This window comes from Acomys minous, assembly GCF_964271855.1.
Source record: "Acomys minous genome assembly, chromosome: 7".
Classification (NCBI taxonomy): domain Eukaryota; kingdom Metazoa; phylum Chordata; class Mammalia; order Rodentia; family Muridae; genus Acomys; species Acomys minous.
The window spans coordinates 79,105,848-79,213,347 of NC_140488.1; the positions used below are offsets into that span (position 1 = coordinate 79,105,848).

General features: G+C 38.0%; 2 protein-coding genes across 2 annotated transcripts in view; one reads left to right on the forward strand and one right to left on the reverse strand.

Moving 5' to 3' along the window:
- HEPH (hephaestin) overlaps positions 1-298 on the reverse strand; it is a 95,503-nt gene extending 95,205 nt beyond the window's left edge. The window contains exon 1 of the mRNA XM_084789885.1: positions 93-298. The gene's annotated coding sequence lies outside the window, so the exon portion shown is untranslated. The remainder of the gene's footprint in view (positions 1-92) is intronic.
- Positions 299-38,902: 38,604 nt separating this feature from the next.
- On the forward strand, positions 38,903-96,249 carry LOC311602586 (heat shock factor protein 3-like). Its single transcript, XM_084790852.1, has 13 exons — positions 38,903-38,984; positions 52,973-53,135; positions 57,536-57,644; positions 60,405-60,532; positions 66,074-66,192; positions 80,216-80,291; positions 80,531-80,592; positions 82,134-82,218; positions 82,421-82,551; positions 89,357-89,572; positions 90,496-90,595; positions 93,805-93,865; positions 95,393-96,249. Exons 2-13 carry the CDS (start codon positions 53,037-53,039, stop codon positions 95,692-95,694), a joined length of 1,488 nt encoding a protein of 495 aa, XP_084646978.1. The 5' UTR covers positions 38,903-38,984; positions 52,973-53,036; the 3' UTR covers positions 95,695-96,249.
- Positions 96,250-107,500: the final 11,251 nt, after the last annotated feature.

Consider the following 107,500-nt stretch of genomic DNA (forward strand, 5'->3'; position numbering starts at 1 on the left):
CTGCATACTCTATGCCTTGTTGGGAGGGGCTGTTTATACCCACCAGACTCCCCAAACCTAGGAAGGGGACAGGGAATATGACAGTCAACTACCTGGTGTCCTTCCTTGTGATGAGGAGACCTCCACTGAGAGCAGATTGTCTTCTTCACTCAGGCTTTACACACTTCTTTTCTCCGAATCTGCAGCATCTAGAGCAGGGGCCACGAAAGAAGACTCTCATAAGACAGGAAGTCCCACTGAGCTGGTGGGGCAAAGTCTGAATCGTAAACAAGTAGAGGTTTTACAGATAGTCAGCCACTGAGGAGCTGCCCTGCAAATTGCAGCCAAGTGAAGTGGAAGGACCAGTAACGAGAAGGGAGGAGCCAGCAGCCTCAGCTAGCTACGGCAGAAACACGCAATGCTCACCAGCAGCTGGATTGGTTCCTGGCAGCACCTAGGTTTACCTGCCTGACACACATGTGGACCTTGAAGCCAGAGGGGGAAGGTGGAGACCAAACCCATTAACCTAGGATCCAAGTCCAGGCTCTAAGGCATTTATGACAGGGAAGGGAGGGGAAGGGATAAGGCCTGTGCTCTGACTCATGAAACACAACAAAAAGCAGGTCATTATAGATGCTCTTGAGTCAACACAGTAAAGACTACAGAAGGCAAACAAGGCACGATTTCCGGGCTTGTAATATTTGTTCACAAATGTTTCTGAGAGTGTAAGTGCTGAATACCTCTCACACACAAATCCTGCATGTTTCCGGTGCTTTTCTCTTGGGAGGCACTTGTAACATAGTTTTAAGCAGCTGCCTATAGACCACAGGTTGGGAAGCTTTAATGTAAGGAGTTACTTAGTACATATTTTATCTTTTAGAGTAGATAGTTTCTATATACTATAACTTTTCAAACTATTGTTATACCTTGTAAGATCTATATTTCAACAATAAAAATTAAAAATGACAAAATTTGAGATTTGAAAGTTCTTATGAGCATTAATTTAATGAAATATATTCCAAGGGGTATGGAATCTGTATCTGGCATCCTTGTTTGAAATTATAGTTTTGCCACTGTCAGATAATGCAAGCTTGTAAATGTATGTTAATCTTTCCAAATATAAGTTGTACCCTTTGTGAAACAGTGTTTTTGTTTTGTTTTGTTTCGAGACAGGGTTTCTCTGTGTTAACCTTGACTGTCCTGGACTCTGGACTCACTTTGTAGACCAGGCTGGCCTGGAACTCACAGCGATCTGCCTGCCTCTGTCTCCTGAGTGCTGGGATTAAAGGCATGGGCCACCACACGTGGCGTGAAACAGTGTTTTATAGGCATATTATGAGGAGTGAAATAAAATTATATACATAAATATGTTGACTGGCACATAGTAAACTGACAGGAGCATGGTTGTCTTCATTTTTATTAAAGATCTAAAACTAGGGCTGATGGTGTAGCATACTGGGTAGAGTACTTGAAAACTATGCACAAAGCCCTGTGACCAATCTCCAGCACCAAAGAAAACTTAGCATGGTGGACCCTGTCTATAATACCAGCATGACACAGAGGAATGAGCATAAGTTCAAGGTCATCTTTGGCTTCATATTGAGTTCGAAGCCAGCCTAGGGTACATGAGATAAAATAATAAATATTTATTAATACAAATCATTTAAATGTATGATAGATTGTAGTGATTTGAATAAGAATTTTCCCTCCCCCATAGGCTTATATATTTAAATACTTGGTCTCCAGTTGGTGGACTATTTAGGAAGCATTAAGATGTGTGGCCTTGTTGGAGGAGGTATTTCTCTGGGGGTAGACTTGTTTGTTTGTGTGTGGGGGTTTGATTGTTTGTTTGTTTATTATGCACTATATCCCCTCCCTTATCTTTAGGGGGTGCACTTTGGAGTTTCAAAAGTTCATGCTAGTCCCTACTCTGAGCTGCTTTTGGAGCAGGATGTAAAACTCTCAACTACTTCTCAACTGCCATGTCTGTTTGCACCCTGCCATGATGATCATGCACTATCCTCTGAAGCTGTGCGCAAGCCCTCAATTAAATGTTTTCTTATGTAAGTTGCCTTGGTCACGGTGTTTCTTCACAGCAATAGAACAGTACCTGAGACATAGATAAAGGAAGCACATTTCAACAATTCTGGCTTTATGTTCAGGCTATGGTCTGAAGAGATCACAGTGATTCGTGTCATTTTACCTCTGGGGGGATCTTTACTAGTAACATTTAGAAGATAAATGGATTTCCACATTTTTAAAGATCATTGAATACATTTATTTTCATTTTTCATTTTTATTTGTTCTTTGAGAGTTTTACACAACCCTTTTTAATCATATTTATCCCCTTCCTTCTTCCTCCCAGATCCATACTCTCTTGCCAATTCACTCAACTCTGTCTTATTGGCGTTTTTAACACCCATCCAGTACAATTTGCGCTACCTATACATGCTTGGGTTTACGGCCTTCTGCTGGATGGCAGTCAACACCAAGGACTTCACTTCTAAAGAAATCCAACTCTGACTCTCCCTATCCTAGCAGCTTTTAACTGGCATATCTCCTTGGTTAAGCATGGAACATCACACTCACCTCCCTTCTCCCTCTGGAATTTTGTGTCTTGATGTTGTACAGGTCTTGTGCAAGCTGTCTCAGCTACTATCTTGTGTTGTCCAGAAAATATGGCTTTCTTGCAGTCATCTTGTACTGCTGGTTCTTATCATCTTTCTGTCACTAATTCCACAATGATCCCTGAGCTTTGGGATTGGGGATGTGTGATATGAATGTTGTAAATGTTCTGTAGTCTCTTATTTTTAGCACTTTGACAATTTGTGGGTCTCTATATTGATCATCATTTACTACAAATAGATGCATCTTGGGTGAGGGTTGAGAAGATGTAATAATCCATGGATATAATGTTAAGTCATTACAAGTCAGCTGAGTACTATTTCCATTTAGCAGAGTTAGAGTAGCAGGTTCTCCCTTTGGACCATTGTACTTGGCCCCCAAATTATGTCAAATTTGCGTTTCATGTTGCAGAACTGGACTTAAATCAAACCAGAATGTACAGGGTTTCTCCCATGACAGTAGTTCCACTATTGTCTTGCCAGGATGGTTATTGTTGTAACTGGCAGAGTTAATATATGGGTAAGATTGGTGAGCTCTTATGGCCTCTGTAGGTTTCCATATTTTAAAATTAATTTTGACAACAGAATACTTTCAGGAAATAGCATCATAGTAAACACCCCTATCTATCTATGGAAAATAAAACTCAAGTTGTTCTAGGTAATTTGGGGAGGAAAAGAGGAAATAGGCATTTTTAAGGATAAAATTGATAAAGAATGAAAAAGAAACTACATCAAGATTAACATAAATGAAGTTATTTATTTAAAAATAATCCTTCCCCACCTGGGCTTTATACAGCCTATGGGGTATACTCAAGAATATCCTGTGATATATACAAGTGTGGAAGAGGAAGTAGCTATGAAAGGGGTTTTTGGTCCATGGAGTTTTCAAACTTTCCCTCTGCTACTCCCATTTTTGGGAATGCCTTTGTTTAATAAACTGTCTCTGTTTCTCCTATTGTAATTATTTTATATGTGATAGAAGCCTGGATAACTTTGTAGGTACCCCTAGACTCATATTTCTGCAGCAAAAAAAGGATTCAATAACCTGGTCAGGTCATATGCCTGCCCTCTCAGGCAAAATGGCTAACCTTGGTACACCAGTGAGAACCCTTTAGTACATTTAAAGCAAGTATGAAAATCACAAAAAAAAATGCCCTTAATGGGGCTTCAAGCTTTAATCTTTATAACTAACCCACGCCTTACCTTTATTCATTGACTTGATCAATATTTCCAGGTTTCTTGTTTACAGACTTTCATAGGAGAGTGACCCTGAAATAGCTTCAAAGAAGAGAGGGCTGCAACAGCATTAAAAATAGGCACAGCATTGTGTAGTGGGGAAAACAAGTGCCTTAGAGTTACAAAGACCAAGGATCATAGAAGAACAGAGTTCAGTAGTGGTCACTAGAGACTGAGACATGAAAGTGGGGAATGGTACAGAAACAAGTCTTACTAAGAGTGCCATAACCAAAATGTCCTCATTCCTGCCACAGACAGAATTCTGCCTAAAAATGGGCAGCTTAGATGCAGGCAGAGTTGACAGCCAAACTCTGCCAAGACAGGGTAAGCAAGTCTTCAATAGTTCCTGTCAGTTATATTGGGCTGGAAGGCTGAAGATGAGGCTCCAAAGTTATAGAGAGTGTTGGGTGACTGTTGAGGCAGTAAACCGTCTAAGTCAATTTGTACATTTCAGAAGCTGCTAACCTGCACTGTTGGTTCACTCAGGAATTTAAATTTTATTCCTTCTCAAGTCTCTGAGGGACATTGAAGGCCAGATAATATAGTTTTACAATCAAGTTTGGTTGGTTATGGAATAAGATCTTTTTAGATCAAAATAAAGAAGCTAAGTTATTAGAGTTGACATAGGATAAATATTGAATTTCATTCAGAAATTTAGACCCAACAAGACAGGAAAGACATTTACTTCAAGCTGGACAAATACAAATAGCCAAACCACTACGAATGTAACATTTATAGAACTCATGATTCTCATGATTGTCACATGGTTCTCTCTGCTATATATAGTTTGCTTTATACATTTGTAATAAAATAAATGTATTTTAAAAACAAGAAACAAAAACATCAAAACAACAACAACAACAAAGAGTGCCAGGCATCACACTCAGGTCGTCAGGCTTGGGACCAGGTCTCCTTATCCCATATCAAGTACCCCAGTTACAGTTTTCTATAGCAACATTTGGTAGCTTGATTACAGCAAATTATAGTAAGTTTAGAGATAACTCAAAAAGTAAAAAGTATACAAAATATAAAAATTATTAACATTTGAAGACATGAAAAATTCTTATTACCTTATTTTGATTGTTTCATGCATATATATATATCATGTAGCCAGAAAAAATGTAAAAATATTATGGCTAATAAAAGAAAATAAAAATCAGGGCTCAAACTCAAGTATATATCAGAATCCTTTGAGAGATTATGAAGACACATACTTTGGGATCTGGATATCTTGGATGGGATGTGAAAATATCACATTTTCAACAATCTCCCAGGTGATGCTAATGTTGCTATAAAGGACTGTTGTTGCTTGGAAGTGCATCCCCTGCCATATCACCTCTACTTACAGTGTGATACTCAAGTTCCACACCTGCTCCTATAGTCTTTGGGTGTCAAGGTATAAATCTATTTCTTTCAGATATCTCATTTACATGAAATTTCTTTTAGAGTCAGCAAAACACCTATTTGCCCACTCCCTTTGCCAAAGACTTTGCCTGCTTGTATGAATATGTGCTTCTCCATTCTTGACCAGCCACAAAGTGTTTTCAGATACCTACCTGACTCCAGTGCTTTCTAAATGGTGCCAGCTGACCAGCTCCACCCTCTGATCTTCCTTTGATGTCTATCTTTTCTTTTTGATGGTGCCTGGCTTGGATCTTAACTTTGCTTCTCCATGAAATGTGTGATTTTAATGAAGTCATTGAATTTTCCAAGTGTCTCTGTTGTCATCTGCAACAACAGGCTGTGAAAATAAAACAGAAAATGTTTATTAAAAGTCAAGCGCATTTGCCACATAGTAATGGATAAAAGTAAAAAATGGGTGAATGCTTAAATATAGGTATCCATATATGTATATGTTTATATGCATGAAGCATGTAAAAATCTAAGGAAAAATTTCTTTAAATAATATAATCAAAATATTATTAGGTTTTGTGGTATTTGTACATTGTGGGTATTATGGCCTGGTACCAAGAAGATTGGCTTTCACTTTACATTTTGAATTATTTAGATTTTCAGCTCTTATAAATGTATTTCTTTATCTTTACTTTTTATCTGAAAAATGAATATGAGCCTACTTTTATTTCCTTCTCCTTATTTCTATGTGTAAGAAAACAATGTTGGAATTAGGAACATGGCTTAATGGATAAATCACTTTCTGCAAAAGTGTGAGGGCATGAGTTTGCATCCCCAGAACATTATACAGCCTAATGTGGTATCACACATCTGTAATCCTAGTCTGCTACAAGGAGATGGAATCATAGTCAGAGATGAGAGAATCTTCAGGAGCTCACAGGCAATTAGCCTGGCATGTGCAGCAGTGATAAAGACAACCCATCTCAAACAAGATGGAAGGTGAGGGTCCAACACCAGAAATTGTCCTCTGACCTCCACAAAAGTGCTCACACTCACGGACAAACACTAACACATTCATATGCACCATCTTTATAATACAACCAGCCTTCCAGGAAATGGAACACAACAAAATCTCAGGTTATATTCTATACACTAAGAACTGGGTTTCTTTTCAGCTATACTTTTCAAATCAGTCGATTTTATCCCTATTGTGCCTCTGGCAAATGGTTCTTTTTTGTATGGAAAGGAACATAGATTGAGGCAGAACAGTATCTTCCCCAAAAGATTTTACATCTCATTTCCTGAAATTTATAATTATATTACATGACAAAGATCAATGAAGATCAAAGATAAAATTAATCACCAGATCACCTGATTGCTAATCACATGGCCTTAAAACAAGGTGATGATCCAGGATTACTGTGTGGGTGGACCAAATGTTATCTGACAAATCCATTAACATGAAAGAGAAAGCAGAAGAAAAGATCAAAGTAAGGAATTATAAGAAGTCATTCCACTATTACAAGCTTTAAAGATGGAGAAATTGGTCTCTAGCCCTCAGAAGACCCCTAGTCAAAGCTGTGACGTACCTAAGTAGTAAGTCTCTGGAGGCAGATAGCCTAGAATTGAATGTTTCCACTTTTCTCCATAATGTTTCACTTCCTAGGTGTGGGCTTTAGGCCTGTACTTTAAAATTCATTTTAGTTCAGTTTCCTACTCTATAAAATGGAGATAATGCTAGCCACTATATAAGAATGTTTTTATGATGATTATATGAGCAAGAACTTGATAGCTATGTGGATCAACTCCTAACACCTAGAGACTTCCTAGTAAATACAAGTGAGCATTATATGTAAAATTTGCATAACTTGACTAATAGTTATTTTGCATAGTACTTGTTGCAGAGCTGTGGATCAAAATTATAATCTTCTTTTTTTATATTTTATTAACTTATTCATATTACATCTTAATGGTTATCCCATCCCTTGTACCCTCCCATTTCTCCCTCCCTCCCATTTTCCCCTTACTCCCCTCCCCTATGACTGTGACTGAGGGGGACCTCCTCCCCCTGCATATGCTCATAGGGTATCAAGTCTCTTCTTGGTAGCCTGCTATCCTTCTTCTGAGTGCCACCAGGCCTCCCCATCCAGGGGACATGGTCAAATATGGGGCACCAGAGTTTGTGTGAAAGTCAGACCCCACTCTCCACTCAACTGTGGAGAATGTCCTGTCCATTGGCTAGATCTGGGTAGGGGTTTGAAGTTTACTGCACGTATTGTCTTTGGCTGGTGCCAGAGTTTGAGCAGGACCTCTGGACCCAGATCTGCCCATCATAACGTTCTTCTTGTAGGTTTCTAGGGCCCTCTGGATCCTTCTATTTCCCCATTCTCCTACATTTCTCTCACCTAGAGTTCCAATAGGATGTCCTTACATCTATCCCCCTTTCCTAGTAGGTGAAGACTTTCATGGAATAGGCCTTTTGGACTAGTGTCCAATTATAAGTGAGTATATACCATGTGAGTCTTTCTGTTTCTGAAATTTGTAGACAAATGGATGGAACTAGAAATGATCATACTGATTGTTTCATTTTCTATGCATAAAATTTGTTTAACTCATGTTCTCCTCTAGGTCTTCCAATGTTTCAAGTGTTATATTAAGTCTTTAGGGCATTTTGAATTGACGTCAAAGAATCAAGCATTGCCTGTACTTTCTTTTATTATCATCATAGTCTTTGCATCAAGGTACACAGCAATAATAGCATGTTTTCTTTTAAAACTTAGAACTCAGATTTTTTAAAGATTTTTTGATACAAGTTTTCTCTGCATAACAGCCTTGATTGTCCTAGAATCACTTTGAAGACCAGGCTGGCATTGAATTCATAGAGATCCAACTGCCTCTGCTTCCTGAGTGCTAGGATTGCAGGTGTGCCACCATGTCCATCTAGCTTAATACTAAATCATAAATATCATCCCCATTTTAATTTTATAATACTTTGGAATGAAAAAATGACATGCAAGCTACTTGAAGCCTAGACAACATTCCATGATTAGGTGGGCTATGTCAAAGCATATTTAGGCCCTAGGAAAATGGGACAAACTTATTGCTTTTGAAATGTGTGCTAAAGATATTAGTAGCCTTTTATTAGCCAAATTACAAACTAAAGATGAGGTAAAGACAAGACATTTTCTTCAAGAAATAATAAAACATCATTTCTGAAGGCTCCTAGTTCATAATTTCCCACCAAATTGCTGGGAAAATGGATGAAATCTCAACATGAACTTCAAAGTCCTATTCTTGAAGGGTCAGTAGTCCTTGCTAAGCAACTGCAGAGGAGGGTGGCTCCTCAGGCTAAGGAATAAAAATGAAAAGTTGATTGCTTTATTTCCATTTCCAACAGCTGTGAAAGTTAAGTGAAATGGCCCTGGTACTGACTTTGCCAAGAGGTTTCATGGAGAAACAGACAACTGAGACCCTTCCTCTTGCTTTAGCAAAGATGCTATTTTTAAAAGCACTTGGGAATTTCCTCCTTCGTCCCACAGGTGGAAAGGCTCAGAAAAGGGAGTCTTCTGTACAGCCACCTTCTAGGCCAGAATGAAATTCATAAAAGGTGGAGACCCCACAGAAGTGAAAGCGAGCTTCTGTCACCATCATGGATTTAGGAAATCTGATGAGACTAGAACCATATGTCAGATTTTTCAGGAGAAAAGGACTCAGCAATCTAAGTAGCATCAGCTCTGGCGAAGTGCATAACAGCCAAGAGGAAAAACACTCCCATATATCCGACTGACGTGGCCTTCACACCAACATAACTTGAAAGTTATAGTTTTAGGTGGCTGTGGCAATATGTTCACTCGTACAATGCTAATTTTGCTGACTCATGAAAACAGAAAGCCTTTCTCTTATAGAAAGCATTCAGGAAGAACAAATTAGAATGTACCAGGAGAGGGAATGAGGACACAGCAAGAAATGTACTGTAGAGAATGCCAATATAGAAATGATACTTCTTTCACAAAATATTTTCTAATAATAATTTTAAAATAACACAAAGCAGGCTTAAGGCTTGAGAGATTATGGCCTATAGCACAACCTTACTTTTCTCTTAGATAATTTCTGGGACTCTCACAAAATATAGATTATTAATTTTGTTTACAATGGATAAATCCTAACTTTTTATATCCAATTTGAACTAGACTTTTTTCTTCTCTGATTAAAATCCTGTCTTGAGCAACTCAGAAACTACCCTCTTATCATTCTCATGTAAATGTCTTAACCTTTTGAAGATAATAACTTCAGAACCCACCAATTTCTGCATTTGATTATTTTCACAACAATTAAGTATGATGCTTTTGAGAAACTCAATGCCCATCCACAACTGGGTATGACACGTTGTGTGCATGAGTGCCTCTCTCTGCTAACTCGTGTTCTTAAATCTGTTTAACTTGTCTTGTAGTAGACTCCAATTCTGATACATAAGAGCTAGTCCTGAAAGGGATCTGGTTTTACTCAAGTGAAGGTCCCTAAAGGATAAGAGAAGTCATAAGGCCCTCTGCAGGCAGCAGCAGCATGGGATTATCTTTACCCCATCACCACTAACAAATTGAGAGCTCCTGCAAGATCCAATTTTGAAGTTTTATTAGTGAGTCTCCCTGGCTGTCACTAAATTGCCCTGCTCTTAGTTTTTATTTATTTTTTATTTGTTGGTTTGTTTGTTTTCACTTCGGGCTGGTGACCCATAGTAGTGTTTAATCAGTGCAACAGGCACCGAAAGCACAAATTCACTTTGAAACATCAATTCCCTCTTCTTGACTCAGTTGGAACAATTCACATTTTGCCATGGAGGACATATTTATAAGGACTGATGCTCTACTGCCCAAAGCCACAGTTTTAACACCAAAATAGTCATCTGATACTCTATGGAGATAAACTAACTCCCAGGTCACACGCAGGATACAGGCCCCATTAAAAAATACATTCTTGATTTTTAAAAAAAAAAACCATTAGATGATATGTTATCTGGATTTTGGCTCTTTGAAAGACCTCCATCAACCCAGATGATAAAAGATCATTAACACTACATATGTGTATGGATATACACTGTATTACATGAGTTATAGGGTTAATTTTTTTTGTTTTGGGTAAATAGCTAACAGTATAGTTTCTTGTGGCCTTTTGAGCCATCCATACTTTTTTTTTTTTACCAATATACCTCCTTCTCCTGTATTATCCTCCTTACTCCTTCCCTAATGTAGTCCTCCTTTTTTAACCATGAATTTGAAAGAGACTAGGGAGAGGTATATGGGAGGGTTGGAAGGAAGAAAGAAAGGGAGAAATGATGTAAGTAAAATATAATCTTAAAAAAGTGGAGAAAAAAAACATTAAGAGTAGCAACCATTTCTGTATTCTTTTTTTGATTCTGCCTTTCTTACTTTAACTACTTTCCATGAAGCTAACAGCTTCAAATTCAAATCTGAGTGAACTCTTCTGGCCTGCTGTTCAATGCTATGCTGTTTTGCTAGCTCTTTTTTCATCTTTTACCATTTTTGATTTCACACTTTTTTTTGGCTTGTATTCACACCAGATGATGTTTGCTTATTTTTAATTTTTAAAATATTTTGGTTTTGAATTATGCATATATCTGAGCGTGAATTTGTGTCATGTAAGTACAGTGCCTACAGAGGCCAAAAGGTGACAGAGCTGGAAATGAAGTTCCAGACTATGTAAGTTGGGAGTCAAACTCGGGTTCTCCTCACTGGCTGTATGTGCTCTTAAACGCTCAGCTCTCACCCTAGCTCTCACCTGATGATGCTTTGATGAATGGATTCCACAGATATTCAAGGACAAAATACATACATGTAGAACCCAGTGGCTATGAAGATCTGTCTTTGGACTGTTCTAAGGACATGAAATAAAGCATACTAAGAGGCAGTCTCTAGGGATGCCTAAGGGGCTAGTGCCAGATTAATGGCTATACTTGGTGTCTAATCCAGGAAATGTGTCAGAAGCCAGTGATGCCTATGCAAAGTGAGGAACTCAGAAATTTCATCACTACTCCAAATCAATACTGCTCATGGCCTCTTCCTTCTTTGCTTCTTTCCTTTTAGGCACATAAGTCAGAACAAGAAATATAGTTTAGCCGTGTTATAAACTAAATAGTAAAACAACTTTGGCCTAAAAGGAAGAAGAAACATCTATCTAGAAGGATATCTCACCCTGCTCTTTAGGCTTAAAGTGGAAAGAAAGGGTGATATCTGAACTGTGAAAAACAGTCTTCAACTTTTATCTTTTCTGTCCTGGAGCCTTTCTTAAATCTCAGTAAAATGGAGATAAGGGTTTTCTAATTGGGTTCACGACCAAGAATTTGCCCTGATTCAGTGTTATTGTTCTACATGTTGTTAGCAATCATTTTCCTAATGGTATCATATGGAGAACTACATGGAGGAGAACAACAATTCTGTCCTTAGAATTTTTTAAATTAGGAGACTATAAGCAATGTCTAGCATATCCTCTTTTCCCCATCCACTTGGATGAGACTTTGAGGGTGTAGTTTCTGACATCACACAGTCTCATAGCAAAATCCTTGATTCTCTGGCCACTACATTTTTATATGTTTTAGACTAATGGCATGTGGAAATTATAATCTTTCCATATGCTTAATTTAAAGTGTGTGTGAGTATATACAATGTGTCCACATGAGTGTGTGTACATTTGAATGTTTTTGCAGAGCAAGTTTGGTATGCTGTTGCCTCTGCATTTTTTCTCTCTGAAAAAAGAGAATAGCTAAGACTCAGGAATTTCATTTCAAGCACTGCTATCAGTGTGTACCACAGTCAGTCCAGGGATGACAATGAGTAATAAGAAGGAAATGTCATTTTGGAAGGGAAAGACGAAAAAGCACGCCAACAAGCATCCACCAGAAGAGATTTTGACTGTATACTGGCAGCACTTGTCATAAGGAAGTGCATATTGGAGAGAAATCCATGTCCTCAAGTTTGATAATTCATATTTCTTGTGGAGGCTGAAACCAGTCTACTAGAAAATCTTTTATATTAGATAAAAAATGTTGTTATAGGATGTATAGTTTAGGGTTTGGCAGATGTTGGCATTTAATTTATTTTGACTTTAGTGGAACATTGCAGGCAATGCTTACTCTACTGATTTTGTCTGCTGGTTTCTGGCTTTTGCTAGGCGTTAGGGTTCCCTTAAGGCACCATGACATTAATGCTTTAGGATTAAAATCAATTACTCAGAGTGTTGACCTGCAGAGTCATTAGAAGATGCAGAGGTTCCATGTTGAATAGTCAAAATCTCAAAAATTATGATCCAGCACTGGCCCAACCTGGGTGATGGGTAGTTAGTTCATTGCTGCCTGCTACCAGAAGCCACGGTTACAACACCCTCTAAATGGAAATGTTTCTGTCTATGTTCGACATCTGATGCAGTTGGCTTTGGCTTAAGGTTAACATTTTCAGTTTGAGATTATTCTGAATGATCCAGATTGAGTTTGCTTTGAGTGAAATTGTCTAATTCAGAGTTACACTTAATTATTGTTTGGAGACAATCGAAAACTTAGAGTATTTCAATTCAATACATAATCAAAATAGCCAAATGCACTGAGTTTCTAAGTAATCAATCCCCCATCCATACTCATGCAAGAAACCTTAACTAAACACACACACACACACACACACACACACACACACACACACACACACACACACACACACCAATGGAGACATGAAATTTAGAGCAGGACTTTTTGGGAAGAAAACATTCTGTAGTTCAAAAGGAAAGCGTATCGAGGGAAATCACACAATTTAATTATATATGTGTCTAAAACTGTAAAAACAAAAACAAAAACAAAAAACCACATAGGACACCTTATACTTCCGAGTAACTCCTTTCAAACTCCCAGACCTTTTTATTTGACCTTTATACTACCAGTAAAAAAAACAGTTGAATTTTGTTTTGGCATAGCTTTGAGAACAATCTCAATTTGTAACTTCTGTACAAAGTATACAGTTAAGAGATTTATAAATTAGAATTGTCACCTATCTAGTAAAAATGTGTAAAATAATCTAAATATGATTCATTATTGTTAAGATATATTGCACTAATAGGAAATCATGGTCAGGGGCAGTAAATTTTTTTTAGGGAACAAATACTATATAGTCCTTCTTTATAAATACTCAGTAGACAAACTTAAAAATACACAGGATCGTGTTTAAATGTTACAGTTTTAATCTCTCTTACTGTTTTACTTATAAGAAAAATATGTCTTTGGCTTTGCTAATGAAGCATGTATGGAATAATTACTTCAAATACATGAAATTGGTGGGTCTGGAGTAGTAGAGATTTTTTTCTTTTCATTCATTAATTTATTTAATCACTTTACAGCCTGATTGCAGCCTTCTCTCTCCTCTCTTCTCAGCCCCACCCTCACATTCTCCTTCCCCCATTTCTCCTGCCTCAGCAGGGGTGGTTCTCTATGGGTACCAACCCACCCTGGCACTCCAAGTCACAACAAGGGTCATAGCATTAAGAAAATTGAGAGCCACTGGTCTAGAGGTTCTTTTACATGAAAGTGAGGACAGTATAGCTAGAAATGAAAGAGACATAATGTATGCTCAGTGTTGTTTTATGCTACTGTTGAAAAACTTGATTTAAAAGTTTTGCATCATCCATCACATAAGAGGAATGTATTAATTAAGTCCAATATATACACTTCCTAAAATATGTGCAAGGATGCCCTAAGAGGTCATTCTGTAAACTACGAAGGTAAAGCTTAGGCTACATAGCAGATTCCAGGATGTTGGAACTGTCAGGGTTATGAGATATCTATCAGGGAAAGGTATGGGCACGGAGTAAAGCTGATTTAAGAGAGAGGATATGTGTGCTACAGTTATAAGAGTGGGAGGGGTGGGGTTACCCAAGCACTTTTAAAGCTCAGCCAATTTCATCATACCTCAGATGATGGACATAGAGTTATAAAATGTGATGTTTTCGCCTTGCTGGTTTTGGGGTCTTGCTATGCTCTACCATTTTTGAATGACAATGCTTATTCTGTGGCTTTGTATGTTAGTGGGATGTAACTTTTTATTTCATGGGCAAAAAGAAACTTTGCACATTTAAAGTACTCAAATTGTTAAGGACTATAGGAATCATTAAAGCTGTATTTAATGCATTTTACATTATAACATGACCATGAGCCTCTGGAGAAAAGGGAGTTATTATGACTTAAATGTGATGATATGTTCAAGTGCCAAGTTGACAAGGGATGAAATTATTAAAGTAAATGTTTTTATTTTAAATGGTCAGTTTGACAGAATCTTGAATCACTTGTGAGACAGGCCTCTGAGTATGCCTGTTGGAGATTATTTTGTTTATATTAATTGAAGTAAGAAGACCTGACCACGATGGATAGCACCATTCACTGGCTAAATACTGGACTTTAGTGGACGGAGGAAACTGAACAGCAACAGGCATTTATCTCACACTCTTTTGCTATTGTGATGTGACTGATCTTACTTTCCTTTTATGGATGTGACCAGCTAGCTGCCTTAAGCTCTGCTTTCAGTTCCTGACTCTGGATGCAATGAGGCCCACCACTTCAAGTTCCTGTTCCCCTGACTTCCCCTCACTGGTGGGTTCTGCTCTTAAATTGTGAGGCAAATTAAAGATTCTGGAATGCTAAGTGAAAGGAAGGATATAAGGAAAGGATACAAAACTAAAATAATAGTAATGGAGACCCAAGAGACTTGAAGTTCTCTAGAACCTCATGCTGGGAAAAATAATGAAGCCCTGTGTCAGCCAAAACAAACAAACAAATAAACAAAAAAACAACAACAAAAACTTCTCCAAGGAAGAGATTTCACATTTGTTATGACATTTTTCAGGCTACCTTGTAGGAGAGTCCATAACTATGCTTTCCTCCTGTCCTGTATTTAAAACTAAGCTTCATGTCAAGGCACTAAAGATGGAATGGAGGGTCACTGGAGCTCTTTCTTTGTTCCTTTCCACAATGTAGGCACGTCAAACTTTCTTTGCTTTTCACTATTTCTTTTCTGTTTAATTAGTCTTACTGGAGATGGAGGGGGCAGACATAAATTGTAGAGCTAGGAGAGTATCAGCCCTGACCTTTACACACTGGTACTGTCAATAATATTTATGATCAGCTACTTGATTTAGGTCAATTCTGTGCTTAAAATATTATTTTTTATCCTTTTGATAATTTTTTGCATTTTTTATTTAATTAATTTATTCAGATTACAACTCAATTGTTATCCCATCTCTTATATCCTCCCGTTCCTCCTTCTCTCCCGCTATTCCCCCCCCCTAGGTCTAAGACTGAGGGGGACCTCCTCCCCCACTATATGGTCATAGGCTATCAAGTCTCATCTTGGTAGCCTGCTTATCCTCTCTCTGAGTGCCACCAGGCCTCCCCACCAAGTGGAAGTGGTCAAATATATTATATGTATGAGTGTTTTACTGGAATGTATGTATGGGCACCATGAACATGCAGTACCTGTTAAGGTCAGGAGAGAGTGTGAAAGCTTCTAGAATTGGAGTTACAGATGGTTGGGAGTTGTCATGTAGGCTATGGAAACTCTTAACTGCTGAGCCATCTCTCCAGTCGCAGATCAGTTTTTATAAGCTTTCTGAATATTGTTTTCCTCTTTGTGAAGGAAATTCAAGAGAGTAGATTCTGTAAGAGCTAATTTGATTTGGGAGTCCTGCAAGTTGATGAGACATTTGAGTTAATGAGTTTAACTTGTTTTGTTTTGTTGCTTTTTATTTCATGTCCTTATGTGTACTAATGTGATGATGTAATGAAAAACTTTTGCCTGAAAGGGGCACACTTAACTAGCGAAGATGAAGTAACTGCCTTTAATTGCATTTTTAATTGAAAAAATATTTAAGACAATATATTCTGAACATGCTTTCCCCTCCTCCAAACTCCTTCCCTATCCTTCCATCCATTCAACTGCATGTCCGTTCTTTCTCTTTAAAAAAAAGCAAACAACAAACATCAAGGAGCATACAGAACTCACAAAAACAGAAACCAAAATATTCACGCAAACCTTCCATAAAACAAAAATGCTCAAAGAAATATGAGACAAACTCTGCAAAAAATATCATTGAGATGATTTTGTGTTGACCAAGTACTCCTCATCATGTCACCTACCCTAAAGTGTGGTTAATATACCCAGTGGGACTATATTGGAGAAGACTAATTTGTCCCTTAAAAGCAGACGCCAGTTGGTGATAGCTTCCTACTTGAGGATGAAAGCTCGTGTCCTTTCATTGCAGTTCCCACACCGCCTTTCTATAACTATATGTTTTATTTCCCCTTCCTTGAGAGATGTTCTCTTACCCTTCCAGTCCCTTACTAAGTATGAACACTCTGTGACTATATGGATTATAGCACACATACAGCAAACTTAAGAGCCAACATCCACATGCCTGAGAAAACATATGTCTTTTGGCGTTTGAGTTAATTCATTCAGTGTGATTTTTTTGTAGCTCCACCCATTCACCTGAAAATTTCAGAATTTCACTTTTTAGCAATTGAAAAACCTTCCATTGTGTATTTATTCACTCAAAGTTGATGAATATCTAGGCTATTTCCAATTTCTGCATGTACTTACATTTTAAAATAACTGGATATAAACAGAAATAAATATTAGAATATGAGAGTGTTAGCCTTTCAAGGAGGCAAGCACCTTAAAGATAAACTCTCATTTTAATGTGCATTGAAAGTTCCTTTGCTTTGTTAGAGCTAAAACTTTATGGTGCAGGATGAGCATGTTCAAAGACATTTTGGTCCATTGTTTTAAACTGAGAATATTCTCAGTTCTCCTTAACTGACTATATTTAGGAATTGGTCAATCCTCAAAATTTTTGTTGTTGTTCTAAAGGGTATTGCATAGAAACAACTCTTATTATCTTTCTGCCTGATGCAGGTAATAAATCTTCCTGATATTTTCCATTTTGTCTGTCCTTGCCTTGGCTTTGCACTCATAAAAGTCTGAATCCATTTTGTTTAGTTACAAAAGGTAGAAAGAGGGCAAGGTTCCTGAGGACATCGGAACATGAAGAATGACAAAATGGTGAACTCTCTGTGCATGCTGATTGCTCCTCCTAGCATACTCTGAAAGCCTCTTATATAGAACCAACAGTAGCCAGACCAAAAAAGTTCCATATAAAAGACATAGATATGGTGGCTTAAAAAAATCCAACACCTTTCTACACATTCTCTGCTTCGTTTAATCTAAAGCCAACAGAAATAACACAGACACATCATCTGGTCTGAAAACTCACCTCACCTATGCCTTCTACCCAAGAGAAGTAGGTGATTTTATCAGGCCAGGCCCAGCCAGGACGCTAAGCCTCCCATATCCTAAAGAAAGAGCTCATAGGCTGCCTTTCCCCACCACTGTGTAGAGTTATAGTAGGTGAAGGAGATGCCTAAAACTCTCCCACTACAGTTTGTAGGGCCACAACAGACATTCCATTTCTACATGAAGGAAGCAAACAGTACTCTAATTCTTCAAAAGGTTGATCCTAGTAAGTTGAACAGGAATACAGATCTGTCTCTAGTTTTAGGTATGGTATAGAATCCAGTACCTTCCACATTCCAGGAAATTGTTTTACCACTGAGCTACACCTCAGCAAAAATATGCTTTCTTAGAACAGATATCTTCTTGATATCTGGGGAAGGCTTTGTATAACTTCAACTCAATATAAAGAAAAAAAGAAGGCATTTTGGCATGTGTGGTAGAAAGAAGAAAAGAGGACCCAAAAATTATAATAACTAACCAATTCCCACAAGAAAAACAATACCGTATGTGAGGATCATTTGTAACCTCATGCTTCTAGAAGGCTCCACTATCACTTAGCAGTGCTGAGGTGAAGAATTACGCGTCAGTATTAGTTTTAGTGGAGATATACCATATTTAAACTATACCATGTGTGCTGGATAGTTTTTATGTCAATTTGACACAAGATAGAGTCATTTGGAAAGAGGGAACCTCAACTAAAAAAACACTCCCACCAGACTGGTCTGTGGTGTATTCTTTCATTAATTATTGGTGTAAGTGGTCCCATTTAGCAGGGATGTAAAAATCCCTGCAGGGGTGGGTGAGCCTGGGCAGTATAAGAAAGTAGGTTGAGCGAGCCAGTAAGCAGCACTCTTTCGTGGCTTCTACTTCAGCTCCTGCCTCTAGTTTCCTGGTTTGAGTTTCTGCTCTACATTTCTTTGCTGATGGACTAGGATGCGGAAATGTAAGCAAAATAAACCCTCTCCCCCCCCAAAGTTGCTTTTAGTCATGGAGTTTTATCACAGTAACAGAAACCATAACTAAAATACCATGTGTGTATTTGTTCCTCATTCCTTGCCACTACTACTGATTTCAGTTTTTTATCCTTCTCCTCTACCCTATCACTTCATTTTACAGAATTGTTAAGCCTATCTCTCTAATTCTTACCTCATATCAAATCACGTCATATATAGTTATCTAACCAGAATATTACAATTTGTGATGTCTGTGATTACAAACACCAATGAACAGAGGAAGCAATTGAATAATTAAGATGTGCTTTATTCAGAGACCAAGTATTTTGGAAGGTCAGAGGAGTAACTACCCCCAAATTGATGTTTTCAGGTCATCACCAGTTATACATTATAGAAAGTCAGAGCAAAAATGGGGAATCATAGCAAACTGCATTCTTGCTCCTCTGATCAGGTATTTAGTTATGTCTTGGAGATTCGTGGTATTAGCTTTTTCTCTTCTTAGTATCTCCTGGGCTTTTTGCCTGTTGTCATCTCTTTCTGTGTAGTGGAAGTTCACAGACTCACAAGGTCACTGTCATTCTTCTCAAGCACAATGTAGGCTGAAAATTGACTAGGAACAAGTAAACTTCTATCAGTATGTACATACCAATTGCCTTTATACCATGAGACACAAATGTCCTCTAAAATGTAAAGTAAAAATGTTGCTATCTGTCTCTCCTCTCCCTTATCTGTAATATACGCTTATAATTCTGGTATTCCAAAAGCAAAAGCAGGAATGCCATGAGTTTAAGGCTAGTTTGGGTTATACAGTGAGACTCTGACCCAAGTAATAAATAAATATGTAAATAAACAGCTAACTAACCAAATGTGGTGGTTTGAATAAGAATAGCCTCCATAGACTCATATATTTGAGTGTTTAGTCACCAGGGAGTGGAACTCGTTGATAAGGTCAGGAAAATTAAGAGATGCGGCCTTGTTGAAGGAAGAGTGTCACTGGGAATGGACCTTGGGGTTTCAAAAGGCTGTGCCAGGCCCATTCTCTTGCACTGTCTATATATCAGGGTGAACCGTCTAGCTGCTTTACCAGCACCGCACCTGTCTGCCTCTACAAGTCTCCCTGTTACCATGTCCCTCGGCCATGCTCTCTGCCATGCTGATAACGGACTAAGCCTCTGATGCTGTAAGCAAGCCCCAATTAAATGATTTCTGTTATAAGAATTGCCTTGGTCATAGGAGGCTCAAGCCCCTGCCACTGTAACTTCTCTTCACCAATGGGCGGACTATATGTAACCTGGACCTGCAAGCTAAAATAAAGCTTTCCTCCCCTCAAAAAACAAACAAACAAACAAACAACAACAACAACAACAAAAGAATTGCCTTGGTCATGGTGCCTCTTCACAGCAATAGGACAGTGGCTAGGAAACCAAATAACAACAAAACATTTTCTTAGGACAAAATGTACTATATTTCATTTACACCATTATATAAATATCTCCTTTTCCAGGAATACTTGTTTGTGATCTCTTATTCTGAGAAAAAAATGAAAATGTGTTATTGCTAGATAAGGTCATTGTCTTAGTTACTTTTCTAATGCTATGATAAGACATCATTGCCAAAGCAACTTACAGAAGAAAGCGTTTGATTTGGGGTTTACAGTTTCAGAAGGTTAGGGTCTGTGACCATCATGGGGACCATGACAGTAAGCAGGCAGGTATGGCACTGGAGCATGCCTGTGAGCTTACATTTGAGACACTAACAGCAGGCAGAGTGCTAACTGAAAATTATGTGGGCTCTCGAAACCTCAAAGCCTACCCTCAGTAACATACCTCCTCAAACCAGACTACACCTTCCAATCCTTCCCAAACAGTTCTAACTAAGGCATCATGTATTCAAACATATGAACCTGAGCCATTTCGCTGAGTGAAGAAAAAAACAGAGGCCATTTCTCTTAGTCAGCAAAAAGTTGGTAAGCCGATATGGCCACCTCTTCACCTTCAGAGAAGGAGCAGAAGCACCACCAGGGCAATGTGTCAGGGGATATGAAGATACCTAGAGACACCATTGGCTCCCAAGGTAAAAATCCCCTTGCTTCAGTTCTCACAGCCTGCAGTGGTGTCTCTGTGGCTAGCATCACTCTCCAAAGCCTCGCAGCTAAATGGCTGGTAAAAATCTAGAGACATTTCTGGGCCCGAGAATCAACATTCCAACCTCCAGTGGCCCTGTGGCCCAAACACAGAACTGGGACACGTTAATCCCAACACATGAACACAGAAAGAGGTAGGCCAATGCTCAAAAGGTGCCAGCGAGTCCCTGCCTCAGAGAAAGAGGAGCCGAAAGAGGAAGCAGTCCAGCCAATAACCCGGATACAAAATGTCCAGGTGGGCTTCAGCTTCCGGAAGCTCCAGAGTCGCCCTATATCCCTTAGCCACCATCTTCTCTGATGTCTCAGCCTAGCAGCAGCCACCATGCTGAACTTACAGTGAGGATCCAAGAATCCTCAGCGCCTGCCCTCAAGAGTGGCACCACCAAGTCAGGTCATATGTCTACTCCAGCTCCTGAGGCCCTCAGCCAAGCTGTTCTGCCTGTCTCTGGTTTTGACAGTAGTGCTTCTGAGTCCAGCTCTGATGACGGCGGCCACTCCATGCCTGCTAGCCAGAATCTCTGTCAACAGGACACTCTGCAGGTTCTTGACTATGACCTTTCTCACAGTGAACCTGAGTACAGCCCTGATCTCAATGGCAGTGTGACCCTTGAAGGTTGAGTTTTCTACTCACGTGTCATAGCATCTGTTCCTCATAGCAGTGCCCTGGAGGCCAGCCTTTGTGTTCATCCTGGTGCTCATAACACAGGAATTTATGTCCTCGGGCCACTCTACAGGCTCCTGTTCTTCACAGCACTGTGCTGGGGGCCAGTCCTCATATAGGCAGCCCTGCAACACAAAGCAAAGGCTGCAGTGCGTTTCGGCCTGGCTCTGACCACCGACACCATGAAACAATGGCGGAGCCAGACCCTGCCCCTAGCAGCCTGCCAGGAGCAAACCCTTCCACCTCTAGGGCTGCGTTTCCAGAGAGATCCTTGCCAGCAACCTCAAGATCTCTTCCAAGGCTCCCTGTCCATACAGGAGCCTCTTCCCCTCCCCTCCTGGTAGGCTTTGTCCTTTCCCTGGCCTGTATAAAGAAGGTTCCTGCTCTTCATCCAAGAGGGAGTTCTATAATCCAAATCACGGTTCTGCCCCGAAGTCACCTCACTAGACCTCCTACTCCTCTCTCTCTCCTCCATTTGGTGCCTTAAACTCTGTCTCTGCTCCTAGTCCTGATACCCTTTGACGTGCCTTCATACTTGACCTACATAATTTGAACTCTTCTGCTTCAGGAGATTCAGAGGATGCCCAGCTACTGTAGAGGGGGTGTAAGGGATGCCCTTCACTCCCCTACTCTACCTATGTTGTGACTCTTTGTGAGTGTTCTCCCAGACTCACAGAGGAGTCAGCTCCTATCCAGTTGGCTGTGTTGTTATTTTGGAGGGTTCTAAGATTTTTACCCATTTATCACTATTCTGAGAAGTTTTGAATCTCCCTGACTCGTCATCCCAAATACCCAACACTTCTCAGTGCTCTGTTTATCTGTAAAAACAGCCTGGGTTGTCTGTTTGTTGTTGTTTTTGCCTCTGAGGGTTTTTTCTAAGTTGCTTTCTGTAATTAAACTCTTTATTACAAGTTTAAGAACAAACGACAACAACAAAACAAATATATGAGCCTATGGGGGCCTTTCTCACTCAAACCACCACATTACTTTTACACAATAGTATAAATGTATTGTGTGACACCAGGAAGTTTAGCCTATTATGAGCTAAAGATGTATCTGTCTTTCCTGTATGAGGTGATATGCAATTCCCTTATAGTAGTGCCACTTTTCAAATAAATTAGAATTTCCTATATTCTTATGTCCCAAACGAAAACCAAATTGAAGGACTTGAAGTTAGACAGATACTTGATAGGTTCACAGAGAGAGGCGATAAATCTAGGTAAGATAATAAACTAATGAAAATAATAAGCTTCCAAGATGGCAAACTTCTTGATACCAGAGTTCGCTCCTCTCCCTGACTGATTGTGCTTACTGTGTCTGATATTTCCCCTGCTGGTCCCTGCTGCACTCAAGATTTCTTTCCTGCCTTTTACTTCTTTAATTAGCAGAAGCAAACAAACCCAATCAAAATCCCAGATGGTAACAAAATCTACAATGTTATTCAAATATTTTAAGGTTAAATAAATGCTACAGTTCACTCTAGAATCTTGATAACAGTAGCATGTCTGGAGAAGTGCTATGCGCCCCAAGTAAACCACACAGGCCCATTTTTACAATATCAACAGGTTTTTTGTAGTGAATGTAAACATGTTTTTGTTTTTATCCCAAGTGTGGGATGAGGAACAGACTTGTGGGAGAGCAGTTAATGTTTATCCACTTAGAAGTCGAACCACTTCATGGGGGGGGGGCTTGTGTTTTGCCAGCTGGAAAACATCCTAGCACAGGCTCTGAGAGGAGATGTATGTATATATGAGCCCCGAAAGGGCAGCTTGGGCATTTTGGGTCTTGGAATTGTTTGACAGTTCATCACCCCACTTATCAGGGCTCCAAGCTCCTGCTGCTGTTCCAGGTTCCAGCAGCAACTTTGGTGGAATTGCTGGTTTGCTGAAATTCTGCCCCCTAAGCCAGGGAAATGCCCCCAGGAACTGAATCCAATAAGGTCTACTTCCCCTGTTCCCATAAACCCCCTTTCACTCCTGTCTAGGCTAGGTGAGTTGGAAGGGAGGTATAAGCATTAAATAATCACAAATAAAGTAGATTTGGAAAAAGTGAAGCCTACAGGTTTTCATTCCACCTAATTCAATTCCAGGATAATCCAGAATCTCTATATAATGCAATAGTGTTTCCTTAGTGCAACACACATTTTCATCCAAATATGAATGACTGTGGCCAGGGAATACAGATCCAGGTTGTTCCAAATAACATGTACCACCATGGAAAATGTTGTGCAAACCATTACAGTTACTGAACAAAAGATCCAGAAATCAAGATATTTACCAAATGCATTGGAAGTAGTATTGTATAGGCCGGTTGTATCAAAATCAGCAAACTGCTGCTATGGGTTTCAGGTGTTATGTAATCACATTCTTAGCTTATGGATTGGAAGCTAGTGGTCTGTCAAATAAATCCATTCCAATGGTTTTACCTGGAAGTTGAAATAAATTGAGTCAGATACAAAAGTTTGAATTAAATGGCTATTAAGGTAACTAGAGACTGCTTAAGAAGACTCTGGTTTTGAGTATGCAACATCCCAATTCTCCACAATTGAGAACCTTCAGTCAGCCAATCAAAGGTTTCTACTCTTCAACATGGGTATAGCTTTTCTTTCTGAGAACTTTAGTTTAAAGCTCCTATGGGGGCAAAAAAGCTCCTATGAGTTCACATCTGCCCAAAACCTGTAATCGTGCCTTTACTGGAAAAGCAGAATCTTTGCAGTAGTAATCAACTTAAATTCCTACTTTTTTACAGTATACCTTAGTCCAGTGAATGATATTCTCATCAGAAAAGAAAATGGACCTGTGTACAATGAACCGTGAAGACAGAAGCAAAGACTAGAATGATTGGGGCTCAAGATGCACCTTGCACTGAGCTTGCTTGGCATGTCCAGTGGCCTTTATTCTATCCCCAGCATTTCCAAAATGACAACACAATTGAGGGGATGATGCATCCACAATCTAAGAAATGCAAAGGACTGACAGCACAGTAAATATTAGAAGCTAAAAGAGGCAAAAATATATATCCTAAAGTTTTTGGAAATTATGGCTCTGATAATACCTTGAATGCAGAATTTAAACCCACAAAATGGTAACCACTGTTTAAATTTTAACTCACCTAGTTTGTTAGTTGCCTTTTTCTTTTTTTCTTTTTTAATGATAGTTTATTTTTTATTTTTTAAATTAATTTATTCATATTACATCTCAGTTGTTAGCCCATCCCTTGTATCCTCCCATTCCTCCCTCCCTCCCGCTTCCCCCCCTACTCCAGTTATTTTGTCTCACAGTTTGAGAGAATTATCTATCAGGCTGGCTGACTCACAGCAGCAGATGCGCAGTGGCTGGTCACATTGTGTGTACACTCAGGAAACAAGGCAAAATGAATGCTGGTGCTCAGCTCCATTATTCCTTTGTATGCATTTGAAGTCTCAGCCCATAGAATGCTGATGCCTAATTACAGGGTAGGTTTTCCCAGCTCAATTAACCTAAACTAGATAATCCTTCATACACAGGCCCAGAATCTAACTTAGTATAAATAATTTCTCATATGTGTGCTTAGAGACTATTATATGTTTTAAAAATTCCTCCTAGACATGCCCAGAGGCTTATCTCCTAGGTGATTCTAGATTCTGTTGAGTTGATAGTCAATATTAAACGTCCCAAATCTATTCTTTATCAACTTGATGCCCAAGCACATCAATTGTAAGCCATAACTTTCTACGCTTTGTCCTCATGAGCTCTGAACCATAATATAATTCAAAATGCATTTCAGTCTAACATTAAAAGTGCCTTTAACAGTTAGAACACATTTTATACATCCAAAGGTCAAGTATCATCTAAGATTTGAGGCAATCTTTTAACTGTGAGAACTTGTAAAATAAAATAAAAAATAAGCTGAATGCGTCCAAAATAAAATGGCATAGATAGAATAAAGATTCCCAGTCCTAAAGAGATTGGGGGCATAGCCAAAGCAAGACCAAAACCCAGAAGGAAAAATATCAAAGCCTACAGTTCATGTGAGGCATCTGCTACTTGTGATAGAACCATCTGGGCTTGACAGTGCTTGAGTAGTCTGATGCCTCCAGCTCTGCTACTGAAAATGTACACCACCTCATTGTATGGTCAGTTCTGTTCCATCACCTACATATCAAGGTACCATGGCATCTCCAATATCTTGGCATCTCCATCGCAGGTTAGGCTTTATCTGCACAGCCTCATACATTGGCCTCTTAGAGCCTCCTTTCAAGGACTGAGACACTGACTCACATTGCCTGGACATCAGTGGCTCTCTGAAACCATGATGGGAGATTCTATATACCTCTCAATCTTGTATATTGTATGCCTGCAGACTCAGTAACATGTAGACAATGCTACCAACTTCTGCTGTCAGGTGGAAGTCCAGGCAGAACTTCGTTGACTGCTTTGTGTGCTGTCTCTGGGAATTTCTCTACACTGTTGTTTTCAAGGAATAGAGAATCCCTTCATCATCATTCCCAGTTGAGAATCTTTCTTTCCAAATGCTTGGAAACTTTCATGTTTGGGGCACCTTTCTCATTATTCCAAAGCAGAGAAAGCAGTTTCTTTTTAACAACTCGGCCTCTTTTTCACCAAATACCTTGGGTGCAATTTAAACCTTGCTCATGCCCTTTGCCTCAACAAACTAAACTGTTCACTGCTTATTTTTTTCTGCTCTGCTTGTTCTTTTTCACCATAGGTATGAATGAGAGCACTGAAAAGATGCCATGTCATAGAATGCTAGTCTGCCTTAAAATGCTGAATACATTAATCTACTTGTTTTCAATTCAACTGCACTCAAACTCTCAGAATGTGTACCAGCAGGGTGGCTCAGTGGGTAGGGATAACTGCTGCCAACTTGACAACCAGGTCCCATCCATTCCTTTCTCGTGGTAGAAAGAACTGACTCCTACAAGTTTGTTCTTCATTCACATGAGTAAATAAAAGTGTATCATGGAATGGAAAGACAGCTCACCACTGGCTTTTCTTCAGAGGAACTGAGTTCGATTCCTAGCATCCACTTGGTAGCTCACAACTGCCTGTAACTCCAGTTTCAGGAGAATCTGGCTCTCTTCTGGCTTCTCTGGGCCCTGCATGTATGTGGTAATGCAGGCAAGACACTCATACACATAAACATTACTCCTTAAAAAGGTTTTTAATAGGCAGAATGCAACCAGATTTTCTGTCAGAATAGTACTTGAAAGGCCTCTAGCAGATTTCTGATAGATTATCTGTTTCCATCTGACAGCTCAGGAGCTGGGCCTGCACCATCTGTGATTCTTTCAGCAGTGTGGTCTTCTAAATTCCTAGGTCAACATTCTGTTAAGATAGGCTTACAACATCCAAAGAATTTTTCTAGCCAAGTGTTCCAAATTCTTCCACATGCCTCTTGCAAGCCAATTCCAAAGGTCCAAAGTGTGAGAATGTATAAGAATTAAAAGTGTAGAAAGAAAATGATGTACATGCTTCAAGCTGGGGTTTTTATAGATAAAGATAGGGAAGAGGGAAGAGGGTTTCCTTGGGGACAGAATATAGAAGTTAGCTGTTTTCCTTAGATAAATAATTTAAAAACCAACAACAAGCTGCAGGGTATGTTGTCTCTCTGTGCAGCCACCGGGTGTCTGGAGTAGGGATCAGCTGCTTTTCTTATGCAATCCTCAAATAGCTGGCTTCCTGGAACTCTGAGTTCAGTTTAGGGCCTTCAGTTTTTGTTTTGTTTTGTTGGGTTTTGTTTTGTTTTGATGGAGTGTCCTTTATTAAAGACCCTTTATATATAAAGGTTAAAGGACGTCATTTTCTGTCAGGCTCCTTGCTGCTGGTAGAATGGACATAGCTCTAGGGACTGGAGTGACACTGAGTGTTATTTTTACTTTGTCTTGTGTGATGGACTGAGTGGTAACAGGAGGCTATTCAAGAGGAATTTCTGTAAAAAGTTTAAAGGATAAAGTATAAATATAACTATGAAGCAGATGAGGGGAAACAGGGTAAGTAGGGAAAAGAACCAAGATGGAAGAATCCACCTGGAGTATGAGACATTGGAATTTTAGTGCCTGTCCTAATTGTGGGCTCTGTCCTAAACCAGTTTTGAATTCTTATTGTAAAAGCAGCATTGTATATATTTTATTTCGGAGGTGTCAATACAAGTAAAGTGAAAACTTAAAAGGGGGAGCTCTAATTCTTCCAGTGGTGGCAGTTAGGAGATCTCACCCTCTATAGTTTTGGGGCAAACACCACAGCAACCAAAAGGCAGAGTTTTGTTTTAGACTTTCTGAGATAAAGAAGGTGACTGATATAAAGATACACCTAGTCCTTCCACCTCCATTCCAATCCCAGAGATGATCTTTGCCCAGAGTTGCCAGCGAAAGGAGATGGGGTGGATAGCTAGCTCTCTTTGCTTTTACTAGAGTGAAGGCCAGCATGATGAGCGGGGCATCTAGAGAGATGATAGAAATTCTGGGCAATAGCAGGGCCTGGGTATACATCCCTGTCCAATTACTAGGTAGACATATGTAGGAACTGGTCCCACTGACCCGGAACAGCCTTGTCTGATAGGAAAGATTTGGAATAAAGCTGAAGTAGATTAGTAGGTGTAGCTCACCTTTTTTGTTGTGCAATAAGGAAAAGGTATGCCTTAGGGATATTGTGACAAAGCGCCATAAATTGATTAGGAAAGACCAATGGGTTTTAGATTTCTTCTAACTAAAAACAAAGTATTGGTGTCAAGGAAGGACCAGTAAGAGATGGAGGTGTTGAGAAGCCTACAAATGGAGACAGAATACCATATTAACAGGGAGGCCACAGATTTTTGAAATGTCTTTCCTAGCTCTAGGAAATCAGGTCTCTCTTCCAGATCAACAAAGGAACCAGAGGTAAATTTGGACAGACTGAAGGGAGGAGGACTAGAAAGATGAACAGTTTCTGAATCACCATGTTCTATAGGGGAGTCTAGGCTTTCCTTTGGGGGAAACATAATGAGGGTGATATTGTATTGGCTTGGTGTAAGGTTATCAACTGGATGGATACAAGGAAGCAGGGCCTATGTATACATATGCTCCCTGATATGCTAGGGCTATTAAGTTTAGTAAAGTTCTTTAAATAGGCACTGGGAGATGGGAAAGTTGATTTTGTTAGAGTTTTAAAGGATTGATTGATTATGGTTTGCTTCTTTGAGCCATTTAGATTAATCAGAACTTTTTCTGTAATATAACTCGAAAGCAAAACTGGTCCATAGAATGCTCTCATTGGCTTCTGGTATATATTTTATTTTGGAGGTGTCAGTACAAGTAAAAACCTAAAAGGTAAGTAAGTCAAGTGAAAAAAAAACATATGGAAAATGTCTTGTTGGCTGTCTGAGAGAGGAAGAGGCAGGACCAACAAGGAGGGGATAAAGTGGGAATACCTTTCTTTAAAAGTTTTATTTTAAGAGGAAGGGGCCAGAACAATAGGGTAAGGTGTCCAGACAGTTTAGTGGTGAGTAGGCCCAGCCTGGGTGCAGCCTAGAATCCCAAGCATTAGTGTCATCAGAGCCCACTGAGCATTTGGGATCCATTGAGGACAGCAGCCTTTGCTGTTGCCAGGGACTCAGCCATAGCCAACCCAGGCCTGCAGGCCTAGCATGGCCCACCAAGCTCGAAGATCTCTGCCATGAGTACAGCCAGTGCCCTCCTTCTGCAAGTCACTTACCAATTATGATGGGGTAGATTTAGTTGGCCAACCTGGACACCAGCAAGTTGTAGGCCATTGCCCAGGGAAGATCTATGTAGATCTGATAGAGGATTCCTGCTTGGGATTCTGCTTTGAGGTGCACCGGGATGTCAAATGCAGCTACTTCTACCTGGAGTTTGCAGACACTGCTAACATGAAAGATGTTGGCATTCAGCCAATGGAAGGCAACGGAGCATGTGGTCACCCATGTTGCTCCCTTCCTGGAGAACCTGAGAATAGGCCCCCAGCAGGAGCTACAGCATTCACCTCCAGAATTCCAGTAGTCACAACATAAGAGAAGGCGAACTGGACAGTAATATACACTGGTCCTGTGGCTTGGAGGAGTAAGCTAAATTGAAGAGAAAAAGCAGAAAAAGAAATAAAAAAGCAAACAAAAGTTCTAGTTCCCCTTAAAGATGCTAGCATTTAAAAACACAAAAACTAAAACCCAAAAGATGAGAATTTAGGTATTCAGATCCATTTGAAAGGGTACCCAGTGCCAGCTCTGAAATCCTGGAGAGAGAAAGTCCACAGGCACCATGCTGTGTTTTGAGCTATTTAAATACATCTGCATATACAAGATCCATGTACTGCCCTCAGCACACACGTGAGCAGCTGTATGCCCAGCATATAAAATTCTTTTATTTCTCAGATTTTGCATCTGCTTGATAACAAGGGCTTCCTGCACAGTTTGGATGCTGTTGATGGTCAAACCACAATCAGCTACAATGGACTGCTCCTCTGATTTCTAAGCCTCCAATTGGGCCTCTTTGATAGAAATAGAAGTCAGGTATGAGACTCAGAAACAAAAATATTCGTTCCCGTTTGAAGTTGGTAGGAGGTCCTATGACATTGTCTACAAGAAGTTGAGAATCACCTGTTTTCCAAAGGTCCAGCATTTTCAGTCATTCATCAAAAGCCCTATCTTTCCATTCTACCTAGTGACAAAGGACAAGGCAGTTTGCAAACAGCTGAAGATTATGACGGTGTGAGGATGCAGTATACCTTCATGACTGTATACCATCTCCACCTAGAAAAGCTTCGTGTCTTGAATTATATACTGTGGGCATAAGTTGGGTGCGGCAGGCTTTTCCTGTTTTTGAGTTGCTGGTGATGTAACTAGCCCATGGGTCTGACTTGATCATTATGACAGGTCACTATGCTCTAGGGTTACCACTAAACTACGGAAAGCATCATGGCCAAGGAAGAGGGAACTCTTTCCATCTGCCCCCAGTAAATGTGAATGAGAGTAACGCTAAGAGTCCTGCACAGGCCTGGCATGGTTGCAGAATCCCTTGTTCCTTAAATTGGGTAGTTAGACCTCTGCTATGGTAAATAAGACTGTCACCACCATCTCTGCCTTCAACAAGTGGCAGTGCTATGTCACTTGGTCCTCCTGACATTCTTGACAGCAGAGACTGTCTTCTTGTTGTTGGAAAGTTGGGAAAAGACCTCCAAAATGTCCTGACTTTGGAGGCTGGGTTAGAAGTGGATGGGAGGTGAGTGGCATATCAGAAGTGCCTTGTGTTTTAGTCCCTAAGTGAAGGTCTATGGAGGGTAGGAGGATGGAAGTCCTAAGGTGAACAGGATAGAAAGGTGTTGCTTTATTTGAAATGTTTTCTTACCTCATTTGGTGCCCCAGAACAGGGTCCAGCCTCATCTGCCTGGCTTGGCCATGTTCCTGTCCATTGCTCCACTGCCTCTCTGGTCCAGCTCACAGTCCCAGATGCTGCTTGCCTCTCTATCTTATGTTTTTGACCAGTTTCAGTTCATCTTCCAGTGGTCCTACTCTGAAGCCTATACACGTTTCATTTATCCATTTGTTTTGTTATTGTTGTCTAAGTTTTTATGTTGTTGGTTTGTTTTACCTATTTGTGTGAAGACTTGGAGGATAAAAAAAAAGTTGTGTTGTGAGGGGCTGGAGAAATTGGTCAGCAGAAAAGAGCACTGTCTACTCTTCCAGAGGTTCTGAGTTCAATTCCCAGCAACCACCTGGTGGCTCACAGCCATCTGTACTGGAATCTGATGCCTTCTTGTGGCATGCAGGTATACATGCAGATAGAGCACTCATACATAAAATAAATAAATAAACTCTTTTTAAAAGTTGTTTTGCATATGAGAGAGTTTGATTTTGTTAGGTTAGAAAAGCACGCATCTGTTGATATAGGTGGTTAGGGAGGAGAGGGGCATATGTCAGGTGGCCTAGCACATGTGATCAGAGCAACAAGTAAGTAGTCAGAGAAAATACTAAGTTCCACAAAGCAGGTAGCTCCCTCTCAATAGGAAAGAGCTAGGGTACTTCATTGTCTTGTCCATCCTCTTGGAACTGCGTTGGCTAACATCACAGAAAGCATTATGATTATTATTCTTATGAACATCAATGTGAATCGGGGCATGATGACTCCCCATCTACAAATTATAGCTGTTTAATTAGCATTATTTGAAGACTCTTTAGTTTCCATGTTTGTTTGACTCCTGTGTCCCCTTGAAATAAAATGGAGTTTGTCAAGACAGGAGGACTATGAAGGAGTGAATGAATGTTAGTTTTCTAAAAGCGAAGTAGAGTGGCTGAGTCATTTTTGGGCTTTGTGTAGTTCCCTCTATGACCATGATGAATGTAGAGGACATGAGGAAGCCTCCTAAAAAGCCAGGGATCAAGGAGACAGATGCTTCAGTGTCAACAAAAGGAGCTTGATTGGCCAGACACTGTCTTGATTATCCTGGATCCATGGATTTTCCAACAGTGGTCGGGGCTGATGAATCCAAGCAACTTCCAGGATTGCCATCTCTTCTGGGGACCGTGCATTTTTCCAGTGTCCCTATTTTTGACAGTTGAGAAAGGGCTGAGGAGGTAGGCCTGGGATTGGGGCATGCTGTTGCCCAATAACCTACTGCAAGACAACTAAAGCAGTTCCCAGGAATCATTTGGGGATACTGGCGACCTGGTTTTATAGGCTGATTTGTCTTTTGTTGGGGATTGATGGCAGGTGCCAGTAACTGGTATTTAAGTTGAAGATGTTTTTCAACTTCTCCAACTTGGATTCTTCCTTCTTGTTATTAAAACCCTGAAGGCCAGGTTGAGAAAGCCTTGTTGGAAAGTATAGGAGCTTATTTTGAGTCTGTGAAGTTTTTACAAATATCAGGAGCTGATTTGAATATGAAGGAAGAGCTGGCCCTTGCAAGAAGTAGGGTCCAAACTAGTATATGAACTGCTTCTGTAAAGAAAGTCTTGAAAAGAGGTGGACGGTAATTGGGCTCCTGACTGGTTGCCCTAATCTTAGCATAACTAACCTGTCTGTGAGCATTTTTTAACATTCCTATTAGGAGGCAGCTGGTCACATGATCTTTCTTATGTATATCATAAGTTGGTGTGTTTAGAAATTCCAACTGGGATCCTGGGAGTAGCTAGCATCCATTCCAATGGGACTTTCCCCTTATTTTGTTGATATAAGTCATTAGCATGTTGAATAACTATGAAATATGGCCTTTTTCATCCATTTCAATGGTGGATGTCAGAATATACCAAATATCTGATCAGGTTAAGTAATAATCTTGTGTTACTCCTAGAAACTCTTCTCTAAATTTGAAAGGGTTTTCCAGAAGAAAACCCTGCTCAACTATTCCTCTGCTTGAGATGCATCTGCCATGGAAAAGGGAACATGAAGGCAGATGTAACTGTCAGTCCCTCTAACTCCATGGAAGGGAAATGCAAGAAGTAGGTAAATGTGGGTAGGGATGCACTTTGTGCTCACATGAAGGGAGGAGAAGGAAGGAGTAGGGGAGATAGATAATAGCTGTAGATAAATGGGAAGTACAAGAATGTGGAGGAGAAGGGAGCTGCGTACCGAGAATTAGTGGCTGGGATTGAAGTGAGAATTGGGGGTAAGGGATGAAGTTTCAGTAAGGCTGAAGTTGAGAGATCAGGTAAGTGAGGGTAGATTGAAGGGATTGGGGAGTTGAGGTTGGGAAAGTAAAGGTAAGGGATGGGGGTTGCTGAAATACTTTGGAGTGGGGAACATTTAGGTGGGCAAAGACAAGAGTCAGAGCGAGATTCAGTCAACACTGAACGGGAGGACTCGCGTGAGATTTGGTATGGGGGGCAGCTTATTTTGGCAGAGAAGGATCTAAGAGGGAGACAGGAGGATTGGGTTACAAAGCTGAAGGTAGTAGGGACTGATAACCAGAGTCTGGCAAACAAAGGGAAAGGCAGGAGCAGAGATAAAAGAAACCCAAGGGAGCCTGCAGAGACTGATGCACCAACCAAAAAGCATACATGGTGAAGACCTAAAGGCCCTGCTCAGATGTAGTCAGCCTGAAACAGCAGCTCAGTCTCCATGTGGGCCCCCTAATATGGGGATCAAGGGCTGTCTCTGACATGGACTCTGTTGCCCACTTGTTCATTGATTGCTTCCTCCTGGAGGGATGGCTTTCTTAGGCCACAGAGGAAGAGGATCCAGGCAGTCCAGAAGAGACTTGATAAGTCTGATGTCAGATGAAAGGGGATGAGGAATTCGCCTTTCTGATGATAAGAGAAGGGGAAAGAGGGGTTGAGGGAAAAAAGAGGGAGAGTGGGACTGGGACGAGATGAGGGAGGGGCTACAATAGAGATGTAAAGCGAATAAATGTTTAAAAAATTAAAAGAAGGTCTGAAGTTAGAAAGTCTTTGACTCTGACCATTTGCCATTTCATTCGAGTTAATGGTTGAAGTCCTAAAAGACAGGGTGAAGGGCCCCAAGGCACCCTGGGAGGCCTACCGCCAAGGCCTGAGCTGCCAGCTGTGCTCCGTGCAGCCTTCTGTGCACATGCGAGACACACCACGGACTCTTGCCTTCCTGGCTAAGGTTGCAAGGCACCTGTGGCCATAGGCTGTTGTTGCACTGCTAGCAGGCTTGGGACTCCGGAACGGTGGCTCTGATGTAGCTGAGGCTGGGTGGGTGGTGGGAGCCAGGGCCAGGACTAAGGTCAAATCCAGTTGCCCTGCGGTGGAAACCTGCCCCCCCCCCACCCCGATTTAAACTAATTTTATGTTAAGGCCCTGGAAACCATTGAGGGCAGACTTTGCATGGTTAACTTTGTATTCTACCTCCCGTTTCCCTGATGACACTAAAATAATAAGAAACAATAACAACAACAAAAACATAAACAAAAACCCCCACAAAAAAACAAAAACCTAACAAACTGCCCCTGCTTAGGCTTCCTGGTCAAAACGGAATAAGCCTGCTCTGTGTGGAGTCCATGGAGACTTAACATCCCGATCTGCTCCAAAGATTACATTACCTGCTACTGTCTCCTCTCTTAAGCTGTCTAGGAGTCTGAGAGGCCAAAATGACCCCCGTCCTCAGATATGTAACCCACTTTGTTGAATGTCCTCTGTCCTAGATTCCTGCTGCTCTCTGTCTTTAGATTCCCCTTAATTGGAAAAAAAAAAAGGCCAATAGAAGAGATAACCCGCTGCTTCACCTTGAGCCTATGTAAACATCCCACTATCACAAAGTATCCATCCCCAGGACAGGCCCTTTACTCAGGAAGGGGCCTGTCACTTCAAAGAATGACTGAATGTTTTACTTCAAAGAATGATTGAATACTTAGTTAATCCTCTTAATCCTCCCCTGAACACCTGGTTGTGTCTCTTTGCTTTAAAAGAAACAGATTCTCTCAGGCCACCATCAGCTCAGAGTCTGACTGTTGTCTTAGGCAGCTAGAAGCTCTTCCTGCAGTAAATAAAGCTGCTTTTTTGGTATGCCTAGACTTCGGTGGTTCTTTCCTTTTTATTTTCGAGTCTTTCTGACCCAACAAGCCAGGGTGAGTGGGGTGGGAGGGAAGGAAGGTGGGGGGGAATCAAACATGCCAAATTCAGGCCAGCAATTTTGGTTGCCAAGGGGATTTTGAGGCTGGATATGAATGGGAGATCAGATGGAGGTGGATTTTAAGACCTGATTTGAGGCTCAGTTATTTGAAAATGTTTCAGAAGAAAAGATAAAGGACTGTCTTTGGGAATAGAGCACTGGTCCTCAAGCTTCCTAATTCTGCAAGCCTTAAATGCAGTATCTCCTGCTATGGTGACCCTCTAGCATAAAATTATTTCATTGCTACTTCCTAACTGTAATTTTGCTACTATTATGAACTGAAATGTAAATATATGATATGCAGGATATCTGATATGCAATTCATGTGAACCGGCCATTGGACTCCAAGAAGAATAGCAACCTACAGGTTGAGAGCCACTAGAATAGCCCATGCTAAAAACAGGTTGTTCAGGAAACAGCTAGTTTCCTGCTCTGGAGGAAATTCTCCAGGGATTGAAGTTTTACCAGAACAAAGTTTTTGACTGTTTCTCAGGTTTGGGAAGAAGAAAAAGTCCTCATGATCTGAAATGAAATGGAGTTGAAGTCCCAAGTCACCACTGACAATCGATGGGGCTCTTACCTATTCACATGCTGAAAAGGACAATGTACAACTGAGGAGTGTAGCTTCAGAAATGCCACAGATGACCTCTTGTCTGCTGGAGCTTGAGTTAGATAAGAAAACGTGTGAATTTGCTACTCCTGCCAACAATGAATTAAGGCAACTCCCCTCCCTCCCCCATCCCCCCACTTCACTCACATGGCAATGATACCACCAGAAACCATGACCAATATTTTTGTCACTGTTCTAAATGCTGTGAAGAAACATCACGATCATAGCAACTTTTATAAAGGAAAACATTTAATTTGGGCCTGGTTTAGAGTTTCAGAGGCTTAATCCATTATCATGATGGTGCGGAGCATGATGGCAGAAATGACAGCATGGTGCTGGAGAAATAGAGCTACATCCTGATCTGCAGGCCAAGAGGGAAGGAAGGTGATCCTGGCTTGGGCTTTTGAAACCCCAAAGTCTACCCCTGGTGACATGTCTCCTCCAACAAGGCCATACCCCCTAATCCTACTCAAAGAGTCACTCCCTGGCAACTAAGCATTCAAATATATGAGCCTATGCAGTCATCGTTATTCAAACTACCACAAGACCAGAAGGGGTTGATAAGGGCCACCATTTAGCCTTAGGAAGCTTAGAGAATGGGGTGGTTCTTATAGCATGAAGGAAGGATGAGAAATGGCAAATAGGAGGTAGGCTGGACAGAAGCCTGATGAAGCTGTAATGCCAACATGTAAAAATTAAGAGTGTAGGAAGAACTAAATGATGAACATTTAGGTAGCCTCAACAACTAGAGTACACTTTATTTAGTGCCTGACATGTGCTTCTCCAGATCTGGCCACTCTGGGATCAAGGAATAAGATCCAGAAATAAAATTATCAGAACTCAGGAGAACACGGATTACATGCTTCAAGCTAGGGGATTTGTGGCTACAGATAGGGAAAGGAGGAGTTCTCCCTGGGAACAGAATGGGAAAGAGCTATTTTCCTTAGATATACTTTTTTTTTTTTTTTTTTTTTTTTTTTTTTTTTTTTTTTTTTTTTTTACACTTCAGGGTGTGTTGGTTCTTTTCAACCACTGGGTGTCTGGGGTAGGGGTCAGCTGGTTTTCTTAGGCAACTCCCAAATAAATGGCTTCTCAGAACTTAGATCTCAGTTTAGGGCCTTGCCTTTTCAGAGGGAGTCTTTATGATAGGCAGATTTGGGCACAGGGGTCCCGCTCAAACTAAGGCACCAGCCAAGGACAATACAGGCGGTAAACCTTAAGCCCCTACCCAGATCTAGCCAATGGACAGAACACTCTCCACAGTAGAGTGGAGAGTGGGATATTACTTTCTCACATACTCTGGTGCCTCACCTTTGACCATGTCCCCTGGAGGGGGAGACCTGGTGGCAATCAGAGGAAGGACAGCAGGTTACCAAGAAGAGACTTGATACCCTATGATCATATAGAGGGGGAGGTAATCCCCCTCAGGAACAGTCATAGGGGAGGGGAATAAGGGGAAAATGGGAGGGAGGGAAGAATGGGAGGATACAAGGGATGGGATAACCATTGAGATGTAACAAGAATAAATTAATAAAGGAGGGAAAAAAAGATATCTAAACACAAGATATCTAAATAACTTTGAAAGTTCATATCACAAATAAATGATTGCTGTTTAAAATAAAAAAAAATAAAGATCCTTGTTACATAAAAGGTAGAGGGTGTTGTTTTCTATCTGGCTACTTACTTCTAGTGGAAAAGGCACTGTTCTATGGTTTGGGGAGGGGGGACGTCTGGAGTAACTCTAAGAGAAGGATTGTTTTTACTTTGCCTTGTGCTATGGACTAAGTAATGGCAGTAAGGCAATAACCCCAATTTTCAATTCCAATATTCTGTATCTATTTAGATAATCATGTATACAGATGCCCAGAGGCTATCCTAAACTAGATAATTTCTCACAAACATGCCCAAAGGTTTGTATTCACAGTGATTCTAGATTCCACCAAATTGACAATATCTCATCTAGTTTCCTGTACATTATTGCAATATCCTTAAAACATAAACATACTTTCCCTTCCCCATAATTAACAGTGTTGCAGATGCACTTAGCTGTGTCATTGGAAATCTAAGCACTAAAATAGTTTTCTTTCCCTGGAAACCCAATATTTTGTGAGGGTGGGGTGGGCTTTTACCTCAATTACTGCTAAGGAGAAACTGTTCAAAGGCCACGATAATCCAGTACCAGAGAATATTTAAAATATTCTAAAAGGGATTTTGTGGGGTGAAATGTGCAAGCTAGGTAACTTACCCCTTCAACAAACAAATTAGAGCATTTGACAAATAATTTTATGATGTCCCTCCCAAAAGATCAAACACTAGGCAGTTGGCCCTTCTCGAAGGAAAAGTATTTGTTAAGATTGAAAGTATCTTTCTGAGACCTAAATGTCAATGGAATTTTTTATTAATTAATTTATTCACTTTACATGCCAATCATAACCCCTCCCTCTATTCCTCCCAGTCCCACTATTCCTCCCCATTGCCCCATGGCCCCATCCCCACTTCTCAGAAAAGAAGAGCCATATCACCTACTCCCCCAAGCCAGGGGGAAGTGATTGAAAAGCATGCAACAGAGATCCCAGATCTCTTTACTAGGGGACCCACATGAAGCTTGAGCTGCCCATCTAGTACATCTGTGTTAAGGAGCCTAGGTCCAGGGCATACATGGCCCTTGCATGGTACTTCGGAATCTGCAAGGCCCGCTGGGCCCTGGTTAGTTGGCTCACCAACAAAATTTTTTAAATGACAGATAATAAATCTGAAAGCTTATATTTTGATTAACAAGCAGAAAGTAAAAAGAATTAATGGAAATGGCATGAGCTTTTGAAACCTCAAAGCATAACCCAGTGATACACCTGATTCCACGAGGAGATACCTCCTCATCCTTCCCAAACATTTCTACCACCTTGGAACCAAATTTTCAAACTTACAGGGGCCCTGGAGGGCCCATTTTTGAGGCTACAGGAGCCATTCTCATTCAAACATCACATTCTATTCCCTGATCCCCCTATGTAGTGGATTTAATTATGTTTTTGTTTTGATCCCAAGTGTGGGAAGTTAAACAGACTTGTGTGAGGTGTGCAGTTATTTTCTGCTTGAAACAGATTTCTGAGAGAACACATATTTATCTACTAGAAGAATAATCACCTCTCGTGAGGGCATGGTCTTTGCCAGCCGATAAACATCCTAGTATGGACTCTGTGAGGATATGTACATATGCGTGTGCATGCATGCGCGTGCGTGCGTGCGTGCGTGCGTGCGTGCGTGCGTGTGTGTGCGCGCGCGCGCGCGCGTGCGCGCCCAAAACAAGAGGCTGTGCTTTTTGGTGTTGGCATTATTTCCTATTGTTTGCCTGTTAATCACTCCCCTTGAGACATTCCTAGAGAGAATCACTCCATAGAATGTTTTGAGGTTCCAGGTTCCAGCTGTTACTCCAGGTTCCCATGGCTGCAGTTGTAGTTACCTCTTTGCTGAACTGCTGGTTTGCTGTTTAATGAGTCTGCTGGAATCCTGCCAAGAAACTGGGTCTTAAAAGGTATACTTTTCCTGTTCCTATTAGTCTCTTTTCTCTCCTGTGGGTAGGTTAGAAGAGAGGTATAAGCATTAAAGAACCCCAAATAAAGTGGGTTTGAAAAAGTTCAAGGCCTACACCCCTAAGCTTTTGGCCATATCATAATTTTTTTCTCCTTTATTAATTTATTCTTGTTACATCTCAATGGTTATCCCATCCCTTGTATCCTTCCATTCTTCCCTCCCTCCCATTTTCCCCTTATTCCCCTCCCCTATGACTGTGACTGAGGGGGATTACCTCCCCCTGTATATGCTCATAGGGTATCAAGTCTCTTCTTGGTAACCTGCTGTCCTTCCTCTGAGTGCCACCAAGTCTCCCCCTCCAGGGGACATGGTCAAAGGTGAGGCACCAGAGTATGTGAGAAAGTCATATCCCACTCTCCACTCAACTGTGGAGAATGTCCTGTCCATTGGCTAGATCAGGGTAGGGAATTGAAGTTTACTGCACATATTGTCCTTGGCTGGTGCCATAGTTTGAGCGGGACCCCTGGGCCCAAATCTGCCTATCTTAATGTTCTTCTTGTAGGCTTCTAGGACCCTCTGGATCCTTCTACTTTGCCATTCTCCCATGCTTCTCTCATCTAGAGTCCCAATAGGATGTCCTCCACTCTATCCCAGTTTCCTGGTAAGTGAAGGCTTTCGTGGGACATGCCCCTTGGGCTAATATGCAGATATAAGTGAGTATATACCATTTGAGTCTTTCTGCTTCTGGGTTAACTCACTCATTATGATCATTTCTAGCTCAATCCATTTATCCACAAATTTTGGGAATTCCTTGTTTTTAATAGCTGGGCCGTATTCCATAGCTTAAATGTACCACAGTTTCTTTATCCATTCTTCTATTGAGGAACACTTAGGCTGTTTCCATGTTCTGACTATTATGAATAATTTAAAATGGATTTATTTCAGCTTTTAAAGTCCCCATAGTATTTCACTCTTTCAACATAGATTAAAAGTCCAATATCTCTTCTGAGATTCAATATAATTTCTTAACTGTAACCTCTTAAAATAAAACCTCATATACTTCCAACCTACAGTTGCACAGAATATGCACTACTATTTCAGAAAGGATGAGTGGGAGAATAGTGGAGAGATATTAAACTAAGCCAAGAGCAAAGCTAGCAGGACAAACACCAAATCTTGCAACACCATGTGTAATTTCAGAGGGCTTAGATCAGCAGTTCTCAACCTATGTGTTGTAACCCCTCTGGTGGTAGAATGATTCTTTCACAGGGGTCACCTAAAAACATCAGAAAACACAAATATTTACATTAGAGTTTATAACAGTAACAAAATCACAGTTTTGAAGTAACAATGAAAATAACCATTATGGTTGGGGATCCCCACATGAAGAAGGGTCACAGCATAAGGAAGGTTGAGAACTACTGCCTTAGATTGATCCATATTTACTGCTTGGATGACTAGAATACACTTCTCACTCTTGGGCTAGTTCTACTTTCTGTATGCAGCTCTCCTTAACAGATAGCCCAGGTTTCTGGCACCTTCAACATCCTGGGTTCTCCAGCACAACCTAGACTTCATTTTCACAGCTTTAGGCAATGGCCTTTTAGGTCTTCCACCCAGGGCTTTTGCTGCCACACATTTGTCCTTGACTGCTGTCCTTAATTGAAGAGAAAAATTCTACAACCTCTCTACTCTTGTATCCCTCATGACAATAAAGCCAGAACAGTGTGGCTGACATTGCCAAGTTTGTCTGCCTGCTTGAGTCTGGCCCCCTCCTTGAATTCATTTCCAAAGTCTTTGATTTGTTGTTGCCTTCTAGGAGCAGAAAAGTCCTCAAACCATTTATTTTTACAAGTTCCAGGATTAGCCTGGGGGAGGGGTCTTGTGCTGAATATTTAGTCCCTTTGCTTTAGGTCTCTATCTCTTTTAGCACAAACAAGACTTGGTTCCAACATTCAATTTCCTGGTGCTCGTTTTCTCCTCAAACTGTATGTTTTGTATTTCTTTTTGCCCTGCTTGCTCTTTGTCTTTGCAGACTTGCATAAAGAATTATTGCTAAGGAGTCAATATGAAACTATCTTGAAATCTCTGTGAATGAAATTAGTCCAATATTTTGAAATTTAGTATCAGGCAAGTATTTAAGACAAGGTTTGCACTACTTTTCTAGTTCAAAGTTCCAAAGCCTTTCACATTGCTACAAAACAAAATAAAAAACCATCGTCAGTCCTGTTACAACAAAACTCCACTCCCATTGCCATCTTCTGCCTTAGTTTCTATTCCATTGCTGTGATAAAGCACCATGATAAAGGTAATTTATGGAAGAAATAGTTTATTTGGAGCTTACTGTTTCACAGGGTGAGTCCATAAACATCATTGCAGTGAGCATGGCAGCATATAGGCAGACATGGCTCTGGAGTAGCTGAGTGTATACTTCTTGATCCATAAGTACGAGGCATAGAAAAATAACAGGGAATGGTATAATCTTCTGAAATTCCAAAGCCTGTCCCCAGTGATGCACCTCCTATCACAAGTCCATACTTCCTAATCCTTTCCGAAGATTTTTATAACCAAGTATTTGAATAGATGAACATAAAGGAGGCCACCTAAATCAAACAACCACATACAGGGTCAGAGTCACTGAAGAGATCCCAGAAGATGCTATTTGTGAAGGTTCAACTCAGTTACAGCAGAGATGCCTGCATTTTAGAGATGCCAATATATAGAATGACTACTGGAAACAGCAGCAGGCATAAGAGATAAGCTGTATGCTATGTGTATGACAAAATCAGAGACATATGACTGTTCAAGCCCTTTGGAGCCCAAACTATCTTTAGTGAATCTCAGACATTGGACATTGAGTTATTTACACTATTGAAGTCTGGCTTTGTTTTGTTCAGACTATGACTGTATTCTGGTTCTTTTCTTTCTTCTTGGAGTAAGAAAGGATGTAACTTATTCTGTATTTATATGACAGGAGCCTACAGTTAACAGACAAAAATTTTACAGAAATATTGGGATTTGACAGTGACTTTAGAATTTTAGAGAGATTCTTAGATATGAAAAAGACTTTGGATATTTCAGAGAAACTTTGAACTTTGAAAGAGACTGGATATTTTAAAGTGACTGAACTTTTAAAGTGTTTGAGTTTTTAAATATTGTGGAACTTTTAAAAGTTGGAGTACTTTTATTGTGATGTTAATAATAACATCATCTTAGAGATAAATGAGACTGGAAAGGTTCCAGTTGAAAAGTGATGTGTCTGTATATGAATTTGGCAAGGGGTCAATTTTACTGGCTAGTTTTATATCAGTGTGACATAAACATACATAATTTGGGAAAAGAAGCCCTCAAATGAGAAAATGTCCTAATCAGAGTGATCTGTAAGCAAGCCAACGGTGCATTTTATGGATTGATGACTGATACAGAAGGGCCTAATTCATCGTAGGCAGTGCCATCCCTGAACTGGTGATCCTGGGTTCTGTAAGAAAGCAGGCAGAGCAAACAATGAGGAGCAAGTCGATAAGCAACACTCTTCTAGTGCCTCTGCACCAGCTCCTGCCTCTAGGTTCCTGCACTAAGTTCCTGCGCTGAGTTTCCTGGATGATAGACAACAACTGTAAAGTGAAATAAACCTTCTCTTCCCCAATTTGCTTTGGCCAGGATATTTTATCACAGCATTAGATATTCTAACAGTAATAGACTAACCCTGAGGATATTTTAAAGAATGCTATAGGGATTACCATTCTAGATCTCAAGACATGGTTACAGTAATAATAATTTTTTTTAAAACTATGGTGACAGTTAAGGGGAAGACATGTTGACTAATGGAACAAATCACGAGTGCATATAACTATAGCTATCTGATTTTGGCAAATGTGCCAAAAAACCCCAGCAACTTCAACAAATGGTGTTGGAAATGCTGAATGTCTATATGCAGAAGAATAAAATTCGACCTGTTTTTATCACCCTGAATGAAAATTAACTCCAAATGAATCAAAGACCTCAATATGAACCCTAAATAGTAAGACCTCTAGAAGAAAATATAACCAGTACCCTTTAAGATACAAGAGTAAGAAAGAACTTTCTGAATAGCACTCTATTTGCCCAGTAATTAAGGTAAACAATTGACAAATGGTACTTCATGATACCAAAAAGTTTATGTACAGTAAAGGCAACAATCAACCAAATGAAGAAAAAGCTCACAAGAGTAAGAAAAAGCTTTTGCTACCTAAACATCTAATAGAGATTTAATATTCTGATGATATTAAGAAATAAAAATCAAAAATAAAACAAAAGCAAATAATCTAGAAAACAATTCAGTTAAAATGGGCTGAGGATATGAACAATATTTCTCAAAAGAGGAAATAAAAACATCTTGGAATATATCAAAATTTGTTCCTGAATGATGTAAATTATTTGCTCCAAAGCAAATAGTAGTACATTCTTTATTTGCTTATCATGCTAGTAATGTTGTGGCCCCATCCCAAAATGGATATATAGAGAAGAATATGAAACTAATAAGCAGATGTGTAAATCACAAGCCTCTGAAAATATTAATTACTGCTGCTTTTATGTGCTTTCTATTCTTGTGACAATATATCAATACAAAAAAGCAACTTGGGGAGGAAAGTGATCCTGACCACTGTCCATCACTCAGGGAAGCCTGTATATGGGTTCTGAAGCAGCAGCCATGAAGGGATGCTGTTAATAGACTTATTATCCATGAGTTACTCAGTCTGCTTTCTTATGCCCCCCAGGACCACCTGTCAAAGGCTGGCACCACCCACAGTGGGTAGGACTCTCCCACATCACTCATTAGTTAAGAAAATACCCAACAAGCATGCCCATAGGCTAATCTGTGGAGTATTTGCTCAACTTCTGTTCCCTCTTCCCAGATAATCCTAGCTTGTATCTACTCAACAAAAAAGCTAACCAGCACACCTACAAACCAAAGACATGTGTACTTAATCTACAAAAACATACTCATTAAACACTGGTCATTTTTTTCAGTCACACAAAGATGGTAATGGTGTCACTCACTGCAAATCTGTTTAGATCAGATAAGAAACATTAAATATTTCATGATATGAGCCTTTTTATGTAACTTTTACCCCATGCTAGATAAATAACTTTATATTACAAAAACTATAAAAATTAACCAATGGTCTGGGCACAGTGGCATATGCCTGTAATGCCACCACTCAGCTAGGCAGAGGGAGGTGGATTTCTGTGAGTTCGAGGCCAATATGGGCTACAAAGCAAGCCTAGGACAGCCCAGTCTACATAGAGAAACTCTGTCTAAAAAAAACAAACAAAAAATTAACCAAGAGAACATAAGACTTGAAAAAATTTAAAGACATGAATTATTTTAATGCAGAAGCCTTAAAACTGTATTCTTCTCAATATGAATATGAGAATAAATTTAGAGAAAAATCATATTAAAAATCTTTTGGAAAATTTTTTTGGAAAAAGTTTTGGAACATGTAAGAAGACTCCAAAACATTGAAAAAATAATAAAGTGATACTATCTTACTAGATATTGCAGTATAACTTTACAGCAATTAAAGAAATTTGGTACAAGCAAATAATGTAATAGAAAAAATTAGTAGAACAGATCTCAGAATTAGACTCCATACATCAGAGAAACATAGGTTACTAAATACAGACTGTGTGAAGTCTTGGACTTGATCCCTAACACTGTACAAAAAGTACATTAATACTGGGACAACTAGATAACAGATAAGCCGTTTTGACAAAAAGGAAAAAAATGACTCATTTCTTATCTCTGTCCTTACATCAAAGTAGATTGTACATGGACAAAGGAACAAAGAACAGTCTGTCTGGCTTTCTTTCTTTCATGTTCTTTCTTGAAACTTTCTTGAGATTCAACCTCATAACCACCTGTAACTCAAGTTCTAGGAGATGTAATATCTTCTTTTAATCCTTTCAGACACAATGCATGCATGTTGTATCCATATAGACAAGAAGACACAAGCACATAAATAGAAATAAGAAAAATGTATAAAAAATAAAGATTAGTGATATTAGTTTCATTGTGTGTGACAGCACTGTAGTAGAGAGGTCAGTTATACAATATCTCACAGCCAATACAGTACTGGATAAGAATTCACCAATATATGATATGATCCTAGATTCCAAAATTCCTCTACTATGATACCTTGGCTCTCTATAACAATGATGGAATATACTGGTAAGCACAGAGAATATGGAAAATAAGGCTAAGAATAAGGAATAAGCCTCAAGATAAGTATGCATGTATGTATGAATGATGTATGTATTATTTATGTGTTTCCTTCTGTTAAATCATAATCATTTGAAGTAGCATTAAATAATATTAATACATGAAATAGAAATTTAAACCACTTCAATGAGGTACTAAGTATTATCTTTAAATGGTGAATATTTTTTTAATATTACTTTAATAAACCTAGGCTATCATGTGGAGGAAACTTGTCTCTAACATGACAATGAAGAAAGGCAGTGTTGAATCAGGAATCTATAAAATTGATTACTACCTAGTAGGCTCTAGATTGGATTTCTTGCACTATCAAAAGAAATTTTAAAAAATTAGAAAGACAAAAAGGAACTGCAGATTTACTGGAGTTGAATAGTTTGCTAAGAGAGCAGTTCTTTGGGAGGAATAAAAAAGACCTCCTGAAACCCTGAGATAATTCTCATAATATCTTTTAAACAGAATAATCAGTGCTTTTGTGTCTCACCACATGATCTCCGCTGACACATATTCTTGTACTCTATTACTATCTGCTATGTAACATAGCCAAGGCAACCCTCATTATAGCCCAAATGATGCCAGACCCATGCCCTTAAATCTCCAGAACTGTGAGTTAAATAGAGTTTTTCTAGGTACATGTGGTATTGGGGGTTGAACTGTGAGACTCTGGACATGGTAAGCCTGTAGTGTACCTTCGTGTACTGTCTCTTTTTAATTTAAATGTTCTTTATATAATACATTTTGATATTTTTTCTTCCCCAACTTCTAGAGCCTCTCCACTTCCCTATCCATCCAATTTTGTTTTCCCCAAACAACAACAAAGATGCCTCAAGGGATAGGGAAAGTCAGTTTTCTCCAATGCAGCATCACTGTGTATATCAACTATAATCTAGGGCAGGCTCCATACCCAGTAATAGTTAGCCAAAATAAAATAATTTTTTTTTCATGTGAGCTTTTAATTTCATTGTTTGGCCATTTTTGTTCAAGTCTTTTTTATGAAATATCCAGCATCATGTATCTTATTATATTAACAAAAAATGAATTAATATGTGTGACAGTGAAAAAAGTTGCCACAATTTTCTGGAAAGAATAATTATATTTGACAATAGCATACAAAATGATTTTGAGAAGAAAACATGAGGACAGAAATACCAGCAGGGAGGTAATGAAAATGTAACTGAACACAGGGAACTATGACTGATATGACTGGAAAAGAAAGAAAAGGTTGGGGAACAACTTTATAATAAAACATAAGACCTTGGAGATAGTAAACAAATGTAGCACTTTTTATCATTATGTAAGTATAAAACTTATCTATTGGTATGAAAATATAAATTGTTAACAAAGAAAAATCATTTTAAAATTGTATGATGAAATTGAAAACTGTCAAAGGTCCTTTAAAGAAGTTTGAGATGCAACTGGTGAAGGCAAGAATATAAAGACGTCTTTGGCTTATTCTTGGATAATGGGAAGATAGGGGGAAAAGCAGAGAAGAAGGAAGTAGGATGAAGAGTGGTAAAGATCTTGAACTATAACTAGCTTGCAATCTTACTTTAATACGAGTCTTTTATTATTAGAAATCACTGTTTCCTTTACTCAACAGAGCAGGGATTAAACTCGAGATATTTGAGTGCTTGCCTAACAACCATTGAGCTCTGGGTTAAATCCCTAGTACCACACAGAGAATCCAAGCAAACAGAATAGGAATGGATATTTATAAATTTGAATTCATTTGAAATGAATAAAATAAGAGACTTGGAGAAATAAGGAGGAAAACTCAACTTTTTGTTTTGTTTTTTATTATTTCACTTGGGTACTCGGTATCAAATCCAAAGCCTACCACTCAGCTACATTTCAGGCTGGAAACTTCAAATGAACAAGTGCTGGTTAAGGATGACAGTAGAATAAAGGTTAAACAGTAAACAATTCTTCATAGCAAACTAAGAAAGGACCTCCAGATGAAAGGAGCTGGTCAAGTGATGGCTGCTGGGAGAGGCAGAGTCAAATTCTTTGAAGATTCATGCCCTGAGAGGCCAATCATGCTCCAGTAGATGGCCCCACACTCATACAAATAGTGGCAGTACTGAATGTACTCATGAAGTGATTGGAGGAATGTTTGCACTTACAGAATTATAAAAAAAATAAATAAAAAACATTTAAAACTCTAGAAAATCAAAACATATTTCAATGTAAACCTTGTTTTATATTTTATTTAATAATTTTAGTAATTAGCAATTTAATTTCCATTCAAGAATGACCACACACTTTTTAAATTGTGGCATGTTGCCAGCTCTTAAGACATTCACTCCTTGGAATATACCCAGAAGATGCTCCAGCACACAACAAGAAAATTTGCTCAACCATGTTCATAGCAGCCTTATTCATAATAGCCAGAACATGGAAACAGCCTAAGTGTCCCTCAATAGAAGAATGGATAAAGAAACTGTGGTACATATACACTATGGAATACTATTCAGCTATTAAAAACAAGGAATTCCCAAAATTTGTGGATAAATGGATTGAGCTAGAAATGATCATAATGAGTGAGTTAACCCAGAAGCAGAAAGACTCAAATGGTATATACTCACTTATATCTGCATATTAGCCCAAGGGGCATGTCCCATGAAAGCCTTCACTTACCAGGAAACTGAGACAGAGGGAAGGACATTCTAGTGGGACTCTAAATGAGAGAATCATGGGAGAATGGCAAAGTAGAAGGATCCAGAGGGTCCTAGAGGCTTACAAGAAGAACATTAAGATAGGCAGATTTGGGCTCAGGGGTCCTGCTCAAACTAAGGCACCAGCCAAGGACAATACAGGCGGTAAACATTAAACCCCTACCCAGATCTAGACAATGGACAGAACACTCTCCACAGTAGAGTGGAGAGTGGGATATGACTTTCTCACATACTCTGGTGCCTCACCTTTGACCATGTCCCCTGGAGGGGGAGACCTGGTGGCACTCAGAGGAAGGACAGCAGGTTACCAAGAAGAGACTTGATACCCTATGAGCATATACAGGGGGAGGTAATCCCCCTCAGTCACAGTCATAGGGGAGGGGAATAAGGGGAAAATGGGAGGGAGGGAAGAATGGGAGGATACAAGGGATGGGATAACCATTGAGATGTAACAAGAATAAATTAATAAAGGAGAAAAAAAGACATTCACTATTTGGAGTTTGGGTATAGCTCAGTGACAAAGTATTTCTCTTGCATGTGTGAGGACTTCTGTTGCATCCCTAACATGGAAAAGTAAAATTTACAAATACCATGTAGTTCTGTTGACGGTCCTTTTCCTTACAGAAGCTTTTCAGTTTCATGAGGTCTCATTTATTAATTGTTGATCTTAGAGCCTGAGCCATTGGTATTCTGTTCAGGAGATTGTCTCCTGTACCAATGAGTTCTTGGCTCTTTCCCATTTTTTCTTCTAACATATTACATTTGTCTGGTTTTATGTTGAGGTCTTTAATCCATATGGACTTTAGTTTTGTGCAGGGTGATAAATATGGATCTATTTGCATTTTTCTACATGTAGACATCCAATTAGACTAGCACCATTTGTTGAAGATGGCATCTTTTTTCCATTGAATGGATTTGGATTCTTTGTCAAAAATCAAGTGTCCATATTGTGTGGATTTATGTCTGAGTCTTCAATTCGATTCTATTGATCAATCATCCTACTTTTATGCCAGTATCACACCATTTTAATTACTGTTGCTCTACAGTGCAGCTTGAGATCAAGGATGGAGATTCCCCTGGAAGATCTTTTATTGTGCAGGATTGCTTTAACTATTCTGGGGTTGTTTGTTTGTTTGTTTGTTTGTTTGTTTGTTTGTTTTTCTGTACAAAGTTGAGAATTTTTCTTTCAAGGTCTTTAAAATAAATGTGTAGATATTTTGATAGGGATTAGATTGAACCTAGTAGGCTATCGGGATGAGACCTGATAGACTGTAGTCATGTAGTGGAGGAAGAGGTTCCCTTCTGTCAGAGGTCTAGAGGAGGGGAATAAGGTGAAAGAGGGAGGGAGGGAGGGAGGGAGGGAGGGAGGGGGAATGGAAAGATACAAATGAGGGAATAACCATTGGGATGAAATCTGAATAAAACATAACAAAAATATAAAGAAAAATACCATTCAGTCAACAAACTTAAGGACTAGGTCTCAATTATATCCTCTATAAAATAAAGAGAATGAATTTTCAGGTGCCTTTTACATGTAATATTCTGTGTGTGTATGTGTGTGTGTGTGTGTGTGTGTGTGTGTGTGTGTGTGTTACAAAATGTCTGTAAAAGGCTTTGATTCTTGTAGAACACGTGCCTAAAAACATCTAAGAGTGTGAGTCAGTTTAGAGACTGCATATAGAAGCAAAGCAGGAAATGGCTAAAAAAAATATATTGAAGAATGACAAAGAAGGAGATGCAGCTGCTAAGAACCAAAAGTGTCCCCTCATCACCTTTGAATAAATGTGGCCACAACAGAGACACTGATTGAAAACACCTAAATGAAGTGTCCATTGTTTTGGAGTTGACAAATGTGCAAAAATAATAATTATTATTATTATTGTAAATTATGTTATTATATTATATAATAATACAATACAAAATATGCTACAATAATAAAATACACTGCAATAATTATGAGTTGAATGCATTAATCCTTGTGGTTTTAGAAGGATAATGATTCATTTTTGATGTCATGTTTGTTCCTGAGTTTAATTATGAAAAGATAACAAAATAGTCTTCATATTTTGGTGGAATCTTTTTAATCCGCAAATTATTAACACTTTCTTCCAGTTGTTTTAGGAACCAAACCTTTCATAATTTCCAGTGGATATGGTGTCATAGATTGATTGCAAAACCCCAGTGCTTTCCTAACTTTTTCATAAATCACCTTTATTAGTAATTTTACATGCAGTTGTGCCAGGGATATAAATTTAATTATTTCTTATCCAGAATCATAAAGTCTGAGTGGGCAAAGAGGAGCAGAGTAGAAACAAGAATTGGAAAAGTGTCATTAAAACCATTACTATCATGTTAACATCAAGGTTCATGGTAGTTGCAATTCATAATATATATAGCAGCATTATACAGACTGAGCTAAAATACGTTTTTGTTCCTCATATGAGAAAAGTCATAATTAGAACCATTTGGTTAGTGTACAAAAACAATGATAATCTATGATCCCAATGTAAGACCTGTGGGGATTGGGGAGATGGTTCAGTGAGTACAGTGCTTGATTTTCAAGCATGAGGACCTGAGCTCAGATCTCTTGGATTTGCATAGAAGCTGGGGACATCAATGTATTCCTGAACCCTGGTGTGAGGGAACAGAGAGAATAGGATCTTTCAGGGTCACTGGTCAGCTAATCTGGCCAAAATGATGATCTTTGGGTTTAGTAAAAGACCCTGTCTTCAAAACCATAAGGTGCAAAAACAACTGAGAAAAATATCCTGACATAAACACCCATTCTTTAAAATGCCTGTATAGGCGAGTGCACCTGCCAGTGTGTGCCCATACAAATAATGTTTTTTGTTTGTTTTTTAAAAAATTTTTTTATTAATTTATTCTTGTTACATCTCAATGGTTATCCCATCCCTTGTATCCTTCCATTCTTCCCTCCCTCCCATTTTCCCCTTATTCCTTTCCCCTATGACTGTTCCTGTTTGGGCCCAGGGGTCCCGCTCAAACTAAGGCACCAGCCAAGGACAATACAGGCGGTAAACATTAAACCCCTACCCAGATCTAGACAATGGACAGAACACTCTCCACAGTAGAGTGGAGAGTGGGATATTACTTTCTTACATACTCTGGTGCCTCACCTTTGACCATGTCCCCTGGAGGGGAGACCTGGTGGCACTCAGAGGAAGGATAGCAGGTTACCAAGAAGAGACTTGATACCCTATGAACATATACAGGGGGACAAATAATGTTTTTATAAAGAAAAAATTAAATTAAAAATAAAACCTGTGGATTATCTTGAAATAGCATTCCTATATTGATACCACTGTGTATACCTCTTTTAGAAATTGACCTAGTATGTATGAACCTGTGCTCAAACCACTTGTTCTGTGACCTTGGACAGCTAATCCAAGTTCTCTACAATTTTAACTGTAAAACAAAGCATGGACCTTCAGGTATCTTTTATGCCTAGCATTTTAAAATTAAACCTTAAATTAATTTTATATGAATTTTCTCTGCAGATATTTAAAACTCACACTCATTTTCTTGCGTATGCTCTTAAAAAACTTTACTCAAATAAAATAATATCAATCTAAAGTATACGTTTGATAGCCCCTACTGCTATTTTGATAAACGTTATTATTTTGATATCATGATCCTATCTTCATAAATATAAGAATATAAGATTTCTAAGCTCAGTTTAACTCAGGGAAATACAAAATATTTCAGTAAACAAATATGGTACACGTCTTTAATCTCGGCACTCAGGAAGCAGAGGCAGTCAGATAGCTGCAAGTTCGAGGCCAGCCTGGTCTACAAAGCTAGTCCAGGACAGCCAAGGCTACACAGAGAAACTTGTCTTGAAAAACAAACAAAAACAAGAAAAAAAAATAAGTAGCATTCTAATTATTCACTAATATCTTTTATGTGTGTTTATATGTATGTGTGTGCGCATGCGAGTTTGTCCGTGTTGGTTTGCGCATGCGGTCATACGCGCATGTGAGCAAGTGGGTTTACTCGCACACTCACGTGTGCGTATGCACGCCTGTGGGTCTGTGAGCATGCGCACATATGTGAGTGTGTGGGTGTGTGTACGTGTGCGCAAGTGTATGTGTTTGGATGTGTGAGTATGCATGGGAGAAATCAGGATTCCTGTTGTTTTTCATTCACCGTTCTTTGTTGTTAGTTTTGGTTTTTTTGTTTTTCGAGACAGGGTCTCTCTGTGTAGCCCTGGCTGTCCTGGACTCACTTTGTAGACCAGGCTGGCCTCGAACTCACACCGATCCACCTGCCTCTGCCTCCCTGAGTGCGAGGATCAAAGGCGTGCGCCACCTTGCTCGGCTTCACTGTTTTTTATTGAGACAGGGAATCCCACTCAGGCCTAGGGAAGCAGAGGCTGGTAGATTTCTGTGCGTTCATGGACAGCCTGATGTATATAATGAGTTCAGGCCAGCTGGGGCTAAGAAGTGAGTCTCTGAAAAACAAACACAAAAACAAAAACCCAAGCAAACAAATCAATACAAAAACCAAACAGTTCTCACCATCTCTCCAGAGAAATGATCATAACCATGTAATGCAAAGCAGTTCATTACCTCGCTATGTTCAGCATCAAGTTAGTTCAGTGCTGACCCAGTGCAACGCCGGGCCACTTGATTGCCAGGCCATGATTGTATACAGCTCCTTTAAAGGTCATGTTTCACGTTATGCACTATCATATCCTGCGTTCTTCTAGCACCAAATAGCTAACTTCTGCAGGGAACCAAGTGGGAGTTTGCAGAAGATACATGGCACGTATGTCGTGAGAAGCAACAGAAAAAACGTCCAAAGTAGTGCCCCCTACTGTTGTAGCTCACGACTCCTGACTCCTGTTTCCTCACAAAGGCCCTCCTCTACCGGAAGTTCCCCAATAGTCACATGCCAGGAGCAGAACTAGCCAATGAGAATTGCCCCCCTGGAAATTAAGGCCCGCCCACAAGCAAGGTTCTAAAGACCAGTAAGCGGCATTTTGTCACGGAAAACTGCTGCTTAACCCGAAGTGAATTTGCTCTCCTGGTGTCTCAGGTTTTCGTTGCTGCTTGCAATCGTCCAGAGCTGACATTTTCTTGAGGCATTGACATTGGAAAACATGGAGCAATTCTGCAAGACAGTGGTTCCTAGCTTTCTCACCAAACTGTGGATGTTAGTCGACAACGCTGACTTGGACCACGTAATTCGCTGGAGCAAGGTAAAACTGCATGGGAAGAAGTGTGGGTGTAAATAAAGAAAAGGATATGGCTTCGGCAAGGGTCTTTTCAAGTTGTGGGAAACTTTCAGACAGGTTGAAGGATGCATGAACAAGACTGTTTTGCAACCCCCAAGCCCTTTTGTGGACACACAGTTCCGTAAGAAGATAATTAAGCCTGACTTCACCCAGATCTGTGGTTCCTAGCAAAAAGTAGACCCATTTTTCTACCTTTAATTTTTCTCTTCAGAATTCCTAAACATGTGTCACTCAGGAATGGGACAACGTCACCATAAAAATGAGTAGTGCATATTCCTGCTTCTCTACTGAAGCACAAATTAAGGGGTTTATTGATTTTGAGTTTTGGGTACTTGGTATGGATGTGAGTATGCTACATGAGTGCTCTACCACCGAGCTACACAACAAGCTCTTCTTTCTTTCTTTTCTTTTTTTCGTTTTTTGAAAGATAGGCTTTGACTATGCTGCCCTTGCTGACCTGAAACTCACTATGTAGATCAGGTTGGTAAGCGAGGAAGCTTTCTAGCCGAATGTCCCTAAACTTGGTGTTTCGGAGCTAGCAATTTTCACAGTTTCTGAGAGAATTTGTGATATACCTCCTTTTATTGCTGGGGCATTGTTAGCCTCTCATTGACAGAACTGAGTGAATTATGAGTGCACTTTTTCCCCCACTGGGATTTTGAATAATATTTAGGTTCTATTCATTCTAACTGAGGATAAAATCTTGTAAAATCTGCTAAAGGCAGCCTGTGGCCAGTTCTCTAAAGCGATAGTCACTGTGGCACAGTGTTGATTTGTTTTTCAAGCAGGGTCTCAAAGTGTAGCCAAAGTTGGTCTTGAATTCATGGAATTCAAGGATGTACTACCATATTTAGCTGAGGTAAAACTTTTTGTTAATAAAACGTCAAACACAAATATAAAGTGGCACAATGAATTCCCAAGTATCACATCTAACTTCAAATTATGATCAACTCATAGACATGCTTGTCTAATAAACAGCGTTTACTTTAATTCATTTGAAGAAAATAGTGGGTAGCACCTTCAATTTATAACTTCTTCATGAGTATAGTTTTAAAACAAATATTGAAATAAATATTTAATATTTATATAAATATGAGCTGGAACATAGGTCAGTGGTAAAGCGCTTACCTGTCCTGTGAAAGGTTCTGGGCTCATCATTGAATCCTCAAAAGCAGCGATAATAAGTTATTAGTAAGTTGCCTTAGATAGTTTAGAGATTGATCTTTCTATCCTTCTGAGCCTTACTCTAGGATTTTCAGAGTTATGAATTTATGTGAAGTTCACGGGTGTTGTTTTGATGTCATTTATAGAAGACACTATCTCAAAGCAGTTGTCTTAATCCTCTCTACATTGGTTTTCAGAGTTGCTTCATCAGTTTGCAATTACAGCAATGGTAAATAAGGCATTCCCATCCTCCATAGCCTAATTAACATTTGTTGTCAGTTGTTTTCTTCATTGTAACCATTCTGTGTAAATGAAACAATTTTCACCAATGTTTTAAAGGAAATAAACAAAAGCAAAACAAATGAAAGAAATCAAAACCACTAGCACTATCAAATAAAAAAACAAAGAAGTTACAATGTAATAATTATAAGAGGTTAGTGCAGCAAAATTAATGCAATAAAAATAAACAAAACCGCTGTGATAATCTATTATGATACTGAATGTGTATTTGCTCTTTAAGTAAGCAAAATAAACCAGGCAGTGGTGGCACACGCCTTTAATCCCAGCACTTGGGAGACAGAGGCAGCTGGATCTCTGAGGACAGCCTAGTAAACAAAGCAAGGCCAGGACAGCCAAGGCTACACAGAGAAACCCTGTCTCGAAAACAAACAAAAAATAAAATAAGCAAAATATATTCTTACATACAATTATACATAAAAAGAATATTTGCTCATTGATGTATAGAATGAAAGCTGTATTTTGAATATTGAAGATGGATAAAATTTATTTGTGTTGCTAATTTTACTAGGCCATTTCACAGCTGACCAGGAAAACATTTATGGATTTTGAAGATGATTTACACTGTAATGCTTCAACTAGGGTAGTGGTCTCTTTAGCACCGATGTTTTTAACTATTGCATTTTATTTTTTAATTGTATGTTTGTGGGGTGTGTGTGTGTGTGTGTGTGTGTGTGTGTGTTATGAATATGAGTGCCCATAGAGGCCAGAAGAAGGTTTTGATTCCCTGAAGTAGGAGTTACATGTGATCATGAACTGCCTGATATGGGTGGGTGCTGAGAAACAAACTTGGGTCCTCTGAAAGAACTGCGCGGAACTGTTGAGCCAGTTCATAGCCCCAGATACTGCTTTTTTGATAATGAACATAGAAGTACAAAATAAAGGAGAATAAGACTTTTCTATCTTAGCAACATTGAAATGGGATCCTTTAAGGGAGTAGGTTTTGGGTTTTCGAGACAGGGTTTCTCTGTAACTTTGGCTGTCCTGGACTCGCTTTGTAGACCAGGCTGGCCTTGAACTCACAGAGATCCACCTGCTTCTTCCTCCGCAGGTGCTGGGAAATGGAATCCATTTTTAAGTAACTGGTTTACTAAGACATTCACACATTGTTCAGTTCACTCAAATAATGTAATTCAAAGTTTTATTAACATGTTCACAAAGTAGTGCAATCATCAGCATAATTTTAGAACATTTTTATCATTCCGGAAATATAAATTTCTATCCATTGCCAGTCATTCCTTGGTGTGGAATAATATTTAAATGCAGGCCACCCTTGTTTAAATAACACTTTTATTTGGCTACAAATCTCATTTGCTTGCATACTGTCCTATGAGAATATTTAGAAGGAATCTTGCAACAACAAACTTATTTTAGTGGTGGAGCAGTTCTTATTAACCGTGCTGTGGTGAGACTGAAAAGTAATTACTGCCTTTGGTGGAAGTCTTAACCTGTCTTGTAAAATCTCCATATGTGGTTGTTTGCATGAGAAATGCCCCCCATAGGCTTGAGTACTTGAACATTTGGTTCCCATGTGGCATCACTGTGGGCAGCAGTTTAGGAGACCCAGCATTCCTGGAGGAAGTGTGTCATTAGGGACAGGCTTCAAAAGTTACGAAGTCTTACCCACTTCTAGTTCTCTCTCATTCTCTCTGAACCATCATGCTTGTGGTTGAGGATATAATCTCCTTTCGCTTCAATGCCTCCCCACCCTAATGGTCTCTTAACTGTGTGAACCTATAAGCCCCAATAAATTCTTCCTTCTGAAATTTGCCTTGGTCATGGTGTTTTATCATAGCCACAGAAAAGAAACACATACACACACACACACACACACACACACACACACACACACACACACACATTAATAGTTTACAGTGTAATAATAATACAACCCTATGGAAGGTTGTGTTCATACATACATATTCATACATACTTACATATGTGTGTGTGTGCGTGTGTGTGTGCGCGAGCATGCATCTCATTTTTTACATTTAGTACTCCATATTGCTACCTTATCACCTTTAGTTCTAGCATTGTTACAACTCACATACATCGTGAAAGGATTCTCCAATAAATCAAAGTAGTGTCTCTAGACAACAGGAATCAAAGTTCCTTTGTCTTTAATGTGTGTTCAGTGAAATTAGCTATTGTTCTTACACTTTATTTTTTCTTGTCTGATGGAGAAAGACACAGTGGCAGCCATTCAAAGAAGCTTGCCACATTGCATCCATAATAAAGAAGTAGACAGTAAGATGTGAATGCATGCATGATTCTGTGCTCCTTCTCTGCACTTGTACAGCCCAGGATCCCTGGTTCAGAATGGTCCTACCTGCCAATAAGAAAGGTCTTCCCGCATCAATTAACACAGTCAGGATAATCCCCTATAGGTGTGCTCAGCACTCCATCTCCCAAATGATTCTTGACTATGTCAGGTTGACAACTAACACTAAACATTATAATTGACTGAATCTTTGAATTACTCCTTCATGTCTTTCTTTCCCAAGTTTGTGGAAAGTTTGTCTTCCTGCTTTTGCTTTCCAAGTGCTGGGATTACAGATATGCTCCACCATGTCTGGTTTTGCCTGTTTACATTTAATTTGTGAGCGTTTTTGGACATACACTTTCATGATCAATCCATTACATTTTCCTTCATAGCATTGCTTTTGCTCATATTCTGTGTCTTTATGGCATATTTTCCCCTATGATAAAGAATTGAAACCAGAACCTCATGCATGCTATGAATATACTCAACTAATGAGTTCTACTTCCAGTGTGAAGAATTTTGTAATTTGGGCTTTAAATTTTTACAAGTTTGTGGCTTAAGAGGCATTATTTTGAATTGTTACTAGGGTGAAACTTTTTTTTCTGTAAATGACTACTTTTTGGTCTTTCTTTATTTCAAGGATGGTCAAAGCTTTCAAATTGTGAATAAAGAAGCCTTTTCTGAAGTAGTACTACCAAAGCACTTCAAACATAACAAAATGGCCAGCTTTATACGACAACTCAACATGTGTAAGTATGATTTAAATTATATAACTATTAATATTTATCACACAAATATCCACTTTACTTCAATGTATAAATAGAAATCCAAGTTGAGTAAAAGCTCTTACTATAGTATATTATTTAAACTTTGCTTAGCTTTTTTCATTGATGGATTTTGTCTTAGTTACTTTTCTATTGATGTGATAAACCAAGAAAACTTATTTTTAAAAAAGCATTTAATTTTGGCCTTACATACAGTTCCACAGGGTCAGAGTCCCTGATCAGCATAAGGGGAATCATGGCAGCAGGAAGGAAAGCATGGCACTGGAGCAAAGAAAATTAACTGCGAAGTGTTGGCTTTAGAAACCTCAAATACTACCTCCAGTGACACACCTCCTTCAAAAAGGCCATGTCTCCTAGTCTTTCCCAAAGGGTTTCACCAACTAGTGAGCAGCTATGCAAATATATATGACTGTGGTGCCCATTCTCCTTTGAACCACTATAGGTCTCAAACACAAAACTTTCCTTTCTGGAAAGATCTGATTTAAATTTTTGAGTTATGCAAAAATACAGATGAATGAAAACAAAGATTTATCTAGTTTACATAATGTGATAGCATTTTATGTAATACCATTATTAAGATTGCTTTCATTTTAGACACTTTTAAAAGTTGTTTATGTTTTTCTCTCAAATTTTTCATAATGTACATGTATTATTTTTATAGTGAAAATGATATAATATTATCATAAAATATCTTTAAATTACTATCAGATTTCTTTTTGGTAGTAAACTTTCTCTGAGCAGCTGACTTGATGATTACAATTGTTATTAATAGTCTCTCCTCAACTTATCACAACTACGGCAACACTTTCCATTGCAATACTGAATACTGTATAATCAACCAACGGCCTCCTCCTTGGTGCGTTCATTAACCAATCACTGCTTGCTTTCAGGGCTTTATATGTGAGAAGTAGTATATGTGGTGGTTTAAATCATCCAGGGTAACAAGCACAGAAATTTCATGTTTATTAACAATACCCAATATATCACTTAAAATATTTAAGATATACCAACTACAACTATAGGTATAATAAAAAATATATTTAAAGATTTCTTTGTTAACTCTCAAGTTAATACATGTGGTTATTTTGCCTTACTGTTTCTCTTCATCTTTCAACAGTATAACATTGCTATTTAACCAGTCCAACTTTAACTACAGATATGATTTATTTTCATAGTTTCTAAGAAAAGAAAATTATTCTCCTAACTCTTTACTTTCATCAGCTCTTGCAGTTTTTTTTTTTTACATGCACTCTCTCCAATATACAAAAATTAAGCCAGGATCACTCATATTGGAAACACGCAGTATTTTTCTTTCAGAGATTGAATTATCTCATTTAATAATAATATTTTATACTTCTATTTATTTTTCTGCAGATTATATTTTTTCTTTATGCTTGAGTAAAATTTCATTGTATATATATCATGGTTTTTTCCCATTGATGTGTTGCTAGACATCTAGGTTGATTTTATTTTCTTGCTGTTATGAATAGTGTGACTGTATGTGTGTGTGTGTGTGTGTGTGTGTGTGTGTGTGTGTGTGTGTGTCTGTGTGTGTGTGTGTGTGTATTTGCCCAGGAATGCTGAATCATGTGCTACACCATTCTAGGCTCAGTAGTCTTTTCTCCATTCATTTGGGAATTTAAACTGTCTTGATCTTGTGCAGATGACCACAGCTCCTGTGAGTTCCTGTGTGCATTACCCAGGTCATATCCAAAACAACATTTCAGGTCAATATTCTCCATCCTCTGGCTCCTATGTCCTTTTCTCCCCGTCTTTCTTAATGTTCCTTGGTGGTTGATATAGATGCTGATATATGATTGTGAACTCATGCTTACTCTTCCTTATTGCTTTGATGAGTTATATGTCTCTGGATTAATCAATGTCCATGTCAGAAAAGAAGGCTTTCTGATCAAATTGAAAGCAAATTTAACCTATGGGTATAAACAAAAATGTTTAGATTATTGCAATTTGATAACATTAGCACCTAGCAAAATGACACCAAGAGAGTTTTCTCATAGAGACAGTGATCTCTCCAGACATTTAGGCAGTGATTAGAAAAATTGAAATGTGTTGGTTAAAAGATGTTTGAATATTGTACATGTATATATATATATTTTTTTTTCTTATTTATTTGTACTCTACAGTCACTGACAAGTTTGCACAAGCAAATTAAATTGTGATCTCAAAATCTGGAGCTGGAAAGACAGTTCAGTTGGTAAAGTCCTTGTGCAAATGTGAGAAAATGGGTTGAGACTCCATCGCTGCACCAACATAAGTAAAGTTGCTCATATTAAATGCCAGTATTGTGGGGTAGAGAGCAGATACAGGCAGATTCATGGAGCTCACTTGGCTAACCAGTTTAGACACCACAGCAAATGCCAAGTTCAATGAGAGATGCTGCCTCAAAATGGGGCAACATAAGGTAAAAGGGAGATTGAAAAAGACATGACATCAACCCTGGCCTCTACTTACTCCCACACAATAGACTATATCAGCTTACCATGCCTGTACAGGCACTCATGCCACAGAGACATAGAAGAAGAAGAAAAGGTAGTAGTATCCAGGTTTGAAATTAAGCTATTAGAGTATACCAATTTATTTTTTATGATCATTAAACATTTTAAATATAATTGATTTGTTCTGATCCTTCCAGTTTTCCTGTTAGAATTTGTTCTATGGCATTAATTCTTATTGTTTAACTTTGATTTTTCTTCCTTATACTAGATGGTTTCCGAAAGGTGATTTCACAACAGACTGAGAAGACTAGTGAGGAGAAGAAAGTATCTATGGCATTTCAGCATCCATTTTTCAAAAAGGGAGGCTCTAGACTTCTTGGAAACATTAAGCGAAAGGTAGGAAGAGGACCACTGCAAGATTTAAGGTTGCATTCAGTCCTTACTTACTCTAATACTTTTATGATTTATCTAAGTCTTAACGTAAAACTGATAGAATTGGGAAGTGGTTGCTAGGTACTTTTTCAGGTTGCTCTAAACATGACCTTAAGGTATTAGTTTATCTAAAAGCTTAATATCCTTTTTAATGTTCTATTTTATTTTCTTGTGTCTTTTTATCATGTAGATAGTGATATAATATTTTAGGAAACAAGCAAAAGGGCTAGAATAGATTATGAAGTAGTAACTTGCATACTGAATATTGAAGAAAATAACTACCAACCTTGTCTACTTAACCCAGATCTAATGACGAGTCAAAGCTGGATAAAAAATAGTAAGTTTTTTTTCCACTTGCAAGATGTCTGTGTATGCTGGAAATTCACCTGAACCTTTTCTCTATACTGGAAGGTCAGGACCAAACACAAATACAGGAAGAAAATTTAGAATTTCACTAAGGATAGTGATTTTCAATAGATATTTTTATTAATACTAAGAAATAATTTTTCCATATTTATTCTCTCATGATCACAGTTCAATATTAGGAATACATGATGTTTGATCACATAAGTATTTGTATTTTAATATGTAATGTGCATAGTATTGTAATTTTTAAATAAATTAACAATTATATTTTATCAATCCAAATTTTATTGATTATATAAACATTTTCTTACAAGAACTCATTATATACTGAGCATAGTCTCCATGACATGCCCCCATGTTTTCTCCCTCCCTCTATGTACTGTTACTCTCCTTTGTTCTCCTAGAAAACGTCACTTCCACATTAATTTTGTGTGTGTATGTGTGAGTGAGTGTGTGTGTGTGTGTGTGTGTGTGTGTGTGTGTGTGTGTGTGTGTTGTGTAGGAATGCTCTCTCCTGGTGTATTTCCTCTAGGGCATTCACCATGAAAAGGATTTCAGATTTTTGTCAGACACCATTTTGGTCTCTATTGAGATAAGCACAAGATTTTTATTTTTACACACTTTTTATCAATTTGATTATAGCGTTAGAGAATGTCCTTAGGTGTCTGCTGGGTCGATTTAGTCTCTGACATTTAACTCTGATGTTTTCCCTTTTTTTTTTCTGGATGACCTGTCCATCAGTGACAGTATGTTACACAAGTCATCTACTCTTACCATGCTGCTGTTGCTCTGTAGCTTAGTGTCAACTAGTGTTTCTCTGTTCTGAAGTAGTTGTTACAAAAATCATTGTAAGGCTTGTATGGTGGTTACACATTCTTTCAGTCTGTTTTGTATCATGGAAGATTCTTTCAATCCTCACCCACTGTGTGTGTGTGTGTGTGTGTGTGTGTGTGTGTGTGTGTGTGTCTGACTGACTGACTATATGAAATCTAGAAATCACAACTCAATCTGTAGCCCAGGCTGGCCTCAAACTCACAGAGATCTACCTGCCTCCGCCTCTCAAGAGCTAGGATTAAAGGTGTGCAGCACCACACTCAGCTTAGTTTTATTCTTCAAATATGATTGTATCTAGTTACATCCACTTTTCTAAAAAGAACAAAACTTTACTTTTTTAGCGGCTGAAAAGAACTTCCACCATGTATATTACAACTGTTTCTTTACCCATATTCTGTTGGTGCACATTTATTTTGGTTCCATAAGTTAGCTCTTATGAATAGGGCTGAAACTAACAGTCATCTCTGTGATATGTTGACTTTAGATAAATGACAGTGATTTTTTCACTTAATATTCATGTTTTGGATTAAAAATTTTTATTTTAATCCTTTTAATTAAAATAGAATTATATTCATTACACTCACCCTTTCCTCTCTCCAGCCCCTTCCAGGTATCCTCTCTCCAACTTTTTATAATCCTCTGCTCTCGCTCGTCTCTCTCTCTCTCTCTCTCTCTCTCTCTCTCTCTCTCTCTCTCTCTCTCTCTGTGTCTCTCTCTTACATACACACACACAAATCTATAAACACAACATTCTGAATTCCTTCTTGGTTGTTTGTGTGTACTTGGTTTCTGTGCTGACCACTTAATATGGGACAACCAATTAGGTGGCTCATCCCTGGAAGAGGATAATATTCATATTCTCTCCATCTGTCTGTCTGTCTCTTTGTCTCCATCCTTCTGTCCCTCCCTCCCTCCTTCTCTCCCTCTGTCCCTCCCTCCCTCCTTCTCTCCCTCTGTCCCTCCCTCTTGCCTCCCTCCTCCCCTCATCACCAGATGCCTGTTGTTCTTTGTCTAGGGGTGGGACACCATGGAAATTTCCTTCTACATTGACATTTTGCTATTAGTCTCATCTTTTTCTGGAGCTGATTTTTAAGAGACTATTTCACAGCCGACTTCCTGATATTCTGACTGTTAACATCTCCCTGCAACCTCTTCCATAATTTTTCAGATGCAGGAGCTGTGATGTAAATTTATCTTTTGGGGCTGCATTTCCCACAATTCATTGGTGTCTACATTGTGTCTATGATGAGAGGTGATAGTTGTGGATATAAGCATAAGAGTTAGAATGTAGTAAGGAATAATGCTGACCTAGCAAAGTACAAGTAGTAAATTCTTTTCTAAAGTTCATGGCCTCACTAGCCCCAGGAACTTGGTTAAGTTTCTAGTACCAGGCATCATTTCCCTCCTGATGATCAGCCCTTACGTCCAATTACACAACTATTGGTTATCACTAGTTTGAAAGCCTCCTTCCTTCCACCTAGCTTCGATGGTACCAAAAAATATTATGCATCTGAATTATGTGACACAGGAAGGCCTTATGAGTGAAGAGTTCCTGGCTACCCGTCTAGAAATAGGCTCATAAGTTTACATAATTTATGTACTCTTAAATTCCATTATGATTAATTAATTTTAAGTTACCTTATTTGTATCAGAGGGATTATTTGGTCTTTTCTGGAGCTACATTGAGCACTTGTTTGCTTTAACACCACCACGACCTCTCAGACCCATGGATCTATATTCCCTGTTCCACTGGACCTGTGTTTTTGTGCTTCAAACACAGCAGGTGTCTTTTTTTACACCAAGTTTTGAAGAAAAGAACTTAAGCAAATAGACTTATGTGTTCAGCAAAATTATCCTTCAGAAGCACAGAAGAAACAAAGCTTTCAGAGAGAGAAAGAATAAATTTGTTATAAGTGGACCTACTAAATAAATAAATAAATAAATAAATAGAGGATGTTTCAAGAATGGATGGGTGACTGCCAAAATAGCCACATCATCAAAAAGTAGTATAATACATACAAGGAAATGTTCTTGGTTCAGCAAAAGAAGTATAAAGTCGTCATAAGAAAAACAGACCACCAAAATAGATCAAATTTTGTTTTTCTTACAGCAAATTAGAACAGCATTCATTTTAGTCATGGTGACCTTGGAATGAGTTTCAGCTTTAGGAGGTAAAAAAATGAAAAACAATGCTCCACTGAGTCATTTTTCAATCCCATTTAAAAGGAAGACATGTTCAGACATCTCTGATTCTACTGAGAACTTCATCTGCTTGGTCTAATTAAGAATATTTTCAAGATACATGACCTGAGGAATGTTTAATTTGAGATTAAGACTCCTACGTAGGGAGCAGTTATTCTCATATCTTATTAGTTAATGAAAGTATAATGTGTAAAGGGGATACCGTATTTTTATTTTAATGTCTTATGGCTGAGAAAGACATTTTTTGTAGCAATGGATTGGTAGCTTTTATTCCATTAGTTTGGTGTATATTACAGAAAGAATACAGACTGTCTAAAGATGCCTAGTTTATGAATTATCCAAGTGGTAGGCAATTTGTTTTTCATCACAGAATCAAAAATGAGACCTGGCTCATTGCTAATATAATTGCTCCCTCTTCTGAGTCCTGATAAAATATATTATCTGGACTGTTCATTTGTAGTTTGCTACGTACTGCTTTTCATGGATGTTGTTTCTAACTTTATATATGTATTTTCTTTCTGGTCTATTAATTACATAGCAGTGTTTCACAGATCAGCTTATTCTTCAAACACAATTACAACAGCTAAAACAAGGTTTCTGTTCACAATTTTGAAGTTTTACTTAGAGGGACCAGGAAGCTCTTGCTCCTATTTGCAGTTGATGATATGATATAAAGCTTCAATTTAGAATAACTAGTAGAGCTTTATTCATTTAACTTATATTTTATTACTTCTCTCATCTATATTAAATGACTTAATGTTCCAGGCTGGGTTGGTACCCCTGGGGGACCTCCCTATTCTCTGAGGAGGAGAGGGGAGAATGGGAAATGGGTGTGTGATCAGAATGTAAAATGAATGAATAAATTAATGGAAAAATTAATAAATTTTATTATACACATACCTTGACATTTTGAATGAATGAGACTTTTAAAAGTTTTATTTACTATGATGGTAATGCATTCTATAGACCTTTGGAAACAATACAGTTCAAATCATTAAAGCTGTTCCATCACTACCTGCAAAATTAAGTTTTGCATCATTGTGCATTAAGTTGTAGAACCATAATATGTATGGTGTGTCATTTCATAAAAGAACATAGTTTAATATGCTTACATCTCAGCAGGCCAAAAGTGAATCTATAGTCTACTGTGTGTTATTTCTGAGACTTAATCACAATGTAGATTATTCATGAGATAAACCTTCTTCCCAGTTATGCTCATAATCACACCCAACATGAAAATGGAGGAAAAGGTTTAGGGTTCAACTCTAAACAGAATGAGATGTGTGTATAACAGAATGTTTCTAAATTAATATGCTGTGTATCAAAGTCATATAGTGTTATATATTATATTTTGTTATGTTGCAGTACTTACTATAAATTGCATTTTGTTATCCCTGTAAAATATTGTCATTTCATTCGGGATAGAAATTCTGCCATGCTCAATACTTTTTGTTTGTTTGCTTGTTTGTTTTTGTTTTATCTTTTTTGGAGGTTGTGGCCTCAAAGTTATGATCTCCCTCTCTCAGCCTCTAGAGTTATGGTGTTATCAGTGTGTGCCAATAGTGTGTGTGTTCTACATATATGTATATAATGTGTGTGGTATGTTACACATATATTCTAAGTTTATTGAAGATCTTCATGTGAGGTATTTGTAAGGTATTCTTGAAATCAGCAGGAAGTATAGTGTGAAACTATGTTTTCATTTAATTTCTATGTATGTGAGTATTCTGCCTATATATCTATTCGCCATGCACATGTAGTTCTTGTGTAGGCCAGAAGAGGGTATCATGTCCCCTGGGACTTGAGTTACAGAATAACATGGGTCGTTTGGAAGACCATCAGTACTATTTACTGATGAACCATCGCCCCAGGCCCCAGGAAGTCTATTTCTAATCTTCCAGGGGCTTAGTGCAAACATAATAATGTATATAATAACTCTAATATGAAGTGTGCTAATGTAGTATTATGATTGAGGTACATTTACAGAATTAGAGGCACTTTTTTCCATTATGCTATTTTTTTCTTTCGTCATTAATGCTCATAACTGATAGTTAATGGTATGCCAACTTTTAAATCAACCTGACTTTACTGTCCCCACTTTAGGTGCCAAAAATTGAAGATGCCAACCTCTACTGTGATGAGTTTCAGAAAGTTGTGACTGAAATGCAAGAGTTTAAAGACAAGCAGAACAACATGGAGATCTTATACGCACAAATGAAACAGTGGGTGTTAATCTAAGTGTTCTAGCACCTGTTTCCAAGGTTTTAAGTTAGATTACTCCAGAGTTGTGAAACTACACTCACTTTTATTTTTTTATTTTTAATATATTTTATTAATTTAATCATATTACATCTCAATTGTTGTCCCATCCCCTGTATCCTCCCATTCCTCCCTCCCTCCCATTTTCCCCTTACTTCTCTCCCCTATGACTGTGACTAAGGGGAACCTCCTCCCCATGTATATGCTCATAGGGTATCAAGTCTCTTCTTGGTAGCCTGCTATCCTTCCTCTGAGTGCCACCAGGTCTCCTCATCAAGGTGACTAGAGTTTGTGTGAAAGTCAGGCCCCACTCTCCACTCAACTGTGCAGAATGTCCTGTCCATTGGCTAGATCTTAGTAGGGGTTCGAAGTTTACTGCATGTATTGTCCTTGGCTGGTGTCAGAGTTTGAGCAGAAACCCTGGGCCCAGATCCACCCATCGTAATATTCTTCATACAGGCTCCTAGGACACTTTGGATCCCTCTATTTCCCCATTCTCCCATGCTTCTCTCCCTTAGAGTCTCAACAGGATGTCCTCCCCTCTGTCCCACTTTCCTGGTAAATGAAGACTTTCCTGAGACATGCTCCCTTGGGCTAGTATGCAGATATAAGTGAGTATATACCATTTGAGTCTTTTGGCTTCTGGGTTAACTCACTCATTATGATCATTTCTAGTTCAGTCTATTTGTCTACAAATTTTGGGAATTCCTTGTTTTTAATAGTTGAGTAGTATTCCATAGTGTAAGTGTACCACAGTTTCTTTATCCATTCTTCTACTGAGGTACACTTAGGCTGTTTCCGTATTCTGGCTATTATGAATAAGGCTGCTATGAACATGGTTGAGCAAATGTTTTTGTGTGCTGGAGAATCTTCTGGGTATATTTCAAGGAGTGGAATAGCTGGGTCTTGAGGAAGCCTTATTCCCAGTTTTCTGAGATAGCACCAGATAGCTTTCCAAAGTGGCTGTACTAGTTTGCATTCCCACCAGCAATGAAGGAGGGTTCCTCTCTCTCTCCACATCCTCGCCAGCATGTGGTGTCGCTGCAATATTTGATCTTAGCCATTCGATGAGTATAAGATGGAATCTCAGAGTTGTTTTGATTTGCATTTCCCTGAAGACTAAGGAGGTTGAGCATTTCTTTAAGTGTTTCTCAGCCATTTGATATTCCTCTGTTGAGAATTCTCTGTTTAGTTCCAAGCCCCATTTCTCAGTTGGGTTATTTGGTTTGGTAGTGTTTAATTTCTTGAGTTCTCTATATATTTTGGATATTAGACTTTTTATGGATGTAGGGTTGGTGAAGATCTTTTCCCAGTCTGTAGGCTGTCGCTTTGTTCTCTTGACAGTGTCTCCTGCCTTATAGAAGCTTCTCAACCTCATGAGGTCCCATTTATTAATTGTTGACCTTAAGGCCTAGGCTGTTGGTGTTCTGTTCAGGAAGTTGCCTCCTATGCCAGTGTGTTCCAGGCTCCTCCCCAGTTTTTCTTCTAACTGACTTAGTGTCTCTGGTTTTATGTTGAGGTCTTTGATCCACTTGGATTTGAGTTTTCTGTATGGTGGCAAATAAGGGTCCAATTCCATTTTTTACACATAGACATAGACATCCAGTTAGACCAGGACCATTTGTTGAAGATGCTATCCTTTTTCCATTGAATAGATTTGGCTTCTTTATCAAAAATCAAGTGACCATATGTGTGTAGATTCATATCTGGGTCTTTGATTCAATTCCACTGATCAACCAGCCTATTGCTATGCCAGTACCATGCTGTTTTAATTACTGCTTCTTTATAGTACATCTTGAGATCAGGTATGGAGATTCCTCTGGAGGATCTCTTACTGTACAAGATTGTTTTAGCTATTCTGGGTTTTTTTGTTTTTCCATATGAAGTTCAGAATTGAACTTTCAATGTCTTTAAAAATTGTGTAGGTATTTTGATAGGGATTGCATTGTATCTGTAAATGGTTTTTGGTAAGATGGCCATTTTTACTATGTTAATTCTCCCAATCCATGAGCAAGGAAGATCATTCCATCTTCTCATGTCATCTTCAGTCTCTGTCTTCAGAGGTTTGAAATTTTTCAAACAAGTCCTTCACTTGCTTGGTTAGAGCAACTCTGAAATATTTTATATTGCTTGTGGCTAACGTGAAAGGTGTGGTTTTCCTAATTTCTTCCTTTGCATGTTTGTCATTTGTATATACGAAGGATACTGACTTTTTAGAGTTAATTTTGTATCCAGCCAATTTGCTGAAGGTGTTTATCAGCTGTAGGAGTTCTCTGGTGGAATTTTGGGGGTCACTTATATACACTATCATTTCATCTTCAAATAGGGATAATTTGACTTCCTCCTTTCCCATTTGGATCCCCTTGATCTCCTATTGTTGTCTTATTGCTCTGGCTAGAACTTCGAGTACTATATTGAAGAGATATGGAGAGAGTGGGCAGCCTTGCCTTGTTCCAGATTCTAGAGGAATTTCCTTAAGTAGCTCGCCATTTAATTTGATTTTGGCTATTGGCTTGCTGTATATAGCCATTATGATATTGAGATGTGTACCTTGTATCCCTGATCTCTGCAAAACTTTAAACATGAATGGGTGTGGATTTTATCAAATGCTTTCTATGCATCTAAGGAAACAATCATGTGGTTTTTTTATTTTCAGTTTGTTTATATGATGGATTACATTGATAGATTTCCATATATTAACCATCCTTGCATGCCTGGAGTGAAGCCTTCCTGGTCATGGTGAATGATATATTTAATGTATTCTTGTATTCATTTTGCACGTATTTTATTGAGTATTATTGCATCAATGTTCATAAGAGAAATTGGTCTGAAATTCTCTTTCTTTGTTGAGTCTTTGTGAGGTTTAGGTATCAATGTGACTATGGCCTCATAGAATGAATATGGTTATGTTCTATCCATTTCTATCTTTTGGAGTAGCCTGAAGAGTATCAGTATTAGCACATCCTTGAATCTCTTGTAGAATTCTGCACTGAAGCCATCTGGCCCTGGGCTTTTTTGGTTGGGAGACTATTAATGATTGCTTCTACTTCTGTAGGGGAAATGGGACTATTTAGCTTGTTTATCTTCTGTTCTTCACTCAATTTTGGCAAGTGGAGTTAATCAAGAAAATCATCCATTTCTCTTAGATTTTCAAATGTCATGTATGTGCCTTTGATGTAGGATCTTATGATTCTTTGTATTTCTTCAGTGTCGGTTGTTATGTCTCCCTTTTCATTTCTGATTTTATTGATTTGGATACTGCCTCTCTGCCTTTTAGTTAGTTTGGCTAATGGTTTGTTTATCTTGTTGATTTTCTCTAAGAGCCAGCTCTTGGTTTTGTTGATTCTTTGGACTGTTTTCTTTGTTTCTAATTTATTGATTTCAGCCCTGAGTTTGATTATTTCCAGACATCTACTCCTCTTGGGTATTTCTGCTTCTTTTTTTCTAGGTCTTCCAGCTGTGTCATTAAGTTGCTTATGTGGGATGTTTCCAATTTCTTTTTAAAGGCAGTGCTATGAATTTTCCTCTTAGCACTGCTTTCAATGTATCCCACAAGTTTGGGTATGTTGTTCCTTCATTTTCATTGAATTTCAGGAAGTCCTTAATTTCTTTCCTGACCCACATGTCATTAAGTAGAGAGTTGTTTATTTTCCATGTACATGTAGGCTTTTTGTTATTTCTGTTGTTGTTGAAGTGCAGCCTAAGACCATGGTGATCTGATATGATACACGGTATTATTTCAATCCTCTTTTATCTGTTGAGGCTTGCTTTGTAACCTACGATATGATCAATTTTGTAGAATGTTCCATGGGGTGCAGAGAAGAAGGTATATTCCTTTTTGTTTGGGTGAAAGGTTCTGTAGATATCTGTTAGATCCATTTGATTCATAGTATTGGTTAGTGATGTTATTTCTCAGCTTAGTTTCTGTTTCAATAACCTATCCTTCAGTGAGAGTGGGGTGTTGAAGTCTCCCACTATTATTGTGTGGAGATCGATATGTAGTGTAAGCTTTGTTAATAGATCTTTTACAAATGTGGGTGCCCTTGTATTGGGAGCATAGACATTCAGAATTGTGATGTCATCTTGCTTGACTTTATCTTTGATGAGTATGAAGTGTCCTTCCTCATTCCTTTTGATTAATTTTGGTTGAAAGTCTATTTTGTTCGATATTAGAATGGCTACACCTGTTTGGTTCTTGTGACCATTTGCTTGGAATATTTTTCCAGCCTTTTACCCTGAGGTAATGTCTATCTTTATGGTTGAGATGTGTTTCTTGAATGCAGAAGAATGTTGGATCTTGTTTATGCATCCATTCAATTAGTCTGTGTCTTTTTATTGGAGAATTGAGACCATTGATGTTGAGAGATATTAATGGCCAGTGACTGTTAAGAGTCTTAATTTTGATGTTAGTTCCAGCAGAGCATTTGTGTGGTTGTGTTTTTGCGATGGTGTAGTTATCTATTTCCAGTGTAGTTTTGGTTGTAGCTTGTCTCTTTGGAGTGAAGTTTTCCTTCTAGTACCTTCTGTAAAGCTAGATTTGTTGATAGGTACTGTTTGAATTTGTTTTTGTCATGGAATATTTTGTTTTCTCTGTCAATGGTTATTGATAATTTTGCTGGGTAACGTAGTCTGGCCTGACATCTGTTGGTCTCTTAGGGTTTGCAGAATCTCTGTCCAGGCCCTTCTGGCTTTTATGGTCTCTGCTGAGAAGTCGGGTGTAATTCTGATAGGTTTGCCATTAAATGTTATTTGGCCCTTTTCCCTTGCAGCTTTTAATATTTTTTATTTGTTTTGTATATTTTGTGTTTTAATTATTATGTGATTGGAATTTTTTCTCTCCTGTCTATTCTATTTGGTGTTCTGTAGGCCTCTTGTATGTTTATAGGCATCTCTTTCTTTAGATTGGGGAAGTTTTCTTCTCTGATTTGTTGAGAATATTTTCTGGGCCTTGGAGTCTGGCATCTTCTCTTCAATGCCTATTATCCTCAGATTTCTTCTTTTCATGGTATCCTTGATTTCTTGGATGTTTTGTGTCAGGATTTTTCCAGATTTAGCATTTTCTTTAATGGTTGCTTCAAGATCTATGATTGTATCTTCTAGACCTGAGATTCGTTCCTCCATCTCTTGGATTCTGTTATAAAAGCTCGCCTCTGTGTTTCTTGCCTTCCTCTCTGAGCTCTCATGTTCCCGTTTTTTCTTCTGTCTGTGTGTTTATCATTGAGTTCATTTTCATCTTCAGATCTTGAACTGTTTTATCTATTTCTTTCATCTGTTTGATGTATATTCCTGAGTTTCTTCCATTGCCTCTTTATAGGCCTTCAGAGATTGAAGAGTTTTATTGATTTCCTTCATCTGGTTGTTTGTATTTTCCTGAATTTTTCCAGTGCCTCTTTATAGGCCTCTTGTAAGTGTTCCATCTGTTTAGCTGTGTCTTCCTCCATTTGATTATGAATTTTATTTGTTTCCTCCATTACCATTCTCATTACTAAGGATTTGAGGTTATTTTCTGGTATTTCCGTTGTGTTTGAATTCTCTGTGTTGTTTTCTTTGGGATTGCTGGGATCTGGAGACACCATATTGTTTTGGGATTCTTTGCGCATGATTTTACGCTGTCCTTTAGTCATATTGCCATCTCTGGTTTTGGCAGGTAGCTTCTAGAATTGAGTGGAGGGAGTCTGAGGACAGATTCACCTGTTTTCTCATGATTTCCCTAGGCGGAAGCTGTGATGTTTCACTGATCTGGATGGCAGGAGGCCAACTCTGTAGTTTGGGTCTCTCACAGCCAGTGATCCCCAGCTCCACTGTAGTTTTTCTGGATCTCAGAATGTGTGCTAGGTCAAGCCAAAGTGTCCACAGCCTTCTGGGTCCCTTTGTGGCACCGGAGCTCTCCAGGGCCTGAAACAGGTCAGGCAGAGGGCGTCTGATGGCACTCTACTCCCTGTCTCCCCATGATTTCCTTAGTCCCAGAGCTCTGATGCTCCGCTAGTCTTTGGTTCCTAGTAACGTTTCGGGACCCAGACCGCTTGCAGAGTCTAGGTTAGTGTCACAGGGCCCAAACCACACCCACACTAAGTCCAATTAGCATCTCTGGACCCAACCTGGGCGTTGGGTCCAGTTCGCTTCTCTGGACCCAAATGGGTCTTGGAGCCTAATCCACACACTTAGTCCTGTTAACACTGAGTCCAATTAGGGTCATGGGCCCAAACCGCACCCTGAGCTCACCGAGTTCAGCCAGAGTCTCAGGGCTAGGATCATTCGCCAAGCTCAGCTATAGTCTCAGGACCAGGACCGCATGCCAAGTTCAGCAAGGGATTCTGTGCCCAAACCACGCACCCAATTCAGCTAGAGACTCTGCACCCAAACTGCATGCCCAGTTCACCTAGGGACTCTGCGCCCAAATTGTGCACTGAGCCAGTCAGAGTCCCGGGGTCCGGGACTGCACATCAAGTTCAGCTAGGGACTCTACACCCAAACTGCACGTTGAGCCAGCCAGAGTCCCAGGGGCCGGGACCACATGCCAAGTTCAGCTAGGGACCCTGCGTCCCAACCACTTCAGCTAGGGACTAGCCAGAGTCCCGGGGCCAGGACTGCACACCAAGTGCAGCTAGGGACTCTGTGCCCAAACTGCACCCCTTAGTTCAGCCAGGGACTCTGCACCCAAACTGTGCGCCGAGTCCAGTTTGGGTCTCAGGGTGCGAGCTGCGCTCTGAGTTGAGATTGGGTCACAGGGCCCGAATCTTGCCGAGTCCCCTCTCCTGCAGCATTTCCCACCAGTCACCTCACCAATCGCCTCTGTTGGAGAGTTCCCAGCTACAAACCTCAGCTGCTGCCGCTCTGGTCCAAGAACTTCTGCACTCCTCTCGTGTGCATGGGTACGCAGGTTTTCTGTATTTTGGGCCTTTTGAACTGTGGAGTACTCCAGCCGTAGTGGGGTGGGGAGCTTGGTGATACTAGTTAAGAATTCCGCCAATTCCTTGAATTGTTTACTGGGGCTTCTAAACAGGGTTCACACTGCTCGCCACCATCTTGGATCTCCCTACACACACTTTTAAGTGTGATTTCTTTAAGTTAAAACACAGCACTGAATTGAACGTTTTAATTCTTGAATTCCTATTAATTTGCCAGTAGCTCAAATACAAATATTGTTGCCTAGCATACTCCTGTACAAATCAGAAGCAAAATTGCCAATGTATTAGAAAACAACAGAAACATGAATACTAAGATAGATAGAAATTTTTATTTTAGCCAGGAAAGAAAACTAGAAAGGGGAATTAAATATGGAAGTTCTGTATTTAAGTACTCCAATGTACATGCCTAATAATGTGCTTACTGATTCTTTCTTGTCTTTTTATTTTTAGTTTGGCCTACTAAATAAATTTCTTTAAAATTTTCTTCAGTGTTTTATAGGGAATCATTCCATACTACACTATGCAATGTCTCTGATAGTAAGGCTCTTATTCAGGTAGTAATATTGTAAGGCAAATTTTAACTAGCTAAAGATTTGCACAGTAATACCTTTGAGAAAATATTGTAACCTATTATTTACTTTATGGGAGATATGTGTGGATAAGCTTTAGCAAATATTCATAAGTATTCAAATTAAAATTGAGTTTTTCTTAAAATCTTTCACTGATGTGAAAATGAACCTTTAATTTCATGAATCTATCTTTTATATTTAACTTAGTAAAATGATCTTTTCATATACAGCAACAGAGAAGGGAGAGAGGTGGAGAAGATAGAAGCATTTTTCATCAACAATGAAAGGAAACCAAGTTTTTATTGAAATTGAACATAAGCCAGTCCTTCTTGTTAATTTTGGGTGTCAGTCTGTTGTTAAATGTTAATCATTTCACATGTATATATCATGTGTCTGATAATGTACCTGTGACCTCTGTCTGGTTTTATATGGAAACAAGTCCAAACACTACCCCTAAGCAGTGAACAAAGTATACTACCGAGGTTCCTTCTAAGCAAATGTTTGTTATACTTTCCCATGGTGATATTTTCATTATTTTATATCATATTTGAAACAAATTCTTAGAAAAAATAAGTGCCCATAATAAAAATTGAAAATGTCAGAATCTATCTGCTGAGTTAGATAAAAAGATGAGTCCAGAAAAAAATAACTAGTTCTTGGAAGCAGTCACTGGACCCATTCATCTGTTCCTCTAACTAGTATAGCTATTTTTTTAAATCTCCCTTTCTTTTCTCCAATCTTTCTCATATATTCTTCTCCACTCTTCTTCAAGTCCATGGCCTCTTTTTTTAACTGATTATTATTGCATGTATATACTCATATGCATGTATGTATATATTCCTTAATATAACCTGTTAAGTCTGTATATTCCTGATCATGTTTAGGCAGTCATATTGGTGAGGCTTTATGGGTGTAGCCTCTGATGTTACTAGGAGACACAATATCACAATCTCACAGCAAGTTCCCTGATCCACTGGCTTTTCCAAGTCAGAATGTCAAATATCAACAGAAAAACTTACATAAATGCTAGAGATGATGCAGGGAAAAGGGAACCCTTATTCACTACTAGTAAAGCAACTGGTGTATCCACTATTGAAATCAGTATAGAAATTTCTTTAAAAGCTACAAATAAATCTACCATATAATCCAGCTATATCAATCCTTGGCATGTGCTCAAAGGTCTTGACATCATACTTAACAGATACTTTCTATAGCATGATCATTGTTGTTCTATTCATAATAGCTAAGGAATGGACACAAATTAAATTATCTACAACCAACTAATGTAATGAAAATATCATACATATACACCATGGAACAGTATTCAGCTGTAAAGAAAAATGAAACCTTAAGCTTTGCAGGTAAATGAATGAAACTAGAAAACATCACATTGAGTGAGATAACCCAGACCCAGAAAGACAAACATCACATTCTCTCTCATATTGGAGGCTCCTAGCTCTAAATCTTTAGATGTGGGTACCTAGCCTGTAATACCTACAGAAATCAGGAAAGTAAAACATAGCCATTTCCAGGATGGGGGTGGGGTGGGGAGCAATACAGAAGGGAATAGCAATGTACAAATGATCTGATAAGGGGAATGGAAAGAATGGGAAAAGTTTATGGAAGGGGAAAATTTTAATGCATAAGATAGAGGAAGGTGGCTAAAATATGTATAAAAATCCATGAAGAATAATATTATTGACTTTTACAACAAAAAAATAGCCATATAATGCATGTAATCCCATGTATAGTTTTGATGAACTTTTCTCATCTGGACTGATGGTCATCTCTACTTGGACTTAACAACCCACTCAACAAGAAGGATATCATGCCATGTACTGGAAATCTAGCTAACTCCTCGGGGGATTTTAGAGGAGAATCTACACTAATATGCTAAACCAGTATATTCCTTAACAACAATCTGTAAACATTTGCCCTTTGTACCCACAGATAAATTGAATCTTGCTCTTTCATGTAGGGAATTTTATTTATTTTTTAGACTTTATTTATTTTACATTTACATATATGCTTATATTATTCACATATATACAATAAACTACATACAGCAAGAAAGACCACAAAATAATTAGGAATTATGTAAATGTTACATTCATAGTGTTTTGGCTATTTGAATTTGACAGCCTTGGAGAAAACGTCTTTCCTATCTTGGTGCGTCTACAACTCTAATGTAAATCAGTATCTATCATATCTCATCTCTATCAACATATAAACTTCTATCTAGACCTAAAAACATGTCAACCCCTAAACAACTAAGCTTAATTGTAAAACTAAACTATCTGCTCTTCAACCCCATCAGAGACTTAAGAAGGTATAAAATTAATTATCTTAGTGCAAGTTAGCAGCTTGCACTATGAGAAATGACAGAGACAGTTCGCTACCTGAACAGTCACCCAAAACTCTCTATAACATTGGAGCATTGTCTTCAGCCTTCTGGCCCATTATATCTGGCAGACATATTTGTGAAGTAGGAACTACTGAGGACTTGCTTATCCTACCTTTGCAGAGTTTGTCAACTCTGCCTGCATCTAAGTATGCCCACTTTGGGGCAGAATTCTGTCTGTAGCACAAATGAGAACATTTTGTCCAGTGGCTTGTTTGCCACCTTTGAAGCCATCTCCACAAGGAGGTTCTTTGATGCTCATCATCTTCTTTGATGTAGGCTGGGTGTTGTCAGGAGTTAATCTGCCTTATTGCCAAAGGATCTTTAAAATAATTTTTAAAAATCTTTAAATGTCATATTCTGTAGTTCTCTGAGGGTTTTGAAGACTTTATCTATTTTGCCTTATATATCTATAGAATACTATCTATCTGTTAAACCTATCTGTATATTCTTACAATGAAAATAGATTAGTAACTAATATGACCATGAGTTGATCAATTAACAATTAACTTGTATTACTTAATTATCCTAAACAGCCTGCAATAGCACCTTCAAAGTATTGGAAGTAAACCTTGTATTATAATTGAGTTGTATAGGTACAATGTATTAGAGTAGCACTATATTTAATGTGTATGAAAAAATAATCTTAAGTTTGAATTGTATACCAATGTATCAAAATCAACCTTATTTTGCATCAGTGCTCTTAACCACTGAGGTATCTCTCCAGCCCAGAGGCCATGAATTTGAAAAAGATCAGGGAGAGATATATGGGAGGACTTGTAGGGAGGAAAGGGAAGAGAGAACATTGTACTTAAGTTATAATCTCAAAAGTAAAAGGCAAACAAAAACAAAAAACAAAGAGTTAACTCTAGAATTTAGAATTGAAGAAAAAAACTTATCACCCAAAGTTTCAGTGCTGTTGCATGTTTAGTGGCTTGTCAAAGGCATCTTAATGTTTAACCAGGTGGAAAGATGATAGTAAGCTACTTTATTCTCTCATAAATTAACTTTAATATATTCTATTCCATTTCTAATATATTTAGATTTTAAATATATGTAGATTCACCACATTTTCTCAGAATATATACATATGTGTTTTCATGAATTGCTGATATATAAAGAAAGACAGGTTATTATTGCTTGAGTTTCTCCTAAGAGTAAGATTTTTAAATATTAAAATCCCAATTAACATAATATCCCATATGTAGAAAATCAAGATGTAAATTTCCATTAAGGATTTTATGAAGCCAACTTTATTTTACTGATGTAGAACCAGAACCTGATTCTCTATGTCCAAAGCAACAAGGATTTCTTTAAAATATTTTCCTACTCTTAGTATTCCTAATAAAACCTGACAATCATCCATTTGCTTTGGCTACCAAGAATGTTTGTTGCCACCATTTGAAGCAGCCTTGGTGTCTTCTTGACCACAGCTTCTGTATGCCAATGCTGAGGAAACATTCCCAGATTTCATTTCAATAATGTTGACCTTGTCTTAATCACAGCTGATTTCTTAGCCCCACATGACTAGTATCAATTGTGTCAGTAAACCAATGGTTTCACCTCCAAAGATTTCTAATCATGAGAATGTCCCTAATTGTGTCTTTGATTTCTTCTGAGACTTCATAGGCCAGACCTCCATCATCTGAGCTACTCTCAGTATTATGTTTCAAGTAACAACAATAGGTCATTAAGCTCTAAATAGTAAATGTTGTTTCCAGCTCAGAGTTCCAAAATCCTCCACAGTCCTCCCCCAAACAATATGAGCATATCTGTTACAGCAATACTCCACTCCTGCTACCACAATCCTTATTAACTATTCATGGTTGAGTTTTCTAAAGATACAGGACTGATACAAACTATATAGAGATATATAATAATATTATATATACATATATATTAAAATGGGATTTATTAGCTGGGCATGATGGCACACACTTGTGATCCCAGCACTCCAGAAGACAGAGGCAGCCATGGATCTCTGTGAGTTCAAGGCCAGCCTGGTCTACAAAGCAAGTCCAGGAGAGCCAGGGTTATACAGAGCAACCCTGTCTCAAAAAAAAAAGGCAAAGAAGGTGGGTTTATTAAAGTGACTTACAAGATGCAATGTGGGTAGTCAAATAATGACTGTGTCACACTGGAGAAACTGAGAATCCAGTAAATGCACAGTCTACGAGGCTAGCTGTCTCACCAGTCCCAATCTGGTGCTAGATACTTGGAGAATTTCTGGAGAACTGCTGATCATAAGTCTACAATGGAATTACCACCCCACAAATGGTATTAATACTGGTGAAAGAATGGCTCAGCAATAGGATAGGTGAACTTGCCAGTGACACTGAAGACAATAAGGCAAAAGCAAAGCTTCCTTCTTCATTGTCCTCTTATGAGGATTGCCATTAGGTGTGGCACAGAGTTAGGTGTTTTTTCTTGCTTCAAATAATCTGATCAAGAAAATCCTTCATGGGAGTGCCCAGAAGCTTGAGTTTTAGCTGATTCCAGATGTGGTCAAGTTGAGAAGCAAGATTAGCTGTCACAAGTCCATTCCTAGTTACCTTAACTATATATGGAATATATTCTTCTACAAGACAAACAGCGTAGTACTTTCTAAGTATAGCTTTATTCCCCCACTTAATACAATAGTGAAATGATAATCATTACACAGAAAGGCAAGGAGTCAGAAAGAAGACTGTGAATAGATTCTGGTACTCTGTTAATATATATTTCAAAATGAGTAGAAGAGTAAGAAATTCTCAACACATACATATAGTTAGTATAAGCCACATCATTATAAGCCAGTCTAACAAACCATTTGAATGTATATATTAATTCTATTGATTCTGTTTCTTTAGGGAATGCTAATACATTCGCCATTCACAAAGTGCCCTCAGTTCTCCCCATTTCCCCTTCATGGTACCTGTGTCCTGCTATTCCCCTAACTAGAACTTCTCCTCTTCTTCCTCCTACTCACCCCTCATCCTCCTCATTGGTCCCTTTTAGCTTTCTTTGTATTTGTGGTAACTCCAATCTATACACTCACATCTCAATACTCATAAATCAGAACCACAAATAAGAAAGAGCATAAAGTGTTTATCTGCATCTGGGTTACCTCATTCAGTATAATAATTTCTAGTTCCATCCATTTCCTGTGGAACTGAGTTTATGGCTAATTGTTGTGGGCTCCTTTGAATGTTGAGTGTACTTACATTCCAAAGTATGTAACCAAACTAAACTTCAAAGCCTAGGAAAGCACATAACCAAGTTGATATTCTCCAAAGCCATAATTGTAGTGCTGCTAACATATCCCAAGTTTTGCATTCATGCTTCTAACTCTATCATTTCTATTCTCTTTGAACAAAGATATGTTCTTACATTGTGCACTTCAAGCAGTGCCTCTGATGAGAGGGAGCATATCTGTAAGCAAGTACATTCAACTCTATTGAGAAAAAAGAATATTGTTTATTCTTAAAACACAACATTCAATGACAATTTATATATAAAACTAATTCAGTATTAGAAATGTAATATGATAGCATGTGTCTCTTGTAGTATTTAATAGCAATGTAAATGTGATAGTCTGGTATAAAAACTACTAACCTATAGATTTATTTGTTCTTATATACTTGTATGAAGTCTTTTTCTCCTCCAGTGATTGGAGGAACAATAAGGAATTTATGATTTTGTATTCTCAAGTCTATAAAAGAATTAAGGTAGGTTGTACAAGCAATTTAAATATAATGTCTGCCATCCTATTGATCACTGAAGCTCAAAAGTATCAAGTTAATCTGAGCATTCAAGACTTTAAGTGTATGGGATGGGCATGCAACGTCGTGGTAGACTGGTTTCCTAGCATGTGCAGTGCTCTGTGTTATTATCAGCACCACTAAAAACTCAAAGCTCTGAAGTTTGAGTGAACTAATTAACTAATAAAGGCAGTAATTTTAAACTAAAAGGCAACAATATTCCATTAGGATAATAAGGGTATAATTTTGTGAAGAACATAATGGATACTATTAACTCAGACAATTCAACATTTTTAAAGATATTTTATTTTCAGAATTTTGAGAAACAGTAATATCTGTCTTCATTCAAGTAATCTATTATATTTCAGGGACTATTCAGACCTATGTATTGAAGTTACAAACCTAAGAAAGAAGTACTCTGAGCAACAGCAGCTGTTGACCCAGGTATAAGTTGTTCTTTAAAGGAGTTATTGCTTTTCTTTTCTGGGAATTATTGTTATTTGATGTCACTTTGTGCTTAAATATAAAATAGATCCAATATGAAGTCTTGTGAAAAACAAATGGTAATTATACAAAGTTATACCTGTGTTTTCTACAATCTCATGCAACGTTCCTGTCTTATTATTGATTTACCTAAACATAGAAAATGGTGTCATCGCTAAAATGGTCTCTGTTGTTTGCAGGTTCTCCATTTTATCTTGGATTCTATGACTAGAAACCATACAGCACTAAAAAAGAGGAAGAGGTGAATTTTCTGACTCCTATGTATTCTATAGCAATGCCTTTATTCTCTCATCTAAATCTGTTACTGAGTTCCTCCTATTTTTTTTAGTTCTGAACAAGTCACAATGTATGGATTAAGTATGTACCATCAGAGGGGGGGAAGGTACCTACTAAGAAAAGAAAAACACATCATTATCCATCAATAAACCCACTATGAAAATATAATACCTGTTAACTACAAAGTACTCAGTCCTTTCTCCTTAAGCATCAGTTGTTTTAAGAAGTGAATGGACACTTAAAGCAATATACAAACTAATATATTAGTTATGGTAAATATGAGAAATCAAAGCAAGCAGGAAATCACACTGAGACTAGTGGTTACCATTAGGTTGCGATGAAGAAAATAAAAGAGTGGAACATATATAAAAGGGGGATGATAGAAGCAAAAAGAAGAAAGAGGAGGGAAGGATATGGGAGTTTTGGTTAAATATAAAGTGAAAAAGACAAGTATAAATATGCACTCAAATAATGAATAACAGCCTCATTTCCAAGGAAGCTGAGGCCCTGAGACCATGTAAACCAAGCCAGCACCTGTTCTTTTAGAGAGATAAAAGAAGGAGGCAAGTGTACAGAGAAATCGGTGAGGGTGGGGGAATATAGAATGTGAACATTGAGGAACCAGGCTCACCTGCTATATTGCCCTAAATATTGTTTAAATACAGAAGAATGGGGGCGGAGAGAAGATCTGCAGCAAGGCTGGAAGTCCCAACTTGCACTCTTAGCTTGCTGGATGGTTGAGATTGATGCTGAAGTCTCTAATTGAAGATTTCTAATTGAATTTTATAATACTATTATGCTGTATGGTGATGGCTTTCTAGTTACATAATTCCTCATTTTTAGTTTGCTTTCCATTTTCTGATCATATTCATTTAATAATTTCAGTATATACTTTTAATCCCAGCACTCGGGAGGCAGAGGCAGGCGGATCGCTGTGAGTTCGAGGCCAGCCTGGTCTACAAAGTGAGTCTAGGACAGCCAAGGCTACACAGAGAAACCCTGTCTCGAAAAACCAAAAAAAAATTTTTTTCAGTATATAGAATTGTATATTCATAAGTTACTTGAAGGAATTTAGTCCTTACTAAAATCCATTAATAAGCATATCCAGACACCATAATTATTGTGAATATTTACTTTGAATGTAGTAAAATGTCCCAGGCTTTATCTGTCTTTTGTTTGGCCTAGCTCAAGAATAAGGCATAATTCAAAGAGATTTTAATTTCTGCTTTAGTTTTAGATTACAAGGTACATTAAAAAATTTAAACCTTCTAAAAGGTGACTAGTATACAAAGATACAATTCCAAATGATCTCCCACTCTTTTAAGTGATTTTAAGTTAAATGTGCAGTGTACTTTATCTTTGATACTAAGACCTGAGACCTAAAGCACTAATTTCTGATGTGAATATGTCAAAGGGTGAATAAAACTTGGGTTTTATACAACAGAGTTGGCCGATCATTACAACATTAATATATTTATGACATTAAATTTCGGGATTTCATTACAGGTCATTACCATTCATAACTGGAGCTTCAGATTCTGAACGGGATCATCAGGATTTCCATATTCCAGAGGAAATGCAGAAAGAAGCTGTAAGATTTTGAAGCAAAATGGTGGTGGTGAATGGGTTAAAAACTAAAGTGTTGTTAATAAAATATCTAGTTCTAGTTCCTGTTATTTTTACATAATCGTTAAAGAGTTTCAATGGGAATTGTATGAATTATGATCCAAGAAATTCTAGATATATACACAGAAGCACAGCCAACTGTTATTTTCTCTAACCTTTCTATTTAGATGGAGATATTAAAAGATGGTTATGAATTTGTTGAAGACAAATATAAAAATCTCCTTGATAGAGTTTCACCAATTTGGAAAAATTTCAAAAAGCTAATTTCATCTGTAGACCAGCCAAGTGGAGATGATGGGTAAGCAGGTTTGTGGGCAATATATTGGAATGAAACATAATACTGATGATACATTAGCAATATATTATTCATCTGTATATATTTTTATACAGTAGTAATTTAGTCCATTTAAATGCTTATTCCTCTTCATAAACAACAAAAAATACTTACAAAGCAGTTTGACCTGGATTTTATTACTACACAACACAATCACATTATATATGTATATATACATGCATATATGTTGATGATTACATGTTGAATGTCTGAAATTCTTATAGAAAACTGTTACACTTATTTAAAAAAGGAAAATAAGTTAAAGGGCTTAAGCCAATGCTCATTCATAAAGTAATTGTCTAGCACACAGAATTACCTAGGTTGAATGACTTCACTCTATAAAAAATAAATTAGTACACATTACAAATTTAATAAATATAGCAAGTAGATATTTGGGGGGGAGGTCAACAAACTTGAGATTTTCAAGGATTAGGGAACTGGTTCAGTGGGTAAAGTGCTTGCTTATGGAAACCTGAGGACCTTAGTGTGGTTCTCCAGCACCACGTGAAAGTCGGGCATAATGACAGGATCCCATAACCCTGGCACTGAAGGAAAGAAACCGCCAGATATTGCATGCTCACAGACCAGCCAACATAGTATAAATAGCAAGCTCCACATTGACTAGAGAGACTCTGTCCTGAAAAACAAGGGAGAGATAAAGACACTTGATATTGACCTCTGCCCTCCACATTCAAATGCATAGGCAAGCATACACACATACATACACCACATACCTACTGAATTGTTTTTGGAGTTTGTATACATGCTAAAAATTAAAATATAGTTACAGCAATTCTCCCTTCCCCTTTAACCACTCCCATGTTACCATTCTCACTCTCAAATTTGTGGCTTCTTTTTCATTATCAGTTTTATATTTATATATGCATTAATATGCATTAAGCATGCAACCCTCTGAGTCCTTTTAGTGGGTGTTTTGTATATATATGGTTTCAGGTCTGACAAATCGGTACTGGATAATCAGTAGGGGGTTCATTCCTGTGGAAGACTAATTTCCCTCTCTCAAAAGCCATTAGGTGTCTGTAGTAATTGTCTAGGGTGGGGCCCTTCTTATTAGCAAGTCTGTTGGAGATGACTTTGTTCAGGTCTTGTTTACACAGCCATATTATTGAAGTACGTGAGTATAGCTTCCCGTCATTTTTAGAAGACAATCTCACAGAATATTTACTGGTCCTCTGACTCTTACTATCTTTTGGCCCCTTCTTTTGCAATGTTCCCTGAACATTAGGTGCAGACGTTGTATTGTAAATGCACTCACTGGGGCTACACACCCACAATCAGTTGTTTTCTGCATTTTTTAAAGAGTCGTGGGCTCTTTGCAACAGTTTCCTTCTCTTGCAAAGAGAATCTTCTTTGATGAGCGGTGAGAGTTACACATATTGTAGTTTTAGGTATTTAGTATATAGTTAGGAATTATCCTGGCTCAGCAAACTCGTGTTTGTAGGTTCTCCTTTAGGGTTTTGTTAGTCCATGGTAGTTGGATAAGTTTCCAACACTAAGCATAATTTTTTTTCCTGTTGAGCAGGACTTAAGTCTGATCAGACCACCAAAATGTTAATGTCACACTTTGACTTTGGATGCAGGGCTTGAAGCATTTTTTTAAAATTACACATGTACTTTTCTATGAGTTTTTTGTAAAGGCAACATTTTTGTTTGTTTTTTCTTTTTTATTTTATTTTATTAATTTATTCATATTACATCTCAATGGTTATCCCCTCCCTTGTATCCTCCCAGTCCTCCCTCCCTCCCATTTTCCCCTTACTCCCCTCCCCTATGACTGTGACTGAGGGGGACTTCCTCCCCCAATATATGCGCATAGTGTATCAAGTCTCTTCTTGGTAGCCTGCTATCCTTCCTCTGGGTGCCACCAGGCCTCCCCATCCAGGGGACATGGTCAAATATGGGGCACCAGAGTTTTTGTTTGTTTTTTCAAGACAGAGATTCTCTGTGTATCCTTGGCTGTCCTGAACTCACTTTGTAGAACAGTCTCACCTTGAACTCACAGACATCTGCCTGACTCTGCTTCCCTGATTGCTGGGATTGCAAGTGTGTGCCACCATGCCCAGCTGTAAATAGAACATCTTAACCAATATTTAATAACTTTATTTGTGTATGCTATTCTAAAATATGTTTTATTGCTGGGAGACATCTAGATATTGAGGTTTATTTGAACATTTAAAGCATTAAATGCTTAAACATTTGTTTAGACTTTTTGTCTCTTTGGGTTTTTCCCATTTTTATTTTTCATTGATTTTTTATTTATTATAATTTATTCACATTACATCCCGATTGTTAGCCCCTTGCTCTTATCTTCCTGTTCCCACCCTCCCTCCCCCTTCTGCTCCATTCCCCTCCCCCAGGCCTCTGACAGAGGGGGACCTAGTTCCCCATCTTCTGGTCACAGTCCATCAGGTCTCATCAGGATAGCCTACATCCCCTTCCTCTGTGTTCCCTCAAAGCCGCACTGCCAAGGGGCAGTGATCAAATCATGGGTATCAGAATGCATGTAAGAGGTTCAGCAGCAGTCCCCCCTCCCCCACCACACACACACATGGAGAAGAATTGGCTGTCCATCTGCTACATCTGAACATGGGGTCTAGTTTCTCTGCTTGCATTGTCTTTGGTAGGTGTATCAGTTTGTGCAGGCCCCCCTGTGTCCAGATCCACAAGCCTTGATGGTCTCCCTGTGGAGCTCCTGACCCCTCCAGTTCTTTCCATCCCCTCACTCTTCCATACAACTCTCAGAGCTCTGCCCAGAATCCAGGACATCGAATTTGAGTTAATATCCACTTATAAGTGAGTATATACCATGCGTGGTTTTCTGGGTCTGGATTATCACAGTCAGGACGATCTTTTCTAGTTCTATGCATTTGCCTGCAAATTTCAAGATTTCCTTGTTTTTAATAACTGAGTAAGAGTCAAGTGTGTAAGTGTACCACAGTTTCTTTATCCATTATTGTGTTGAGGGACATCAAGGTTGTTTCCATGTTCTGGCTATTACAAATAAAGCTACTATGAACCATAGTCAAGCAAATTTCCTTGTTGTATAGTGGAGCATCTTTTGGGTATATGCCCAGGAGAGGTACGGCGAGGTCTTAAGATAGAGCTATACCCAATTTTCTGAGAAAGAGCCAGATTGATTTCCAAAATGGTTGTACAACTTTGCACTCCTGCCAGCAATGAAGGAGTGTCCCTCTTCCTCCATGCCCTGCTCATTTGAGATTTTGATCTTAGCCATTCTGATAGATGTAAGATGGAATCTTAGAGTCATTTTTATTTACATTTCCCTGAGGACTAAGGACACTGAGCATTTCCTTAAGTGTTTCTCAGACATTTCATATTCCTCTGCTGAGAATTTTCTGTTCAGCTTTGTACCTCATTTTTAAATTGGATTATTTGGTTGGTGGTGTTTAATTTCTTGAATTCTTTATATATTTTGGATATTAGCCTTTGTCAGGTGTAGGATTGGTAAAGATCTTTTCCCAGTCTGTAGGCTGTTGCCTTGTTCTGCTGACAGTGTCCTTTGCCTTACAGAAGCTTTTTTGCTCCATGAGGTCCCATTTATTAATTGTTGATCTTAGAGCTTGAGTTATTGACATTCTGTTCAGGAAGTTGTCTCCTGTGCCAATGAGTTCAAAGGCTCTTCACTACTTTTTCATCTAACAGATTTAGTGTCTCTGATTTAATCTTTATCAAAATACCTACACAATTCTTTATAGACCTTGAAGGATCAATTCTCCACATATGGAAAAACAGAAAAGACCAGAATAGCTGAAAGAATCCTGTAAAATAAAAGATATTCCAGCAGAAACTCTATCCCTGATCCCAAGATGTACTGTAGAGAAACAGTAATAAAAACAGCATGGTACTGCAATACAAAAAGGCTTGGTTGAATAATAGAATTTAATAGAAGACCCAGAAACTCACCCACACAACCATGGACACTTGATTTTTGACAAAGAAGCCAAAACCATACTATGGAAAAAAGACAGCATCTACAACAAATGGTGCTGGTCTAACTGGAAGGCTACATGTAGAAAAATTCAAATAGATCCATATTTATCATCCTGTACAAAAACTCAAGTCCAAGTGGGTTAAAGACCTTGTCTGTTTGTTTTTAAGGCAGGTTCTCACCATGTAGCGTTGTCTGTCCTGGAATTCACTATGTATACCAGGCTGGCCTAGAACTCATAAAAATCTGCCTGCCTTTTCCTCCCAAGTGCTGGGATTAAAGGGTTGTTTCACCACACCTGGCTTTAGGTGGAAGGAAAAGCCTTCTAGTGACCAATATCAAAAGGAAACATAAGGGGTAGAATATTATGATAGGGGTAAATTAATTAAGGCAAAAGTCATAGCAGTGAGCATAGGTATACTAGATCTAGAAATACAAAAGAGATTAGTTGCTAAGTCACTTGTGTTTAAGAAATGTGTTTAACAGAATTCTGCCTAAAAATGAGCAGCTTAGATGCAGGCAAAGTCGACAGCCAAACTCTGCCAAGACAGGGTAAGCAAGTTCTCAATAGTTCCTGCCTTGTGAATAAGTCTGGCAGAGATATTGGACCAGAAAGCCGAAGACAAGACACCAACGTTATAGATATACAGTGTTGGGTGACTGTTCAGGCAGTAAACTGTCTAAGTCAATTTGTACATCTTGGAAGCTGCTAAGTCGCACTCAGGAATTTAAGTTTTATTCCTTCTCAAGTCTCTGAGGGGCATTGAAGGCCAGATAGTATAGTTTTACAATCAAGTTTAGTTGGTTAGAGATAAGATCTTTTTAGATCAAGATAAAGAAATTAAATTATTAGAGTTGAAATAAGATAGATGTTGAACTTAATTCAGAAATTTAGACTCAACAAGACAGGAAAGACGTTTACTTCAAGCTTGACAAATACAAATAGCCAAACCACTATGAATGTAACATTTATAGAACTCATGATTATCACATGGTTCTCCCTGCTGTATATAGTTTGTTTTTATACATGTGTGATAAAACAAATGTATTTTTAAAAAAGAAATGTGTTTAAAGAGAAAAATAATAAGAAAGTCATATTTTTAGAAAAAATTACAATAATAGTTCCTGAGTTAAATTTTTGTACAAATGATAGATAGATAGATAGATAGATAGATAGATAGATAGATAGATAGATAGATAGATGAGCTATAGTTATATGTATCTTAAAGCCAACAGTATGAAAGCCATCTGGGTAGTAAGTGTTATGTCTGACAATTGAACAGGGGTAAATATTCCTAACAGTAGGCACATCTCAAAATAAGAGTATACTAAAAACCATTACTAAAGAAAGATTTGTGGCCTCTAGAGGCCTAAATTAGAAATCTATCAAACAACTATAATTGTACAAATTAACCTGAAAGTTGACTTGATAATTTGCCTTCTTAAATTCAATGTGTAGATGTTCAAATATCTGAGAGATTTCTAAATTTCAACTCAGAAAAAAATTACAGAAAATGTGGTTACTAATCAGATTTAATAAGTCTATATAAGTTTTTTTTTCGTTTATGTGTAGCATGGGTGTTCGTCTGCATGTATGTCTGGGTAACAGTTGTGTGCCTTGTGCCCATGAATACCAGAAGAGGGCTTTGGATCACTTAGACATGAAATTATCAACGGTTATAAACCAACTTATCGGTGCTGAGAATTGAACACAAATCTTTTGAAAGCCAGTGCTGTTGACTGGTCATCCATCTCTCCACCTCCTCATTGTTCTACTAGAAAGAAATCATTAATACTTTGATGAAATTAACCTCTGCTATAGTTATACACTAGTCAGTGGAAATTTTAGGTTGCAGTGTGGCTTTTGTATCTTTTCCTTGATATAAGCTTATATAATTTGTTATATAATGTAACAATCAAAGAACCATATTTTACCTTTACATTTTCTCCTTTAAATGACAATAGAATAAGCCTCATAATTATTTCTCAATTAAAATTGATGTGACAGAGTTTAGTGTCAGAATTTATTCATAAATAATATTCTGGGGGCTGGAGAGATGGCTCAGTGGCTAAGAGCACTGCCTGCCCTTCCAAAGGACCTGGGTTCGATTCCCAGCAATCACAACTGTCTGTAACTCCAGTTCGAAGGGATCTGACACTCTCATACCAGTGCACATAAAATTAAATGAATTTATTTTAAATAATAATAATAATATTCTGTTGTATATATGTACATACATTTTACTCACCTAGTCATTGGTTAATTGAAACATAGTTGATATAAGTTATATGTGTGAATACAAGTTATATTATAAAATATCTACATTTATGATGTTTCAGTTCCTTATAGTGCAGTTACTAAGTTGTTCATTTGCCCTCATAATTCATCATGAGAGTATTTTGATTACCCTGATATTATTTTTTATTCCAATTTATAAAACTTATTTTGTGTCTCTAAGTATTAAATTTGACTATCTTGGGCACTTAATATCAATAGAATCATACAAGTGGTCTTTCGTGTTTGGTTTACTTCTCTTAGCATGTTTCTAAGGTTCATTTATGCTTCATGAATGACTAATAGTATTTTTAATTGCTAACTAATCATATGGCCTATCAGTATGTTAGAGCATTGTATTGTATATTATATAAATGAAAGTAAAGGAAAGCATAGTGGCACAAAATAAATTTTTATCTGAGCATTGCAAATCTGCTTATACAATATAAATGGATATATAATAGCCCATGTGATTTGAATTCTTGCAACATTTTGGGTTAATATTTTTCTGCACTATTTTTCAGAAAACATCCTAATGCATCAGTTCAGGATATTCCTATGAATGATCATTCGCTAACCTTTCCGTTAGAATTGACCATGCCATCTTTACAAGACCAAATAATTGAGGAAGCCTCTGAGCAAGAACCTAATAATATTTCTTCAGAATTAGTTCATTCTTCTCAGGATTCAATTTTGATCAACAATGAATCAGACATTCTGTGTAACAGTATCATCAACAGGTATTCAGTGTCCTCCATCTTTAATCTAGGCATTCAATTACATGGTTTTGAAAAATGTTTAATAGTGTGCTGAGGGAAGTATGATGTGATTAAAGAAACATTTCCCTTAGATACCCCAATTCCTGACATTGTCATTGATTGTCATGTATTACAGATATACTCTGATAATATATTTAGTGTTTCTTCTCTGGTATGAAAATGAGAACACATCATTGTTAGTGTAAAATACTCCATTCTATACCCATTATTAGCTCTGAAATAAGAGTGACACTTCCTTCTTAGAACAGAACTATAAGAAAAAAGAAGCAATGCCTTCACTTCCTAAAACTTGAAAGTTGTGTATGCTTCTTCAAAAATACTACCAAATTGGCGCCACAAAGGTTCCACTGTCAGCACATCTCTGTCAGTAGTTCTTGCAATTGTCTGTTTGAATGTTTCTCATCTTATATTTGTATTATTCCTCATTACTAGCTCTCATTTATCACCCAACCTCAAAGGGTAAAGTTCACAAAGGCTTGCTATATAAATATCCTCCTGACAAATACACCCAAAAGACCCTCTTCAGCTTGATCCCAAACTTCACTGTAGACTCATGATATGCACATAAAGTAACAACTCTTGATAAAAATCTGTTCATCCTTTTTCTGAGTTCATTGGGTTGAAAGCTCTGAAATTTGACTGAGAAATGGACTACTCTGAGTTACAACTGGTGAATCACATGTTGCAATCTTACAGCAGTAGGCTTTATAGTTTGGAAGTGAGATATCTGTAACTGAAAATTGCAGTATTGGTTTGTGATTTCTTCGTTGAAAAGCCAGCATAATCTTTTCAACTTATTGTCAGTTGGATTTTCTCAAAAGTTCTTTCTTAGAAGTAAAAATACTGTGCTTTGACCTTCACTCCCTATCTGTTTTTCACTGAAGTGATAAAATGAATACACAGCAAACTGACGAGAATTTGGTGGAGCTAAATTCATTACTATCAGTGAAGACAGTGAATTATGACTTTGATCACCTTAGTGAGGTAAGCTTATCAACTCAAATGTGTGTCTTTCCTGCATTTATATTCATTGCTAAAAAAATAGAATGATATATGAGAATTAGCACTGGTTTATATCAAGCCTGGGACTCAAGAAACCTGTGCTTTTACTTGGCTTTTCCAATTAAGTATATTTCATGTTTGCCTAGTTTTCTGAAATCATTTTGTCTCTCTTCCTCATAGCAACATCAAAATATGTCTGTACAATTTATCATAACTTAAAATAGTAAATATTAAAGTATTCTGTGATATAAAATCATGATGTTTTGTTTATAGTGGTTTTATGTATCCAAAGTTCCTATTCTTCTCACAGTCTCTTTCAGTGCTGTACAAAATCCCTTTTCTGTGATTGCTAGATGCTTAGATATTTATTTATAATATATCATTCCATTTAGAGCATCTTCCTCGTAATTTCTTTTCATCTAGCCTGTTGGGAACTTCCTGTTTTGATGAAAAACAAATCTGAAACTTTACCTAATATGGATATCATGGCAGAAACCAATGTAAAATCCATGTTTCTTCTCTTTATTCTTTTTTATACATCATCTATTCATACATTTACTGGTGAATATTGCCATAGTAGATTATTAGCAGAAAATCTTTTCAGTTAAGTGAATAGTATGAGATAGTTTAAGGTACACTATATTCTCTCACTGACCTATTCACATTTTTTCTTAAGGGCCTTAATACTGATTAATTACAAAACCTGTCCAGCTTAATGTGTTTTCAATACGGTAATATTTTGGGGTACTTACAAGATACATTAGAAACTCATTTGATTAAGTACAGATTCTTTGTTCACACATTTACAAAATAAGTATTGATAATAAATTATTGGCAAGCTTTGTACAATGTCACAAGTACTTATAGTACATACACATATAGTCCCAGCTAATTGGGATGATGATGCAGAAGAATCTCTTGTATTCAACAGTTCAAGGCCAACCTAAAAAATACAGTAAGAACTTATTTCAAAAAAATGATATATGCTTCTAAATGAACTGCTATTTTTCTAGGAAATTGCTTTGTTTAAGAGACTTGATACCCTATGAGCATATAAAGGGGGAGGAAGTCCCCCTCAGTCACAGTCATAGGGGAGGGGAGTAAGGGGAAAATGGGAGGGAGGGAGGAATGGGAGGATACAGGGGATGGGATAACCATTGAGATGTAATAAAAATAAATTAATAAAATAAATTAAATCAAGAAGAATCTTATCATGTTCTAATCTATATGATCATAATTGAGGTTATATGTTCAATTTAATGGGCTTTTATACTATATATCCTGAAATAACACACTTTTCTTGAGGACTTCCCTCAAGTGTCTAAGGAAAGTATAAAGAGGAAGGTAATATATTTGTTAATATTCTTTTCCTCAGCTTCCCTAGTAGCAGCCTTCCATATGGTACTTTCACATGCATTTAATTTTAGTTGCATCTCCCTGTCACTCCCCCCTCACCCTTCTCGCTCTCTATCCCTATTTGCCACTAGTATTCTCCTTCTACTTTGTTCTATTGTCTTCCCCATCCTGATCCCTTAAAGCTACTCGATTTATTTCCCATTTAATGGACCCTTTTCAAGTTTCTTGACCTTTAGCAATATTTACTTCTATTATGATACATATATTTAACACTTAGAGGCTCGAATCCACCTATGAGATCATGTGGTATTTCGTTTTCTGAGCTTGGTTACTTTGTTTAACAGAATGTTTTCCAGCCACAAATATTGTCTTATAAATTAAATTATTCTTTATGACCAAGGTAATTCATTGAGAGACATGTGAGCCATGTTGGGGGCAGGGTGAGAACAAGACTGTGTTAGTAATATTGATATAGCACATTACCCATCTTTTATCCATTTTTTTTAAAATACTACAGAATACCAACCTTTCTCTTATGCCACAAATTTATGATTTTGCATGAAAATTTAGTGAAAATATTTCCTAAGGGGAAAATCTACATTTTAGTTTCTGCCATGATCAAATATCTGAATACTAAATGTATTACTGTATTAATATTGAATAGTTAACCCAGTTTTATCAAATAAAGCCTGAACTTCCACTGCAATATATTGGGTTATGATATGGCTATAATTATCACTGGAAAATAAAATAGAAATACAAAAAATGGGGCTTGTAGTTTTTGAAAATTTTGTTTATTAAAATCTCCCTCAACCAGATGTGGTGGCACACACTTTTAATCCCAGCACTCAGGAGACAGAGGCAGAAGAATCTATGAATTTGAGGTCAGCATAGTGAACTTCAAGACAGGCAGGACTACATAGAGAAACCCTATCTCAAAACAAACAAAAAATCCTCCTTGCTGAGTGAGGGTATACACATGGAAGAGTTAAAGGGATGGAACTTGGGAGGGGCTGGAGGGAGGTAAGTGATGTAATTATATTTTAAATAAATTAATAAAATTAAAAGAAAATCCTTACTTGCCTACAAACAGTAAGGAAATACAATTCCTCCTGTCTTAAAAGTATACTTGCAGGTCTTTCTCTTAGTTTAGTAAGATCTTATTATTGTTGCTGTGCTAAGACAAAAATTTTTTAAACTTTTTAAAAAATGAAAAAGAGAAAAATAAAGCCCTATTCTCTCAGTATGATTTGTTCAACTATGGAAGCTGTATAGATGGAAGCATTATTTTTCATCACTGATCAATAATGGGGTTAGACAAGAGGTGAAGTTATTCTTGTTATCCTATTTAGACAGAAATGACTTGAAAGAAGTATTGTTTCCTTTTTGCCAGACATAGTAGGCATATTTGGTGACTCTCATTATTGAGGTTCAAACATGCGTGTTCAAATATAGTAGTACTGTGTTTGCTTCTGTTTTGTCCAATAAATACTGGTAGATATTAGTTCAAGTTAAGTAAAAAGTAAACCGACGTGGTATCATTGGCTGTAGATGTACTGTGAATTGATTTTTTTCTTCTGCCTAAACAGCAGTTAGGGAAAAAAACTATACTTTTAGAAAACGAGATAAATGGAAATGTTCTTTTCTTAACTTTGTTAATCTTCCAAGAAATGTGCTTCTTTGGGTGCAGAGAAATGAAACTAAGGCCCCATATTTGCAAAAACACACCATACTCTCACAGCCTCAAGGGAAAGATTTTATCTCAGTTATTTAATTTCATCACACACAAAAACGACACATTGATAAGGATTTCAATGTTTTCTCTTTGTACCCAGGGTCTAAGTTTAATGAGAAATGAAGAAGAGAGAAGTCTGCTTGACACCAATGGGGAAAAAGGTACAAAATGATATTTGCAGAATTATCAGAAAATGTATGTCCTCATTCCAGGCTCACAACTGACTACCCAAATGACCCTTGGCAAGCCACTTACCATTTGAGAGCCTCAGTCAATGGTTGTATAAACTACTTGTCTTATTTCATTGGTAATTTTAAATAAGATTTCATATATATGAAAGAACCTTGATAATGAATATATAAACATAAGGGAGAATATAGTATTATGTGGCTGATTTTAAGACAAAAATATGACAAAACATGAAAAGGATGCAGTATAAGCTTGTGTTTTTCACATGCCATTGAAAGTTCTTTTTCAGAAAATAAGTCCTTTATTGTTTCCTAAACCTAGTCATTCACAGTTAACCTTAGATTTTTGTGGATAGTGTAGTCTACCAAAGTTATGTTCTAGTGGTTAGTGCCTCCTTAATTCCAAACATATATTTCAGTGTAATTAGATCTCTTTTCCTATACAGAAGCATCAAAAATAGGAAAACAGGAAAGGCTGATAATAACTTGTAAGGATAATAGTATTTTTTTCTTCGCTGGAATAGATGCTCCAGCACACAGCAAGAAAATTTGCTCAACCATGTTCATAGCAGCCTTATTCATAATAGCCAGAACATGGAAACAGCCTAAGTGTCCCTCAATAGAAGAATGGATAAAGAAACTGTGGTACATATACACTATGGAATACTATTCAGCTATTAAAAACAAGGAATTCCCGAAATTTGTGGATAAATGGATTGAGCTAGAAATGATCATAATGAGTGAGTTAACCCAGAAGCAGAAAGACGCAAATGGCATATACTCACTTATATCTGCATATTAGCCCAACGGGCATGTCCCACGAAAGCCTTCACTTACCAGGAAACTGAGACAGAGGAGAGGACATTCTAGTAGGACTCTAGATGAGAGAATCATGGGAGAAAGGCAAAGTAGAAGGACCCAGAGGGTCCTAGAAGCCTACAAGTAGAACATTATGATAGGCAGATTTGGGCACAGGGGTCCCGCTCAAACTAAGGCACCAGCCAAGGACAATACAGGCGGTAAACCTTAAGCCCCTACCCAGATCTAGCCAATGGACAGAACACTCTCCACAGTAGAGTGGAGAGTGGGATATTACTTTCTCACATACTCTGGTGCCTCACCTTTGACCATGTCCCCTGGATGGGGAGACCTGGTGGCAATCAGAGGAATGACAGCAGGTTACCAAGAAGAGACTTGATACCCTATGATCATATAGAGGGGGAGGTAATCCCCCTCAGGAACAATCATAGGGGAGGGGAATAAGGGGAAAATGGGAGGGAGGGAAGAATGGGAGGATACAAGGGATGGGATAACCATTGAGATGTAACAAGAATAAATTAATAAAGGAGGAAAAAAAAGAAAAGTATGACTCAGAAAAATAGAAGGATGACACTTAATGTCTTCCACGAAGCATTTAACAGTGTAAGACTTGTGAATTATACTTTGTTTTAAATTTTTTTCTTACTACATTATATGTAACAAAATGCTGTCAATCCACAGATGAACAGGTGATGCAATGCAAGGAAAACTCCCAGCTTTCGCTATTAGATGAGACACCAGTATTTGATTTTGGAGAAAATCTTCAAGATTCTAACAACACCCTTTTGGATGATCTGAACAACCCATCAAATGTCTTACCAACATTATATGACCCTGAATTTGTAACTCTGGATATTTCTGCTATACAAGAAGATACTGCAAATACTATTGAAAATGCTGTTCCCCAGTTCTGTATGGAAGGCAGTGGGGAATCCGATGTATCCCCTTTTCTCTACTTCGATCCTGCTTCTAATATGTTTTGAAGAGCATTTTGAACATAAACTTCTTTTAGAATTTATTTTGAGTTTTGATGGATCGTACTTCCTGCTGGTAAATAACTATTCCTGGTTGCTGGCTAGTATATTTATGTTCATTTTGTAACTTCTGTAACTTAAAAAAATAGGTTGAAGTTACTGCCCCCCCAGGATCTAAACAAATTTAACAACTAAGAAGAAATTCAAACCACAAAAATACAAGGAACATATCCAAATGTTAAAACAATAAAAAGTTACATTTTTTAAATTTAGACTAATAATTTCTAATACCTTAATTGTGACTGGAGCAGAGATTAGTGTTATTTCATTATCCCAATTAGCAAATTGATGTAGCCAGCTTTTTCTTGTGGTGAAGAAACAGTTATTAGAAGTTTTATTGAAACAAATATCATTTTAAAAGCAAGGTTCAGAGTTAAGGAAAGCAATGTTACTCTTAGATTTTACAGGTACATTTATTCTATAGCTTTCCACTTTATTCCAGTCTTACACTATTTTTAATTCCTAAGTAAAGCCAAATTTTAGTAGAAAGTGGCATTTTCTGTGTGATGGAGATTGGCATAGACAATCAAAGTCAACATATTGATGCTGACCTAAACCTTGGACAAGAACTCCAAGAACCAGACTCTTGCAAAGTTTTTTCTTAAAGCATAAGGAAACGCAAGAGCAAATGAGTCCTTAGAAATTAGGTCAAAAATTCACAGTTAACCATTTAGTAACTTGCTATCTGCCATTTCTACATAGAACTCTATGTCAGTATCCTTTGACACATACAACTATTCCAACACCCACCAACATTCATACATACCTAAAATTGAGCACCATAGCACTTAAAATCTGAGCTTCTCTGTTTAGTTGAAAAAAAAAAAAAAAACAGCAGCGAAGAACATGTTTACTGTTTTCTGTTACTAACCTGAATATTAAAGCATCAAGTTTTTAAGGGTTCCAGCTGTTTTATTCCACCTGCTAGACTGTTAACAAATTAGTTTTTGCCACTTTTATTCATCAACTATTAGCATATTCTTCTGTAGTCTGACGGATGAAGTCAGCTTTAAAACGAAGGGGAAATTCGTCATTGTTTTCAGTCTCTAATTTTAAAAAGTGTGTACTTGTTTAAATAAAACGGTTTGTGTGTTCTTAAAATTCTTAAGGAAAGTCCAGATCTCATTTAGTTATGGCTGAGATTTTGATATGCAGTAGTGATATAGAGTATTTTAAGAACTGGAAAAAACATCTTGTCACTGTAATGTTATGTAAGTCAATAAAGAGCTGAATGTACTTTTCATAGTATCTTATCATTTGGTGTAAACAAGGATCTTCGACAATAATGAATGAAACTTCTAGGCTAAATGTACATGTTGGAAGGAGAGTGTGTCACATACATTAATTTGTGTTTGCACTATTTCTTTTTTTTCTTTTTTCAACACATTTTTATTGAAAAATAAAATAATTCATATTACATCTCATTTTCTATCCCATCCCATGCATCCTCCCATTCCTCCCTCCCTCCCACTTTCACCCCAATCCCCCTTCCCTATGACTGTGACTGAGGGGGCCCTCCTCCCCGTGAATATGGTTCTAGGGTATCAAGTCTCTTCTTCGTAGTCCGCTATCCTTCCTCTGAGTGCCATTGGGCCTCCCCAACAAGAGGACATGGCCAAATATGGGGCACCGGAGATCCTGTGAAAGTCAGTCCCCAGTCTCCACTTAACTGTGGAGAATGTTCTGTCCCTTGGCTAGATCTGGGTAGGGGTTTAATGATGACTGCACGTTTTGTCCTTGGTTGGTGCCTTAGATCAAGCAGAACCCCTGGGCTCAGATCCACCCATCATAATGTTCCTCTTGTAGGTTTCTAGGACCCTCTGGATCCACCTACTTCCCTATCCCCTATATTTTTCTCACCTAGAGTCTCAATAGGATGTCCTCACCTCTATCCCACTTTCCTGGTAGGTGCAGACTTTCATGGGACCTGCCCCTTGGGCTAGTGTCCAGTTATAAGTGAGTATATACCATTTGAGTCTCTCTGCTTCTGGGTTAGCTCACTCATTATGATCATTTCTAGTTCAATCCATTTAGCTATATTCCCTATCACTTGGTCACATGGTAGTATTATTTCTAGTTTTGAGAACTTACAGACTGATCTTCAAAGTAGATTCACTGGATGGCACTCCCATTAACAATGTATAAGGGTATATATTCTTGTGATAAAATTAGACTATTATTTGACATGACAGTGATTTGCATCCATGTACAAAAGTCTATACCAATGAATTAAAAATAGCCTTCTTTGTGGGTAACAATTAAGGCCTTGAGTTCAAAAATAGGTTCAATTATCTACCTTTTGTTTTATCCTCCCTCTATATTTCTATATCCTCCTTTCTTTTTTCAGCTCTTATCTCCTTACCTATGAAAGAAAGATAAAGGAAAAGAGAGACATCCCTGAGTCCAACTTGGTTTTCTCTCTAAGACCAATAATATTTTATAGTCACCTCCCAATGAAAATAAACATTTGTAGACCCAAAGAGAAAATAGAAACCTACCCCACCCCCCTTAGAGGGAATGGGATGTCAGTCTCTTAAGGTTTCTTCAGGCTGAATTGGGGCAAATAATACCTTAGAAGGGGCCCCAAAAATGGGGAAAATGGTTAGGCAAGCCAAGGATTGCAGTTGTGGTCCAGTTTCTAAATGGTGGGAGATTTCAGGCTTAATAGGAGTCCTGTGAGGGACGAACTTAAATGATGGACCAAAGGGGATCAGAAACTTCCTACAATGCTGTCCTGGAAGCTGGCCAATTCTGATGGGTGACAGCAGCTGAGGGGCCTGGGCCTGGAACATGGAGGATGCAGGATGTTAGCGTCGAGCATGCTGAGAGGAATGAATCCTGTCAGGTCTGATCCAGCTTCAATGTCTGGTTCTTTTGTTCTGAAGACATCATTTTTCACAAGCATTATACAGTTATAACATTATAATTGTATGAGGTGTGCAGGGTATACAGAGCAATTAAGGCTGCCTCTCTGCTCATTGTATGAGCAGAAGTAAGACATCTGCAAATCTTCCTTTGTGCCGTACTAAGAATGGCCTCTAGGAATAAGTCACAGAGAGTCTGTGACCAGATATATATGATTCTATAGGTATATAAGGTAAAATAGTTAAATAAGGTCTTCAAAAGCCTCAGAGACCCACAGAATATGGCATTTAAAGATGTTTTCACTATCCTAAAGATTCTTTGACAAAACAAGTTAACTCCTGGCAACACCCCGCCCACCTCAAAGAAGATGATCATCATCAAAGACCCTCATTATGGAGTTCGCTTCAAACATGGCAAACAAGCCACTGAGCAAAATGTCCTCTTTCCTGCCACAGACAGAATTCTGCCCAAAAATGTGCAAGTTTAGATGCAGGCAGAGGTGGCAGCCAACCTCTGCCATGACAAAATAAGCAAGTCCTCAATAATTCCTGCCTCACAAATATGTTTGGCAGAGATAATGGGCTAGAAGGCCAAAGATGATGCTCCAACATTATAGAAAGTATTGGGTGATTGTTCAGGCAGTAAACTGTCTCGGTCATTTTTTTCATTTTGGAAGCCGCTAACCTGCACTTTTACTTCACTCGGGCATTTACCTTTTATTCCTTCTCAAGTCTCTGATGGGGTTGAAGACCACATAGTTTAGTCTTACAATCAAGTTTAGTTGGTTAAGGGATAAGATCTTTTTATTTATTTATTTATTTTTCTCCTTTATTAATTTATTCTTGTTACATCTCAATGGTTATCCCATCCTTTGTACCCTCCCATTCTCCCCTCCCTCCCATTTTCCCCTTATTCCCCTCCCCTATGACTGTTCCTGAGGGGGATTTCCTCCCGCTGTATATGCTCATAGGTTATCAAGTCTCTTCTTGGTAACCTGCTGTCCTTCCTCTGAGTGCCACCAGGTCTCCCCCTCCAGGGGACATGGTCAAAGGTGAGGCACCAGAGTATGTGAGAAAGTAATATCCCACTCTCCACTCTACTGTGGAGAGTGTTCTGTCCATTGTCTAGATCTGGGTAGGGGTTTAAGGTTTACCGCCTGTATTGTCCTTGGCTGGTGCCATAGTTTGAGCGGGACCCCTGTGCCCAAATCTACCTATCATAATGTTCTACTTGTAGGTTTCTAGGACCCTCTGGATCCTTCTACTTTGCCATTCTCCCATGCTTCTCTCATCTAGAGTCCCAATAGAATTTCTCCCCTCTGTCTCAGTTTCCTGGTAAGTGAAGGCTTTCCTGGGACATGCCCCTTGGGATCAAGACAGAAGATTTAAGTTAATAGAGATGAGATATGATACTGATTTTCATTCAGAAATTTGGACCCAACAAAGTAGGAAGGATGCTTGCTTCAGGCTTGACAAATGCAAATGACCAAATCACTGTGAATGTAACATTCATATAACTCATGATTGTCTGGTGGTTCTTCCTGCTATATGTAGTTTGTCTTACTTACGTGTAGTAATGTAAATGTATATGTTAAAAAAAAGAAACAAAATAATTTAAAAAGAAAACAATGTGTAAGGGTTTGCCTTCCCACATGCACGCCAGTATTTGTTGTCATTTGTACTCCTAACAATGGCAATTCTTACCAGGGTGAAACGCAATGTCAAAGTAGTCTTCCTTTGTTACATTTAATTAATTAACTAATTATTTAATTTTCAGCATTTTAGATCCAAGAGCTATAGTTACATCATTTCTACCAACTGCCTCTCCACTGGAAATCCTCCCACTTACTCACTCACAAATATACGACCTTATCCTCTTTGATTATTATTATTTCATACTTACATAAATATATAAATACACATATAAACACATTATATAAATATATTATTCTATAATTATATTTTAAAATAAAATATACATTAATACAACATTATATATTAATTATTTTTATATAAACATATATAAATGCAACCTGCTGAGTTCATTTAGTATTTCTGATATGTGTTTAAGGGTGATCACTTGGTGTTGGCTAACTTATGGAGGAGCCCAAGAAAACTAATTCTCCCTCTCTTAGTAGTTATTAATTACCTATAGCTCTTTCTTTATGGGTGGGGCTTTGTGAAATTTCCCCATCCACATTAGAGTTCCAACTGCTATTGTCATTGTATAGGTCTTGTTTAGGCAGCCATATTGTTAGGAGTTCATGGGTTCTGCTTCCCTTTCATAAAAATAATATACTATTTCACAGTAGGCATCCCTGTCCTCTGACTCTTATAATCCTCCCACTCCCTTCCCTTAGATGTTAGGGTTGTGTTTTTGATGCGTCAACCAGGAAATAAATACCCCACAGTCAGTTGTTCTCTGTTCTGCCAAGTTATAGATTTCTGTAATGGTCTCTGTCTGCCTCAAAGAGGAGCTTTTTTAAAAAATGAGAGGTAATAATTACATTTCTCTGTGAACATGAGGCCAGGTGTTTAGAATTCAGTAAGAAATTAAATGAATTTAGGAAGCTGAGAGTAGTAGGCTCACCTCTAGGAACCATGAACACAACAGCCATGGTTAGTTGGCTAGGTCTGCAATAGCACACATGAACTTCCTCCTATTGAGCAGTTCTTACATATAATTAGACAACAGTCTGTAATCCTATAAGCTATACATACCACTATTGTACCCTCTATTTTACCACTGTATTCTTCCCTGTGGGTCTTTGTGGTTTGTAGGACTATTGACTGCTTTCCTAACATGGCAACTTGCTTCTGATACTGAGACCTAGCGCTAGGGGAGGAACTTTCCAGCCTTCTATCTTAAATGTGTTGTATCTTTAAACATATGGACTTATTTTCACATTTTAAAAGGCAACCAAGGGTAACAGCAGTAGCCTATATTATTTTGGAGGCTTTTGGACTCCTCTGACCAACTACTACTCAAAGAGAGACATCCCATGACTGGCTCTGGGGGTTTTGTTACACACTCTATGGAATTTAGCGGAAGCATTATTACTCCCAATAGTATAATTTCATTGTGTGTCTGTGTGTGTGTGTGTGTGTGTGTGTGTGTGTGTGTGTGTGTGTGCGCACATGCGCTATATTACACTTGTTACATGAGTCATATATATTAGAAAACCATCTGCTATAAGATCTTACCTCCACACATGGCTCAGTAGTTTTGGCACAGATACCTGAGATTTTAGAGTTGATTGTTCATGCTTCATCGTCAGTAGTGCCAGCCAGGAACACCTCAACAAAGAAAAAGTAGTAATGAGTTTAAGATCACTACTTTTTATCTTGGTAACTGTGTTGGCTACTCTTATGCCAACTTGACCCAACTGTAAGGCATTTTTGTAATTAGTGATTGAGGGCCTAGCTCACTGTGGGTGGTGACATCCCTGGGCAGGTGGTCCTAGGTTCTATAAGAAAGCAGGCTGAGCAAGCTATTGGAAACAAGCCATGAAGCAGCACTCTTCCATGGCCTCTGCATCAGCTCCTGCCTTCAGGTTCCTGCCGTGACTTCCCTTGGTCATGGAGTATTATTACCTGAAAGTGGAAGCCAAAACCCTTTCCTACCCAACATTCTTTTGGTCATGGTGTTTTGTCACAGCAATAAAAAACCTGAGAAAGTAGCAATAACCAAACAATCAGGAACAAAAGTGCTGGTGACTCCTACTAAGACTTTGTTGGTTGTTCATTTGCCTTTTTTCATTTAGCCCCTCTGAAGGCCAGCTTTCATCCTCTTGCTTCGTTTACTCCCATAGTTGCTTCATTTTTGCATGAGAGTGCAATTCTGATTTTTTCTATTGTGTCAACAACCATTTTTCCACTTTAGTCAGCATCTCTCTAGGCGTGCCTGAATTTCCCAACAACATTGTCATGAGTTTAACTGGCAGATCTCTCTAGAATATGGTGATTAAAAGAAAATCAATTAACTACTCTGAAGTGTATGAAGCCATGAGACCATTATTTGTGTAATAGAACTATAGTTTTATATATAAAACAGAAGAAAATTTGAGGAAATAGAAGAGTATCTTGCTGACAATCTGTGAAGTTTAGAAATTAGGCCAATGGCAACTAAACTATTCTCTCTTAAGATTTCAGTGCAGTTAAGCTACTAAATAAACATATCTTTTGCCTGGATTCCTTTTGATTTTATCCCTCTTTTCCTCACTCCCACCCTCTCTCCCTGCTTTCCTTCCTTCCTTCCTTCCTTCCTTCCTTCCTTCCTTCCTTCTTTCTGTCCTTTTCTTTCTGCCTGGTGGGGTTTTGCCACATGGCCTAGATTGGCTTAAATTTCCTGTATAGCTCAAACCTAAAACTCATCATCTTCCTGCCTCAACTACTCAAATGGTAAGATTACAGTCATAAAGTACTACATCAGACTGGATTCCTCTCCTAACAACAGAATTGAAGATGATCTCTCTCCTTTGTACTTCTGGATTACTTAGTATATATTACATACCAATTAATAAATATGCAATCAAGAAGTCTAGTTTACTTTATATGTTTATTCTGGATTCTGGGTTTCCCAATAGTAGGAACATTTCACATTTGTATTTGCATAGAATGAATATTTCTAGCCATCAGTTTTAGAAAACAGAAAGGATTTGAACAGAAAACTGTAGAGATTAGAGTGATAGCTGCATCATTAAAGTGCTTGTGGCATCAGGGATAGGGCTTGATCCACAAAATCTGTGTTAAAAAATTTTTCTGGTTGTGATGGTGTGGACCTGTAAGGCCAGCATCAGTCTAGAGAGACAGAGATAGGAAGACCTACGAGACTCACTGGATAGCCAGTCCTACCTACTACTCAGTGAGTTCCAAGATCTTTCATTTAAAAATATGATTAAAATGAAGAGCCAAATGAAAAGGAATCCAGGAAAAAGATAATAATAATAGTAAAACAAGATGTATAGCATCTTGACAAAGATATCAGATGTTGATATTTGGCTTGCATATGCATATGCATATGTGTATATGCACACCTTCATATCTATGCACCCATGAACACATGAGCACACTTCACCACATACACACAGAAACTCTATAGTATCTTATTCCTTAGAATGCATATCCTATAAATATTAAAATGACAGTTTAATTCCTACTTAAGTACTACAAAATAAGTAAATTAAGTGCAAGGCATAAAAATGGTCACTCATTCATTCCTTGAATAAATAAGTTATTGAATTGTCAGAAATCTAGGACATATCAAAATATATGTAAAGTCACCCTATCTTACATCCCATCATCCAAAAATAATCAGAAGCAAACTATGGGCTTAGGATGTAGATTGATGGTGGGACACATTTCAGCATTGTCAGGATCATGGGTTCAGTCTCTAGCACCAAAGGGAAGTAAATTCTATTTCCCACTCCTACTTGATCTTCTACTAGAATTCTGAGATATTTAAGACCATATTTAATTTTTTAGATTGCAAATGCAGATTATGAGAACTAATTGTTAGTGAAGTTGAGAAAGCCTAAAGAATTATCAAAATATTTTGGGGATAAATTTAAGTTTTAATTTAAGATAGTAAGGCCCATGAGAAGAAATGGAGCAGTTGTGAGTTGCTGATAACCTCAGTGAGAAATTTGAAGAAAAGAGATCAATACAATGAAGGGCCTGAATGATGTAAGAAAAAGTACTGGAAGGCTATTTCTCAAACTAAATATAATACAGAATGTATTAACATAAAAACTTGTAGAAGTTTAGAATACTCATAATGCTCACATTCATAAAGACATCATTTGTATCATTTCAATGTCCCTTGACAATGTCAGCTTTTTCTGCTTCTTTTTTTCTCCCAAATAAGTGAGATGTAAGAAGTAAATTTGCCACCACAACCAGCAAAAGTGTGTAGCCCAGGCTGGCCTCGAATTCGTGATCTTCCCGCCTCTGCCTCCTTCAGGAAATCCTACTGGTATGCACCACCTTTCCCTTAAGGCCTGTTGGGTGGATGTTTGGATGCTTTCATGGACTTTAGGAGTTGGTTATAAATTACTATTGGGGGAATGGGAAGATACAAGTGAGGGAATAACAATTAAGATGTAATCTGAATAAATTATTTAAATAAAAATTTTAAAAGAGTTTTAAACATCTGCAGTCAGCACAGAAATGGAGTTCCACTTGTACTTTCTAGTCTTTAAAGCTAAGAGATAATCTGAGTATATATGAAAGATAATGGCTATGGAATTAGCTAAAGGATTCATTAGGGGAGTTTTAATTTATTTTCATTTAAATAAATCTCATGAAAGAACATGAATTTGGAATCACACAGAACCAAGTAAAATTCCTGGTTCTACTCTGGTGATCTTTCAGCTGACGGCAGAGTCTCCATTTATTTATTTTCTTCTTTCCTTTCTTGTCTTCCTAACTTTATTATTTCCTCATTTTTTCTTTATTTTTTCATTTTTTCTTCCCTTTTTTTCAGGAAGAAATGCAAATATCTTTATTTACAGATGATCTGATTTATCTATATTAAACCCTACATAGATACTACTAGAAACTATCATAATTGATAAACACTTTAAGCAAATTGTCAGGATGCAAACTTAACATTCACACATCAGTAGCCTTCCAATACACTAACACAAACATAATCAGAAAGAAATCAAAGAAACAATCTCTTTCACAGTTGAGAAGAAATAAAACTCCTGAAATAATTTTAACCTTCTCCTCATGCTCTGCCTTCCTTGTTTCCTGCCTTTTCCTCCTTCCAATAAGCAACCCACTGACTCTTTTTTAAAATTAGTTTTTATGCTTTGTCTTCTTATAAGACATTTTATTTTGTCTTTTGCAATTTTCACTTTTTTATTTTTAACATTATAATATTATTCTTTCCCTCTCCTGTCCTCCCTCCAACCCTTTCTGTACCCATTGTAATCCCTTTCAAATCCATTGACTCTTTTGCTTTAATTCTTACTGTTACATATTCATGCAAACACAAAAAATGCATAGATACAACCTGCTAGGTATTTAACTTGTATGCATATGTTTTCTGGGATAACCAGTTAATATTGAATCATCTAATTATTATTTATTATTATAAATATAATTTTATATATTAATAACACTATTATTATTATAATTTTTGAATAGCCTAATTATTCCAAGGATAACCCTGTGGAAGACTACTTCTCCCTGTCTTACCAGTCATTAATTGCTCTTCTTTCATGGGTAAAGCCATGAGATTTGTCTCTTCCACATTAACATGTCAGTTGGTGCTATCTTTGTTCAAGTCTAATTTTAGCCCCCATGTCCTTGACATGTTGTGACTGCAGCTTTCTTATCATTTCTAGGAGACAGCATCTTCATGCATGTTTTCTGGTCTTCTGGCTCTCATAATACTTATGTTACCCCCCTTCTATGATATTCCCTGAACCTGAAGTGCAAAAATTCTATTGTAGATGTATGAATTGGGACTGAACACACCAGTACCATATGTTCTTTGCATTTCAACCAGTTGTGGCTTTCTGCAATGATCTCTATTGAAAAGAAAATCCTGTTGAGTAAGCCTTAAGTCCAATTATAAGTCTCTTTATTACTACCAATATATAAATGTCACTGTTGCACCTCTAAGGATCTATTGTCAAGCTGGTCATTATTGTGGTTCATAAGCATCAAATATTTGGGGGATTTTTCCTGATTTCTTCTTTGACCGCTTAATCATTCAGTAATAAGTTGTTTAATCTCCATAATATTATACACTTTCTAGGGTGTTGTTTGGTGTTGATTTTGTTTTATTGTATAATGGCCAAATAAAATATATGAGATTATTTTAACAGTCTATATTTGTATAGTTTTGTTTTTTGTATCAGTATGTGGTCTACTGAGTAAGTAGAATTATATCCCTCTGGTATGGAGATAGTCTGGAAGATTTTCAAATGGAGGAGGTTTAGAAGTACAAAAGAAAAGGAAGAAATGTCTTATCCAGGAAAAGTGGTAGTTATGTGGTGCATTAAGAGCATTCATGGGATCCACACACATTTGCCCACTCGATTTTTGACAAAGAAGCCAAATCCATTCAATGGAAAAACGACAGTATCTTCAACAAATGGTGCTGGTCTAACTGGATGTCTACATGTAGAAAAATGCAATTATACCCCTATTTGTCACCATGCACAAAACTCAAGTCCAAGTGGATTAAAGACCTCAACCTAAAACCAGAGACATTAACCCAGTTAGAGGAAAAAGTGGGGAAGAGTCTGGAACACATAGGCACAGGAGACAACTTCCTGAACAGAACACCAACAGCCCAGGCATTAACATCAACAATTAATAAATGGGACCTCATGAAGCTGAGAAGCTTCTGTAAAGCAGGTGACACTGTCAAGAGAACAAAGCGACAGCCTACAGACTGGGGAAAGATCTTCACCAACCCTTCATCTGACAAAGGTCTAATATCCAAAATATATAAAGAACTCAAGAAATTAAACACCACCAAACCAAATAACCCAATAGAGAAATGAGGCGCAGAACTAAACAGAGAATTCTCAACAGAGGAATATCAAATGGCTGAGAAACACTTAAAGAAATGTTCAACCTCCTTAGTCATCAGAGAAATGCAAATCAAAACAACACTGAGATTCCATCTTACACCCATCAGAATGGCTAAGATCAATAATTCAACTGACACCACATGCTGGCGAGGGTGAGGAGAAAGAGGAACACTCCTTCATTGCTGGTGGGAATGCAAACTAGTACAACCACTTTGGAAAGCTATCTGGCGCTTTCTCAGAAAAATGGGAATAGGGATTCCTCAAGACCCAGATATTCCACTCCTTGGAATATACCCACAATATGCACTACCACACAACAGGGACATATGCTCAACCATG

Bases quoted from the DNA above. Each gene is read 5' to 3' on its own strand.
- LOC311602586 (XM_084790852.1), top strand. From the start codon at position 53,037: ATGGAGCAATTCTGCAAGACAGTGGTTCCTAGCTTTCTCACCAAACTG. The intron at 57,645-60,404 runs GTAAGTATGATT...TCCTTATACTAG, and splicing joins TATACGACAACTCAACATGT to ATGGTTTCCGAAAGGTGATT. The intron at 60,533-66,073 runs GTAGGAAGAGGA...TCCCCACTTTAG, and splicing joins TTGGAAACATTAAGCGAAAG to GTGCCAAAAATTGAAGATGC.